This window comes from Amblyomma maculatum, chromosome 1, assembly GCF_055883805.1.
Source record: "Amblyomma maculatum isolate TAMU_Amacu chromosome 1, ASM5588380v1, whole genome shotgun sequence".
Classification (NCBI taxonomy): Eukaryota; Metazoa; Arthropoda; class Arachnida; order Ixodida; family Ixodidae; genus Amblyomma; species Amblyomma maculatum.
In genome coordinates this window covers 412401778-412539737 of record NC_139344.1, presented here as the reverse complement: position 1 = coordinate 412539737, position 137960 = coordinate 412401778, and the positions used below count along the sequence as shown (strand labels likewise).

The window sequence follows — 137960 nt, the reverse complement described above, 5'->3', positions numbered from 1 at the left end:
TCCCCACCAACGTCGCCACTATCATGTGCCCATCTTCTTTTTTACATGCTATAACTACTTTATTCGTAAGGCAATGACATGTATTTATTATTGTTGTATATATTTACCCACCCCTTATGTAATACCCCCGGAAGGGGGCCTTTAAGGTGAATAAAGTGAAGTGAAGTTTGGAATACAGAGGAATTTTGTTCGAACCCGAATAGCGGTAAATTTATTTCATTGGATTGATTCTAATTTCCTAAATACCTCAATTCAAGTACCCTCCTCGTCAATTCACTACATTTGAACCCTCAACGAATACGTTAATATAGGTTTATTTTGAGTTTCATGTGCTGTAAATTCCCGCACGGAATCATGTGGTTTTGATATCATAACACGGTCGGCCAATCAGTATTATTCCGCGTTTACAATTTCGAAAGCTGTTGCTGACTCCGGCAACGCGTTTTAGACTGAAGTAGCTGCATGCGCTTCGTGTAATGCGTTCATAAAATATATCAACAAAATGTACAACAACGCCAGCCTCGACCAACATATATCCGTGACCAATGCGCCTGTGTAAAACAGACTATACATGCGGACGGTTGCTGACGTGTGAAAGTCCGGCGGGAAACATTGTAATGTGACGTTGTCAGTGGAGTTCTCACTGTCACATGGGGCATCAGTACTTTGCCTGCCGCGAGCTCAGTTTTGCAGGCAGAAATTTCTTTTAATCAAGAGAAAAACCTGGCACAACAGCGCAACACAAAAATTTGCCCGCAAGAAACAAATGAACGATGGATCTACAAGACTGGGAAGCATCTTACCAAATAGCAATGGCTAGAACCAAATTGCATAAAAAATGAAAACTTCGCAAACAGCATATTTTTGAGCTCAGCAAGCTAACTTCGTACCAGTCCTTCGAGCACTATCGCAAACGGGGACACGTCAGCGATAATAAATTGCTTGGTTACGTCCTTGGCAAGCACCACAGCAATACCTGCAGTCTCACCAAGGCCAATACTGCTCACAGCCGAAAAGGAGTGGAATAAGAGTGCTGTAAATTAAACGAAATAAAAGCGTTTTACCGAAACAATCTGTTTCTTCGTAGAATAAGATAGAGAAATATTTACTAAGCTTATGCTGGTGAATAGCTTTCTGATTTGCAGTTTTATAAGTTCTTCATTTGAGCAATTCACCCCATTCGTGGCTATGCGAAGGTCGATGCTACAGGCAGCGTTACTGGGAACAAAACGCGTTCATATATCTATTGCTATTGACATCAGCTCGATGATGATGATTAACAATGCAATACTCCCCTGCGGCCATTATGTCACAAATTAAACCACTAACAATAAAAAACAGCAAACAACTATAAACCAAATATACTATTTCAGCGCATAGTTGAAAGTAGTTTATGCTGGTATGTTACGAAAAAAACGTATCATTTATAGAGGCGCCTGCTAAAAAAGCCGCAGAATGCGTTTACACGACGCACGACGGAAGACAAGGCCGACGACGCAGCAATCGCGATGCTATAGGTGGCTAAGGATGCGACATTTCATTCAGTCGGAATTCATGTCGAATAAAGTTGTCTACGAGTTACTGTATCTACTTTGCCGCCTTATCCGAGCATCGTTCGTCTCCGTCGTCGTTGGCCTCGTTTCTGAACAAAATTGAAAAAAGAAAGTCTCGGAAAATATAAGTTACTGTGACGTCAGGTGTTTTTGTAACGTCAGTGATTTCTGGCATCCCATCTCGCAAGGGCGCCACAAACTAAAGTCTCACTCAGTCGTCACGGAGGCGTCTATGGAGCGTTCGCTACCTCCCCTATTGAAAAACCTATTTATGAATTTATTAGGTCCTGTACGAAATAAAATCGGAGTATGAAGTAGCCGAAGTGGGGCATAAAGACCCTATAAAAAAGCATGGGGGATTAGAAGGAGGACGCTCAGGATATGCATATAGGTGCTGTATCTTCTATACAGACTCCTTTAACTCCTGTATATCGCATTCGTTATATATATTGGGAGTTATTGGAGTTCTGAAAGGATGCTATGTGCCATGATATAGGTGCTGGATGTGCTCCTTAATCAGGATTTGTTTATGCAAGGTTCCAGAGGCAAGGTATCATATACGGATGCGGCGTACCAGCTAAATTGAATAAAGATTTAAAAACAACCAAGCCTTTTTCAAATATTAATGAATTGAACATTACTCAAAGTTTATTTTGCATTATTGATATCTGCATGTGTTCTAGCTGTGAGCGCATGCGGTAAATACAATCAACAATCATTGCACATTTTCTGACCTTATGTCGCACGTTCATATCTGCAACTGATGAAGAGTCTGCAATGCGAAATTCGCCTCTCCACATGAACATAGCAAGCTTGTTGAAGCATAACTCAAAACACGTCGCCGCCCTCCGAACTATTCATTTATAGGTGTATATCAACAACAATGCTTATTTAGGAGTTTGCATATGCAAAATGCATAATGAGCAGTGAAATACTGCTGCCGCTGCTTCGCTGGCCCAATGTGAGGCTAAAAAGTGATCTATGACAAGCCGCGATGTTAGAGACACCAGTGTAGTGGGAAAGAAAATGCGCTCTAACACGTTGAAAAACAAGCCAGCACAAACATATTCGCATATTCTGAGGTATACGTGCAAAAAACGGATACCTTTATATGATGAATGATATTGGCTATCCCTGGTGAGAGAAAAAAATGTTCAATGTATTTACAGGGCAGTCGTAGAAGGACGACCCCACTTGAGAAACAAATACTGTTCGAGACAGCGCATTAACGCTAGAAAAGGACTAATATAACCATAATAAGTATCGGATCAATCAGAGACAAATGCATTGAAAGTGACATTTCTCAGAGATGTTCTCCGCAGTCAGCCTGAGCAGCCTCAGTGGATGGTTGTGATTGACGCATTGATCAAAATGAAAATGTTTTAATACATGGCTTAAGTCAATGGTAGGCTAGGGATTTCTATGCTTTTATGTAGTGCTTTGTCGACTGACAATAAAAAAAGAAGTCGCTGTAGTTTATTTGTTAGTATGCTGGGCTTGCGTGCGGAAGAGTACATGATACGGATTCAATTTCTGGCGGGGCTAGTTTTTTTTTTCGTTTTTCTTTTTTATTTTACCTGCTTTATTTTATTAATCTCAACGTGGTTTTTAGCCGCGATCCGCATTTTCCCCTGAACGAGGGCCGCTGAACACATTCTACAGCCCCCATAACATGCCACTACCACTCCCACAACTCTCATGTAGAACAGCCCGGTATGAATAGGTCCCTCATATATAAAGTTTTAAATAGTGTCGGAATGCTTCTCCCATGGCTAAGAGGCCGTTGTGCAAAACTGCTTTTGAACGAGCCTTCGCCACCTGTTATTTATTTGTTTGTTTATTGCAGTAATACTGCCAACTTTCAGGGCAACGCTTAGACATGAGTGGACAGTACAAGTGTAAGAAAAGTAAGAAGCAACGACACAAATAAACTCGTAAATAGGTCGAACTTCCCACTAACGCAAAACAAATAAAGAAATATATTTTTCTTATCATTTGCAAAAAAACAGCCTTAACAAAAACGTGTGTGCACTGAGGTAATGTCAAAGTACTAAGAAGAAACGGGGGGGGGGGGGGTACTATTATATTTGAACCATAATTCGCGAGTGTTAGCCACCGGCCGCAGTCGCTGCCTCAGTAGGACTCCGCAACTGCTAAAATAGATAGCTGAAAACGGCGGAACAGAGAAAACGGTTTTATTTACCAGCAAAGCTTTAAATGCTTTCGCTCATCGTAATTGCACCCCGCTTGCGTATCCGCCAGAATATCTGCTAGGAAACCGATTTGCCACTCTTATCGTTCCCCATCTGAAGAATGTGGGAGTGTGGAAATGTTGGTGAGTCAGTTGAGGACCCTTTACTTTGATATTATTTATCACGGACACAAAATGTGCAAAACAGTTTGAGTTGTGCGGGGGGCGTACTTTTCTACTGCTGGTTGAACCGCTGAGCGCATGTAATTCGTTCGTCAGTCAGCTGGAATGATTTCTGCCAAGTCAGAAAGCTGTTACATTTTATACAAATGAGCACATTGCACAATATTGCCTCAGCTCACTGAATGCCGAATTATACCCCCCCCCCCCCTCCCGGACATCCAACCAACAACCGACGACCTCTCTGAAAGCTGTTGAACGTCTCTCTTGCACACACTGATCCATACACTGATGACTTGTATGGAAACAAAAAAATATTGACGGATTTTAGGATTTTTTAGATATTTGCATACATTTCATTGTAGCCATATTACTGCGGTCGGGTGCTACTAATGCGTAACCATTTTGTTATTACAAATAAACTATATGTTGGGGACTCCCATTAACCTGGATAAAAGCTCTTCGAGCGTAGAGTTGCCTATCAGTTCGCTCTCTTCTCAACATCTGAATTCTCGGCTTCATGGTTTGCTCAGGTACTAGAGCGACAGCTACTTACAGTCGCCGTTGCCGTATTCAAACCCCGGCCCAGGGCGATTTATTGTGTCGGTACCAAATTTCTGAAAGTGCCGTGTAACTTTCCTTTGCAGCAATATTACTGGGTTCGGGTGAATGGTAATGAGTAGACACAGCAGTATCACATATTCGTGTCGATAACTATGTCTTAGTTTAGACCGTGAGATAGGCCTCCCTACTTGAAGAGCATGTATGCCTAGTCATATTTTTGTCACAGTCATATTTTTGTCATATGAAGATCACTGGAAACAAACAGATAAATGCGTTAAGAAACTCTTTGAAGGTACGCTTCAATTAGCTGACGCGAAATTACCTATCTCCAGGGCAGGTACTATGATCATAAATTTTAAAGTGCACACCTCCCGACTGGGTCCATGAAATATGTATGAGGGCGCTATTACACTGGACAGAACAGAAATGCCTTTCTGCTGTTCCTTAAGCATTGCTGGGCCATTAGGAGCTCTTAAAACGTTTTTCACTTTTATATAGTTTACAATCATGCTAATCAAAAACAAGCCCAGGCTGCGCGTAATACAAGGCTGGTCATAAAATGAGCAAAGAGATAATAATAATTGCACTAGTATGACAAAAATTGAGAAGCGAAAACATCCCCATTAGCTCCATTCGACGTAATGAAATAGAACACATGAAGCTAGTAGCACTACATATTTACATCTCCAGTGCGGTAACACTTTGATAAACTGATCTTCGATTTTCAGTTAATCTCAGTTCAGTTCAGGCGTTCAGTCGTGTCCGACTCTTCATGACCCTATGGACCATGTCACGCCACGCTTTCCGGTCTCTCACTATCTTCTTAACATCACATAGCTTCATCTGCAATGCCTCGAGAATGCCATCTAACCATCGCGTTCGCTGCCTACCCCTTCTCCGGCGACCCTCAACCTTTCCCAACATCAAATCTTTCTCCAGCGACTCCTCTCTTCTCATCAGATGACCAAAGTAGCTGAGCTTTAACTTTAGAATTTGACCCTCCAATGAGCAGTCAGGGTTTATGGTTGACAATATCGACTGATTTGATCTTCTGGCAGTCCAAGGAACTCTTAAGAGTCTTCGCCAGCACCACAATTCAAACGCGTCAATTCTTCGGCGGTCAGCCTTTTTCACAGTCCAACTCTCGCATCCATACATCACAACTGGAAAGACCATAGCACGGGTTATACGGATCTTGGTTGGCAGACTAATGTCTCTGCTCTTTACTAGGCGGTCAAGGCTAACCATTGCTCTCTTTCCCAGAAGCAGGCGTCTCCTAATTTCATGGCTGCAGTCTCCTTCCGAGGTAATCTTGGCGCCCAAGAACAGAAAATCTGTCGCAGCTTCCACTTCTTGTCCATTGATGCTCCAGGACTTGATAGGGCAAGACGCCATGATCTTCGTCTTTTTAATGTTCAGTTTAAGCCCAAACTTCTCACTCTCTTCTTGTACACGCATCAGAAGTCTCTTGAGTTCCACTTCACTTTCTGCCATTAAAGTGGTATCATCCGCATATCTAAGGCTGTTGATACGTTTTCCAGCAATCTTCACTCGAGCTGAAGATTCGTCCAGACCGGCCTTCCTCATGATGCACTCTGCATATAGGTTAAATAGGCAGGGCGACAGTATGCAGCCTTGCCTCACCCCTTTCTCAATCGGAAACCAATCAGTAAGACCATGCGCAGTTCTGACTGTGGCCTCTTGCCCTTCATAAAGGTTCCTGAGGAGACAGATGAGGTGAATTGGAACTCCCATCTCTTGGAGAGCTTGCCACAATCTGCTGTGATCTACGCAGTCAAACGCTTTCGCATAATCAATAAAGTAGAAGTAAATGGGTTTCTGGAACTCTCTTGCTTTTTCCATGATCCAGCGAAGGTTGGCAATTTGGTCTCTAGTTCCTCTGCCCTTGCGAAACCCAGCTTGCACGTCCGGAAGCTCCCGATCCACATACTGCTGCAGCCTACCTTGCAGGATTTTTAACATCACCTTGCTAGCATGCGAAATAAGCGCGATCGTGCGGTAGTTTGAACAATCTTTGGCACTGCCTTTCTTTGGAATGGGGATGTAAACTGATCTCCTCCAATCCTGTGGCCACTGCAGGGTTGTCCAAGTCTTTTGACATAATGTATGCAGTGTGTTAACAGCGTCGTGATTGAGGTTTTGAAGCAACTCAGCTGGAATACCATCAATTCCGCTAGCTTTGTTCTTAGCAAGGCTGGCTAAGGCCCATTCAACTTCACTCTTCAGGATGCCCGGCTCGAGATCAGCAATCACAACCATCCTATGTTGGGTTTGCACATCCGGGTCCTTCTTGTACAGTTCTTCTGTGTATTCCTGCCACCTCTTCTTTATCTCTGAGGCTTCAGTGAGGTCCTTGCCTCGTTTGTCCTTAATCACGCCCAGCTTAGCACAGAAGCTTCCTTTGATATCTCTGATTGTCTTATACAGAGCTCTTGTGTTCCTTATTTGGCTGTTGTCCTCAACTGCTTGGCACTGTATGTTCAGGAAGGCATTCTTATCTCTCCTTGCTATTTTCTGAAAATCCGCATTGAGAACCTTGTATCTTTCTCTTTCCCCCATACCTTTTGCCATCCTCCTTTCCTCAGCTATTTGCAAAGCCTCTTCAGATAACCAGTTTGCTTTTTTGCATTTCTTTTGCTTTGGAACTACCTTAGTAGCAACTTCTTGTATTATATCACGAACATCAGTCCACATCTCTTCGGGCTCTTTGTCTTCTAGATCTAATTCTTGAAATCGATTCCTCACTTCCACAGCATATTCTAATGGAATCTGATCCAGATCATACCTGAAAGGCCTTCTAGTTTTCTGCGTTTTCCTCAATCGAAGCTTAATTTTGGCAACAAGAAGCTGATGTTCGGTGCCACAATCGGCCCCAGGCCTTGTTTTTACTGCTTGTATAGCGCTTCTCCATCTCTGCCGGCAAATAATATAATCGATCTGATTCCTGTACAGACCGTCCGGTGAAATCCATGTGTACAGGCGCCTCTTGTGCTGTTGAAAATGAGTATTCGCTATGGTCAGGTTGTTTTCTTGACAGAACTCTACTAGCCTCTGCCCAGCTTCATTTGGCTCACCAAGACCGAACTTGCCTGTAATTCCGGATATTTCTTCACTCCCGACCTTAGCATTCCAGTCTCCTATGAGAAAAACGACGTCTGATGATGGGGTGCGGTCTAAAAGGCATTGTAGGTCCGCAGAAAATCTCTCAACGTCAGCTTCTTCAGCAGCAGTGGTCGGTGCATAGACTTGGATAACTGTTATGTTGAAAGGGTGACCTTGGATCCGAAGTGAAATCATACGGTCGTTTTTGGGGTTGTACCCTAGCACTGCTTTGCCCATTCTTCTGTTTACTATGAGAGCGACCCCATTCCTTCTCTTGGATTCGTGCCCACAATAAAAGACATAATGGTCGCCGGAGTTAAATTCTCCCATTCCGGTCCACTTGAGCTCGCTGATACCCAAGATATCAATGTTCAATCTGTCCATTTCTCGCTTGACGATATCCAGTTTACCTTGCGTCATAGATCTTACATTCCATGTTGCTATGTGATATATCTCCTTGCAACATCGGACTTTCCGGTCGCTTCCCGATACATCCACAACTGAGCGTCCTTTTGGCTTTAGTCCAGCCGCTTCATTCGTCCTGGAGCTACTAGAAATCGCCCTTTGTTCATCCCCAGTAACATGTGGGACGCCTTCCAACCTGGGGGGCTCATCTTCTGGCGCCATATCGATAATGGTATTGTGACTGGCCTTGGATCACTGCCTTGTCGTGTCGGAGGGGCTTGCGAAACTCGATGAAGTCGTGAGCTCTGCTGTGTAGGGCCACCCAAGATAGACAGGTCACGGCAGAGAGTTCTGACAAAATGTGATTCACTGGAGAAGGTAATGGCAACCCACTCCAGTAATTCCTGCCAAGAAAACCCTATGGCCAGTCAGTTAATCTAGATGGTATAAAAATGAGATGACCTGATAATTCATGAAACAGTCTTGCTTTTGTTCACGGTTATAAATTTCACATAGCTGTTACACATTCTGGGCAGTACAAAGAAGAAGGCTCCTCAATTAAATGCAGACGCTGGTCGGTGCGCATCATCGCTCCTAATATGCCAAATGTAGGATAGTGCATGCAGACGACGACGGTAATAACCCGTCCTGCTGAATCTACAGCGCCCTCTCCCTAGGAGTCATCATCATCTAATTAGGCGTCCTCATTGTACAGTTTGCTGATCAAATCCCATTTTTTAGTTTTTACAGTTCCTAAATGCATGAAGCATTGCTTTGAAACAAATTATTACAAAAGTTTCCTTTTGTACTTTTTAGTGTTTGTACCGGCAGGAATCTTCATTAAACTCCCTGTGCTAATAGCATGTCTATATCTGCGAAGGATGCTAAGAGTTTCTGTTACCGCCATGTGAATCAGCCTAGAGCAACGGGAGGCCAAATTGTGTTTTCTGGATTGCTTTGAAGTATGCTGCTTATTTGGGGCCGTACAGGTAAATTAGATTACTCTTCCTGTACCTGCGTTGATCGTGAAAACGCAAGAAATCACGCGCAACAGCAAAGGACACTCAGACAGGTGTGCCTGTCTATTGCTCTTTTCCGTGTTTTGATTTTTTTGCGCTTTCACGTTCCAACATAGGAAACACACTCTCCCTAACGCAGCCATCACTGCCAGCTGCAATGCCAGAGGACATTGCACTTTTTCTTGCGCGAAATCGAACCTACTCGGTAAATTGCGGTAGTAAAAGGAGAATTTTGTTTTCGTAAAAACCATCTGTGGCCTTCATGACCCGCCACACTAAAAGCGGAAATATAGCAAACTTTATTTTCGCAAATCGCTCACATAAGAGATATAAACTTCATCCTCGAAGTTCAGGTCGCTACAGTGAAACGATCACAAAGCTGGTTGAGCAATACCAGATTGAACTAAGCAACGTATTTCTCAATATGTGGCATTTCATTTCTCCATTGAGAAACAAATAGGTTTTAATACTGCAGCTGATTCGAATTTATTTATTTATTCATTCAAAATGCCTGCAGTGACCTTAGGCACTGCTGCAGGCAGAGGACACAAAATAAAAAAAAATCAGTAATCTTAAACAAAAAAAATGAGAAAACAACACACAAACACACATCTAGGGGTCATGACAGGCGAGTACACATCGGTGACCAATGCACTCTGCTACACATACGATAACATAGCCGCACTGGATAAATACTTGAGGCAGCCCATTGTAGTCGCGAATTATTTGTGGAAAAAATGCGCTTGAATAAGTTTTAGTTTTGCGTTTAATTTGTCTCATTTTCCACCCCTGATCAAGTATGGTACTTATACATAATTAACTCAAATACATGATTCCCCAGAAAGGGGAAACAATACAAGGAGTACGGTTCTTATAAAGTACGACAGGCACTTCAAGTCCACTCCCCCGTACAACATAAAAGCGCCTGTGCCGGCGCCGCAGAAACCGCACCTCGCCGTCCGTTTCTAACTGGCCAGACAGATACTTCCAGCTGACAAGGCGTAGTCTCTGCAAGGTTCGGTAAATTGCGCGGGCGGAAGTCAGCGCGCCTCAGCAAGGCACCTGCGACGCCACCAGGAACAATCTACCATATAGTATTTGAATTATTAATGACGCGATTCTTGTGGCACCTCGTTAGACATATGTTTTCTGCACACTAAGGGCCAGGCGTTCGTCGCCCACAGGGAGTGTTTGCACGTATGGTTGTGTGTTGTGCCATGCTTACTTTGTTGCGTCGCCGCTGCCTGGCGGAAGCGCGCAGGCAACTGGCACGCGCAATGTATCCAGCGCTCCGAAATCTACATGACTGCTTTCGTCATTTTATTGCAGTATATTTTATGTAACATTTCTAGTGTGAAGTTTGTTCTTCGTGCAGTAAAAAGTACTCATCCCACTGCTCAGAACAGTACCTTTGTAGTCGTAATTTCGGTCAACAAATCAAGCTGCGCTGTTTTGCGCGCAGTAATATACAATATGCGCCAATATACAATAAAATGTGCCGAGGCCTTGGAACAGACCGGTGTTGAACCCCGCAATTTTCAGTCTGCGATCGGTCAATAACTCCACGTTGATTGCATCCCCTTTGAAAACTGAAGCCAGTAGAGAAGTAAAAATAGATGAGCACGGTGATCCGGGCTGGTTGCAATGCGTTGATTAGGAAAAAGCCAGCGCAAAAACCAGGAACAACAAAGTATAACAGGCAGCGCTGCGCTGTCTGTTCTTGTCCTGTTATTCTGCTGCCTTTTATACTCTGTTCCTGTTTTTAGCGATGGGTTTTTCCTAAATATAAGTTGGAAGGCTAAGCAAGGTCAATTTATATACAGCACGACGCGAGAAACCACATGAAACGCTTTTATGATATCTCGAAAAGAAAATAGTTTTGCACATCAATGTCATGTAATAAAAAATATAATAGCGAAGTTCTAGAAGTTGCCTTTTTCAGGAGCGATCTGATCTAATACCCGTGCTGAGTTTGAGGAAGAATTGATTACCTACAAAATGTTCCATTATTGCGATATAACTTAAGTGCTCAAACGTTTTGCGACTGATTCCTATAATAGAAAACGGTCTGTAATTAGTAAATATGCTTTTGAACCACTCTATGACAGGACGCATTTTCACATTCATGAGATATTATTTACGTGCTAAACAATTTCGAGTTGCGAGTAGTCATTCTAGCACAGACTTTCAATAAATGACAAGAGATGTCATCAAACCAGCTGGCCAAAAACACTTTTATGTTACTGAGCAGGCTTTACAAGCCGCTGTGTGTAATTTTTAACTCTGGGACCGATTCTTGTAAAATAGCACCCATGTCGGGGAATACGCCCTGCACATTTGGCACAAAAACTGACCTTAAATACTGACTGGAACAAAAAGCATTACAATAATGGTACATAATATTCCAGCGCCAATAATCCGTGCCGGATTGTCCAACCATTCACGGCCATTGATTTCAAGGACTTTCTACAGTTCTTCCGGACTCTTCTGATGTTTAAGGCGAAACTCGTTCACTTGTCTCTCTTACGCTGTTTTGCTTTCAATTTTTTTCTTCTCTTCCATGACGTCGCCATTTTTCAAATGCATAAAGTCCCGAGATCTTCTCTAGGTACTCAAGATGCGATACTTAATTAGTTTCGTCTCCCAAGTGACTCCTGCTTTTTCCTGTCCCACTCAGCTGATATGTACATGAAAGGAAGATGCTTATAGATGAGCAGTTGGAGCTTTCCTTAGATCTTTCCTACTACGAATTAGCCTTTTTGGCTCATGAGCTCGAAATTTCGAATAAAGTTAGGAAACTCGGACGACAGTGACGCGCAGTCACCAATATCACGGCAAAACATCCCTGGTGCTCCTGTGTGGGTATAAAAAAGCAATAGGACACAAGCTCTGCAATTAAGGGTGCAACGCGATAGCGTTTCACATACAGTATTGCTCTCTGTTTTTATTCCTAATTTTATACATTTTCTCTTGCGGCCTGCCGAGCTCCAACGTTAGCGGTAAGGTCGAACGCCGCGTCCAAAAACTTGATGCGCCCCAGTGCGCCTAAAGCGGAACGCGCAGTTTGCGTTCGATGCAACTCTAGGGGACTCCACCGTTAATTACTCAATAGCGTTTCACACGCAAGGAGGATGTTTTTTTCACTTTCTGTCTTTCAATCATTGCGCATTTTTGCGTTACAGCGGACAACAACGCCTACACCGGCTTCTCTGTGACATGGGACCCTCGCGCTCTCTCGTAAAACAGGATCATCAGCACGCGTGGAACCCTACAGTCAGGGTCACTGAAACCACGAATAATGTAGCCGTCACCCACAAGTGACTCACGGTTATAAAAGAGCAGGTTTAAGAAATAATAGGAAGCTCGACCTGTACTGGTTCACATGATAACAAAGTGAAACAGGTCATTTGACTTAAAACGGTCTCAGAAGCCATGGTACATTTTTGACAAGGTAAATAAAGATCGCTTTATTGACAATCTATCTATTAAAACCATTTTCAGCAATGAAGTGAAACAGGTCATTTGACTTAAAACGGTCTCGGAAGCCATGATACAATTTTGACAGGTTAATAAAGATCGCTTTATTGACAACCTAACTGTTAAAACCATCTTCAGCAATTTTATTATTGTTTATGACACTTATGGACTCTGAAAGGTACACAAACCTGTCGAAATAGCCGCCGTAGGGGAACGTTAGAAACGGCCAAAAGTCAGCAGCTTCCCGGAGACTCTTTACCGCCGGTAGGCGAAGACAAAGAAAAGAAGACGAATGAACAAGCGGAAACACGCCGCTACCACGTCAGTGTCTGCGGTAAGCATCAAAATGAGGCAGAAATATTTCAGTGTCTTGTATTCATTCATCTAGCGACAATCCAGTACCCATAGCTACGTGATATTCGACTCAGAAACGTGTGGTAAATTTGTCGCTCGTATTTGTTACGCTACGACACTTTACCAGAATAATAATAAGAGTAGATACGCAATGAAAGCTGTGCCGTCTCAAGTCAGTCGGCGCTCGGAATCCTTTGCACAGTTGCCTCGCCCTTTCTCAATGGTTGCTCCATAACGGATCTTGTATTGGGTCATAAACAAAAATATTTGGCCTTGAGCATTTTGCCGTAAGAAAGTTTCAATAAAGCTTAGCACGCGAATCATATAAGAACTTACCCTGAGTGAAAGCTTCAAGTATAGCGAAATCTGCGTGGTTCAAATTCTTTCCAGAAGGCAAATTTTGTTGACTGTATATAAAATTTCAGGATTTACTAATATTTGCACAGACTTGGAAATAATGGTTTCAGCGTGTTCAATATCTTCTTCATGACATATTTCTTCCAACTGCATTTGAAAGAATGCACGAGCCTCCTTTCCAGATTTACTCCATATTTCTGTAGCTGAATCCTCTAAATCCCAATACAAACTAGCAAATTCTTTGCGACCTATTGTTGTCATCCTAAAGCGAAGCCTTGAGCAAGCCAGGTTCTGTGATAAATTATCAAGAGCTTGTGGCGGAGTAGGGACAAAGCGGTTTCATTTTGCCTGACGGAATCCACCTCATCTTTGATACCAGCCACTCTACTGAGGAGACCATTCAGTGATGCGTTCATTGCATTATGCTCATTATAAATAGCTTGTTTGTTACGCAACAAAATTCATTTCGCCCAGGTGCAAGCGCTTAACTATCTCCTAGGTCAGCAACGAAAGTTGCACGTTGTGGCTCCTGCTCGGCAAACTGGTCATGCGGTTAGGATCGGCATTACATTCAACGTCCCCGGGCAGTATTAATAAACGTTGGCAGATCGCACATTCCATGACATACAGAGTGTATCAAAACATAGCACCTATTCATGGGAGGAAACAGGTGTCTCCAGCCTGGTGGCAATACCAAAAGATCGTATCGAATAAACAATGAGGAGATGAAGCTAATCTAGAAACGTGTTAGCGACATGTTCATATATATTTTGCGTATTAAAATTCAATACGTATAATGTAATACATGCGAGGTTCCAAAGGTACAAAATTATCTCGCAGACCACCTCCTAGAAAAAAGAGGTTATGGTCTAATATATGCAGCAAGAAGAACGGCAGTTTATGATGTAAAGCAAAATGCAAATTATTGAAGATCTCGAAGTCCAGATTCGGCACTGTTAATTGGATCAGCGTCAAGAAATATGCCCCTTGCATCAAGCATGTTTTTAGCTCCCCGCTTTTCTTCCATATTGGCTCAACATTAAAGTAAGGACGTTGCAGAGCACGAAATGAAGATCTGAGCCCTGGGTAAACGGCTCATCCAGAAGCTTCTCGCTATGAACTCTTAACGCTTGCCATTTTGTTAATATACCCTTCTTTTTCATGTAAATAATCATGTAAATAAGTTTTCTCAAAGTGCCATTAAACCTGCTTGTATATATTTTACCAACTTCGAAGATTCAATCCTTCATCAACCCCGAGTCTCTGCACGCTACCAAGTGAAGGCCGGGTCAACTTAGTCCCAGCGTCACGACAACTGGTGACCAGCGTTGGGATCTCAATCTACAAGCCACAACATCTGGTGATTGGAGGCGGATCTGAAGCTACAAGCCACAACATCTTGTGATCGGAGGTGGCATCCCAAGCAACAAGCAGGAGCAGCAACCGGCCAACAAGAGAGCAGCTCGGAACATCGATCGCATGTGTGGGTGAGTGCTTGGCTTTTCTTCTGATGTGGACCAGGTTCTAGAACAGGGTTAGATTTTAGAACTGGTAAAAAGTGTTGAAACGCCTTTAGGTTTGGTAGTTTGCACCGTTGTTTTGGAAGTAGCCGACACTCGGAGCGAGCATGGACCTACAAAAGCTGCAGAAACCGGAACTGTTGCAATTGTGTGAGGAATTGGGAATTGATACAAGTGGTTTGGCACGAAAACCCTTGATTATAAAGACAATCATTGATCTGGGAACCGATGATGAGGAGCTCAGTGAAGCATGGAACCTCATCGGTCAAAAAAAGGAACAGCTCAGACTCCAGAAAAAGCGGGAAAAAGAGGAAAAGAGGCGTGAGCGTGAAATTGAAATTGAAAGAGAAGCAAGAAGGCTGGAGCTAGAAATTGAGCTCCGGAAATTAGAACTAGAGTTGAGCAAGAGGACGGGCAATTGTCCCCAGCTAGCGGTACCTCTTCTCCACAAGGAGGCAGATTTCAAGATGTCAAAGTACATGCAGCCATATGTGATATCAGGGGATATCAGTCTGTATCTGGCTAACTTTGAGCGGACCTGCGAAAAACTGTCCTTCCAGCGAGACACTTGGTCTCAGAGATTATTGACGGTTCTGCCCTGCGAGGCAGCGGAGGTTGTCGCGCGGCTAAGCAAGGAGGACGCGGACAACTACGAGAAGGTCAAAGCTTGCCTTCTGAGAAAGTATAGGCTTAGCGCCGAGGTTTTCAGACAACGTTTTCGGAACGCTACTAAGTCCAGGGACGAGAGTTACCCTGAATTCCTGTACAATTTAAGAGTCAATTTGGGCGAGTGGCTAAAGAGCACAGATTCCTACAGTGATAGGGACGCTGTAGTCGAGCGAATTCTTTTGGAGCAGTTTTATAACTGCCTCCCAGAAAAAGAAAGAAATTGGTTACAGGACCGAGGCGACATTAAGTCGGCAACTGAAGCTGCCGAACTCATTGAGGAGTATGCTTCGCGCCGACAATTCAGCAACCCAGCAGTGGATAGGCCCCGCAATCTCAAGTTGAGTGTGAATAACCGTCAGAAAAGGCACTTTGCTAGATTTGCAAACGAAGAAAGGAAGGCTTCTTCAGGCAAACGCCTTAGAAAGGACGGCAGTGAGAAAAGTGGGGAAGAGACCAACGCGCAGAACACAAAGAACAAGTTTGGGGCTAGGAAGCCGCTCACATGCTTTAGGTGGAATGAGGAGGGTCACATTGCCGTCAACTGCCGAAAAGAAAAGATTGCTTTCTCGTATGTCAGTGACTGCGATGAAAATATGCAGCTTTTGGAACCCTACCTGCATGACCTAGTAGTCAATGGGAAGCCTTGCAAGGTACTGCGCGATTCGGCCGCAACGATGGATGTTGTCCATCCGGCGTATGTGTCGCCTTCCAACTATACAGGACAGTGTGCATGGATCCGCCAGGTAGTGGAGGAACAGGGTGTGTGCTTTCCAATCGCGAACGTGGTCATCGAGGGCCCTTTCGGCAAGTTAACAACCGAGGCTGCCGTTTCAGGAAAGCTTCCTAAGTGCTATCCGTATTTGTTCTCCAACAAATCGGACATGCTACTGCGAAAGAGGGGCATCCTTTTCGGAGACAGAGTTGTGCAAGCCTTAACACGTTCAAAGGCGCGAGAACTAGCTACACTGCTCATTCCAGAAAAAGCCACAGCGGAGGAAACGGCAGTTGAAACAGTGGTCGATGCGAAAGATAGCAGGTCAGAAAACTTTGAGAGCGAGGCATCTCAGATAAGTCAACTTGAAAGTGAGCTTGATGAGACGCGGAATGAGGACGTTCTTGAGAGTAACCTCTTGCCGCCAGTGCCTAGTAATCTCACGAGAATTTTAAGTGGAACCCGAGAGGACTTAGCTATGGAGCAAGCCAATGATCCTAAGATACAGGAGCTTCTCAAAAGGACGGAGCAGGTAGGAGAACTAAAGAAATCTCAGCTGTCCGATCTGGGCGAGATAATAACAGAGTTTGAGGCCTGCTTCGTGGACAGGCCAGGCAGGACTGATTTGACTGAGCACGATATTGAGCTGACTTCAGACGTGCCAGTGTGATCAAGGTGCTACCGATTCTCTCCAAGGCAATGAGAAATTCTGGATAGGGAAGTAACTCGCATGCTGGAATTGGGAGTAATAAAACCCTCGGAAAGCGATTACCCTTCGCCTATGATCTTAGTAGAAGCTCCAGGTAAAGACCCTAGGCCTGTGGTAGACTACCGAAAGCTAAATTCTCTCACCAGGGATCAAGTGTATCCTATTCCGAATATTGAGGAGACAGTAGAACAGGTCAGTAGAGCGGCATATGTGACTACGCTGGACCTTACTCGAGGATACTGGCAAGTACCGCTCACTGAACGCGCCAGCAGATACGCGGCTTTCGTCACTCTGACGGGCAGCTACCAGCCAGCAATGATGAGTTTCGAGCTCAACAATGCTCCATTTTGTTTTTCCCGACTCATGGATAGGGTTTTAAAGGGGTGTGAAACATTCGCGCTGCCTTATTTAGATGACATTGCGGTTTTTTCCGACTCATGGGCGGACCATATGGTACATCTAAGAGCTGTACTGAGCCTTTTGCGTCAAGCTGGACTAACCATAAAGGCCGAGAAATGTTGCCTGGCAAGGCCGACCGTGGACTACTTAGGTCACAATGTAGGTCAAGGTTTCAGGAAACCCAGCGAGATTAAGATTTCTGCGGTAGCAGACTACCCGCGGCCGAGCACGAAGACGGAAATTCGGGCATTCCTGGGGCTGACGGGATGCTACAATCATTACATCCCTAACTATTGAGCTTTGACTAGCCCTCTGACCGACGCTCTCCGCAGGACAGAACCGACAAATGTAGTCTGGGACGAACAAAAGGAAGCCTCCTTCGTAAGCCTGAAGGCTGTGCTGATTAGCCGTCCGGTATTGCGAGCTCCAAACTATGACCGATAATTCATGGTCCAGTGTGATGCAAGTGATCGAGGGCTAGGTGCTGTTCTCTGCCAGAGAGATGACGACGGTAATGTGCACCCCGTGCTCTACCTGAGCAGAAAACTGAGTTCTAGAGAGAGAGCTTATTGCGCGTCAGAGAAAGAGTGCGCTTGCATTGTATGGGCCATTCAAAAATTGCAGTGCTATCTTGGAGGAGCCAAATTCGCCGTAGAGACGGACCATTGTCCCCTGGCTTGGCTGCAAACTGCGACATCGAAGAACAGTCGCCTTCTGAGGTGGAGCTTGATTTTACAGCAGTACAATTTTGAAATAAGATACAAAAAGGGGAAGTTAAATGGGAATGCGGACGCGCTTAGCCGCTGTTTCTAAGCGGTCCGAGGTGTTCCTCACCATGTATCCAAATTGATACTCAGGTTCTTTTTTTTTTTGCGTGCGCTTGTATATGTGTGACTATGTAAAGCAGCACGTTTGGTTTTCTAGGCATACGTGGGTCCTGAACGTCTTGAGTGTGGGCTTTTCTCGAACAACGATGGCAGTTTTCTTTTAACCTGGCCTCTTCAGACAGGAGCCGAGTGCTTGCTTGGACATGTGGTTGAGTTTCAGACACCTCAAGCAATTTGGCCTACGACAATCAAGACAACGCGACAAGCAGCATCGAGCTTCAAGCATTCATGTGCAGGCCATTAAGTCGTCTCTTCATGCAGCAGCTGCGACTGCTGCCCTCCGTGACTCTTCTGGCGGGGGAGGAGGCTGTTATGACCGTGCATCATCCGCACTTGCGCGCTCTATTGTTCGCCTGTGGACATGGATAAGTGCTGTGGATATGTGCTGTTGGTACAATGGCGCTAAGTGAGCCTGTTTCCATGAATCCTTTTTTGTAAGCCTGTTTTGCTTTGTTGAGACCCTGCAAATGCCAAATTGGCCCTGTCAAGGGAACGTCTAGAAAAATACTAAGAAATGTCCCCCTGCGGGAAATAGCCGGAAGTGCTTTCATTCAATTGTTCACCCTTCCCGTCGAGAAGCGCTATCGTCCAGTGAGGAATGCCTACTGTACAAAGGAGACGACAGAGTGACACGTCCGCTGACGTACAGGGCAAGAAAGGAGCAAGGTGATTACGGCCATTAGAGGATTTCCCGGGAATGCAGGAAAGATTTGCAATTGTTGGAAAGGGACAATGCTGGGAGCGTTATGCGGCGCGCACGTGCACTTGGGTTTCTGAGAAGGAAATCCACTTACCGGAACCAGCATATCGAATCTTTGCTGAAGAATAGAAATGTACCTCCTCGCCGTTCCCAAGCTCTTCCCGCCAACAAGTGACCACGCCCAACGAAACAATGCCGGACCAGTCAGTGCATCAGACCATCAGTGCAGTGATGTGTTCGATTGGATGCCGATATCTGACGGGCGTGCCCTGAAACTGGTTGGTGAGCATCTTCAGAGAGGGGCTGGACATAGGGGGTTTTAAGGACGTTGCAGAGCACGAAATGAGGCTCTGAGCCCTGGGTAAACGGCTCATCCAGAAGCTTCTCGTTATGAACTCTTAACGCTTGCCATTTTTTTAATATACCCTTCTTTTTCATGTAAATAATCATGTAAATAAGTTTTCTCAAAGTGCCATTAAACCTGCTTGTATATATTTTACCAACTTCGAAGATTCAATCCTTCATCAACCCCGAGTCTCTGCACGCTACCAAGTGAAGGCCAGGTCAACTTAGTCCCAGCGTCACGACAATGCAAATAGCGTTGAACATTCATTTTATGATAACAACAACAAAAAGCTGCAGAGACAATTACAACCTACGTGTATGAAGTTGTAACAGCAGCTCTCATTGGTGATTCCTTTGGCGATTGCTAGCACATGGTCGGTAGAATGATGGCTTTTCATTTTTTCAGATAGCACCTTCACCTCTAACCCTCGTCATCTGACGGCGCCCAGTCCACTCCTCTTGCCTAGCGCCAGCTCGCTACTCTAGTTCAGGTGGTGTGGTGACATTATTCCGTCATACTATTTCAGATAAATGTCCAGTCGATTTCAATCCTCATTCTGAAACTAGTTCACAGCTTGACTTTGGGGGGTACAAGATGCATGGGCGGTGAAATGTGACCCATGGAACGCACCACAATGAATGGATGCTCCATAATGTCGATACGAAAGAGGGGAAGTAACCGAACAAAGAAGCCTTGTATTGATTCATGACCCGTTGTCCGGATCAATCTTTATAGGTCATTCCTTTTGTTAAATGTACCAGCGGCAGCAGTTACATCCATGCCGTAGGGCATTGTCGTTACACACTTATGCGACATATTTTAGCGAACAATTCAAACTTCCTAAAAGTAGTGAGCTCAAATAGCAACGAAATTTTTGCCGAAACTTCTTCAGTGGTTAACTGAACATTCTGAACACACATTATTTAGGTAATAATTTAAGTTTCAATTAATAACTTCGTAATGATGGCAGTTTAGTGGCTAGTCCAACGAAGACACTCGAAGCGTTGACAACGCAACTCAATATCAGGTTTTGTCTCAAAAAAAAGAATTTTCTAAAACTGCATAGAACGCCTAAATTTAAATCTTTTTCCACGTAAGCAAAACTGCACGCAAGAAACACACAGGAACCTCTGTTTCGAAGCGATGTCCGGTGGTAATGTGACGCATTTGAGCCAACTTCGAACCACTTGCTTTAATGTGGAGTTTGATGCACTTCTCAGTTATGCTTAAAAAAAGGGCGACGCAGTTGGCAATTAGTGGCCTTTATTAATACGGCGGGGAAAAGGAATGCCAGTAAAGTGGCGCAGTGCCGTTACAAAATCAGTGCCATCACCACTCCTCATGACTTTAACAGGCGTTATCACTGGAGTCGAGACAGCTCTCTGGTCTGGCAGTCATGATTGAATCTCTAAGTAGCGTAAAAAGATTCTCACACAGCTTTTGCCCTCCCTCTCGATCATGTACCACATAACACTCTCGTGAACATAAGTTCCACGGGCGCCTTCATAGAAAACTATGATGTTGGTGAACACTCTCCCGGTAAGGTTAGAAACAACATAAATACCAAATGAAGGAGTGAAATGCCGAGCCGTTGCTGTAGCTCATTTGGTAGAGCACCGGACACCAAATTCAATGGTCATGGGTGTGAGAGTTAACCAGTGGCCTACTGTTGTACTTTGCATTTTATTGTGTCCGACCTTAAGTGATCATATGTTTAATCAGGCCAATAGCTAAAATTTTTAAAAGTCATCCACGCCTTTTTTGGGCGTGACCTATGGTTGGCTTATTTGTTTCTGTGTCGTAACCAGCCCCGGATTTCATCCCAAAAGGGCTGTTTACACATCGTAGGCAGCACAAGGAAAAACTAAATATTTGTAATGAGGCGCGAAGCAGTGGCAAAATGAGATTCCATAATGGACATGATTTACATCTAGCTCCCCAAGTTCTGTTGTGCAATTCTATGACACTTCCACTGATGGGCCTGTCGGACCTCTGGGTTCTTTATTTTGACATTGTCACTCCATGACACTTCCAATGGTGGCCCTGTATGGCCTGTGTTCCACCCACATTGGAATTGTCACTGCTTAAAATTTCCAACGATGGCCCTGGTTTCCACTACTTTGTCCATACTGACAGTACCACATCATAATAGTTGTCAGAATTGCCCATTCTGTGTGCTGATTATCCAGTTTAGGGTATGAATCCTTAAATGTTGAAGTTTATGACCTTTGTCGGCCGCTTTTGCTCAGATTCTCATCAGCATGTCCTAATATTTGTGTAACAAATCTGCAAATTTATATATATATATATATATATATATAGTTCTCAGTCGTTATGATTGAATGAGTGCGTAATAACAAGAACGAAGATAACTAGCTACACGAAAAACAGCGCCGCGAAATGAATATTCGAACTCCCGCGAATCACTGACGTGAGAAATGCCAGTTGCAGAGTGTCATAGGCAATGGATCGAGTATCACCAAGCCAAGCTAATATTCATTGGGAGAGATGAACGAGGCGCATCATTGATAGAATGGTGCATGACCCGTTTTTTTTTAATAAAAGCCAGCTTACTTCGTAACTGATCGAATGATAATCTCCCCAGCCCGTATTTAACGTTCGTTTCTACGAGCACCTAAAAATCAGCCTAAATGCGCTCCAACCTAAAACATTCATTTCCACAGTTCCGAGCCGGCGTCAGATGAGCTGCACCACAACTGGACTTCAAGTAGTGTGTTGGCTGAAGGGAATTTATGTTCAGCTTTAGGACACACCTAAACGAAATCAATCACTTCTGGTTTTAAAATCAGATGCAGAGCACGCGCTAAATATGCGGCCGGCTCAACGAATCGAGATTCACAAAGAGATTCTAAACTTCCGTGCATCGTGCCATTAAAATAGATCCTGCGTTACTTCATTTGGAGATTAGTTTCCGTTTGGTTCGTAATATGGTCAATTATTTTTATCACAATTTAAGACTTTATTTTTGTATTTCTGTCACTGCTGACGTCTATGTTTGTATTTATTTTGAGTTGTTTCTTTTTTACACGTTGTATTTATTGAACACAAGCATCCGAACTAGTTACCTATTTTAACTAATGATCTCGTAGGCTCTTGCTTTTACCAGCATAAAGGTGCTGCACAAAAGGTCGGAATAAATACCTCGTACAAAGAGTCGCTCCCCTTCAAGCAAGCTTACGCATTCAGGTACGGGTAACACAATCATATCGCTAGGCGAAATAAAAACCCTTTTTATTAAAACAATGTAGGAGATTCTCCGCTCTAATACGAAAAGAATAAATGCCTACTGTTTTTTTTAATGCTTGACATCTTAGCTTGCGTGCCACTTGTATCCTACATAAAAGAGTGAAATAGAACATATTTTGTACAAAGCCTATTTAGTACCTTTTTAAATTATTTCCTTATGTTCATGGTAACAATTTTATTCATGCTTGAAAAAACAAACGACACAGCACGCGATCGCACACATTACACGAGTGTATGGAGTGCGGTGCTACAGTATGTGATGTACGCTTATAACACTGCAAGTCATGAAGTTACCGACAATTCTCCTTTCTATTTACTCTATGCAAGAGCTCCCCACGTTTTTCTAGACACCATCTTCCTATTTTCTCCCAACACCGATGCGTGCGTTTTCCAGATACTATGCCGTGCCGAAGAAGCCCGTCGTATAGCCCGCTTACACACACTGGCTTCTCAAAGCTGCTCGAAAGAACACTACGCTCTGCATCATCGCGCAGTTGTTTACTCCCCTGGAGACTACGTCTGGCTTTGGACGCCTATTCGCAGGTGAGGATTATATGAGAAGTTTCTCTGCAAGTGTGATGGCGCCTTCGTCGTGTTGGACCGACTGAATGACGTGAATTACGTCATCGCCAAAGTCACGACGGATAACTGCCGATCCCGCAAGACACACGTTGTTCACGTGGCTCACCTGAAGGGCTGTCATCTTCGATCTGCCTAATTGTCTCGAGGACAAGAATCGTTTGCCTGGGGGGAATTGTTACGCCGCGTAACGGCTTACATAGAAGCAGCAGAAGCAGGAGAAGAAGCAGAGGAAGCGAGGCGCACGCAGACTAATCCGGGTTTCTGAGCCGTGTGCGTCCGTCCTTCCTACTACGTTCACCTGTATTTAAACCATTTCATCTGTTACAATATGATCGAAATCTTAACTCCCAAACACGTAACTGATTTGTCTTCCCATTTGTGCATTGCTTGTGAGCCCTGCGAAGGGGCGGTTGACCTAATTATTTATGGATTCAGTTCAGTCCCTTACGATCAGGTGTAGTTTAGCCCCTTACGATGAGGTAAACAGAAGAAAGTGCACGCCCGCGGAATAAGCCAAGCACACGTGGTTTGCGCTTCACAATGCTATTCACCGGCTGCAAACGTCTACCGACACTAATAGTACGTACGCTACCTCTCGCAAACTAATTGACTGCAACTTCGGGAGAGCGGTGTTGGATTAGAAGGCTAGCTCCATCAATTGGTAAATATTCGTTACAATCTATGATACATGGCGTCGTCAGCTTAGTGAAATGAGCGCTTCTTTTGTTTCTATTTGTGAACTGGTGAACGTATGTTTTTTTGGCCTGCACAGTGTGCTGCTGTGAAATCTATTTCCTAGACTTCAGTGCATATTAGCTTGTGCAGATGCTATGTGCAAAAAGCCAGAGGTATAACTAGCGATGACACGGGTATTTGCAAAATTGGCTTCCAGGTGCCTGCAATCCAGGCAGCAGCCGCAAAAGACGATACGCTCGTCATTCCAGCCTGCCCGTCACCTCTCTTCTCGGCAACGCCAGCGAATCCCTGGTTAGGACCGCCCCTGCGCAGAGCCTTCATCAGTGGCCCGCACCGCGTGTCCGCAGCGCCTCCGGTCTGCTGTCTGCTATCTATTGGGCCTGCAAAGGCCTCCCACACTCAGCTCCCCTGCCCTGCTCTTACCTAGCTGGGTCTTATCACATGCTCAAGTAACACGTGAAATAAAGTAAAGTTTTTCCTTCAATCGTTTGGTACCGTTTTATACATGTCCACTGTTCTCTCATGCTACAAAGACTACGTACGAAACCTACCGCTGCTGGAAGCAAGTGGTATAAGTTCGAATTGTTGTTGGCAAGTCTGGATTGTGTACTGAACTGCTGCTCACAGTCTTACACGAAGGCTTTAAGGATATGACCGAAAACGAACTGTTCGAATATAGCAGAATTATTTAAGGGACAGTCCTCCTGATAGTACATATGGGACCGATTTTAGGCCGGGGTGGAAAAATTGGTTGGCGATAGTCTAAGTGTCAGCATTGATATGGGCCATTTTTGAAAAACAAACTGGTCATGGGCATAGTTAAGTAAGGCTCGTAAACCGGGCCATTTAAGTAAAATGGTTGGATATAAGCATTGTCTAGGCGCGAACATGGGCATTGGTTAATAGAATGGATATGCGGGCCCAATCAGATGAGATCGATGGGAATTTTTGATGACTAGGCTTGCGTATCATATCCGTAATATTGGTATAATAAATAGGGCGATTGTTGGAAAAAGCTTGGTACTCGCATATGACGCTTTCATGTGTTCCTCGATGCAGAAAAAATTGCCGCGACTAGGTTTTGAGCCGGCGCCACAACGAACAGATCAGCTTGCCTAGCCCGAGGACGAGATCACTCTGCTATGGAATGCTACGAGTCACGCGTCGAGTAGAAGTGCAACGCACTCTCGCACTGAGCCACACTACGTCACCCTTATGAAGTCCATCTGTGCCGCTCCTTCATTTAACATATGTAAATACGCCGTACGCACACGTCATCCGGACGAGTACAATCGAGGTCTGCGAGCTCTGTGTCGGGTGAATCCACTATGCAGCGTCGCATAAAGGAAGCCACTCTCACTACAGACAGACAGCAGCCTATCTCGACAAGCTGCCGAGGCCAAAGTACAGAGAGAAGCCAGACTAGCCCGTCCCCGAGAAGTTTATTAGGAACAGAAGCCAGCCAAAATCGAAATGGTAGCAGCGACTGCGGATGCGGCTGTGGCCGTAGCCTACGCTCGTGAAACGTGGGCTAATCATAGTTCACCTACAACACTGTTTCCTGTATAAAACTCAAATTTACGGTAAATGGAGCCGGCATACGGACGCAGGTGTTTTAAAGCGAAAACTTTACAGGCCTGATACGGCATTTCACTGTGCTTGACAGTTTGACTTTATATATTTAATTTAATTCGAACATGCTGCTAGAACGATTTGAGGCTGTTGCAGGATTGCGGTACAACATGATAGTCAATTTGTAGCACGTCACGAGTTGTATAAGCACTACGTAATAACAACGGAACAGAGTAGTCATCATGCGCGATCTCAGTCTACTGTGTAATATACAATACCACATGAGTACAGATGACTTATATTTCCTAAAAAGTAGTATACAACTGCTAGATTAACTTGTAGAAAATGATTATGGAAGGTAAGAAAAAAGATTCAGATTCAGAGATAACATCCTCGGGAAAAAAGCTTGATTCCTTAACCGCTGTGGAAAAAATAAATAACGAAAGGTGTCAGTACAAACTTTATACTCTAATAAATGCTACGAATCTTTAATTCTAGTATTTCTCTTAGACGAAGAGACTAGGTAAAACTCAGGAACTATTTTTGCACAACACTTATTCGAAGGAAGGGGAACTTAAGGCTTGAAGTTCAGGCGCGGTTACTGATAGTGGCAAGGTTCTACTGATTGTTCTGAATCTGGTTATGAATTCTTAATTCTGAAAAGGTTTGCTCTGTTTTGGAGAGTCGTTACGTCGATATTTGTTGAAAATGAACCTTAATGCTTTGCGCTAGACACATTAAAATTTATTTATGCGTTGTTGCGCGTGCAGACATAAGGAAATAATGCTGTACTCGACACAGGCCGGACAAGGAGATAATGTATGGCAGCAACTTGGTGGGGGGGGGGGGGGGGGGGGGGGTTGTAGACGGGATCGATTGCTCAAGAGCAAAATGCACGGAAAAGGCTTTTAATGTTACATATTGCGGGTATTTTTCCATTTCAGATCTAAAGAGATGACGACTCCGAGATCTTTGTATTCTTGAACTGAGTTTATTGATGTCTTTCCAACTTCTTACGGAAAAACTAGTTTGTTCTTTTTTTCGTTTCGCACTCAAACTCATATCTCTAATTCAAAGTCATCTGCCATGGTCGACAGCATGTTGCTCTTGACCAATTGCCTTGTTTAAATTTATCAGGTCGTCATGTCACCTAAATTCCTTATAAGTAAATTCAATTATCTGCGAAATTTTGGACTGTTTCCTAATATTTTATGTTAGGTCAATAATTTAAAAAATAAAAAGGCTCCAATACAATTTCCTTGGATACTTAAACATGCTGCGTTGCGTGACCGTCATAATGCACATACTGGTAGCGTTCTGAAAAATAATCTTTTCTGCAGTTCGTTACCTCATTACAGGCAAGGAAAGGGTGAAACTAAAACATCAGTGTCGAGTGCGATATGCAATCGAATGCTTTTGTTAAGTCCAGAAATAAGATGTCAACTGAGAGCGGTTGCCAGATCATGGATTGTTTCTAATAGTGAGTTCTAGTTGGTAGCTATTTCCATGAAACTGTGTTGGATCGGACTTAGTAGAATGTTGTTTTGTTCTTGGAATGTTACGTTGCACTTCAGAATAATATTGTAGATTGTTGTAGAATCTTCAAGGCATGTCATGACGAGCCCACCGCGGGTCATCTGTTGTATGCTCGAACTCTGGCTCAAATTAAGAGGAGTTATTACTAGCCAAACCTTGCGGTCGCAGTACGCCATTACGTGTGAACATGCCATGATTGCCAGCGACGGAAAATACCACCCGTGAAACCGGCCGGTTTACTGCATCTTGTTCAGGTGACAAGATACCCATTAGAACAAGTTGGCATAGATTTGCTGGGTGCTTTTCAAAATTTTGATTCGGGAAACAAGTGGATAATTGTCGCTACAGATTACCTAACGCGTTACGCTGAACCAAAGGCCCTCCAGCGCGACACGGCAATCGAGGCAGCGACATTATACATCGAACCCATCGTCCTGAGGCATGGCGCCCCGACAGCCATAACAACGGATCGAGGAACTGCTTTCACTGCTAAACTACTGGAATCTCTTATGCAGCTGAGCGGCACTACCCATGACAGGTCAACCCCCTACCATCCACAAACTAATGGCTTGACAGAACGTCTGAACAAAACCTCTTGCCGACATGATGTCCATGTACGTTGATGTTGAACATCGGTCTTGGGATGACGTCCTGCCGTACTTCACGTTTGCGTACAACACGGCGCAGCAGGAAACAACACAAACGTCGCCATTTTCCCTATTGTATGGCCGCGACGTTTCGTCAATGCTGACAGCCATGTTGCCCGATGACGGTCGCGACCTCGAAGTTTATGCCGAGGAGTTTACTAAACGCACAGCAGAAGCGCGACAGCTGGAGAGGGCACGCCTCCAGAACCATTAAGGCCGAGACGCCCAGCGTTGCGATCCCCGCCACCATGTAGTGACTTTCGAACCGGGCGACAAAGTGTGGCTCTTGACGCCTATTGGACGTCGTGGACTATCTGAGAAACTTCAGAAAGAGTACTTTGTCCCGTACAATGTGCTCCGTTAGCTGAGTGACGTCACGTACGAACTACTTCCGAACGGCTTTTTTACTACTCGTCGCCAGCCGAAAACCCAGGTTGTTCACGTCGTGCACATGATGCCGTACTTTTCGCGAGAAAATTAGTACATCTCCTTACCGCATGTTTCCATCTTTTTTATTTTTCTGCTTTCGAATTCATCAACTCGGTGTGTGCCTTTTTTTATAGAGGGGGGTAATGTAGCGTGTGCAACAGCAGCCGCTAGGCGGCTGTTCATTGCGAGTCTCGTGCGCTGGCTTGAGAAAGAAGAAGTGGGCCCCTGTCGTTCGAATAGAAGATGCTGAAGTTTGGTGCGGACCGTCTCTCGGGGAAAGGGTTTGATCTCGACAACATTCGGCCGATTGCTATAACATCAAATTTAGTTAAACCTATAGAACGGATAGTGTGCTCTCGTCTCACGAATCATGTTCTATCCTTATAAAGCTTTATCGAGGCTCAGATTGGATTCAAACAGGGATTCTCAAATTGGAACGCACACGTAAACTTGGAGAGTCGTATTAAGGTTGCCATGAGGCAAAAAGAGGTTTCAGCTCTAGTTACTTTAGATATTTCCAAGGTGTACGACAGTGTAGAGAACAGCATTTTGCTTCATAGGCTAGCTGGTCTACATCCTCCATTATACATCTTTGTGTGGATTAGGGAATTTGTAAAGGATAGATCATTCTTCTGCGCAAAGAATGCATTAAATTCCAACACACCCAATTAAGAGGTGTACCCCAGGGAGCAGTCCCGTTGCCGTTATTGTTCAAAATACTAATGCGTGACATTCCTATTCACCCGGCAGTCAAAATTTGTGTATGCAGACGATATAGCTTTTTTTTTTCTGCCACAAATATTCACAACCTATATCATTAGTTGCAAGATTGTCTAAATGCCCTGGAGGTCTGGCTGGACAGCCTAAGACTAACTTTAAATGTCGACAAATGCGGAGTCCTAGCATTCCCACAGACAACGCCCGTTATCATTTCTTTGTCTTATCATTCTGTCCTAATTCCCCAGGTTGATTCTATTGGTTCGTTTGTGTATTAGTTTCGCAAATAAAGAGGAACTCATTCACCGATTCATTTATGTCTTCCCGTGGTGCTGTCAACAATGCGTTTCAGTGCAACAGCGGGCAATTAATCTCATTATGTTCGCTTTGTTTATAATCTGGAGCAATTTTTAAAGGTTTTTGCGTCAATATTCTTTTTATCACGAACGAAAAGTTGGGATAACAGCTTTTTTAAATCCGTCCTATCATACCTAATTTATTGCTGGATTTTTTATTTGATGCGTAATGGGCTTGAAACATGGTTCATTGTTTCTAAAGTAGTAGACGGAGCTCTTCATAAGCTGTGATGGAGTACTTTTTTGTCAGCCCCATTTGTATCCCACGTGGACTGCGGTGTTGAAAGAGACGCCCTTTCACTGAAGCGCTGCGGACCATTCGTGCTACAAATGCAAGCAAATCGGTGAAAACAACCCATATAGGGGCCCTCGTCAAATCCCCCTTTGCGAACACATTCGTAGGTGGCTTTTAACCAATGACTGAGCCATCCTGCAGTTTTAGGGCGCCGACTTATATCGACGCAGCTAATGACACCGTTATCAATACCTCAAGGCAAAAATGGGGTTTGTAGGCTACAGTTGTCTTTCTAGTATTGATGAAGCCAAGACAGAAAATGGTCGAGAAAATACTACAAGCATACAGGCTTGTTCCTGCTACATAGTCGCTAAATGTCAAAACTGTATTGCGATCCGCATGAGATTAGACCGACCGCTTCAAACAAAATTTATACCTTTGGCCCTACCAGTATAGCCCATAATTATTTGCATGGCCAGCGGCAATCACCTTGGCTGCTGTGCAGCAACTGTGGAGCCTGACGGACGACAGCTGTGCATCTTGAGCAGTCGATATCAGTATAGCTCCCGACACATGTTGTGCACGTTTCACATAATGCTAAACCAGCCAAAATTAATTCTAATTTGCCAGGTCGACAACCTTGTTGAAAACAGTGCTAAATAATTAGTTGCCATTGTCGTGGTAGTTAGTGCAATCGTAAACAATGTATCTGTTCCCTGAAGACGTTCTTATTATTAAGTACGTAGATACTCACTGTTTAGGTACTCGCGGAGGATAAGAAATCCCTGTATAATAGACTGCACAGAGGTACTTCTGCCGTTTTGGCTGCCTAGTGCAAGAGGCCGGCAACACGCGCGAGCCAGTCTTGTATCGCAACTGCCGCACTCCGGTCTGTATTGCAATCAATGTCGTTCAATACACGCAAGCTTTGCGGTGTGGCTCTGAAAGCAGTAAACAGAAAGAAATAAAGAATGAAACATCTACGCCAAAAAGGTGCCGAGGTTTTCTTCTTTATTGCGGCCTGCATTTTATAGTGAAACATAAACAAACGCTAAAAATACCAATTAAATAATAACATCGTCAATGTAGACATCCGCCACCGTAATTTCCATGTGCACTTTTGGTCCACAGCATTCCGATCCGGGTTACTCGTTTCTTAATTAGACAATTTCAGAAGTGAAAATTATTACTGGTACCTTTTCACCTGAATGCACGTTTTGCGGGCAGACAAGCTTAATGTTGCTTTATGGTATGGGCTAGCCAGGAAACCCAACCTATACCTCGTAAAGAAGACCCAAGGTGGGAGCACTGATGGGTCGCCCTGTCCAGCTCCGGCCTCGTGGACCAAAAGAATTGTTTGCGAGAGCTCGGGTAGCTGCTTCAGCAAAGGGAGCCCAGGACAAAGGACCCGACCTACCCCACCCTTATTCCATAACCCATTTTACAAAATAAGTAGTTTATACTACTATTACTGCCAGAGAACTTTAGATAGTGTTTAAATAACCGAAATAAGAAAGTTACTGCATGGTTGTTCACAGCCCACTCTTTTCTGCAAAGCTCCGACTGAGTTGATCGCAGCTGCAGATGTCACACAGGAACTATGCGCGTTTTCAAACCATGGAATGAAAGAAATGGATGCTTCCGAGCGTCATCCGTTGCCCCAGTACAAAGGACGACTGCCAAAGCAAAGTGCCCAGGTAAATAGCAAACTGAAGACGGTACCTTCGATTTGTAGATTTTTACCCCCAAACGTGAATGAGAAAACCGTTGTTAAGGCATTAGAAATTTTGGCCATATGGGCTTCTTTACCTTGTGTTAACATCGCAAATTAGAAGTGCGCCTAATGTTTTCCCTCTATGGAAATGTAGATACAGTGCCCAGCGTCGACCTTTTGGTCTTTGGGATGAGGTGTACAGCAACATAAAGACTCAGTCGCTGTGCGGGGCGACAAAAGATAGATGACTTGCGTTTCGATGTCGTTGATTTTTATTGTATTAAGAGATATGAATGTTTTATCCTACTTGTTTACAATAGTTTTATTTCTGCTCACTCTAGTTACAAAGCCCTAGTGTGTTTATAACGCAGATAGCTCGCCAAACTGGCAGAGACGCATAGCTTGCAAAAGCGCAGAAACAAGTACAACACGCACACAAAGAAGGAATGAGACATTCTTTAAAGGCTGCTGATATCGGCTAATAGAACGAAGCTTGGACTCGAGCTTTGTTCACTGTGCCCAGAGTGCTGTGTGGCGGACACATGACGGTTGTGTGGACAGGTGAGTTCTCTTTCGTACCCTGTATGCAGGCTTTTGTTTTTTATATTTAGATTTTTTCTCTTATGTTCACTTTTATTTTTGTGGCACTGCTTGTCTTTTAGTTTTATATTTTCAGCATGTTTTCGTTTCCTCCGTACTTTTGTTCCTGTAGTTAAAAAGCAGCTGAAGCTGTTTAGGATTCAAATAAATTAGTAAAGTATGTGAAAACTGATGGGAAAGTACGTAAAATCATTTTGCGCTGGAATGGTCATTTCTGCCGCAATCGAATGAATCTCTTTTGACGTTCAGGCTCCTCCTTAGCACACGGTGCGGGATGGAAAAGCGATTTTGACGTCAACTGCTGAGGTAATTCGTTTCCAACGCCTAAAAGGTTGGACTTAGAAAACTAGATCCAAGTTAAAAGTCGTGAGGCCTTCTTTAGCAGCATTGAGCGACTCTGAAAAGGAACTGGGTGAAATCGCTTGAAGTTGTAAACGTCACCGAAACAGACGTCATCATCAAATTTCTCAGTATTTAGGTAAGAAGTCACTCAAAATGCACTTTCTCATATATTTTTATTGTTTCGAAAAGCGAGCATCCTTTCAATGGTAATGTTATTTTTTGCCATGCTTTCTTCCTATATGCCTTAAGCTCTGTAAGCAGCACTCAGAATGAAATATATTGCTCAGGCACAACAAAGGCCTGGCAGTATAGAAGCGACCGTTATTAGAACTTCACTTCCGCCCACTCCTGCGCAGGCAGTACACATTAAATAAAGAAAATAGTTTCTCAAAATTTTAGCTTTCCTGACATTTGACAGAAACTGTGCCAGGTACGCATTACACTTTGATATCTCGCCATCAGTATGACACCTGCTGTGCCGTGCGTTCATTAGATACATCAGCTCAGACTAGCGTAAATGGAGAAATGCAGTACCTGAATGGTCCGTCTTTCCAGCTTTAAAGTACGGGTCTCCTCACGTGACCCCGATTTTTGCAATTGCCTCTGCACTTAAAATGGCTCAGCAGGCGTCCGGTTTCACGCAGCATTCAGGCCAGACGACACAATGAGGCTCACTGTTGTGGTAGTCGCTATTGCTGCAGCTCAAGTTACGTTGTTCGTGGCACAAACCACTGCAAAGGCAGTGCACCGTCTTCCTCGCAATGTGACAGACACTTTTGAGGTGAGTTGAGTAGTAGTATTAGCAGTAGAAGACGTTATTAAAGTGAAACACATAGGCGCCTAATACATCGGTGACCTTCTGGACGAGCAGGCGCTATTCTTGCACACCCTCAGCACCAAGCCAGTCCGCCGAAGTCCAGACGGTATGGAATGGGGTGGGAAAGAAGCCGGATTTCAATTAAGCCGGGCATGAAAACAGGCAGTGGGAAAGGTCGGCTAAGCAGAAGGCTGTTGGGGCATTCTGGATCACGACGGAATTTGTACCGACATAGCCGTACACTGGTTATGAGCGTATTTAGCTATATCTGTCGAAGGACATGAGCTTCCCGAACGGAGAGATTGGGATGTGGGTCGGGGTATAGTTAGCAGTCTAAGCGAGCAGCAGTGTAATATTCGCTGATGGGGGCGCGTGGAGACAGTCTCAACCCGTCCTCCAAAGACCTTGGCCAAGGGATGAACGGTGTCTGGTTACGAGTGTCACGGGCAAGCTGGTCCGCCAGCTTATTGCCTCCAATCCGCGACTGTCCAGAGAGCCATCGGAGGAAGCCCGAGCAGGGCTGCAGCGCAACACGTGCGACCTGTAGCTCCGAGGACAGATGTGGTTTGAGAGGTTTAGACACTCGTATTACAGAAAAGGTTGCTGCTCTCCGATTGAATTCTCCCTCTGATGCGAACTCGTGGACATAGCCAGGGAACAAGGTTCTACTGAGGTCAGGCTACAGTGCCTACAATATACTGGATAGTCTGTCGACCACTTGCCGACCGAGGGCGCCGAGGTAGCACAGAGAGCGAGCAATGACTGCCAGCAGCTGCCGTCAGGGGTGCTGCTGACAACAGATGTGTGAGGGAATTGGACAGTAACAGATGGGCAGCTAAAGTATTTAAATTCCTATACCTGAAAAGCGTTGACTCACACTGGAGGAAAAGGACTAGGAAACTAACCAGTAAGTATGCTGGTCACAATGACGAAGAAATGAAGAGCGTTAAGCAACAGGTGAAAAACACAGAAGGTAAAAATTGGATAAATTCTATCCAAAAGAAACAGAGTGTGGAATTATACCGAAAGCGGAAAAGGCAGATCAGGAAGGAAGCTCTTTTTGATAACTCAAGAGGCAGTGCCCTACTTTTTGAAGCTAGATCAGGGGACCTTAGAACACGTAGCTACAAAAAAAAAATTTGACAATGAAGATGACGCATGTGCTTTATGTGGTAACTGCAGTGAAACAATCGACCATATTATACTCAAATATAATGGTATCTATCCAGAAGTCGATGCAGGCGCAGTCACTCTTCTTGAAGCTCTGGGGTTTAGAGATACCAGTGGCCGGGTGAATAAACCGGCGGTGGAAGCCAGTAAAAAACGACTGGAAGATTTGTGGCTTAAAACCAGAAACTTAACATAATGTTAAAGGTAGAAACTAAAATTTAATAAATGTAATGATGGTATTGTTAACCAATCTAAAACAATAATTAAGATACAGGGAGAAAAATAAGCATTCTAGCTAGTGCTACCACCCCATTTCAAAGGGGACGCTCCTACATTCCATCCATCCATCGTGTGGAGAAAGGGAGGGGGGGGGGGAGAGGAGAGGTCGTCGCTGCGCATCTGTCAGTCCGGCGCGCGGCCGACCGTCGTCCGCACTGAGGATGCGGGAGCAGTTTTTAGTTTTCGTGTGCGCACGCTGAATGTACTTCCCGCCTCTATGTAAATAGCATTTACACGGGTTTAATTATTTTTATTACTTTTTATGTACAGCAGTATTTACTTAGTTTGATAAACCGTGCAAGATCCTAGCCAAGTTGTAATAAGATGCAGGTTTTTTTTAAGTAATACATATACACCAAATCCCTTTGTTTTCTCCTTCACTGTTATTGAATTGCTTAACTTGAGGAGAATCTTCCGTTTTCTTTTATATAAAGGTAGGGGCTTCAAAAGGTTTCTTTAGCAACCAAAAGTAAAACTAAATTTTTTATGGTGTAGCGAAACATACATACTTGCATAAATACATACATACATACATACATACATACATACATACATACATACATACATACATACATACATACATACATACATACATACATACATACATACATACATACATACATACATACATACATACATACATACATACATACATACATACATACATACATACATACATACATACATACATACATACATACATACATACATACATACATACATACATACATACATACATACATACATACATACGTACGTACGTACGTACGTACGTACGTACGTACATACATACATACATACATACATACATACATACATACATACATACATACATACATACATACATACATACATACATACATACATACATACATACATACATACATACATACATACATACCTGTAAAGCGAAATCGTCTGTTAGCATGTGATTCCGCACACCTACTTTGCGAACGACCCTAAGCAGCTTCTGGTGGCAGTCATTGCAAATGGCGTCACCCCTTCTTATGGGGAACTACCAGCTCACGGCAGCTCACGGCACACTATATAGCATATTCTTGGCGCTGTAGGCAGGCGGCCGACACGCAGACGAAGAGCAAATATTATATTTGTACTAGAAGCCCTTAGCGGCCGAGATAGTTGTTCCGGTCGCAATAATGATAATTCGTTTACAGGAAAGAATGCTGAGTATCTCTCACACATTTTTCTGTGAACACCTGAAGGGAGTTGTAAGGGAAGTGTGAAGGCGGAGGTTAAAGTTGGTAGATAATTCGTAGTAGAGGGCAACGAATTAGTTTCCACTACCTGTAGATTTTAAACTGCAATGTTATCACACTGCACACCTGAATCTCCCGAAAGAACTTTTTTCAGTTTTTTTCTTTCCAGGGACTCTTTAAAATGAAGCTCTACAGCGGAAGTCTGTGGTCGCGAAGCAGACGCAGCATACGTGTTAGTGGCATATACGCTAGCCTTTTAAGGTATTGTAGCGAGTTTCAAGAGCGAATGTTTTTCGCAGAGATGCAAATTGATGGAAACGTGAAAGGGCAGTACAGAGTGCAAGATAGTGTTGCAGTCGGCAGGTGGGCTACGATCTGCACCGATGGGCAATCCGGTTCCCTACCAGATAAAATCAATGGGTTTCTTTCCACGGTTTAATTTTAGTACGAAAACTTAAAAGTGCACTTAAAACCATGAGACAAAATTCATAGGCTCTATGCGTGTGGTCGGACGGAACCGTGTGGAATTATTTACTGCAAACAGCAGATGTAATCGCCACTTCCGTGACTGGTTTAAATGCAATCGCGCAATTATCACGCTCAGATATTTACGCCAAATGTTCTTCCGGAAAGTCGTCATCATCGTCGTTGAGAAAAACGTGTGGGAAAAAACACGCACGTGATTTCGGATCCAAAATAACGACTCAACATTTCGTTGGGCAGCGTTCAGGTTGTTTGCATTCTATTTCATTTCGCACCTAACATCCATCAAAATATAAAGTTTGAGAATAATTTTAGATAGGTTTTTAATCTAAAACATATGTGCAGCCTCTGGCAATAGTTGAGAGCTCAGAGGATTTGCTTTTAAGGCGTATATTATGAATTCTTTAACAATCGTTGAATTCCTAGTCATCGGAGAATGTAGGACGGAAAATCATCTTGTCTTCAGCAACTTCAAAAACCTGGTAATGCATTACGAGCCACTTATTATGGCTCAGATGTAAACCTCCTGGGCTCTAAATTGTTGACAAAGGGTGTTGTACCTCCAACTGTATATGGGTTCTTGTAAGTGCAAGTATTCACAAAGTAGCGAGAAAAACATTTCGCCTTCCTTCCCTCCAGCAGCAAACTATCTAAATACGTTTCTTTAGCAAACTGTGTCAGTCTCTCAATGCTGAAAATTCCCACAATATATAGTCGGTGCTAACGTAAAGTCTGTACTTACCTATGGGGCTGAAACGTTGAAGCTAACCTAGAGGGTTCTACTTAAGTTGAGCACAACGCAAAGAGCTATGGAAAGAAAAACAGTAGGTATAACGTTAAGAGATTGTAAACGAGCAGAGTTGGTCAGAGACATAACTCGAGTCACTGACATTCTGATGATGGAAATTATGAAGAAATGGGCATGGGCAGGACATGTAGCGCGAAGAAAGGATAACCAATGGTCGCTTAGGGCGACAAACTGGTTTCCAGGGGAATGAAAGCGTAGAAGGGGGCGGCAGAAAATTAGGTGGGTGGATGAGATTAAGAAGTTCGCAGGGGTCAAGTGGATGCAGCTCGCTACAGGATCGGGTGAATTTGAGGAATTTGGGAGAGGCCTTCGCCTTGCAGTAGGTATAGTCCAGAACATAAATTCTGTGTTGTTTTAAAAAATGATGCCATGTGGGGACGACGCGCTTTTCTACTGGCGTCTCAAGAGTTAATTCATGGCTGGTGTGCTGATCGGAGTATAGAACTCCACGAAAAAAAAATATTTGTAGTTTAGCTCTGGTTAACCCGAGTTGAATTGCGTGGCGGAAGCTTCTTCTGACTGCTACATTCTTCCCCTGCCATGCACTAGCAGTGTAAAGTGCTACATTATTGGTAACATTTAGGCTCGTTCTTTAAAGGTACGACAAGAGAGCGTAAGCTACCAGCCCACACAGAAAGTCACGCTTTAATCAAGCCGTATGGACGTGCCTGCATGTCGTATGGGGTAACAAGAATGCAAACGGTTCTGGCAGGCGTATTCTAATATCACCCTCCCATATAAAATTAGCGGCTCGATTTGGCAGCTCCAGCCAATGACATGGGGATAACGTGAATTCAAATGTCATGCCAGGCTGGTTTGTTTATGAGAAGACCGTAATTACGGCTCTTAAGGGACATTTACACCTCTTCACGGCGTAGCTGCGGCCATCCGAGGTTTCCCTTTACATCTCAGAGCAGTGCTTTTGCTATAAAAGCTCTTCTACACGTCACAAGAAGGAATTCTCCAAGCCTATCTCTTTACCACCTTAGCAGCAGTGCGATTTGCGAAGATGAGAGGTGCAAATACTTAGGAGCAATCGTACGAATAACATCTCATTGTCTTTGTACAACTCGGAAATCTGGTTTTTGAAAGCAATGATTTCTTTTTAACGATACAGCTTAGAGCTCGCCCTTTAGTATACAATGTATACACATATAATGCATGTGTATGGTTAGTGTTAGAATCTGCCTCAGTACTGTGAGGTCCCTACATCAAGAAAAACGGCAAAAAACTGTAATGCATTCAGAGAAACGCGGTAAGATACATATAGGCAAATACCGAAGTTTAAACTCTCCTTCGCGTTTTATGTAAGTTCATCAGGTCCTAAGGTTCAAAACACGACGAAAATTAAGTGTACATATATTCATAAATTTCTGTCAGGAACGCTTTCGCTCAACATTCTGAATGGCGTTCATAAAGTTACTTATATAGGAACAAGGCAAACTATGCAACACAAGTAAACTTCAATTTAAAAAAAAATACTCATATAATAATTCCCTGACACAATTAAGGACTGGAAAGAGTTACCACCAATTCGTATTGAGTGAAGCGATTCCTGAAAGAAGTGGAGTGTCTTTTTATCCAAAAAGCTCTAAGTTGCATTGGGCTATTGAAAGTTTCTCCTTTTTGTTAAGATGACCAGAGCTGAACTTTTGTAGTTAATATTTCTGCTTTTGTTTAATACTGTTCATTCGTTTTTTGTTTTTTTTTTTGTAATGCCCTTCCAGCTGGGGCTAAAGCGTTTGTCTGTGGCAGTATGGTTAAATAAATAAATGAGCTATAACGTGTAATGCTGACGAGAAGTTTAAGCGTTCTCCTAATTTTTCTGTAGTACTCTTACTAGGTTGGCGTAGACGCCACACAACAGACTCCTTGCAAAATGAAGTTATTGCCAATAACACATTTATCTGTTTCTGTGATTTTAGTGGTACGAAAGGCCTCCTTTTCTCCTCCATAACGCGTTATTTAGGTGAAAACTCCGGACCAAAGATGTACCCAAATAACGTCAAAGCTTCATTTTCATTCTTTCCTTATTTGTTGGAGTTGCTTTCCTTATTTGTTGCTTTGTTGGAGTTTATCCGATCTTAAAACTGCATTTGGGCACAGCTTGAAAAATGATTCGGAAAAACTTCTCATTCATGAAATTTCGTTGTAGGTGTTTTCTCTGTTCCCTTACGTCGTGCTGCAGTACACTACGGGCGATGATCCTGAGTTTCAGTGTTTAACCAACAAGCGTATAGAGTTGGACATGGATGCCAAAACAGCCACATACGTATGGATGTTTAAGGGCCACGGCGGGACGGAGAGGTAATACGAAGCAAAAAGGCGATATCGTGCGTTACTGCTGTCATCAGATCTTTGCTCTTGTATATTTTTCAGAAAGAATGTCTTCATACACTTGACAGCTGGCGAAACACCAGACAAGGTTGTCTTCACGTTGAATGATGGTCAACGCAGCTTCGCTTGCTTCTGCTGTTGGCGCTCACTGTTATAGCGTTACGTACTGTATGAAATTACTTTATTGCGAAAAACATATCATTGCAGAAAGGATGAAATAATCGAGAATGTCAAAGAACAGATTTCAGAGGAACATTCGCTTCATCAGTTCTAAGCGAGGAATTCATTTATTGATTGAAGCTGAATTGTTCGAGATTACTTTTACCCCTGCCGGTTCTCCCCCGAGTTGATTTCGATACGTGTAAAGATCTCAAAGTTTCGTATCGCTGACGTATGTCAATATTAAGTGCAAACATACCTAAACGTATCCTGAAGGTTGCTGGTAAGAGTTCTCAAGAAACCCGAGAGGAGAAACGCAGGCGCTCTGGTGCATTTTCTATAGTATGTAGTGGGGAAAATGTTCCGCTCACGAAACATTATTAGAAAATTACAGACCAATCAGCTTACTGTCTGTTACGTATAAGGTATTTACTAAGGTAATCAATAATAGAATCAGGACAACCTTAGACTGCAATCAAGCAAAGGATCAAGCAGGGTTTCGGAAACGGTACTCAACTATCGATCATATCCATACCATCAATCAGGTGATAGAAAAATGCTCGGAATATAACCAGCCCTTATACATAGCATTCATTGATTACGAAAAAGCATTTGACTCAGTTGAAACCTCGGCGGTGATGCAGGCATTGCGAAATCAGGGGGTAGACGAGCCGTACGTGAAAGTGCTGGAAGATATATATAGTGGCTGCACAGCAACCATAGTTCTACATAAAGAAAGCAACAAAATTCCCATAAAGAAAGGTGTTAGGCAAGGAGACACAATCTCCCCAATACTATTCACAGCTTGTTTAGAGGAAGTATTCAGAGACTTGGAATGGGAGCAGTTAGGGATAAGGGTAGATGGAGAATACCTCAGTAATCTGCGATTTGCTGATGACATTGCCTTGCTAAGCAACTCGGGGGATGAACTGCAAATAATGATTGATGACCTAGACAGAAAAAGTAGAAAGGTAGGCTTGAAAATCAATATGCAGAAGACTAAGGTAATGGTCAACAGTCTCGGGAAGGAACAGCAGTTTACATTAGGTAGCGAAATACTGGAAATAGTAGGCGAATATGTCTACTTAGGACAGATAGTAACCGCCGATCCGGACCATGAAAAGGAAATATCAAGAAGAATAAGATTGGGGTGGAGCGCATTTGGCAAGCACTCGCAGATTATGACTAGCAGCTTACCGGTATCGCTCAAGAGGAAAGTATACAACAGTTGCATCTTGCCTGTACTCACCTATGGGGCTGAAACGTGGAGGCTAACCAAGAGAGTTCTACTTAAGTTGAGGACAACCCAGAGGGCTATGGAACGAAAGATGGTAGGGGTAACATTAAGAGATAGAAAGCGTGCAGAGTGGGTCAGAGAAAGAACTCAAGTTACTGACATTCTAGTGGAAATTAAGAAGAAGAAATGGACATGGGCAGGACATGTAGTGCGAAGAGAGGATAACCGATGGTCGCTTAGGGTAACAAACTTTATTCCAAGGGAAGGAAAGCGTAGCAGGGGGAGGCAGAAAGTTAGGTGGGCAGATGAGATTAAGAAGTTCGCAGGGGTCAAGTGGATGCAGCTAGCACAGAACCGGGTTAAGTGGAGAAATATGGGAGAGGCCTTCGCCCTGCAGTGGGTATAATCAGGCTGATGATGATGATGATGATGATGAATCTGTCTCTAGACATGAGGACCATATTCTCTGCGTTGCATGTCGTTATTGAAAGGTTCAGGCATAGTTTCCATTTTAAGTTATAGCCTGCTATTCGTCTGCAAGCTTACGGCAAAGCAACTGACACTTCTTTCTTACCGTGCACCATGAGCCAAAAACCCTGCAAAAAAAAGCTAAACAGGCGAGGTAGCAGTCTGACAATGAGATACTTCATTGATTTGGGGAGGGTATCTCACAAGTCCTATCGTTTCTTTCCGACGAAGGGAGACCACACTGATAATTGTGCGCTTGCCTCTAAGCACTTCTAGGCTTTTATAAAGGCGAACTAGAAGCGATGTTTGCTTCTGATAGTACAGGTAGGACTTCAATCTGCGCGTAGAATGTATTACACCACATGCGTATCTATGCTAGATATATCACAATGCCAACTGATGTGCTTCTATCGAAGCCTGAGCAGCCCCATTATTAGACCCTTAATATTTATGTGCTACTGCAGCAAGGCAACTAACTTCGACATAAATATCCTGTACTCGTCCATGTGTGTAGCCACATCCCACTCCAGTCAACATATCAACCGTTTCGTCCTTACAAATAGCTTTTAGCATAACCGGCGGCGTTTTTATCGCAATGTACATTCACATTTAAGCCCTGGCATCAACATCGCTAGCTTCCACTTTCATGTATCTCATTTCCTTATATAACGCACCGACTAATTGAGACATTAGGACTATTTCTGCTTTGGGAATGAGAATAAAATATTCTCCTTGCACCTATGGCGAATCCTTGCACAAGTGGTTCTTTAGCCACTTATTTAAGCCTACTTCGAGGATGCCCAATATTCTATGAACGATCGACCTTTTTCGCCACAACCCGATGACTGCCTTTAGAGTATAAGCTGTTGGAACGTGAGCATCTTTTTCCTTCCTGATGAGTTTTTCCTAAAGAAGAGAATCATGTGCGAACATCTGTGGAACTGAATTACCTCACATTTATCTTTGTCTTCCAGACTCCGAACACTCATGGGTGGTTCATTTTATATACTCCGACTACAAGGACTGTACCATTGTAGACATGCCCTACAATGGAAACCGTAAGGCCACAAACGTTTTAATATAAAAGTGAATCTTCACAACATTTAACTTGATAGTGAGTAAGCTCACTCATGGAGGAGATATATGTTGGTATTTCGTACTAGATAAGTGTTCAAAAATGTACCTTTTCTGCAGCTAGCACTATTGCGTTTTATTCTGCTATCATAAAGAGGAAAACACCACCTGGGTATCCAAAGAAAACATTGCTGCCATGCCACGCTAGCTTTTTCTTCTAGTTCCTGCGCCAAGATAATAAAATGCCGATAGAAAAGTCGTTGCGCTGAGATGCAATTGGCATCTTTCTTTTAGCCGAAAACGACGCATCTTCTGGTTGTCTCCTGCCGTCTGATTTACTGCACCCATAGCAGCATTGAAAGCTATGCTGCAGGACACTTAAGAAATCTGAATGTTTCGGAGCTAGAGCTCTAGCATCGCCGTAAAAATACTTTCCAAATTAAAGTATTAAAATCACCAACGGCGCCCTACATCATAGTGCTCTCATGCTAAGAAGTCAAATTTTACGGACATTCTTAATACCTGCAGATCCATAGCATGTGTCAATGAGCAATACTAGTGCCGTTGAAACCCGACTGTCGTAAGTGGGCAAGATCAGGAGTAATTACGTAACTGGAAAGGTTTTGTACTCTTCACTCTGGTAGCGCCCATTTATGCCCCGGTTCATAACATCACCGTGGAAATACTTTCCAAATTAAAGTATTAAAATCTCCAACGGCGCCCTACATCACAGTGCTCTCATACTAAGAAGTCAAACTATACGGACATTCTTAATACCTGCAGATACATAACTTGTGTCAATAAGCAATCCTAGTGCCGTTGAAACCCGACTGTCGTAAGTGGGCAAGATCAGGAGTAATTACGTAACTGGAAAGGTTTTGTACTCTTCATTCTGGTAGTGCCCATTTATGCCCTGCTTCATGTAACAATACGGCAGTATCAAATGCGATGAGAACGCGGCATGAAATCGCTGACGGTAGCAAGCAACATTCAAGCAAGTCAAATTTGTGTGTTTCCCTTCTTTCATGCAGAGTGTCAGCTGTGGGTGTCCGAGCGTGTTAAAGACGATGTGCCTCAGCATTGCTTGGATCAGCTGGATGACATTTGTGACGTCAGCGTGTCAGCGTACTCTAAAGATTCTTGTGAAAATGATACGGATGACCTCTGAAGATAAAGAAGGAAAAGCTGCCTTTATCTGCTTACCGGCCATTTGTTCTTTTACCATCTGACTAGAACGTATGGTTATTAGTTCGCGACAAGCGTTTAATACCTCGCCGTCTATACGTGTTAGATCTCAGTGGTTCCATAATAAAATGAATGCTACACCTGCACGCATTTATATATATGTGTGTGTGTGTGTGTGTGTGTGTGTGTGTGTGTGTGTGTGTGTGTGTGTGTGTGTGTGTGTGTGTGTGTGTGTGTGTGTGTGTGTGTGTGTGTGTGTGTGTGTGTGTGCGTGCGTGTGTGTGTGTGTGTGTGCGTGTGTGTGTGTGTGTGTGTGTGTGTGTGTGTGTGTGTGTGTGTGTGTGTGTGTGTGTGTGTGTGTGTGTGTGTGTGTGTGTGTGTGCGTGCGCGCGCGCGCGTGTGTGTGTGTGTGTGTGTGGGTCTGTGTGTGTGTGTGTGTGTGTGTGCGTGCGTGCGCGCGCGCGTGTGTGTGTGTGTGTGTGTGTGTGGGTGTGTGTGTGGAGAGGAAGGTGTAGGTACGTAAATATATATATATATATATATATATATATATATATATATATATATATATATATATATATATTGTTACGGTGAAATAGAAAAGGGGTGTTTATTTACAATGCTATGGCAGTGGGGTAAACTGAAGCCTACTAGCCCCCAGGCACCAACGCTTTCTGCTCTTCTTCTCCCAGACCAGCACAATTCTTCCTCGTCGTCAGTGGCGTGACATATATATATATATATATATATATATATATATATATATATATATATATATATATATATATATATATATATATATATATATATATATATATATATATATATATATATATATATATATATATATACCATTATAATAGCCTATCTACCGGGGAATGCATGGACGACGACGACCACGGAGGAGCGCGTGAAAGATGAAAGGCTGTTCGAGAAGGCGACGATGCAAACAGTGTGGATGCTCAACGGCTCTTGATGTCAATGTGCCGAGTTCTGCCCCTCGCAGCGCAAGTCCTACTTAATGGATCGCTGTGGCCACCAATTATGCCACGCGGTATGTTATACTTGTGCTATTTTAACCAACTGCGCCACTGATGTTGCGGACTTTATTCTGCATGACGTCATACTTCATCGTGGCGCTCCCCGTCAACTACTTACCGACTGTGGCCGCTGCTTACATTCTCGAGTTGTTGACGAAATACTTTGTTCGTGCTCCGTTCGTCACAAATTCACGACCGCACATCACCCTCAGACTAATTGTGCAGAAGTTGCATATATGACGCATGTGTAATGAACAGAATCCAGGCCACCTGCTTACACATGAGTCGTATGTTTCTGGCGTATATTATACTGAAACGTTCTCTTCTATTGGGCGCGAGCGCCAGTGCTGGAGCGAGTAGCGCTAGTGTAGACCTAAAGGAGAAAGTAGGATCACGTGACTCCTCTTAGTGCTACTGAAGCGGACGCTGGGCTGAATTTGTGTGTTTTAAAAGCTAATAGGCGCGTTTATTTGTGCAGTTTGCGTTAATAGAGAGTGCAAGCCTTGCATTTTTTATCTTCCATCACTACTGAAGCTGCTGAAGTTTATTTAAGCTGTTACTACCGTCCATTACTTCTTTCTACAGGGATGTAAGCGAGGGGAACCGGCGCAGTGTCCCATTGCTGCCGGCAACATAATCTCACGGAATTATCCTTTCTTAATAAAAATATGAATGTGTATATCAGCGAGTGGTCATTCTCATGATGTGCGCTGCAGAAATTTCAGCGAGAGAGATTTTGTTCATAAAATTGGCGCTGTAAGTTCGGCGAGGGGCAGAAGAAACGGCGCGCGTTTTTATTTGCGCTTATTACTTGTAAGAGATAAAGATACTATTGCTGGAAGGATGGAAAAGATTCTGGCTTCCTCATGAAGCAGTACCCGCCCAAACAAAGGAGGAATCTTGCGAAGGCCAGAAGGTCTCAAATTATTCTAAATGAACGCGTTGACACGGAAGTTTCACTGAAGTGAACTAGACGATTTTGCCGCCTCGGGCAGCTGAATGCATGGGTAGCTTCCCCAGTACTGTAGTAAATTCAAAAGACAGAGTCCGTAAATAAACTACAAATAGACCATTACATTAACGTTGTGAAGTGCTGATCAAGATATGCGTAAAAAACACCTACTGTGCGTGAGAAAAACAAATATCCGCTCTAAACAAGAGTGTCAATGACTGTTGTCAGTGCGCGAGAATTCGCTGCGTGGATCCTACGTCTTCCCACTTGCTAAAAAAGTAATTCATGCCATCCCCGCAGTCAAACGTATTTGTTCAACTATGCTCAAAGGAGCAGGCAAACAGTGAGGCTTCATCCGGCGCTAAGCAAAGGCGCTCAACATCTCTCAGGCTCCCGACAGTCATCTGCTCCTGCAAAGGAATCCCATTACCTGAGCATGAACTGCTTACATTTGAATGGTTTTGTGGTAGCTTCAGTTCCTTTTGTTTGTATTTCAGTTGCTTTTGTTTTTATTTCATAACAGCACAAATGCTGTTGCCGGTGCTCGTCGTCGTAGCTGTAAAGCTCGCGAACTTCGATAACTCTGATTCGGTGAAGTGCTTTTTTACCAAATGACTGAGTCTCATATCTCAAAATAAGCTTATACAGGCTCAGATCCAGGTGTATATTAAATAAATAAATGATCGTAATGCTAACATGCAACTGAACTGCTTAGGAAAGCATCCTACAGCAGTCGTTCAACGTGCGTAATCCCACTTACTTCATCATGCGCTCGCTTCCGAGAGGGGGTACCACGGTATGTCCTCGCGCCCAGTACTAGGCAAGCTGTTGTGTTTAACCTACATCAAGGCCTCCACCTTTTTCTTATTTAGCATTCGAGAGCCCAAAAACAATAACCCAGCGCTGCCGAAAGCATCTTACTAATTCGATCGTTGTCATGATAAGATTGTTACGCCGCGTAGCGGCGCACTGAGAAACAGCAGAAGCAGCAGAAGAAGAAGCGGAGGAAGCGAGGCGCGCACAGACTGATCCGGGTTTTTCTGAGCCGTGTGCGTCCGTGCTTCATACGAAGTTCACCTGTATTAAAACCATTTTATCCGCTACATTTGGTGCTAGGTGCTGGGTAAAAACTTTTTGGATCCGCCAGTACCTCATCGCAACCGTCATGTAGCAGGTTTGCCACCTTTATCTCCTCAACAGTACCTTTCAATGGCTACCACCCGCACGACGCAGGCTCATGAATAGCGACCTGAAGAGGCGACGGCCTTTCCCCACCAGCGAGAGCCGCGTACGTTCTACGATGAGCCCGAAATTGACGTTGAGGAATGGCTCCGACATTACGAACGATGCAGCAAGTACAACCAATGGAACTCAATCCCGCGTCTGTACAGTGCTGTTTTCATCCTCGCCGGCACGGCTCTGACTTGGTTTGATAACTACGAAGACATTCTGACGACCTGGGACCGATTTGTTGAAGAAATTACGAAGTCCTTTGGGGATACCCTCGCGAAGAAGGAACGCGCTGAGCATCAGCTTTCCCAGAGAGCCTAGTTGCCCGGTGAGACATGCACACGTTATATCAAAGAAATATTGAAACTTTGTCGCATTGTAAACCGGCAGATGTCTGAAGGACTCAAGGTAGGGCACCTTCTCAAGGGGATTGCTGAGGATGTGTACAACTTTCTTATTTCGTGGGACACCCTTGCCACAGTTGCATATGTCATCAAGCAGTGCCGGGCATTTCAGGCGTTAAAGGCACGTTTGATAGCGCCCAAATTTGGCTGTCTTTCAATTCTGACAACTGTTGCTGGTATCGGCATTCCGGAGGCTGAAGACATCGTTTCTATGGTCAGGAGAATTATACGCGAGGAGCTGGATATTCAACGGCAACGTATAAATTTCGGTGTACCCTACCACCCGACATCGAGGTCCGTATCATCATGAGAACAACGCATGCCATGGGCTGCACAAAATAACGGCAAACCATCTTGCAACAACGGCGTGGAGAGGACCCTGCAACAAACAACCCACACTTATTTCCAGCAGTGTCCAGTCCATCGGGATGAAGTGCCTCGTGGTGCCCCTCGTCGCGCTTCTGTCGCCCCATCTCTGCCTCCAAGAGATCCTGAAGTGAACTACCAGAGCCGCCAGCCACCCGTATGTTACGGGTGGGGGGGGGAGGGGGCAGAGGACATATCTTCCGCCTTTGCCCGCGTCGTCAAATTACCCGACCCCCTGTCCTACGAGCCTCGCGCTTCACGAATGGTGCCCAGTGGGAGCAGCAGCCACCAGCTACCTTCTATCGGCCCTCTTCCCCTCAGCGCCACGCACGGAACAACTCCCGTGTGTCCGATCGCAGCATCACTCCCACACCGCAGCGACAACCCTGTTCGCCACCCCATGTCGCCGCTTTGTTTCTCCACCGGTGGGAAACTAGGTGGTGCGACCGATGGAGGTAAGGTCGCCGGACGGTCAATTTCACGCATACTGCTACCTATCGACATGCTAAAGAACAAAGTGTCAGTGTGTGCAGACACTGTTAAAACAGATGCTTTGGTTGACACTGTTGCCGCTGTGTAAGTTATGAGCCTTTCATGTAAGAATCGCCTTCGGCAGAAAGTTGTTTGTGTGGGACAAATGCACTACGTTTTGTGGAGCGTGGGGTGAAACGTTAATACCAGTTGACGTGTGCTCAGTTTCAGTTGTAGCTGTTGACGAGTGCTGTGTGACAGAATTCGTTGTATTGAGACGGGCCACGCATGACGTTATCTTGGGTCTTGAATTTTTACGCGAGTGTGGTGCGACTTTAGACTTTCATCATCATCATCATTATCAGCCTGACTATACCCACTGCAGGGCGAAGGCCTCTCCCATATTTCTCCACTTAACCCGGTTCTGTGCTAGCTGCATCCACTTGACCCCTGCGAACTTCTTAATCTCATTCGCCCACCTAACTTTCTGCCCCCCCCTGCAACGCTTTCCTTCCCTTGGAATCCAGTTGGTTACCCTAAGCGACCATCGGTTATCCTCTCTTCGCACTACATGTCCTGCCCATGTCCATTTCTTCTTAATGTCCACTAGAATGTTGGTAATTTGAGTTATTTCTCTGACCCACTCTGCACGCTTCCTATCTCTTAATGTTACCCCTACCATTTTTGGTTCCATAGCCCTCTATGGGCTATGGAGGACTTTAGACTTTAGTGGTGGTGAAATTTGTTTGCAGCAGAACATTATCCCCGTATTAGTAGATAACATGTCTAAGAGTCATCAAGGAGTTCTCGCCTTGGAGGAAGATGTGCTGCTGCCTGCGATGACGGCGACGTTTCTAGAACCCCGTGAAGTCATCTGAATCCTTTATGAGTGAACATTCAGTAGTCATCGAGCCAGATGTCTCGAATGGAGCGAAAAAAAAAATATTTTGGTGCCATGCTCCTTCATGGAGGCGGAGGCGGAGGATAGTCGCGCATACCTCTGGACTGTGAACGTGTCAGAACAGCCTGTTCGTCTTCCTTCTGGTTTGACACTTGCGAGATTTGAGAATTCTGTCTCATACCGTCGGAATTATTTTCGATTGCAGAAGAGCCGCGAAATAAAAACCTGAATATTTTGCTGAGATTGAGGGCCATGGTCAATAAATTGCTCCCATCTAGTGAACGTCGTATTCTGCAAGACATATTGACAACTCATGCCCAAGTATTCGACTTTGCCTCAAATGGATCGGGTAGCCATTTCCCAGCTTCTCGGCTACAGCGCAAAATTAACACAGAAAGCGCACCCCTATTCGCCAAAAACCTTGCAGAGTCTCCTTGGCAGAGCGCAATATAATTCAAGAACAGGTGGAAAAAATGCCGCACAAAAGAATTATCTGAGAACCTTGCAGTCCGTGGGCCGCACCTGTGATCCTGGTGCGAAAAAAAGAATTCTTGGTGATTTTGTGTGTACTACCGTGGTTTGACTGCGATAACAAAGGAAGACGTATATCCGTTACCTCTCATTGATGACGATGTCGACTGTCTGCTTTCGCCGTCATATTTCTCCTCTGTTGATTTGCGATCTGGCTGTTGGCAAATTCCCCTACATCCATCCAGCCTTGAGAAGACTGCTTTTGTAACACCAGATGATTTATATGAATTCAATGTTATGCCCTTTGAATTATGTAACGCCCCCGCGACGTTCAAGCGATTTATGGACACTATCCTTCATGGCCTCAAATGGGAAATATGCATGTGTTACCTTGATGATATCATTTTTGGAAAGACCTTCCAAGAGCACAATGAGAGGCTCCATAAAGTTATTGAATGCATTGGCAAAGCGGGCCTCATTTTGAATTAGAAGAAGTGCCTTTTTGGGGAGCGACAAATTTTAGTTCTTGGGTTCCTCGTCAATGAGGATCGTATCAGGCCGGATCCGCAATAGATTGCTGCAGTACGCGACTTCGAAACTCCACGCCCCCTGAAAAGTCTTCGCAGCTTTCTTGGCCTCACTTCTTATTTTCGTCGCTACAGTGCTGGTTTTGCGCAACTTCCCCACCCCCTTACTTCTCTTCTGCACAAGGATTCGCAATTTGTGTGGACCCCAGAGTGCGAATCCTCTTTCAATCTGCTCGCGTGTTCTCTAACTTCAGCACCGCTGCTGCGCCACTTCGAATCTTCTGCTGTGACGGAGGCCCACACAGACGCCAGCGGCGGCGGTCTTTGGGCGGTGCTTGTGCAGCTGCATAGTGGGGCTGGACACGTTGTTGCATATGTCAGCCGCACGTTGACAAAATATGAACGGAACTGCACAGTTACCGAATTGGAGTGCCTGGCTCACAGTTGTGTTCGCTGTGCACAAGTTCCGACCATATCTATATGGATGCTACTTCACCATAGCTACTGACCACCATTTGCTATGCTGGCTCATCGGACTTCGCGATCCATCTGTTTGCCTGGGGCGCGCTGGGCATTACGCCTACAAGAATACAACTTTGATGTCGCGTACAAGAGTGGACAACATCACAGTGATGCAGACTGCTTGTCACGGCACCCACTGCCGACTTCCGTTAACGATTAGGACAGCTTCCACGGGTGTTTAGCCTTAATCGCTTCGACGTTTCCTAGTATGGCGACCTTTAGGCAAGAACAACGCAACGACCGGTCACTACAGCCTCTTATACAAGAAGCAGAAGGAAGAGCAGATTCAACGCAGTTTACTATCGAAGATGGTGTCTTGTTCAAGAACTACACAGTTGACGGTGCTGCCCTCGTTTTGGTCGTCCCAAAAAGTCTCCGTGCACAGAATTTGCGTGCCATGCATGATGATATTACCTCTAGACATCAAGGCGTCTGTCGTACACTGCCCCAAATTCGCCAGCGTTTTTATAAGCCACAAATGTTTAAGACCTCCAAGCAATACGTTGCGACATGTGAAAAATGTCAACGCACCTCCACGCCGGCCGAACATTTATAACCCGTCAAGCTACCTACCTCACCTTCTGCAAAGATTGGAATTGACCTGCTCGGTCCTTTTCCAAAGACTGTAGAGGGCTGCCGCTGGGTTATCGTCTGCGTTGACTGTCTTACCAGATACGCAGACACCGCTGCTCTCGCTACTACAAAGGCTGCTGATGTTTCAAAGTTTCTTTTGCATTCCGTTATTCTTCGCCATGGCGCACTCGGTGTTGTTATAAGTGATCGTGATCGGCAATTCACTGCTGATGTCATGGAAGAAATGCTCCGACTTTGTGGTTCACAATACCGACACTCGGCACCGTATCATCTGCAGACCAACGGTCTCACCGAGCGCACCAACCGCACCTGGACAACCATACTGTCCATACACGTACGTCCGACTATCGCATTTGGGATTCAGTGCTACCGTTTGTGACGTACGCTTATAACACTGCAGATCATGAAGTTACCGACTATTCTCCTTTCTATTTACTCTATGCAAGAACTCCACACGCTTTCTTAGACACCATTTTGCCATTTTCCCCCAACGACGATGCGTCTGTTTCCCAGAGACTATGCCGTGCCGAAGAAGCCCGTCGTGTAGCCCGCTTACGCATACTGGCTTCTCAAAGCCGCTCGAAAGAACACTACGATCTGCATCATCGTGCAGTTGCTTACTCGCCTGGAGACTACGTCTGGCTTTGGACGCCTATTCGCAAGCGAGGATTATATGAGACGTTTCTCTGCAAATACGATGGCCCCTTCGTCGTGTTGGACCAACTCCCTGACGTGAATTACGTTAGCGCCAAAGTCACGACGGATAACCGCCGATCCCGCAAGACACAAGTTGCTCACGTGGCTCGCCTGAAGCGCTGCAATCTTCGATCTACCTCATTTTCTCGAGGACGAGAATCGTTTGCCCGGGAGGAATTGTTACTCTGCGTAGCGGCGCACTGAGAAGCAGCAGAAGCAGCAGAAGAAGAAGCGGAGGAAGCGAGGCGCGCGCAGACTAGTCCAGCTTTTTCTGAGCCGTGTGCGTCCGTCCTTGATACGAAGCTTACCTGTAATAGAACCATTTCATCCGTTACAATATTATTGGGTCTAATTTACCATTCCGAAAAGATGCTCAGTAAGGAGCGAATATAAAATCAAGGACAATGTCTACAACCTTCAGCTCTGTGTCTGGTGTGCGTCTCACGTCCCTATTTTTTTGCGCTTCAGGCTTCGCCATAAATGTTTACGATCAGTGCAATAAAACAATAAACAAAAAGTGTGCTCCTATCGGGATTTGAGGAGTGGTTTTGTCAGAATATGCAAAGGTCTTGCCCTCTAATCGTTCTTCCTGTAGATTTTTGCGATTTGGAGGAGGCCAACCTATTTGCACCCTTTTTAGAGCCAATTAAATCTGTAGACCGAGCTCCAACTTCAAAGCAGAGATAAAAGTTAGAATCAGGGTGGAATTTTAAACAGGAAATCCCAACTGGAAACCTATCGGAACTAGATTTGACAAACTTAACTCGACTGCCTCAGCTGTTGTCGCTTACTTGGTCGATCCGGTTATGATTTTGCTGAAAATCGTGCGCATCACATAAGAAGCAACTCGCGCGACTATATAATATCAAAACGCTTTGCTATAGTGTCGGAAATTCTGGTCTAGCTATTTTGGGAGCGCCGTTGTCTCTTTGAGCGCAGCTTCTGCGAGGAAGCTGCGCACAGTTCTTGGAGGCAAGGTTTACTGCTGTCCAGAGGAGTCTACAAGAGGCACCGATATAAACCATGCATTTAGTCTGTGCATGGAACATTTGGCGGTATATCTAATTCATTTCCTTTTGTATTTACACAATTCCGCCGAACATTCAGGACCCTTCCTGGAGAAGTGCTAAAATGCGATACAATTTAGAAAGCGCTAAAATCAATAGAAACAATAATCAGATAACTTTGAGTTGAGACGCATCTGATTTTGTAAACTAGATGCACTCATAATTGTGATATTGCAGACCTTTGCAGGTAGATTCATCTGCTCTCTCGCTGGCCAGGATGCTGCAGTGAGCCGGAATACATTGCAAAATTATAATGTGACTTTCAGTAACAGCCAAGTGGTGCAGGTATCCAAAGTCATGAGAAATCGGCCGGGGATATTTATTCAATAGGTTTAACATGATTTGAAGTGCACCTTGCGAGTCCGTGAAAATTACTCATCGCCCTTGACTAGGGCGCAAAGTGTAGAAGAGAGCTTCTTTTATTCCATATAGCTCTGCTGTGGTAGAGCATGTTCTACGCTGTAGATACTACGACAGCATTTGGTCTAAGGAGGGCACATAAAGTTCGAATCATGTTTCTCAGATTTATTATTTTTTGTTATTATTATTAGTAATGTAACGAGTTCTACTAACCAAGATTGTAACAAGCTTTATTGCAAGGCGAGCTTGTTTGCTAGGGCTAGGTCGAGGCTTACTGGTAGGCGCTGGCTCGAACGACTAGTGCTCGCGTCTCGTGCCGGCGTGCAGGTGCCAGGTCCTCTTCTTTACATTATAATCATATTAATAAATATTATTGTTTTTTATTTTATGGTTTGGTTTGGTTCATGGGGTTTAACGTCCCAAAGCAACTCTGGCTGAGACGCCGTTGTGGAGGACTCCAGAAATTCCGACCACCTGGGGTTCTTTAACGTGCACTGACATAACACAGCACACGGGCACCTTGCTTTTCCCCTCCATGGAAAAAAGGTCGCCGATGCCGGGATTCGATCCCGCGTTCTAGGGCGCAGGTAGAGCGCCCTAACCACTGCGCCATCTCGGCGGGGTGTTAGTATTATAATATTATCGTTATTAGATTATTATTGTTAGCTTACTCACTCAGACACCGAATTTCTGGTTCAGTACCAAATTCTCACATCGCTCAACCGCTACCATTACCTTTAGGGTCCCGTTCGTAAAGTGTTTGAAATTCCATCGCTCTATCACAAACACAGTTGGAACTATGGGATAATTGTGTTTTGTCAAAATGGTTTTGGCTCATGACGGCTCATTTATTTCTTTGGAGCATTTTATGTGTGCCGGCCGCTTGAACAGACACTATTTTGAACTCCGTCCAAATAGGTCACCAATTGTACAGCCAGCATCATAATGGAAACCAGGCTTTAGTCATTGCATGGTCATCTTGACGGCTATATTTATTTAAACGCGTAATATTCAGCAAGAAAACAACCTTCCCTTCCCTCCGATCCCCCACCGCCCCTTTATTATTAGCAAAATCAAAGGCAAGCCTATCCATGATGTCAAACTGAGCGCCGATCCTTTATTTGTCGTGTAATAATGGTTGTGGTCCGTTCTGAACTTCAATTGTAGCCCTACAGAAGCTAAGTGCAATGTCAGCAAAGTCGCAGCGTAGCCGCATATTTCATATTAGCTAACACTTCAAAAATGTATTACCTTGCGTAGTTCAAAGAAACGCAAAATATAGTAAGGAATCACAGAACAAGTAGCTTTATGTTATTATTTAGAAAGATGCTAATAATTATTCGTAACTTCTACTCATAGTAACTTCTACTGTCGCAGATAGTTTCATTGATCTCAAAGCAATAATCACAGTTCATTCAAGCACTGCTTCATTCGCCTGTCTTGCTACTGCTGGCCGCAAATCAATGACCAATCAGTGGCGCAGCTAAAACAACCGAAGTTAGATTTACGTCCTTCTTCTCTTTGCTGGGGAGCAGTGGAGTTCGACAAGTCTTGTTTTGAACGGGACCGAATTGAGAAAGCGACACGCAGGTCACATTTGCAAGTACGACAACTTATCTAGCTCAGTGGCTCTCTTGTCGCAAACGACAGCCGGTGGCACGCCTTTCCCAACACGCAATTGTCAATTGGCCTTTTATATTCCAGGACTCTTGGATGGCGAGTATGGCAAACTAATCCTATACAAAGCACTTTCATACGACTTCGTTGAAGCAGATGTTTATGTAGATAGCCGTTGGCAAATGCGACAGGGACAAGAGCAGCATGTTAGCTTAGAAATGTATACTAAATAAAACATGGGAGAGATTAGGACAGAACGTTAAGGAGCTGCGGGCTTGGCAAATTGAAACTACATGTAGTACAAGGTGTAAGCTCAAGGCTTGCCGCAGGTGGGAGCCACAAGGGATATCGCATCTCATATTAAAGAATGAGGTTAATGTTCCCATCATTCTAGAGTGGTAACTTTGCCAAAGTGACATTTAGTAGTACCTTTGAGATGGTAAAGCGCCTCGCTAAATTTACCGAGCTACCAGTGTCAAACTATGTCCAATGGCATGTTAAGGCGTGCTATATTTAGTTCAATTCTCTGGCTGATATTTCAAGGGTGCTTATTCTCAATGGCCTGTATCTTCAGTCCTGAAATACTGCCCCGCTGCTGCACGTTCGCCCTTATAAGTGCCCTGATAATTTTTGTTTAAGCTGGGAGCAAACGTTGTTCGAGGAATAGTTGTTCATCATGCGGATGCAATTGTGCTGTGGCACTGGCAGTATTAGGGCTAGAAACTCATGTTGCTCTGTTTTGAACGTCCTTCACAGTTAATTGCGGCCCAAGCGGAGACTGCGAAGTTTGAGGTGTTTTCCCGCAATATAAGCCATATCGTCGGATCAGCTGAACTTTTCCGCTGAAGCTTGGCTTACAATGTGACATAAAAGAGGGTTCTTACATGCTTGAGATATGTTTAGACTCGATCCTCCACGAATGCGGTGAGGGAACTCCGCAACATTCAGGCCAGAGACCACTCCAGAAAACATGGTGGCGTCCCAATTTATCCGTTTGGCAAAGGTAATAAGTGTTTGCGCCAGAAAACAGGAAACGAAAACGGATTTTTATAATCAGCACTTACTTCCACGACTGTAAAAGCAAGACAATAGCTTTTCTGTTGCGTTCTTGCCCTGAGAGACGCAATATTCTTTATCCGGTTGGACGTATTTTATCCTAATGTTAGCAAGGCGCTTTTGGGATGGTTTCTGCATTTTCCCTACACCTTGAGCAGCCTTACAGAGCGCGGCATGCTAAAAGTCCTAGATCATGCATAAAATCATGGGTTCTCTTCACAAAAGGTTGAGTTGTAATAGTTAGTCTTGCTTTTCAGTACCAAGGAGCTATCTTAGTTTCACATCGTTGAGTTCCTAATAATATACTTGGCAAAGCATGACAAAATGTGTATGTGGCTCAAGAGATTGGCAGCTGCATTAAATCAAAAACGAACTTATTCGATTTCTATTTCATTGTACACAATTTAATACAGCTGCTCAGCTAAAGATAATTGCACTTCCAATACTAGACTATATACGTGGATATTCTGACATTTATAATTCTTGATAGTTTTTTTTTTTTAGTTTTGTTATCTTAGTTAAGCACTGGCGCCCTGACAAGCAACATAAAATTTGATTCAGGTTTGTTATGCCACGCTAAAATTGCAGATGTTCCTAGGGTTCATTTGTCCCGGTTCACCTGCACTGTCAGGTGCTGCTTTTCCTGTATTTAACATTGCTCTTTGCTACACGAAGAAAATTCATAGCTTCACAGACGCACACTCATAACAAAATGTGCCATACCTATTTTTCGTATGGCATCTGACATATTGCAATCGGAAGTTGTTTTCAATTTCGCTCTTTCGAATGGCACGCAAAAAAAGAATTTGAAGCTTAGATTCTAAATGGTTGAAAGTGTTCTAGTTCTCGCAGCAGTTTGAAAGGGTTCGAAATATAGGACTGCACTAAGGTTTGCTCTTTTTCTCGAATATTGGACTGGAGCGCTAAACGTTGGGCAACGATTGCCTGTAAAATGTATAAAAAGGAGCACAGGGTTCTGTCTCTGTTCATTTTTGCCATAGAATAGAACTAGAGTGCAGAGCCGCGAAAATGAAAGCCAGCATGTATGTGCTTTTCTACGCCCTTTTTTTCGTGCAATATGTCGAACATTCGTGGGAAATGATGGGGCCGCACCTGCTACAGCGCAACTCTCCGGATGCGTTTCAAGTACGTGGATATGCAAGCGTGAGATTTGTGGCAAACTTGAGATAATATGCGCGTACGTGCAAGCTGTAACGATCGCTACGTGCCTAAGTAAATTTCAAAGGAAATTTTCAGTTCGCAACAGCCTACAGTTTTATTTTTGCATGAATAGTTATGAGCAAGCAGTAATATTACTTCGCCAGCAATGTGGGACATCTGAAGAATGCACGGGCAAGATGAGGTGCTTAAAGAACGAATCGAGACATGTAAACGCTGGCAATTGACCAAGAAGCCTAAAGTGTGTATTCTTATGGCACTTTGATCTCAAGCGTAAATTTGCCATATGAAAGGCGTACAGTTTCTATTTATTCAAATTGCAATGTCAAGTGCCCACGGACACGTTTGCGAATTGATTGTGAAGTAGACGTATTTTGCAGTGTGAATATATTTTTAGCCTCGGATCACTTGGTACAGAAACCTTAGACGCAATAGATTGTCCCGTGTTTTGTAGAAGTAGCGTTCCGGCTTCATTTAGAATTTTGTAGCCGAGTCATGCTGTTGTATACTTGCTAAATGTAAACCTTACGGCCTCACCCTGTATATCTTGTTTTTGTGAGCTGTTTACTATAGGGAAACCAAACAATATTACTATATTGGAGTAATGATCTTATTATGTTATTGAGTGTAGTATTAGCCAGAAGTTTTGTTGTATTGTGTTCGAGTCGCAAGTGCCTCTTAAGAAAAATAGTCATTTAGTCGTTTGAGTCCTTTTGATGTAATGTTCCTAATACGAATTCCAATTCGAAGCTCATGACATATGGGTAGGCCGAGATAGTTATGCTCATTAACGCGTTCGGAGTGTACCAGAACTAATGTGTGCCAAAGCAACTCAGGCTATGAGAGACGCCGTAGTAGAGGACTCCGAAAATTTCGACCACCTGGGGTTCTTTAACGTGCACAGACATCGCACAGCACACGGGCGCCTTGCTCTTCGCCGCCATCAAAAACCTACCGCCGAGGCCGAGATTCGATTCCGCGTCCTTGGGAACAGTAGTCGAGCGTCGTAACCACTGAGCCACCCCGGCAGAGTGTGTGTGTGTGTGTGTGTGTGTGTGTGTGTGTGTGTGTGTGTGTGTGTGTGTGTGTGTGTGTGTGTGTGTGTGTGTGTGTGTGTGTGTGTGTGTGTGTGTGTGTGTGTGTGTGTGTGTGTGTGTGTGTGTGTGTGTGTGTGTGTGTGTGTGTGTGTGTGTGTGTGTGTGTGTGTGTGTGTGTGTGTGTCGGAAAGAATGGTCCAAAATCGGCACGCCAGTAAACCTCGTTATGTTTTGCACTGTGCATCAGCCATGTTTACATTATCAGTAAGGCTTCAACCATGCTCCTTTATTTTACAAGTTTGTGTTTTGATTCACATTGCGCTTATAATCCAAACTGTTATACGGGTGACCAAGGTAATGAAACCAAGGTTTTAAAAATACTGCGGGCCCGAGCCCAGGAAAATCAATTCATAGCTGTTGGGTGTCTTTTATGCTAATCTGCAGTATATTATCCATTGACCAAGGGTAATAAATTAGTAAAGACTAATTGGTTATTTTTTTATTATAGCCTTCAGAGACAGTGCCAGTGAAAACGCTTTAGATGGTCTCAAAAAACAGCTCGCTACGTTGATTTCATTACGCTACGTCTAAGACCAATATATTTATAGGTGTTCAAAAATGCTGTCAAAAGAGCAGCTGTTATTTTAAAACATTACATTCGGCAGGCGTGCCCAACCAGCCTCATCAGAGAGGGCCCAAACAGACAAGTGAATTGTGTTATCTTGAACGCATCTAGGGGCTCTAAAAGGAGCTCCGCAGTCACAAGTAATTCTTTTTGTACTCCGCCAGGCGTTGTTTTTGGCTGGTAAAATTATCACTGCGTAAACACTAGTTCGATGCAAATAACGTAGGAAGCTGTTCGAGAAAATCGACGTATGCTTTAATTCTGTTTCTCTGGGACCAATAGTTGAAAAAAACTGCTGCAGATTACCATTGCATTTGGCTGGACAGCCTATATATATATATATATATATATATATATATGGTAGAATTCACAATTCTACCCTTAAAAAGGACGGGCTACCGTCCGAAACTGTTGTTACAATACGTTAGATAATTGGGAAAGTTGTGTGACATCTTGTTTGGTTTTAACCCTGGCCCATCTCATCGTCGTCATCATCAGCCCGACTATACCCACTGCAGAGCGAAGGTCTCTCCCATTATTCTCCACTTAACCCGGTTCTGTGCTAGCTGCATCCACTTGCCCCTGCTACGCTATCCTTCCATTTGAATCCAGTTTGTTATCCTAAGCGACCATCAGTTATCCTCTCTTCGCACTACACGTCCTGCCCATAAGTCACAAGCACACCACAGATATATATATATTATATGCCAAAGCAATGCCGAAACTCGGCGAGGCCCAAGAAATCTTGAACTGTAGTGGTGCTGTAATCAGTTCGGGGGAAAAATAATTAAATGCAAAGTAGTAGGAAAACACAACGCCGATGGTGTTTTCCCACTACTTCTAAATATCGTGTCCATTGCTGTTACCAGCTAACCTACATCAACCGGCTCAAGGGTGTCAGAAAGCTCACAATCAAAAGTCAAAGATTGGTGCTGCTAAGAATCTTAATTGTGTAGTTAACCAACTGATTTTTTGAAATAACTGAAAACAAACAAAAAATTAAGCACACGCAAAGTGAGGTTGAAATATCATCATCATCATCATCATCATCAGCCTGATTATACCCTCTGCAGGGCGAAGGCTTCTCCCATATTTCTCCACTTAACCCGGTTCTGTGCTAGCTGCATCCACTTGACCCCTGCGAACTTCTTAATCTCATCCACCCACCAAACTTTCTGCCGCCCCCTGCTACGCTTTCCTTCCCTTGGAATCCAGTTTGTTACCCTAAGCGACCATCGGTTATCCTCTCTTCGCACTACATGTCCTGCCCATGTCCATTTCTTCTTAATTTCCACTAGAATGTCGGTAACTTGAGTTATTTCTCTGACCCACTCTGCACGCTTTCTATCTCTTATTGTTACCCCTACCATTTTTTGTTCCATAGTTCTCTGGGTTGTCCTCAACTTAAGTAGAACTCTCTTGGTTAACCTCCACGTTTCAGCCCCATAGGTGAGTACAGGCAAGATGCAACTGTTGTATACATTCCTCTTGAGCGATACCGGTAAATTGCTAGTCACAATCTGCGAGTGCTTGCCAAACGCGCTCAATCCCAATCTTATTCTTCTTGTTATTTCCTTTTCATGGTCAGGATCTGCGGTTACTACCTGTCCTAAGTAGGCATATTCGCCTACTACTTCCAGTATTTCGCGACCTAATCTAAACTGCTGTTCCTTCCCGAGGCTGTTGAACATTATCTTAGTCTTCTGCATATTGATTTTCAAGCCTACCTTTCTACTTTTCCTGTCTAAGTCATCAATCATTATTTGCAGTTCATCCCCCGAGTTGCTTAGCAAGGCAAGGTCACCAGCAAATCCCAGATTACTGAGCTATTCTCCATCTACCCTTACCCCTAACTGCTCCCATTAAAAGCCTCCGAATACTTCCTCTAAACAAGTTGTGAATAGTACTGGGGAGATTGTGTCTCCTTGCCTAATACCCTTCTTTATTAAAATTTTGTTACTTTCTTTATGCAGAACTATGGTTGCTGTACAGCCACTATACATACCTTCCAGCACTTTTACGTACGGCTCGTCTACCCCCTGATTTCGCAATGCCTGAATCACCGCCGAGGTTTCAACTGAGTCAAATGCTTTTTCGTAATCAATGAATGCTATGCATAAGGACTGGTTATATTCCGAGCATTTTTTTATCACCTGATTGATGGTATGGATATGATCGATAGTAGAGTACCGTTTCCGAAACCCTGCCTGAGCCTTTGCTTGATTGGAGTCTAAGGTTGTCCTGATTCTATTAGCGATTACATTAGTAAATACCTTATACATAACAGACAGTAAGCTGATTGGTCTGTAATTGTTAAGGTTCTTAGAGTCCCCTTTCTTGTGAATGAAGATAATGTTTGCATTCTTCCATTTTCCGGTACGATCGATGACACCAGGCACTGCGTATACAGGGTGGCCACTTTTTCTAGCACGATATCCCCCCCCGTCCTTCAGCAAATCTGTACTTATCTGATCTTCTCCAGCTGATTTCCCCCTTTTCATACAGGGTGTTGCACAATTAGACCCGCGCTGTAGAATGCTTCTCCCAGCTAAACCGCGGAATCCTTGCAGTTCAGATTTCGCACAGAAATCACATTTTGTCGCTAGTATTTGTTAATACTAAATTTGTTTGTGGTACTTGCCTGATTCGATCAGAAGAAGTAAAATATTCCCATCGCCTGCGGCGGCGGCGACGCCAGACGAACCGCTGCCCCAGTGATGGGACTGGTGGCGCCATCTCATGCTGCTTACAACAACTCAAACCTTCTGCCAGAAACGCTGGCCCCCTCTTTTCCTGCTACAGAGTTGTTGTTAGCAGCATGAGGTGGCGCCACCAGTCCCATCGCTGGGGCAGCGGTTCGTCTGGCGTCGCCGCCGCCGCAGGCGATGGGAATATTTTACTTCTTCTGATCAAATCAGGCAAGTACCAAAAAACAAATTTAGTATTAAAAAATACTAGCGACGAAATGCGATTTCTGTGCGAAATCTGAACTGCAAGGATTCCGCGGTTTAGCTGGGAGAAGCATTCTACAGCGCGGGTCTAATTGTGCAACACCCTGTAGTTTCTAATTTTTTCTTGACCTCGTCCTTCGTCACTGGTGGAACGTCTGACTGTTTTTCCCTACCGCCAATCTCATTACGGTCCTGACTACTTTGGCTACTGTAGAGATCTGTATAGAACTCCTCGACTACTTTGACTATCTTGTCCATATTAGTGATGACGTTGCCCGCCTTGTCCCTTATCGCATACATCTGGTTTTTGCCTATGCCCAATTTCTCCTTTACCGCTTTAAGGCTTCCCCCGTTCTTTACAGCATGCTCAATTTTATCCATGTTGTGCTTCCTTATATCGGTTGAAATATGTGGAAGGTTGAAAGTAAAAAGCCAATGCTTCACGATGCTTAAGTAAGAGCATTTAGGGTATGTCATTTATCAGTTACGTAATGAAATAATTAAAATCTTAAAATAGGAAACAGGGACGATTAAAGGCGACAAATTCTCATAATAGGAAAGCAATGCTGAATGTTTTAATTAAAGAATTGAGCGCATAACTAGCCATGTATTTGGAATAGCTTAAAAATTTAAGATTTGAAAGCCGGGTAAAAGTTTTGAAATGCTCAGAATTTAATGAAAATGTTTCCTGATGCAAAGTAGCGGCGTATAAGAAATTATGAAGCTTAAGTATAAAATGCGAAAAAAACATTGCGTGTTGCCCTTAACTACGTAAGCCCACACACAAACAGACACACACACACACACACGCAGTTGTTGGGGTTTCTAGCGGGGCTTGTGTTCTGGTATTCGAGCCAGCCCCCCCCCCCCCGTCAGTTCCAGGCATGGCCATTGCCGTGAATAGCGAAACAATGAGGCACAGTCAGCAGGTCAAGCTTTTTATTGGGAACGCCCAATTTTCTTCCTCGAGCCTCTCAGCAGCATCCGCGCTCTCCGGCGTGGCGGCGTCGTCTCCACGAGGATAGAGATTGTGTCTGTCAAAATGAAAGGGGAGAAAAAAGGAGGGGCCGCCCGGCGCGCTACGCCAGTTCTCTCACACCCCACCCTCTCCACAACAGCTCTGGGGTGAAGGAGGCCAGGATGAAAAAGGTGATAGGTCCCCGTGAAAGAGGGAGAGATAGTGTTCGTCGCGTCCTGCCGGTGAGGGCAATGTTGAATCCTCACAATATATATATATATATATATATATATATATATATATATATATATATATATATATATTGAAGGGGTGTTTATTGTGAGTTGTTCGGAGGACTGGAGACAGCGACCGGTGACGCAAGACGATCGTAGAGCGAAACACATCTCGACCGAACAAGACAGCCAGTGCTTGCAGTGCGCGCCAGCTGATCGGCCAGGACCCCAGCCGTCTCCATCGTCATTTGTGTCGGCGCTGTATCATCTTCTTCCTACAATTGTCCCGGCAGAAAGAGGGAGCCATCCTGGCTACTTAAGACGAGAGGACTACAAGGGGATTGCAGTATGGCTTAAGTTGACTGAAGTAAACAACTTCTCGCCCACGGTGACGGTTGTCGGAAGACGTTGCCGGCTCCACGACGTAGTTAACTGGAGATGTACGCTCTAATACATGATAAGGGCCATTATACTTTGCAGATAACTTCGAATCAGGGGGAACACAAAGCCAAACGAGGGTGTTGGTATAAAAGCCAGAAGTGGGCTTACCGTGATCGCTATCATGTCGGCGAAGATCTTGAATGTCCGACATGAATGAGCGAGCCAGCTGACGGCACGAGTTATCATTAAGGGCAACAGCAGAAAGGGAAGTGTACTCTTAACTGTCGGGGTGTTAAAGAAGTATGGTGTCCAGTAGACAGGAAGGCTCACAATCGTACAGGAGAAAGGAATGGGAAAAATCCAGTCATTGCCTGAGACGCTGCTATAGGCATAGGTGACGTACTGAAGCACCTGAGCCCAATTAGACACGTCAGAGAGCATGTCATCAATACTTCGGTTAAATTTTTCTGTGAGGTCTTAGATTTGAGGATGGTAAGCTGCGGTGGTTCGATGTATTGTTTCGCAAGCTTCCAACAACCCGCGGTCCGCTTGTGATAGGAAGACGCGGCCACTGACAACTTCACGAGGAGCCCCGTGACGTAGAATGACGTGACGCAGGATGAAATAGGCGACGTCACGAGCATTAGCCGTAGACAGGGCTACAGTCTCCACGCAGTCTCCACGTATCGAATGAGGTGGTCTACGACGGCTATTATCCAGGGGTTGCCTGATGTCGAAGATGGAAGGGGGCCATAGAGGTCGATGCCGACACGATAGAAGCGTCGCACTGGACAAGGCAATCAATGGATGTAATGGGCCGGCAGAGGGGCGCGGACAAGCAGTACCGGAGCGAATAGATCGGCGGAAAAAGTTACACACCCCCGCCAGTACTACCGCTGGTGGAGACGCTCGTATGTCTTCAACAAGCCAGCATGTGCGCTTTGCGGATTGGCATGGTGATAGGCACAAATGTCGGTGCTAAGATAGCGAGGAATGACCAAGAACCATTCGCGACCATCCGGCTGATAACTTTTGCGATACAGCACACCACCGCGGATCGTAAAATGGGAAGCTTGGCGACAAAGGGCTAGCGGGAATGAAGACGTTGAGGACGCGGGGAGGACGTTAAGGAGCGAAGATATCTAGGGATCCCGGCGTTGCTCAAAAGGCAAATCATCGGAGTTAAGGGCTGCAACGAAGGGTTCGAATATCGAGTCCGAGGATGCAGAAGGCAGCGGCGATCGCGACAAGGCGTCAGCGTCAGAGTGTTTGCGTCCCGGTCGATATATCACGTCAAATTCAGCCTTGAAGGCGAATATCCCAGCAGCCGAGACGTCCAGAAGGACCTTTCAGGACAGCCAACCAGCAGAGGGCATGATGGTCGGTGATGACGCTGAAGTGGTGGATAAGTAGGGGCGCAACTTTGTTAAGGCATACCAGATAACCCGGTTGTCATTCGAGTGCCAAGGATTGTAGGGAAGCGTCGTTGATCGGAACCTTGCAGAGACAGATGGGGGCACCATAGTCGGCACGTACGCGAAGGACTGTGGCGGCGGAGGGCGGGCGGTAACTTCTGCATATGTTGGAGGCATCTTTACTGACACAGGTAGAGGCTGCATGACAACAGGGGGGCTGTAACTTAATGGTGTAGCAAGAGGTGCTGGCTACAGTGGAACAGGGTGTACATTAAGTGTCAGAGGCGATGGCTGACCAAACCTGGGAAGTGGATCAGCAACCTCCTGCGTAATGGTGTATAGCATCGTAGAGGTAAGCAGTTTGGCAGTAGATGACGGGCGTGGGCGAGAAAGTACCCAAGCTCTCGGGAGACCTCATCTAGAACGAAATCTTTGATTTGAGCCAAAAGGTCGCTGCTAACAGCCATGCCAGAGACGGACGCAGCAGGTGCAGGAGGGCGACGATTGCAGAGGCTTTGCATGAGCAACTCGTCAAAACTTTAACAAAAGTTGTATACTGAGGCCACCGAGTTGGGGCTCTTTGCGCACAGCATGTGAAATGCATAGACATCAATGCCCTTCATTATGTTCTTTACCTTAGCAGCCTCATCGATAGAAAGGTCGACACTCTTGCATAAATTCACGGCGTCCTCAATGTAGCTTGTGAAAGTTTCACCTTCATGCAGAACTGGTACGCGCAAGGCTTCTTCTGCGAGTATTTTCCGCACTGTGGACGACTGAAAACGTCAGTGAACTTGCCCTTAACGTTAGCCCACGTTGGTATATCGGCCTCATGATTTCGATACATTTGGTTAGCAATGTCACTCAGGTAGAAGATGACGTTGTTGATCTTCATGCGCTGCTCACAGTTGCTTGACAACTCACCTGCTTGTACGAGGCCAACCAATATTCAATGTCCTGGTCGCCCTGCCCGCTAAAAAAATGCGAGCTCTTGCTGCCGAATGGCACCGGAGCATGAGATGGACTACAAAGGGGCTGCCACTGGCTGTTGGCCTACCTCGTTTGTTGCCTTAAGTATCGTACGGATGCGGAGCTGCATGGTGGTCGCGTAAGATTCATACGGCGGCACGTTCCACCAAAAGAAGAGGGGTTTATTGGGGCTTATTTGGAGGACTGGAGACGGCGATCGGTGACGCAAGACGATCGCAGAGCGAGGCACAATCTCGTCCGAACAAGACAACCCGAGCTTTCATGGCGCGCACCAGCTGCTCGGCCAGGAACCCAGCCTTCTTCAGCGTCTGGGTTCTTAGCCGCTCCACGCGTTCATTAATACCACCATTTGAATCAAACCTTTCCGGCGGTTTAACTTGGCCTGAGGAGGTGCCGCTGAGAAGAATCCGCTTGGGTGCTGCATTACCGCCCGCTGTTAAATATTCCTGGACCACCCAGACTGCTCCCCGGAACTGCCCTTTCTGCCCAGCACCCGCTACGGAGGCCACACTAGACCGTTTCCTAACAACATGTCCTGATCTTTGCGCGGCCCGCAAGGAACACCTCAGAAGCCAAGCTTAGCAACCTACCAGACAGCCTGACAAAAGATAATGGACACATGGGCCCCACCACCGAGATCTGTTGGAATTCATTGGGGCCATAGGCCTGCATCAACATCATCATCATCATCATCATCATCATCATCATCATCATCATCATCATCATCATCATCATCATCATCATCAGCCTGATTATACCCACTGCAGGGCGAAGGCCTCTCCCATATTTCTCCACTTAACCCGGTTCTGTGCTAGCTGCATCCACTTGACCCCTGCGAACTTCTTAATCTCATCCGCCCACCTAACTTTCTGCCGCCCCCTGCTACGCTTTCCTTCCCTTGGAATCCAGTTTGTTACCCTCAGCGACCATCGGTTATCCTCTCTTCGCACTACATGTCCTGCCCATGCCCATTTCTTCTTCTTAATTTGCACTAGAATGTAGGTAACTTGAGTTATTTCTCTGACCCACTCTGCCCGCTTCCTATCTCTTAATGTTACCCCTACCATTTTTCGTTCCATAGCCCTCTGGGTTGTCCTCAATTTAAGTAGAACTCTCTTGGTTACCTCCACGTTTCAGCCCCATAGGTGAGTACAGGCAAGATGCAACTGTTGTATACTTTCCTCTTGAGCGATACCGGTAAGCTGCTAGTCATAATCTGCGAGTGCTTGCCAAATGCGCTCCATCCCAATCTTATTCTTCTTGTTATTTCCTTTTCATGGTCCGGATCTGCGGTTACTACCTGTCCTAAGTAGACATATTCGCCTACTACTTCCAGTATTTCGCTGCCTAATGTAAACTGCTGTTCCTTCCCGAGGCTGTTGAACATTACCTTAGTCTTCTGCATATTGATTTTCAAGACTACCTTTCTACTTTTTCTGTCTAGGTCATCAATCATTATTTGTAGTTCATCTCCCCAGTTGCTCAGCAAGGCAATGTCATCAGCAAATCGCAGATTACTGAGGTATTCTCCATCTACCCTTATCCCTAACTGCTCCCATTCCAAGTCTCTGAATACTTCCTCTAAACAAGTTGTGAATAGTACTGGGGAGATTGTGTCTCCTTGCCTAACACCTTTCTTTATGGGAATTTTGTTACTTTCTTTATGCAGAACTATGGTTGCTGTGCAGCCACTATATATATCTTCCAGCACTTTCACGTACGGCTCGTCTACCCCTGATTTCGCAATGCCTGCATCACCGCCGAGGTTTCAACTGACTCTAATGTTTTTTCGTAATCAATGAATGCTATGTATAAAGGCTGGTTATATTCCGAGCATTTTTCTATCACCTGATTGATGGTATGGATATGATCGATAGTAGAGTACCGTTTCCGAAACCCTGCTTGATCCTTTGCTTGATTGCAGTCTAAGGTTGTCCTGATTCTATTAGTGATTACCATAGTAAATACCTTATACGTCACGGACAGTAAGCTGATTGGTCTGTAATTTTTAAGGTTCTTAGAGTCCCCTTTCTTGTGAATGAGGATAATGTTTGCGTTCTTCCATGGTTCCGGTACCGTCGATGACACCAGGCACTGCGTATACAGGGTGGCCAGTTTTTCTAGCACGATATCCCCCCCGTCCTTCAGCAAATCTGTAGATATCTGATCCTCTCCAGCTGATTTCCCCCTTTTCATAGTTTCTAGTGCTTTCTTGACCTCGTCCTTCGTCACTGGTGGAACGTCTGACTGTTTTTTCCTACCGCCAATCTCATGCATCAATATATTAGACCCTGATGCCAAAAGGCATATTTGCGCAATAAAATAAATGGCTATAAACTTTCAGCAGCGAGACGTCAGTGAGGGGCGGCTCTGTTGACCGAAATACTTTGAATAAGTTGCGTTCTCAGAACTCACTGTTATCTGGGAAACTACATACCACTATTTCAGGCATCTTAGAAAGGCGCAATGCGTTCTGACAACCTGAATACGTAAGGGTTGCGGGCAGCTTTCTGAAGCAAGTCATGCCCTCACTTCCAAATTCACACCAAAGAGTGTGTGCCATTTTAATTTATCGTTTCGGTCTGATTTACCTCATTTTTTTCATTATAAATATTTTGTGACTGGTTTGTATATCTCATATTTTCTTGTTAAAGATTGTCTTGGAACACTAAACAGCCGTTAACTTAAACAATAGGAAAATGCAAGAACAGACTGTGAAGGGTACCGCGCTTACCACGAATGTGACGAATATCGAAATCATGGATTATTTAACAAACAAAAACTGATAAAAGACTTAAGAACTGAAAGAAAGGATCACTGAAGTAGGTGACAGGCGTGCCAATGAGGGGAGAAAAGCATTATTAATTTAATTAGAATAAAAATAAAATACTATCTTCAACAGCGGGACTCTTTCGCAAAATCAGCTTTGGCTGCTGTTTCCGTATCACCGCGGATCGGGAAATTCTGATGGCTTGTCAAAGCCAGGAACACGAATAGTTTACATGTGGCTATTGAGCTGTCGAGGAATGGCAGCTAGGAGGTACTGATACTGATACATTTGATAATAATGTGGAACAATGTCAATTCACCTGTACAAAAATGCATGTTACAGGCTTTTTTTGGTAAGGATATGTTGGCTTTCGTGAGAAGGGAAGGGGGCTGTATATGTTACCGGCTGGTATATGACAAATTCGTATCTCGAAACAGCGGTGCAGCGTGGGAACATGGGGCAGCCGTCGCGCAGCATTTTTATTTTGCGTATGAGAAGTTTCCACATAAATCATGTCTCATCGTCTTGCCTAACTACTAAGTATTCCTGGAGAACTGCTTCTATTTTAGTAGTCGAGACGTGAGGGCGTGCGTTCCCGATGTACTGGTACCCAGATGATGCGGTAGCAGGAAGATGATGTGGCATGAGTACAAAGCATGAGTTGTGCTCTGTTATCGATCAATGTACTTTTTGCGAACGTGTAAAAGCTTTCTGTCAGTCGATTAGAGTCATCGGGCTCGGCTATCGTAGTTGTTCCCGCTGCGTATATTGGCTATGGGGTGTATCTGTGCGAAGCACATCCTCTTGTCCGGTTATTCAATCCCATTGATATTAACTCCAGTGCGGAAGGAATTATCTTCTGGCTCTATGTCTTTCTAGATTAGTATAGCGCATATAGGGCCAAGTGAATCAGAGCGCATTCGTCAGGGGTGGATTGGTAGTCCTGAAAATTGGGGAGGAGTTGAGGTAACTGTGGCTTGCACACAAGCTTGGCTTGTGATTGTCTTAAACCTTATCTGATTACCATTCAGTGGTGTTTAGACCTCGGTCGACCATACTCATTTGGCCTCCCGACGTTACGACCTGTATAAGTTGCTTACGCTAGGCTGCCAAAAGGAGTCGCGCGACTTCAAAGGACACGCAAGACTGAGCATTTGAAGGCGGCTTCGGTAAATGTAGCCTGCAGGGTAGCTCGGATTTCAAGATTCTCAAAGGTTGCATTCCTTTCCTGGATGACTGCCGTTCAGAAGCGGACTACTTCAAAGAGATACGGTTTGTTCACGCAACTTTTACGCATTGTATAAGGCTCAACAATAGCAGTCAATACATCTCTAGTTTGTCCCTACGAACGCCTGTTGCCGTTTGCTATTTACTGTCCGAAAGGTATCCAAATAATGTTATTAAGCTTTAGTTTGAACCCAGACTAGATTTTAACTCACACCAGGTTGAACCCAGTTTTTGCGTCGTGTCGGAAGTTTCGGCCGTTCCTATCAGTATCCTCATAACATCATCTCACAGTTTCTCTTGCAGATTCCTCAAAAACCCAGTCAAATGCGCGTCAGACTCATTATGTGTGGTAGTCATAAGTGCTCGGCGAGAGAACAAGACAGACTTGCCTCAGAGTTAAAGGTGATGACTCAAAAAGTGGGACTTGCCAGACACGAGCATGCGGTGTATTTGTAAGGTGCCACTCAGTTAAGAAACATGCTTTGGAAGTAAATTTGCGTTAATGCTAAAATATTGGGACAAAAAGTGAAACAGGGCAGAAGCTCATCAATTTTGTTATCAAATCTTGGTGTAAATAAACGCCGTATTGACTCAAGCTAGTCTATGATGTAAACTCAAAATATTTGTGAAAGCATTGTGTGTTCATGTATAGCGCATTGGACTCCCAACAGAGCATAACACTGACAAGGCACATACGCCATATGCCTATTTTTAAAGGCGGCAAGGAACGAAAGTGGGGGCCTGATGTTGAAGCAAAGCATTCTGCTGCTTGCAGTAAGCTCACTTGAATGCGTGATAAAGAACTTCATGTAGGTTATTTAGAGTCACACTAAGCCGCAATGCGCTTCATGAAATGAGTGGCATACCTCACGAATGGAAACAACTAATAGGCAACGTCATTTCTTCTTCGTTTCCAGGCCCAAGCAACATTTAAAGAAGGGGACATAGCTTTTCTCATTTATGATATATTTAATTTTATCCAGTAAAGGAACACTCACTACTATATTCCTGCCGTTCTTTGCTTTATGTTGAGGCGTGTTAAAATTGAAGCAGCCGGCCATGGCATCTCTCGTAACCTGTGAAGTCTTCGGTCAATAATGGCGTTAACAGTGCTCAAGAAACGCTCTCCTATGCTTAGTATTTCAGCAGAAAATGGTCGCATCAAAACCGAAACATTTGGATGACCAGTGAAACACAAATGTTCTTGTTTAAAAAGAAATTTTCGGTTTGTGCTTCCTTTTTGGTGTACTTCGACAGCTTTTACGGGTGGCAGAATCTATAAAGTGGAAATTTTTAATTGGTTTTGATGCCAACCATGCACTTTGTGGCAAAATAATAATATAAGCATTTCTTCATACATTTCCTCGATTGACTTTCTGCATGGAATCTCTTCCTCTAATAAATATATGCAATTTTTGCAGTCAAAGTTTGTGTAGGCTAATGAAATTTTCATTCTGTAACAAGAAAATATGATTCAGAGGAGAGCAAAATTTCGTATTTTCTATGCAGGCTCAGTTCATAGTGTTAATATATATATAGGGAGGGGGTTGAAGCTCGAATGGGTTCAGTAGGGCATAAACGTAAAGGAGGTGACACACGGTGGAAAAAAAACTTTAATCCGACGTTTCGGCCGGGGTCCGGCCTTTGTCAAGGAAACATATATATATATATATATATATATATATATATATATATATATATATATATATATATATATATATGCTTGTATTAAATTTTGAAAGAGTTCCATACTGGCTTTGCCCCTCAATCTGCATTATTGGAAACGTATATTTAGAAATATTTTTTACCGCTGCACTTGTTTTAATGCCTATTTTCTTCTATTTATGGGTACATTTCAGGCATTTTTGCAACTTCCTCATCTAGTGGCGATTTCTGACTCCAACAATGACACTATTATGGAATGCTTGACACTGGAGCGCACGGAATTGAACATACAGAATAAAACATCCGCCTATATGTTCCTGTTCAGAGGCCACCATGGAACAGCAAAGTAAGCACCTATTTTGTGGTATATAGAGTCACACGTACCACCTTTATTCGAATAAAAAACGGTTTCAGCTGGTACTCTGCTCAGGAAATGCACTTCTTCGACGAAGTTGGCACCAAAAGCGGATTAAAGGTTCACCGAGCTTTGTGCGATCTTTGCATTATATAGTATAATTAAGTTTTAGGATTGCAAAATTGACTGTAAGAGAATTAACAGTTCAAGGCTGCCCATTTTGGGAGGATTAGAATGTTGGTTCAGAACAAGAGGTAATTTTTGAACGACACTCCGTCCCATGTTATTCGATACAAAAACAAGTATGAAACATTAGTTTTACACGCATTGAGCAATCCACTTGTGAACAAAACAGCGTAATATGTTTTTTATTCGAAACTTCATACGGGAGAGATCCAGTTGAGACGTGGTTTATCAACAGAACTAAATTTGTGCTTTGGCGTGTTTCACTATTATTATTATTCAGTCATTCTATGAGCTTGTCTTGGGAGTATTGAACGTCGAAGAATATTGATGTTGGGGTTATGTGTAGGATTGTTTTCACATGTACATTGTCCGGGCGACATGATTTCTAGAACCGCAGTCGTGTATGCCTTTTACAGCGTTTGATGAATGTTCTAATGGCACAGCGCATAGAATTTAGTGCAAGATGCCTGCAGTGAGTCTTTCTTTGGCTCAAGAAAGTAAATCAATAGAGCAGTTCAGTGCCTTGCTTTCTCCCTAGATGGAAGCACCTGATGTGTAACTTATATTCATTGAGTTGTGTCATATATGTAAAGAGTTCTAATGAGTTTAGGGGCCCAAGTAGCGCAGAAAAACACTTAAAAGATTGCGATATCATTCCATAAATCACAGCCTGAGTTAAAACTTTTTGTCTGCATTAACCGGGCAGTACAACCTGGAATAAAATCTTGCGATACCGAATAAAAGCTCTTTCAACCTAATATATATGTGTTATCCTGCACAGGCTTATCAAGCGCGGGGAATAGGTGATGTTGCACACATTCTGGATAGTGTAAAGTTAAACAAAAAGATATTATACATTTATGAATCTTTCCCTCTTCCTACGGCATAGTGATATTTAGAAGGCACTAAATTCTGATATATATGTTCCTCGGTTTCTAGGAGAAATCTTACGTTCTTCGCGAGTCAAATCTCCGCACCGGATACTTTCGAATTCTATACTGAAGAAGGTAAGAGGCGAATTTTTAGTAGTTAGTCATTGGCTATAATAGGTACTGCTACATTGATGCCTTACTTTCTTTAAATATGAATTCTTGTGCTGGCTTAAGACACATTCTCGCTCGCATACCACATTGGTGAATTCAATATAGTCCTCCCAAAGGATACTGCCATTTCTTTCGTTGGCTTACTGTTGCAACAGTCCCAGAATCTTCTGAGAATGCTGAAATTAGAACCGAGTTAGATTTCAATGCTGCAAAACAAGATAAGGAAAGGTTGGTTGAAAACGAGCTGCAAGGTCTCTATGTTAGGCTTTATCTTCGTAACTTTGTCTCCAACAGGCGCCTAAGCAAAAATAGGGAATACATATTTTGATATGTAACATCAATTTCGATCTTCTCAGAACGTCCAAGTTCTGTAATCTCCTTGAAGCAATACCACAGAGGTGTATAGAAAAATACATCGCAATTTTTTAAGCCTCATAACTGTGCATTTGGCAATTGGTTCTAGATTTTAAAAGCTCGGGTAAGCAGAAAACGTGTTGTATAGGATGGGCTTCAAAAAATCGCAGTATTGCTTAGTTAGATTGTCTTCAGATAATCGATATATATATTGTTGTTGTTGCTTTTGAAAAGCCGCCGGCATGCTGCCTTGTCATTGTAATTGTGCCACATAGACCCTTTTTGCCCTTTTTGTTTTTTTCATGCACGGTGTCATGAAACGCCCCTTTATCGTTTTCTTTGCTGCGCAGATGCGTCGAGATTAAGCTGGAATGATCGCAATCAAGCACAAGTGTTTCTCTAATGTTCCGGTGCTTTCTGCTATCTCTTGGCTAGTTTACCTAGAGTCGCTGCGGTGACAATAAATTCATCCTGCCTATTGCAATTAGCATTCTTAGGTGAACGACCGTCGCACGTACTTAACGGTATCACCGCTGCCGATTCGTTTCGTTCTTTTGCCAGTACAAGTCAGCACAATAAAGAGGTCATTTCATTGCCTCGCTAGTCCTTTCGTTTCTCCCCTAAGGCATTTTGCTGACAGATAACCCTTGGTGAAGATGATAAGTCGCCATGTTTCGGACTCATCCTACAGTGCGAGACAACAGCCCTGTTTTTGTCGAACCGGAAGACCTGCCAGCAGTCTATCGAGTCAGCCATGAACTCCAGGACCTCTAACCTTATCACTGGCTACTACCGGAACTCACGCGCACCCTGAAGGGGGATCCTGCCGTTATGACGGCTTAGTCAGAATGCCAATTCCAGTTTGGATTCAGCCACCCCGACAGCGCCCTCATCTTCGACAGCACCCCGGGCAAGATTAAAGAGGACAGGCTCGATCAGTACGATGAGTTGCTACATTTAATCATTAAGACGATGTACTGAAGACCCATAACGTCTTCTTTGGATTGGATGGGGAAGCTCGTACTTGGTATGTGAATTATGAGTTTTGTTTCGCGACGTCAGGTGACTTAAGAAGGAGCAGGTTGAGCGTGTACACAAGCCTCTGAGAAAATAGAGAGCAAAAATGCTTTTCCAGACCACCATCCACCTTCAAAGCGCCCCTTTCTCAGCGCTGAACCCAACATTTAGAAGATAGGAAAGTTAATTTGTGAGGCGACAAATAGGGTTTTTCCTTGGCTCCTGAGAAACTTACTCAGAACCGTGGTCGAATTCGATAGAGAAGCGTCCTTTTATTGAACGGACCCTCGACTCCCAGACTCGGCAGTACAACCGCCCGTCGCAACTCAGCGTAGGTCAACTAAAAGCGCCGCCCAATGGAACTTATATGCCATGTTGTCCGCGAAGATCTTCGCCTGTTGCTTCCAACAGCATCAGGTTGCGACGCTTACTAAAATAGTTCGCGACCTTCCTCCCTTCCCTTACGCTGCGGTTCAGGTGTCCACAGACTCAAGTGTGACAGATACTGCGCCTTTCCCTTCCTGTGAACTAATTATTATTATTAACAGATACAGCAGGCCCTTGGTAGAACTGCAACCCAAACAGCCGGTCCTGAGCAACCATCTGCCGTGAGCTATGCCGGCACTCTGTGTAGCTCTCCTTCATGGCGTGAGACGCCCAAGCCCTCATCGGTACCGCCTTATTCCCGAAAAACGCCCTTTGGGCTCCGCCAAACAGGCCTACGAACCACCCTCAAAGCGCCAGGAAATGCGATGCCTGGAGGACATAGAACAACAGCCAGTTGAGCTGCCACAGCGGCAAAGTCGGTATCTAAGCCAACATTCTAATGTCTTAACAACCAGAAAAGTTTACTCAGACACTATCATCGAGCACACCGCATCAACAGGCACAATATCAACCGGGGCCAGGTGCACTTGATGACCACCAAAACAAAACTGCTTCCTCGCCTGCATCTGCAGTCGTTATTCGTTCAGACTAGCCACGCCCTCAACCATGGCGCTAGAGATCTCAGCTCAATCTATGCACACTATCTTCGCCCACTTCTTAAGCATACATTTAATCTCATCACTTTTTTTCATAAATCTTGTTGTCGTTTCTGTTTTTTGGTAAGTGTTGAATTTTAGCATCTCAGTAGCGCTACCCGCGCTGTTGAGATGTTAAAATGAAAAAAAAAAAAACAATACTATCTTAAATTAAGTCAAATTAAATTGGTTCACAGGAAGGGAAAGGCGCAGTAACTGTCACACTTGCTCTGTGGACACCCGAACCGCGCCGTAAGGGAAGGGAGGAAGGTGGGAATGAAAGTTTAAAGAGAGAAAGAGGAGCCGTAGTGGACGGGCTACGGAGTAATTTCGACCACCTGGGGATCTTTAACGTGCGCTGACATCGCACAGCACACGGGCGCCACTTCGTTCCGCCTCCATCGAAACGCAGCCACCGCGGTCGGGTTCGAACCTGGGAACTCCGGCACAGTTGTCGGGCGTCTTACCACTGCACCACCCCGGCGGGGCATACTATCTTCGCCTTTTTATACTTTCTCAACTCAAATATATCCATGTGAATGGAATTCGAACATACTATCTTCGCCCTTTTATACTTTCTCAAATATATCCATGTGAATGGAATTCGCACTGATCCGCCGCGGTGGCGCGGTGGTTGGGGCGCTAGAATGCTGAGCCCAAATTTGTGGGATCGAATCCCAGCCGCGGCGGGCGCTTTTCTATAGAGGCGAAAAGCAAAGGCGCACGTGTGCTGTGTGATATTGGTGCACGTAAAGAACCCCAGTTGGTCGAAATTTCCAGAGCCCTCCACTTCACTGTCTCTCACAGCCGGAAATTCGGAACGCTACATCCCCGTAAACGAAATGAATTTGCACAGAAAGCAAATAAGAAAAAAGTCTTTAATTTCTATATCAGTTATTGGAATAACCTTCTTTAGTTTCGTTTCAGACCCTACAACGAAAAGTATTGTAACTATTCCATACTGGAACGGAATTAACTGTTTCGTCGCTGATGGCCCCTACCACAACGGGGAGCGTAAGTAGCATTCTTAGGGTCTTTTATTTATACAGCTGTTTGCTGGTCTGTGACATTGCTTACTGAAGCCAAGAGTGCTGTGTAACCGTAGAGAGAGGCTAGGAAAGCTGATAAGAAACAAAAAATCTCCATTCACATGGCAGTATAAACCCCGCTTCAAAATCAAACAACGTTGAGGAGGTTCCAGTTACAAGTGATTTGTTTCTACATGTAGGGGCGCAAGACTGCTCGCATGAAAGAAACAAAAAGAAAAAAAAAACGAGAAGGAATGTTGACAGGAGAGTTGCACACTTGCCGCTCAACTTTGTATTGGTTTTTGAGTAAAAGATGTTTTCGCGCAATTTAGTAACTTTCTTGATTCATACAGGCAGCGAAAAAATCGCGAACACGAAGTGAAGGAACATGCAAAAACCCGGACGAACGCTGCACTCACAAATTTTTATTGGAAAACATTCGGCCATAAAATTTACGCATCTGCGAACTACAGAGAAGACATTGAACACACAACGGCGTGCCAAGGTAGCAAAACATTTTTTTCATATTAGCGTGACAAAGTCAAACTCCGCCGTGTACATAAAAACCATTGCATCACTAATACAGCAATTGGCTTTTTCCTTTATATTATAGGCCTCTAGACGTTCACGTGCAGTTGGATTCTTGCTTCTTCCTAGAATTCTAACGCTGTCAAAACGTGTGAACATCTCGTGCATGGATGACAATGTTTAACCAAGGGCACATTTTCTTTTTTCTTTAATTTTTTTCTTGCTCCCCTAGGGTCGTTGTGCATTTTCCCGCATGTAAATGGCAGCTTGTATACCAGCCCTGAAGCGCATAGCACATAGAGCGTGATGTGCATTTTGCCACACGCGCTTCTTCTTCTTTCACGTCAGTAAAGGCGAGGGCCCAGCTTTGAAAGCCTCGCATTAGCAGAAGAAATGAGCGGCATCCCAAAACAGTGCGCAAACTTCATGTTATGCCGCAGTTTGTGTAGGTATGGGGCAATTACCGGTCGCAAGCTTCCGTCTCTTTCCTTTGTCTTAGGTTTGACTGGCCGTGCTTTCATTTTTAAAAGTCTTTTTTCTGCAGCAGGAGCCACGGCTGACAAGAGATAGTTCATGGACAATATTCTAGCCAATTGGTTCTCAAACTAGTCTGCATTTCATGGACGCACGATTTCTCAAGTAGGGAATCCAGGCACAAGCTAACTATGCCTCTTTTTGTCCCCTTTGATTGAGTAGAATCAAAAGGCAAGACTTAATTGCTTCTAAACACTAGGGGCGTACATCCTACAAACATAATCTCCGCCAAACTTCACTCGAATACCCAAAAAACCAGAAGTTCGTTGTTATCCGGTGTCTCAAAGGCGAATGTTAGTCCCTTTTCATGCTTACTAAAAGAATAAAATATCCTGTAAATACTAGCGCAGTAGTGTAAAAGACCATGCTTCTCTAAAATATCGAAACATCAACATATTTGTACACCTTGATGACCTTGTAAAATATAAAAACAATACTTAAGACCTGGTCAGCGCTCGACTGTGTTTTTGCAAGCACCTTCTCTTTGTGTTTGTTTTCTTCACTGTCGACATGAATCCAAACTCGTTTGGTTCGCAATTCAACAATGAAATTCGGAAGGTCTACCTAAGCATTGAAAAAAATTGTAAAGCCTGTAGTAGTAGTTCTTCAACATTCCAGCTAGATTACAGCCCTAGCTAGTACCTCGCTGTACTGAAAGAATAAAAGGCTTACTTTCACAAAAGTCGAATATCTTGGTCCCAGGTGTTACTTTAAAAAGTGTTTACATTAACTCACCTTGTGGTTGTTTTTCTGTTTTTGTGCTATTAGAGCCATCTTTCTGGGTTCCTAGCAAATTTCAACACCTAGACAAGTGACATCATTTTCAAGTAATACGATGGCTCAAGAAGCGTATACCTATGGTTGGTCTAAGCAATATTTAAATTGCCTAAGTTATACAACAACGTGCTTATTTGACTGCTACAGAAGCATGCTTTGTCCAGAATTATCTTTATTATTCAGCGATAGAAATGAGTAAGCGAGCGTAAAGGGATATCTTCTTGTCTGCGGTGCAGCCGTAACAAGAAGCCTTAAAAAATGGACAGAAGTTAATTATTTATTCATCTCCTGTACACGCCGGTACTGCTCTCATGCGACCACTTGGACGAGCGGCACACAAAATAAGCTAATATCTTCATGGCATTTTTATGTCTGGAATTGGCAGTGATGAGGGAAAGGAGATAGTTCAGTTATTTGCAGCACGATTATAATACCTTATAACGAAGAGTATTATTGTAGTGCGGGATCCCTATTTTCAAGCTTTTATCAGCGCACGATGATATAAGGCCGAGAAAGCAGTGATTGTTAGTGTACCTATAATAAAACCTGGTGCAAAAGAGATAGTCGAACATATTTATGAGGCAGAGAAAGAACTGGAACACTGAGGGATGATGTTTTTGCTGATGAGCTTTTGTAGGGCCGTCGCATTCTCTGTATGCATAACAGTGCCGTTCGCGTGTTCGCTATGTAGCCGGAGCCACAATCCTTCCATTTCTCACGGGCTGCCATCGTCGAACCTGCCTCACAAGGAGATTGATATTACGGGCGGCCATACGCGTACTCGCGGTCCGCCGCAATTGATGTCGAGGATGCGTGCCTCTACCGAGGCTGTTATACCAAGAAACGTACTTCGTATTACATGCTCATGGAGGGAAATAAACAGATTGTGTTTGGATAATCACAAATCAACATTGAAAAACATTTGATAAGAACGACTGAGGCTTTGAAGCGCATGTCTTCTACTTCAAGGCTTCTTGAAGGGCGGGCTTCTGATTGAAGCCTGCCCTAAGCTGTAACTAACCTCAGTACAACATTATGATTTCAATGGAGAAGGTTTTTAGCAGAGCGACCTTAGCGGTGTTATTTTTATTCCTTAGCATATCTTTCCTCTCTTTACAGAATGCATGCTTTTTGTCTCCAAGGGCATAGAGGATGAAGTGCCAGGCGAATGCGTCGAGCAGTTCGAAGACATCTGTGGGGTTGCAGTACCCAATTACAGCCGAGAGCTTTGCGCCGACTAATAAAAGACAACGCCAACTTTAACAACAACTTTTAAATCGCATAATATCAGGACCATCTTTACATACATCGTCGTAAAGGGCGGCTTTTTCTTAAAGAAGCCCGGGGATTTTAGAGGCATCAGCGAATAGCGATAAAAGGTGGAATGATAATGATGGGAGATGTGTTCGTCCTCCATTTCAAAATGTGTCCTTAACCTCGGCAAACAACTGGCAATGGCAGAAATATTGCCGGCTAAATATTCGCATGTTCAACTGCTAGTGAAAAATAGCAGAATGTCAATAGAATAATGGAACACAAACAAGATAAACAAAGTGTGGCCAAGCAGAATAACCTTAAAAGATGATGTAAAGCGTATTGTTGGCGTCTGCGCTGACGTTTACACATGTCAAGTAAATATAAAACAAGATAACATTGTTTAGGTTACTGCAAAAAAAAAAACGAAACCAACGAGAAATACCACTGAACACTAAAACTTAGCCTTGCATAAAGAATGGAAACTCTCAATAAACACAAAGCGATAGCGTAAAACAAATACAGAATAGTGTTTTGCAACAGTACTCATTTTGTCTCTCAGGAGCGACTATGCGGGTCCCTGCACAAACTGTTCGATGAACCAGACTGCAGCAACTAATTTTTACGTAACCACGCTCTCTGTGGCACTCTATGAGCTTTCAATGAAAACTATATCTGTTAGAGATCGAGGTTTTGATGGCTATTGCTGGTAGCCTTGTCATATAAGCATTTGACATAGCGGGAATTCGAATTGTTGGCACGGAATTACTATATTTTTAGCTAACCGACATTAGTGCTGAACACGTTTATAGATCGTTTCGATGTATTGTTTTGACTTCACGGGAAAGAGCGACAGTTAATTTTGAGGGTCAAACATGACAAGAACACAGTAGAGGCGTTCTCACCGGTTCAGTACCTTTTGAATGTAAAAGGAAGATCGGCGCGTGTTTAAAAAAGTCCTGTCTTTACAAAGGTATACATCCTAGACATGTATACATTTGTATATGTAATGGCTAGCCTAAAAATAAAAAATATTCTTGCAACTTGCTGAAGGTGGTAAAATAGTGTTCTGCTGCATTTCCATTTAAATAGTAGAAAAATTGGCCAAACAAGAGAATGTTTTAGAAATGAGAGAAACGACAAACATCGGTATGATAGCCAAATTGTTCACTGCCTCCAACATCTTCAAGACCAGAGGAGATACAGAAGAGCAAAACTTCCAAAATATTTTCTACAATAAAGAAACCTTAAGGAATGTATCAGACGCAGATACGTTCAAGGGACCGTTTTTGCAGTTTTTATGCAAAAAATATATAAAACAAAATGGGCATGCAAGACACTTTGAAATATGGACCCATACAATACAATAGTATTACTGTTCGCACGCTAAACAGAACTACGTTCACCAAGCAACTCAATAAATCAAGCAGCTCAGATGATGTCCCGCTTCGATAAGTACTTGTCTACAGCATATCGCTGTACTGCAATGAAAATATGTATAGGCACTGTAATTGTAGTTTGAAAACGAAGAAAATAAAAGCCTTATTATAGAAGACCAAGTGCTAAGTCATCTTGTCATTGTCTGAGGGAAACAGGAAACATAAAAGACAACTAGTAAACATATCAGAGAAGGCAATATTGTGATCCCATACTTTATCACACTTCATAAAGAGAGATTAAAATGACTACAATAAGAAATCAAGAATTTTGCTTCGGGCAGTACAGATCACAAGTGCCTTTAAAACTTGCTGCCACATAGAAACCTACACACAAATCAATCAATTTAAACATCTTATCTAAACCGCACATAGAGATACATGTAGCTGAGAGCTTTCAGAGCTGCGTACCATCAGCTAATTCAGCACCACATTGTGACTCCTTAAGTTACTTTAATAACAAAGATGACATGAACAATAATTTTTAACAGTAAAGGTGCTATAAACTTGACAACAGTCACGTGAGTTCATCAACTTATGCCCTGCAGTTTAAAAAAAAAAGCTCGCTGAATTTAACTGCAGAAATATACTTCAAAGTATTATCAATCAATCAGCCTTTTATTTTCTCTATATTAGAGGAGGAGACAGTACTAAAACTCGGAAGCTTGACACAGGTCTTGCCCCCTTAAGTAGTGAACAATTGAAAAACAATTCTGCCCAAAAATGTACAACAAATTATTCTTTCTGAAGAGCAAGAACAAGCTGTTAAGGGGTTTCTCAGTAATCCAAGTGGAAATACAGTGTCTGCAGCAGGGTAAATAGGGAGAAAATGTCCGGCGGATGGTCAACGTTTTTTATGAAAATGTCCCCAGACACAATAAGATGGCAGACTCTAGGTTGCCATTGCTGATTTAGATCACTTCTTTACTACTTCCAGCATAAACGTGTGTTCAGTACAGGTTTGTATATGAGGTGCTGTCACTTGCAACTCTTCAGGCAGTGAGATCTGTGGCGTGTTAAATTAAAGCCAGTGAGCAACCATTCATACTTAAAGCAAGGCTGATATTCGCACCAGAGTGCACATGGTACATAGAGAACGAGATTTTTCAAGAGGATTTGATCATATTTAATAATTTGTATTTATCATGAAAAGACAGGATGCGAAGCAGTTTATCTTTAGCTGCCGGCGTGTGCTCGCTGATAACTGAAACAACTTGTTTCGGCGCAAGCTTGCCACAGTGTGTACGCGACTCTGTTATAGACTGGCGAGCACTCTCAGAGGCTTAAGCCTTGGTTTGTTTTCATCCTAACTTGAAAACTACCAAGAATGTAACAGTTAAGCAAGCAAAGGTGGATACCAGCTAGTCGCACAACTTGAGGAAGCACACCGAGATTGTGTATAAGGCTAATCGGTCAACTGAGGCATCAAATGTGAATTGAGAACCGGGTACAAACAGTCTGACTCGAAGCGATCAAATGTTAGCCACATCTCCCTAGGTTTTTGTTGTGTACTCGTCTACAACAATTAGTAGCGTCCTTCCCTCCACGGGGCCAGTGAAGTCGGCGTGGATTGTGTGCCATGAAGCAGTCGCGCCCTTCTAATCAGGAGGTGGTGCCTTAGGTGGCGTTCTTTGATGCTGGCAGCAAGTCGCACAATTTTTCACTAGCCGCTCTTCGTCGTTGTCGACTTCGGGCCACCAAAAGTATCCTGAAGCGCCCACTTTCATAGCTACTACGCCTCTGTGCCCTGCATGTGCCAAGTCCAGTACGCCTTTTCTCCCTTTAGCCGAAACAACCAATCTGGTACCGCAAATAAGACCACCTTGCTGTAGCGAGAACTCAGGTCCCAACCTCGCGAAAGTAGAAAATTCCTGCCCGAGTAATCTGTGCAGATTTCCGCTTTACACAGCTCTCATTACGCAGGACATCAATAAATTTTGTCGGCTCAGTTTGAAGAGTTGATGTGGAGACAGTTTGATGCTCGACGTGGAAGACAGCATGAGCACAACTGCAGGGGGGTGTGGCTCATTATACTTGGGCAGGCAGCGGCAGCGTGCTAAGTGCTGTAGCATTTTGGTGCAGGCGTATAGACCTGTACATCAATTCATAATCGTACGTGGCCAACTTCAAACACCATCTGGTCATCCTAGGCGACGCCTAAAACCACTGCCAGACCTACCTTGTCTAGTTTGGAGTAGTTTTTTTCTGCAGCTCCCAAAGTTCGTGACGCGAACAAAATTGGGGCCTCTCTGCCGAACGCGTCTTTATGGGCTAGAATCGCGCCAACACCATATGGTGACGCATCCAAAGACAAAAGTACAGGCTTTGTCTCGTCGTAATGCGCAAGCACTGTGGAAGAGCGAATCAAACGGTCGAGCTTCTCAAAAGCAGTCTGGTGCCTTTTCTTCCCGGTCCAGGGTGTCTTTTTCTCCAGAAGCTTGTACAGCTCTGCGGCAACCGTGGCTCTGTTTTCTAGAAACCATTCATAAAATGCCAAACCCCTAGGAAAGCCTGCAAAGAAGTCTTGTCAGTCGGCTTAGGAGCCTGAAGGATAGAATGGACCTTTTCCTCAGTTGTATGAACGCCTTGCGCGTCAATCTCATGTCCGAGAAATTCGATGCACTTGATGCTGAAGCGGCATTTTTCTTGCTTGAGGCATACGCCTTTCTCGCTTAACCTCAACAGCACTTTGTCTAGACGTTGCGCATGCTCTGTAGCGTCCTTCCCACTGACAATGATCTCGTCAAGGTAAACACTCACTCCAGGAATTCCTGCCAGTGTTGTCTACATCATACGCTGAAAGATGGCTGGCATAGCGAATATTCCGAAAGGAAGCCGTTTCACTCGGAACAGTCCCTTGGTAGTGTTGACAGTGAGCACTGTAGCCGTCTCGTTGTCGATCTTGAGACGCTGATAAGCCTGGTAGAGATCCAGCGTTGAGAAGTTGGTTCCACCACGCAGCTTTGCAAATACCTCCGCGATTGTCGGTAGTGGGTACGCTGTCATCTTCACCACTGCGTCAACTGCACTCCTGTAGTCGCAGCAAACACGAAATGTTCTGTCTCTTTTACGCACCCACACTAAAGGTGTAGCCATATCGGCATGTTGCGTTGGTTCCGGATGCCTTGTTGTTGAAGACGGTCGAGCACTTCCTCCATTGGCTCTTGATAAGCAAGGGGCACTCGACGCGCCTTACAGAACTTGGGCGTTGCGCCTTACTCTGAACCAAGGGTCCCGTGTAACCGTCGATATCTTGCTTGAACACATCAGACACCTCTTGCAGCTCCGGGTTTGGCTCAGCGACCTGATTTATTCCGTGCAATCTCATGTGGAGCGTGGAAAACCAGTCACGTCCAACCAAATTGCAGCCAGTTCCTTTCATTATGAGCAGCGGTAGCACGTAGTCTTTTAATTTAAATCGCACAGGGACTTGTGCCGATCCAAGAGTGCGAAGTTCCTCTCGCGACCAAGTGCGCTAGTCAAGGTGTTCTGTTGTTTGCTTCGGGGCGTTCGTTGGCCATGTTTGGCGGTCTGATTAATCAACATGCGGCGCCCTTATCTACTTCTAATTTTAGCGGCCTTCCCTCGACTTTCGCATCAACTAGGAATTTGGGGCAGGGTTTTCGCTCACTCACGGCATGAAGTTTGCAGCACGGATCACCATGCGGAGTGTTGATGCTCGTGGACTGAGCGTTCACATTGTGCGTTCCTGGCCTTGTGTTAGGCTTGCCTACCATAGCTCCCTTCTTGCTTGAGATGCAAACTTTCTCGATGTGGCTTTCGTGGAGCAAAAACGGCATGGTGCAGTCTTGAACTTGCAGGTATAAACCTCGTGCCAGCCGTCACATCGATAACAGCGTCGTTGCTGCGGTGAACTCTTGTGCTCCTTTTTAGATTGCGGTTTTGTTTACTTCTGCTGAGATCGTCGCTCCCTTGAGTCCTCGCGGCTGCCTCGACGCACTTTCTGCTGACATGGCCAGGTCAAAAACACGCTGAAACGTCAAGTCTTTCTCCGCGAACAGTCTCTGTTGGAGGTTCTCGTAGCGGATACCGCAGACGAATCTGTCGCGAAGCATGAAGTTTCTCCTTCTGCCGCTGAAGTCGATATTTCAGACGTTGTTGTCAGAATTCCGAAGCTGCAGACGGCTGTCAAACCTCTGAGCGCTGCGACATAGTTGTTGATCGTTTTTGCAGGCAGTTGATCGCGTCGCTGGAAGACGTACCGGCTGTACAGCTCAGGTGGCCTAGGGTCGAAGTGTTTCTGGAGAAATGTGTCTAAGTCTTGATAGCTGACTTCTCCAGGAGTCTTCGTTGCAACCAACGCGCAGGCAGTCTCGAAAGTCTCTGTTCCACAAAGCATCAGGAGGAGCGCGCGCTTCTTCACTACGTTGGAGACGTCGTTTTCAACGTATTAGAAATTGAGGCACTGCATTCATGAAGAATCAATTTTTGCCGTTAAACGGCTCGATGGTGCCGTGCATCGCTGCAGTAGCCAGGGCCTGACCTGCGCCTGCGTCTGCTCTAAATCCAACTTCTCGTCGCCAGTGTTATGTTTGGGGCCTGAGAGCTCAGTGAGCGAGGAACCTCACACCTCGGTTGTGGATAAAGACTGCGTTTATTGTGGTTTGGGAGAGAGGAAAACAGAAGAAAAGAAAGAAACGCGAGCGCTTGTAAAGAAGGCATCGCTACTCGTTGCTTGGTCGTGAACATGATACCAGGACGGTCCGGTTCCAAGGCAACGCACTGCTCGGGTTTCGTTGGCCCGCGCGTCGTCATGGGAAGGGGGGACCCTAGCTGGTGTTTCCGAAGCGGCCGGATCGCACGTGAAAAGTGGCATTTGCAACTGGAGCGGCCGTGCGCCTGCTTGCTAGGACGAGGTGTCGCTGTGCGTCGGTTCGCGTACATAACATCATACGGTGACCCAATCTAAGAAGCAAGGGATGTTGTGTACGCTAACCGACGCACAGCCACACCGCCTCCTAGCAAACGGACGCACGGCCGCTACAGTTGCAATGCCACCTTGCACCCACGACGACGCGCGGGCCAACGAAACCCGAGCTGTGCGTTGCCTTGGAACTGGACCGTCCTCGGAACTTGTGCGCGACCAAGGCACGAGAAGCTATGACTTCTTTACAAGCGGTCGCGTTTCTCTCTTTCCTTCTCTTCTCCTCTCTCCCAAAACAAAATAAACGCAGTCTCTATCCAGCAACCGAATTGAGAGGTTCCTCGTTCATGGGGCTCTCACACGCCGAACATAACAGTTTTCACGAGGCTACAAATTTCAAGCGGATGCCAAGTTGAATTTCCCCTGATAGGTGGGGAGAACCCCCAATAAGGCAATTAGGTCACACTTCCCACCAATCCATGGTTAAGAGAAGGGGAATAAAGTTTCCCTCGGCCAACCAAATATTGGGGAAAGGATATCGGCTTATCAGATACTTGGGAAAGGAGAGGTCCCAGGGAAACACAAACCGCACTGCAGCGAGTGCATTCGAAACGTCTGACTTCCCCTACGTTTCCTCTCTACACACGTGCATACTAGACAAATGCTATGTGAATAATCGCAACATTCTTCACAAAAAAAAGTAGAAATCTGTCGCTGAGGGGTCAAACGCTCAGTGACAACTTCAGCATACCCCAGCGCTTCTTCTGAGCACCTGCAGCTCAAACGACCCATTGACGCCTCATCCCGCACTGGTGAACCACCGTACACCTTCTTCCCGACAATAGGCTATGTGCAGATGAGCAGAGGGAATAACGCGCACGTACCGATACGAGAATGCATAAAAAAACGTCCACTGACACCATAAATACCACTCTACACTGTTAACGCAGCGCAAAGGGAACGAGCGCTCTGCGGTGGCGGGTGCCGTCGGCAACAATAGAGCTGCCACCGCGCCTCCGTCATGCGTCCGCGGTTCAACCGAATTGGTAGTCGTCGTGGCCGAGGTAAGGGGCACGTTGAGCAGCAACAACCTGTCAGACACTCAGGTCTGGAGACCGTATGGAGTATTAGAAAGTTCAGCGATCTTCACAGGCCGGTTACACGAATCCGAACTCCCGCGCATCAACAGGGTCCCTGCAAAACGTGCTTGCTGATATTTTATGCCAGGGGATACGGCCCAATCTTCCGACCACGTATACGCATATGCCTCAGCCAAACAAGACGACGACATGCAATGATGGTTAATTCTGTCTTGCTTTTAGTTTTTCTGTAATTGAACGGCTGCTTTAGAAATACAACTAATCAGGGTTAAATTATATAAGTGCATCTCCAGGGGCCTCAAAGAGGCTTCAAATGATAGGGGACGGCTGATAACGAGAAACCGAACTGCAAAGTAACTTTGATAGAAATGAAAAAAAAAAAATCAATAATAACATCTGGGCATAAATGGCAGTGTGCGCTCAGTGGTAACTGATATCGCTTGGCTCTGCCATGCTAATTGCCACTGGGTATACGGGCGCCTGGTTGCGTTAAACTTATAGCTTTTCTGTACATAAAGTTTCGTATTAAGCACTCAAGAAGAGCTATAAAGATTTTATTTAAACAATATTGTGCTCGCTGAAACCATTTTCTGTGCCTTCAAATGCTTGTTCGCGTTTTATTTTTGGCATTTGTGTATTCAGCCCACTTAACCATTCGTGCAACTATGCTGTTAACTATGCTGTTGCACTTCATAAATTGTACTCCCTTACTTTAAACCACCTAGGCAGAATACTGAGTAAAACGCACGAACGAATCAATTTTCAAGAAGGAAGGAATTTTGTCATGCTATATAGTTTCGTTGCATACCGTCCGTACTACACTGAAACATGAGCAGGCTGTGTGACATCGCGTAATGCACGGACTATGGTTTGGTACAGCCACATATTAAATAGCTTTTTCCACTTGTCTGGCTGTAGCGCGGTATGCTTACGGCGAAAAAGTCAATCAAAAAGGCGTGAACAGCCACACGTTTCAAACGTGCTCATCATAAAATACACGAAAACGCACATGTCACCAACGCGGCCACACGCATGCAAACGGAAAAAACTAGCGGTGGACTTCCAATCCGTACTGTTTATAGATTGTACCTAACTAGCCAAGCGACCGACCCGAACCAGTGTCACAGCTAGACTTATCAACATAAATTTTCGCTTGATAAGTTACTCATGTACTGGTAGAACGCTTTTGATCCCGATTCAGGTTCGAAGTGCAGCTATAGAACGAACTTTATAAATGAGCAGGGAATACACGCAATTTAATAAGCAACGAATAAATGAAGACTACTTCAGCCGTTACGGTGCTTTCGATGAAATAAGAGCTAATAAAACAAATCCATCATTCTGCCGTGAACGATTGAGCAGTTGCCGCAGCAATTAAAAACTAATCGTGTTAGCTGCAAAACCATCGGATGAGCAATGACGTTTTGCCGACAGCCACATGAAGTTTCTTTGCTGCTATTGCGATGCACACCTCACAAGTCTCTTCCTACTAGCGGCATTGGCGAATGTGCAGTAAGTACACAGGCTCAAAGACTTCTGTCGCTCCAAACAATGCACACAAGAAACACCACCAGCAAATGGCGTGGTTCGCGAGAACTTTCAGTCAGTCGAACTGCGCTAACGGCGGAGTCGCCGCAGCATTGTAACGTTGGGGCTTTCCCTCCATCCAGACCCCCGTGTGGAACGCAGCCAACCGTTCGGAAAATGCGCCGCTGTTCAAAAAAGTCATTCGCCTCGTGTGCACGCATGCGCGTCTCTAAGGGCACATGTCCCGTCTTGTCGGCACATAGGTTACCATACTGCTCATAGGTTACTGTGCAAAGGTTACTAGGCAATAATTTGGTGGTAACCTTTGAAAAGCCTAAATATTGGTCGTTGTTGCATTTAGTCCGTGCAAAAATAATAAAACAGGAGCAAAGCATATTAACTGGTGACTTGTAACCTCTGCTACATAGGTTGCTGACGTCTAAACCTTACACTATAGGTTACTGTGTTTAGAGTGAATAAATGGGATTTTTTTCTGGGTACTTCCAGCAGTGGGCATGGTTTGCTTTCATTAGTGTCAATTTCCTGTATTTCTTATAAATAAACCTAACAGCTTTCGCTTGCGCCATCTCTATATGGCATATATCTTTCTTTGCAAATGGATCCCATAATGCCGAAGCGAACTCTAATTTAGACTCCATAATGTATTAGTGTACAAAAACGTTTGGCCTTCTTGGCGCACATTTAAGCTTCTGCCGAAAGTAGCACAGCTTTATATAGTTTATTTATATTTCAGTATTTCCATTTATATAGTCAAACCATGTTAAATCATGTGTTAATGTAAATCATATGTATTTATGAATATAACTTCCTGATTACAGTAATTTAGCAGGCAGTAAGAGAAAGAAGTATAATGTTTCTTTTTTTCTTTTTTTTTACGCGCGATGCGCTAAATGAGTGTTTTCTAGGTTAAATTGCACATCTCATTTATCGCACCACTCATAAACTGCTAAGAATGAATTTTGCAAAATGTAGTAATCATTTTGTTCATTTATGCTCTGGAAAAGCATGCAGCCATCCGCAATAAGCATTATGGAGACATCGTCAGAAGTGGAACCCGAGAGGTCATTGATATAGATAAGGAAAACCCGTGGGCTATGACGATCACTTGGGGTACAGCTCAAGCTTGTTTGATTTGCAGCCATTAACATTTACGTATTTTTTCCTATGCTTAAGGTAAGCAGCAATCCAATTAACAAGGCAAGAAGGGACGCCGGTACTTTCTAATTTATAAATCGGTTTATTATTGGGAACTGTGCCATTACCCTGCGAAAGTCTAAATCAAAAACATCGACCTGCCCTGATTTATCAAAAACAAGTTGGAAGTAATTAACTGTCGCAACTAACTGGGTCATGCCCTTTCTGAAGCCATGTTGCATGAGGATAAAATGTACGTCAGTAGAGTTAGTTGTAGGGCTAGTTGGTATTCTAGATCTAATAGGACAGCCATTCTTCCGTTTTCTTCTTTTCTTTGGCCGCGTGCCTTTGCGCTGAGAATTATGTCCTTACACCGAGGATAAAAGGGTTAATTTCATTGAGAAACGAGCTAAGATAGCCAGAATTATGTTATTTTTAATTAAAACAGGAAGTGATTGAAATTTATTGTTGATTCAAAATATCTTATCTCCGTTTTTATGGATCGGTACAAGGTGGGCTATTTTCTATCTTCAGGTACATCGCTAGAAATTAGAGAAGCTTTAAAAATATTTGTTAAGTACACAGATAACTGTGCTCAAAAGGTTTTAGTAAGGAATTGGAAAGGCCTTCAGGACCGGCGTATCTTTTCTCGATGAGCTTTCGCAGCATGGAGAGGACACCATTTACAGATAAAGTTGATACATAACCACTATCTTCACATCGGATTCTAGCGGCGGCTGGCCCCTCCACGGAAACACACTTTGAAGAACATAAACCTTTGTTCTATTTTCGTGCAGTCAGTGACAACTTCATTATTAATTTCAGCTTTATTTTAGCTGATCAGCCTTACAAGATAGCAAATTCCAAAATTTTGGGGATCACTTTTGAAGTTTTCAAGGAGCTTCGTGTCAAAATAATAGGACTTCGCTAACTTTAACTTTGAGGCAAGTTTCTGTTTCAGTAATTGAAACTGTTGTAAGGAAGACACGCTTTTCTTCCTACATTGTTTAAATTTACGGGTGAGGTGCACAATTTTTCGATTTATCCAAGAACATCGAGGGTTGGTGTGAACCTTTCTAAGTGGATAAAATGTTCAATAAAGCATTAAACTGCTATTTAAAGTGATGCCTTAAACTATGAATAACCTTGCTAGATGTGCTGTCTAATTGGGATTGTAAAACATTGATAATTGCATTATCATCAGAACGAGCATAGTTCCTTATCACTCTAAGTGGACGCAGCCCGGAAGAAACAGGCAAAGCTCAACAGAAGTTCAAAAGACGATGGTCCGAGATTACAGGTTCTACCTCAAGCAATCCATCAAAAAAAGTTTGGCAACAAAGAATAGCACTAAAACTGATAACTGCCTGGTTTATTCACGAACAATTTGCTTAAGGTTTAGATAAAACATCAATTCTAAAAGCAACAGAGTAAAATCGCCGGTAGGAATTAAATGCCGGTTTTGGAAATGTAGGAGACGATCGAAGAGACTAGACTTAAAAGATTCCGCTGCATCTAGTATTCAATGCAGTGCACAAAGATAAAAAGTGAAACCACGCTTTGCTAGACGCAAAAGTGAATTTTCATGTTGATCAATTTGATCACTGAGTCCCGCTTTCACTGCCAGCCTGGAAATCACGGCGGCGCCAACATCACTTGAGCTGCGATCACTTCGATATTGGGCGTAGCCCCGTGGTACAATTTTATCATCGAAAATACCGCTGTGAAACTATGTATGGGTTATCACCAGTAGATGGGGGTTGTAAGAGAAAAGCACTAGCTCAAGGCTATGTGTTTTGTTTACAGTGCTTTTAACAATCAAATATATGACACCCAGTTGGCTCGTTTCTGGTGGTGGTTTCGTCTTATTGCCCCGAGAATTCCCACTGACAATTTCTGCAGACAGTGGTAACTGTGTAATTCGATGCTCAGCATTAAGTGCGTTGGAAAATGACCGCTATAAGTCGGAAGTAGTGGCTTGTCAAGTAAAGCAGCGTAGGTGCATTTACCTCACAGACGACCAGCTATTTTCTGGTTTAGTGGCTGTTGCTACGTTGTTTAGAACGTTTTCACCAATATTACGTGAAACGGCATGGCATACTTTGTATCTTTGGCTCTTCTTTTCGTCATATGCATACACCAATTTGTAGACACCTACTTTGTCCTACTGAAGACACAATTTATGCTCAGTCGTCTTAACATATTGAAGCGGGGCGGAGTGCTCGGCCCGCTGGCCATTAAAGCATATTTCATCGTCATGTCAGCACGTCGTTCTGTTCCTGTTGTCCCGCCGTGTTTCATCGCTTGTCACGCCACCACGTAACATTTGCTTGGAGGTGCGGTTCATCCCTATCTTCGCCTTGCACCGTCAAAGCCAACCGTACGCCAGGTCCACCAGCCGAGAGCCCGTGGAGATCGCCGCCCAGCTTTGCCTCAGCCCTTTGTGTTCAGACCCGACTAGCCGCTCTCCCCAGCCCCGTCCCCAGCCCTGACCACAACAGAAGAAGACCAGGAAGAGCCCAAAGCCGACCCGACCGGCCCCAAGACGAAGCGACCTCACGACCACTAGAGCGACGACAGCACCCCCGCCCAAGCCGTTCGGAGAGTCCATGAGCCTTGGTCTTCGGCAAACGGTGACGATTTAACCTGATGCTCTGGGCCAAGCATTCATCCCATCTTTGCATTCATTGGGGTCTTCAGCGTTTCATGTCCTAATCCTGTGTCTGTGTTCATCGTCACTTCATGCAATGGATTTCTAGCAATCGATCGGGACGATCGCTCGGTGGTCCCGAGTAGTGCTACGAAGATAACGAAGCGGGCAGTGGAGCGGGGCGGAGTGCTCGCTCTAGGCCCGCTGGCCATTAAAGCATATTTCATCGTCATGTCAGCACGCCGTTCTGTTCCTGTTGTGTCGCCGTGTTTCATCGCTTGTCACGCCACCACGTAACAATATTTACTGTAGCTCAGCGCAGCTCTTATTTCATGTAGCCGAGGCGAATTGTCCTTTGAAATAGATTCTTGAGTACCTTTCAGTGCTGTAGCCTTTCTGAGAGCCTTCATCCTTTCCGTGAAATCAGAAAACCTGATAATCACTCGAAACTTTTGTTTCAGCTTTGTTCTCCAAGCAGTGAGCCTCTTCAAACTCTCTACTTTGAATAATATTTTTCATTCAAAGACCTTCGTTAGGACATGTTGCTTAAGGTCCTCTACCGTTTCTATTTCTGTCTCTGCAATGCCATAAATTAGCGCGTGTTTTTAGCCGGAGTAGTTGTCGGATAGTGCACCTTATTCTTAACAAAACTACTACTGTATTCAGTTTGCACGGCTTCTTCACAGGCTTCCACTCTTTCAATTGTTTTCAATAGTATTTCCAGTTGGCTTACAATCTCAGGGGCCCTCTGCCGTTGCACATTCCTGTGTTGGCATGGAAACGCAGAGAAACTGGCAGATGCTGATGTCGATCGTTCCTGCAAGCCACACATTCAACGTTTACGAGTTCGACGGAAAAAGGGCCGATTCACGAAGCAAGAACCTGCATCCCAAGAGGGTCACGAAATCATCTCAAATGAATGCCAGGCCATTATGAAATTTTCGACAAAGTCTAATCTAGTTGCTTCCAGTTCTAAGTTGTGTCGCTCATTTCTTGAAAGAAAAATGGAGTCAGGTATTTAACTCAGCTTTCTGGGAGGAGCGGTATACTTTTCGTAAAAATTAGGCCTACACTTTCTTTCCCAACCGCCATTAAATAAGTGCTAGAGGCCTTGGTCTCTATGACCTATTTGACGGATATGTCTCTTCACTTCTATGCCCTGCACAGATTACTGTACTAGACATGAACACACAATACTTCCACTAATCCACTAGCTTGAGTCAATATGGCGATTAATAGAAGCAATATGTGATACAGGAAGTTCTCCACTTCCTGTCCCATTACAGGTTTTGGCCCCATATTTTAGCATTATTGCAAATTTACTCAGGAATGATGTTTCTTAACTAAGTGACATCTTGTAAATCTACACTGAGGCCTTATCGGGCAACTCCCGTTTTCTAAGCCCTCACCTTTAATTCCAGCCGAGAATCTATGACTATCACACAAAATGAATATGATGCGTTTCTGACTGCGATTTCGCTGCAGGTGTAAAAAGCTGTGAGGCGATGGTATGAAGATACTGAAGGGATTGGCCGAACCTTGCGAAACGTCATAAAGCTTACGTTTCCAGCTCTTGTGTGCTCACAACAAGGAAATAAGTCTTAACAAATTACTGACGTGTTCTTCGGACACTAAATAGCAATTATCGACAAACGTCCGAAGGAACAAAAAAAAAAGGCGCGTTGACGGTTATGGTTCAACCATAGACAATGTGTAAAATGTGCTGAAACGAACCATATTCAGTTGAAACACTCGGCTTCTGCAGCATTCATCAATGTAGCGTATCGATGAACGGTAGTGAAGCAGGGAAGGGATGAAATCTGTGAGACGGTGAAATGCGAGCTACACGTCAAGCTTATTTTGGCGCAGGCGCCGTCAGACGTTCAGTCTTGAGTGTCCTTAGAAGTCACACTTCTCCTTTTGACAGCCAGGCGGACCCAAATTTATAGATTTTAACTTTGAAAGGGGGAATAATTGAGGAGAATCGAAGAGCTATTACTGAATCGTGATCGAGAGGTGTAAGACAATCACATGCAAAGCTTGTGGGCAGACCGTAGTTAAGACTACCAATTGATCCCTGAAGAACGAACCCTGATTCACCAGTTACTGTACATTGGTAAGCGTTGCTATGGGAGTGCAGAAGACATCGAGAAGAAGACAACTTTGTGTACTCTGGAGTCAATAGCCACGGGAGTGAACAAACTGGCAAGACAACGTGTTTTACACAGACACGCACCGGTACGAATATACGGAACCAGGAAAACTACGGTAGCCGAGCTCGATGGACCTAACCGACTAACAGAAGCGTGTAGATGCCTCAAAAAAGCACATTCATTGACAACGGAGCATAACTCACGCGCCTTGCTCTTGCAAATTTATCGTTTTCGTCGCCACCACATCGTCTAGGCGCCATGACACTGGACTGAATATCCATTGAAATGAGCGCCCTGAAGGGCTCACCTACTAAAACAGAAGCAGGCTCAAAAGGGTACTTAAGGGTTAGGCAGGACGGTGATACCTTTTCCATTTTCTTGTCTGTCATCTGCTTGCATGCTCCTTTCATTCGGGTAATAAGCCTTCTTTCAATAAATTTGCTAATAAATGCATGATTTTGATATTCATCACACTTGTGGCCGGCACGTATATTTCAAGGTCAAATGGAGAATTTTCTCGTCGGTTCGAGTCAATGCATGTTTTGTGTTTCGAAGACACCATTTATCGCTCAAAATATGAGATTTACAAAATCAATCACGAAATATTTATAACTTTAAAAATACACTAATGCGAACCCAAAAGCTAAACACGTATACATTCAAAATTTACCTTACACTAAGCTTCCGACCTGACAAAAAGTAAGCGAGCATGTCAATGTCAAAAGGATTGCCCCCACTCCCTGGCCTTTTCTGAAGATATATGATCCACTGTTGTCTTAAATCTAATACATATCGGTATTAACTTGCTACGAGTCGACAAACTATATGTTCCATAATTTTGGGCAGCGTACAGCCTGGAAGCCTGCTCGTCGTCTATTTTTGTATTAAAAATACTCGATCACAATCTCTCCGCACTTGAGGATTGAGGTTGAACTGGAGTTTACATTCCCAAAATTAATTTTGTGTAACGTGACACTTTAATCAAAGGCGGCACTTCTACACATTCAGGTGACTTCAAACACTGGCACTGTAATAGTCTTGCCACAAGTTCATACTAAAAAGACATCTCAACATGCAAACGTCTGCGCTTTTTAGGAAATAGGGGCTTACAGATGATAACACAACCGCAAGAAAAAAAAGAACCATAGCTTACAGCTACTGCCGCCTAAGCCTTCTGGTCACGCGCACAATCCTTTTATTTTTCGGGCACCGTTCCTCACACGCAGGGATTTTAGAAAACGGTTAGCTCAACCTAAAATTAAAAAAAAAATAAAACTGCGGCTCAGCTCATCGTGGCACTGAGAACCGATGTCCTCGTGGTAGACGATGACCATCCTCTTACGTTGAGCAACGATGCAAAATATAACTCCAGACGCGGTCTAAGCTCTAGCGCCTACGCTCCCTATAAGCCAGGGAAAGCATCCTACGCGTTGCGAATTGGGCGCTGCAATCAGTGCGACATATGCCACCAGAGGACGTTGCACTTACACCATATTTCCTGCGTTCTTCGTGCGATGAGGTTCGGCTGCGCACGATCTAGCCGCACGGCTATAAAAAATGAGTTTGTCATCGTTTCAAAACCGCTTATCGCATTGTTACCGGCGTCAAACTTCCCATTGAAGACAACAACTGCAGGGCTATAAAAAATGAATTTTTCTTTGTTTCAAAACAGTACATCGCATCGCATCGTTCACGGCGTCAAACTGCCCATCGATGTCAACAACTACAGGGTGATCGAAAATGAGTTGTCTTCGTTTCAAAACATTTTATCGCGTAGCATCGTTCACGGCGTTATACTGCCCATTGAAGACAACAGCTGCAGGGCTATATAAAATAAGTAATTCTTCGTTTCAAAACATATTATTGCATCTCATCCTTCACGGCGTCAAACTGCTCAATAAAGACAACAGCTTCAGGTCTGCAGAAAATGAGTTTTTCTTCGTTTTAAAACATTTTATCGCATCGCATGGTTCACGGCGTCCTACTGCCCGTTGAATACATCCACCCAAATGCAATACCTAAAAATATATAAATGTTGAATGTTTAAATTACACTCATGATCTGAGGCCTTTTGCCGCAAGCTATGTTCGTTGGGTAGAGTGCATGTGCTCCTGCAATTATTGTTTTTCTGTTTTAAAAATACAATGTTTTAATATTACGTAAAGTTACGTAAATGTGGCGCTCATCAGACTATTTTGCAAAATCCTTACCATTCATTTTTGGGGCGAGTGTACTTAAATAAGTTGTAGAGGAGTCAAAATAAAACCGACCCAGTTCCGTGATGGAAATAGTAACCGGTACCTAAACTCCCATAGAAGCCTGCGTGTAGACTCTGAGCGAGGCTTTAGTTTCTTCGCGCCCTCTCCGAACTCTGCCACAAGCACACACGGGACTTTGTAGCGTAACAACAGCTCCTGACGTCATCGTTACGTACCATTGGCGGGGAATTTGATTTTGTTTTTTACTTTTGGGGGGTCGGAAAGCCAGCGCAATGACGACGGAGTCATAACGATGCTCGGGTAAGGCGGAAAAAATGGACACCGTAGCTACTGTTTAGTCAGCTTTACTTTACATGCGTTTTTACCCGAGCTGGGCAAGATACTTCAGAAAAGTATCTTCGATACCAATTCTCGATACCTTGAACAATTGTATTTCCGATACCGATACAAGATACCGAACTGAAATCAATTTTCGATGCAGATACTCGATACTGTATCTTCGATACTTCGATACATTTCGGAAATCTGGATATGATAAAGGCAGCAGTTAGCGAAGGTAGAAAATTTTACCATGCTTTCTAGAACTTTTAGCTGTACCAATATCGCAGTTTTTGTTTTTTTTGGAAGGGCTTAATGAATCTAACAACACAGATTTATTGAAGCTTCGCCATCTATAGGCAGCTGGACTTGTCAGAACTTCACATTGAATTGAACCCATGGTTACAAAGCGTCCAAAAGCAGCCCAGCGAACAATTTCTTCAAGCTAGTGTTCTTAATACGAACCACCCTGTGAGCACTTGGCCACATACAAATAATTCTGAAACTTCGTTTGCCGCTTTCCATTTCATATACTACACGTTACTTACCCGATGGCCCTCTCCGTTTCCTTTGGTATAAGGCTGAGTGCTGCGTGCGCTTCGGGAACTGAACAGGTATTTTGATTGTAGTGCGACAGCAGACTTTTGAAGCTCGCATTCTGTGTTAAAACTAGATAGATAGTAAAAATAAAATGGCGGAACATTTTTATTAGTTCCGAAATAGCCCCGCAATGTGGGCGTTCTGTAAGCCAGGCAAATAAAAAAGCCTCTACGTATAAATCGACGAGCACGCTGCACTGTTACATTTGATAAAGGGGCCCTTTACAAGAAGATAACAGGGAAGCATAGCAAGGTAGTTAACAAAGCCAAGACTCACTGGCGTGGCCAACGCCAGAAAAAGTAAAGCAGATGTAGCGATTGTCAAGGGTACGCTATTTCGGAATTCGGTACCGATATTGCGGTGAGAAAATGGTGTTGGAGGAGGCAGCAGCAATCACTGGAGGGCCAGGTCCGTAATCCACCATGTCGGTGACGAAGTCGGAAGGTATGCCCATATTAGCAGTCTTCTGGCGAACGGCATGAATGAGTAATATAGTAACCATGATGTTGCACGGCATGTGCTATAGCGAAGCTGCGGGAGTCATTGCCTCAAGTTCTAGGTGTATGATTCGGGTCAAAGTACTGTAGTTGGTAGGTTATCGAGGATTTGGAAGATCCACACATGAAGCGCTAGTAGCCGTGTTCGGCAGCCGGTGAAAACGGTGTAAACTGCTTCTCTATTTCGCTTGGTCAATACGTCGGCACACCGGCAGCACAGAGTCCACTGTGGAACAATCCTTGCCCAACAAAAGTATAAGACATCGTTGCCAATGCCTTTTAGTATGGGGCCGACTTTATCCGCCTCAGTATGGTTTGTTCGAATCCGCGGTACAGATGCAGGACGTCCTGGATGTAAGTCAGATACGACTCTGTGGACGCCTGGGCGCCAGAAGCGAGCTCTTTCTTGCCGGCGAGCAAGCGGCCAATAGGCTTTCCGAACAGATCATGGCGCTTCTGGTTACAAAAAATGTCATGATGTCAGGTCATCTCCATTGGTTTCAAACCACACCCGCGCGCTCTTAGTTAGGAAGAAGATGATATTGGCGAGCATAAGTGCGAGATCCCACCTCTTGTGCTCGCTGACGGGTTCGTATAAGTCCAGCCAGTCGTCTACATCAACATCGTCGGTCCCACTGAAGGTTCCGGGGTCACGTGGGTTTCCCATTACGAAAACAGGTGCAGCGGACGTTCAAGAAGCGGCCATGTAGATATTGTGTGGTACTGACATGCTGTCCGCTGCGCAGATCCAGCTTGTCACAGGGGATTGAATAAATTTACTTCCACCAAGAGATGTTACGGGGAAGAACCACGTGCGACAGCAGTCCGTACCAATAGCATTGATGGCATCTCAAATTTGTCTTAACCATCTGCGTTGGTTTATTTTGGAAGTCTGTCGTATTTCATCGTCCTCTGCACCACGAGCAGCGAACACCACTGATAATATTTTTATAGGCTATTTTTCAGTTTCCATATCAAGCCGTTTAGAGCTATAAACAGCGCTATAAGCTATAAACAAAAAACTTGTTACAGTGCAGGATGTAGGTTGAGCTTCCAACCGTCGCAGGAGTATTGATAAGTTGCTATGTCATCGCATTCAAGGCGTACTTGACTGCTTAAACAAGCAAAACTGTACAAAGCGGTGTGCACTCTTCAAATTAGGAAACATCTCATTTGACTGTACATTCCAACCGGCAGGCCGATCTTTTTCAAGCAATTACAAAAAGTGACCGGTCCTCAGACCGAAGCGTCTAGTAAAATAAAGTGTTCTCGTTAATGAAGCATACAACGCGCTTTGCAGTGATCTGTAATATATACTGGACGTTGCACGCAACTTGAACCAAGGATTTAAAAAAAAAAACGAAACTTGTAGCTGTCTGTGACCAACGACATACTGTTGGTCGTCATCTGGTGCTCCTGAGATTTTTTATAGTCTGCTCATTTATTTAATTATTAATGCATTGCGCAAAATCTATATTATTCAATTTTAGGTCATGTCGACATCAGTAAGCTGTAGAGGTGGTTAAGATGCATGAGATCCAGATTTTATAAACCGACATCACACGAGACCACTTTTTTAACAATTTATAGTAAGCCTGCGATGAAAAAAAAAGGTGACTTGATTGCGGTCTTGCACTACCACGCTGCAGCGCTGAGATACGTGCTCTGAATTTACGAAGTGTGTGCGCTCCCCTATGGAATTGAGCTACCGACGGATGCCACTATCAACATAGTCTTAAAATTGCGTCATTAAATTCCGCCGGAACACAGAAAGCCAGAGCCACGGTAACCAATGTGCTATGGGCAGGCCGCCGTCAGCAGTCCTACACGGCGATTTTATTGGGCTATTATGCTGAAGAAAAAAAAGAAAGAGTTCCATGTTGCCTATTTCAAGGCAGGCTTTGTTTTTATTCGTGTCATGATGCAGACCGTAAATGAGCTGCGGCCACTCACTTCGGCATGATTATCCCTTACGTTTCGTCCGTCCAAGCATTGTTGGAAGATTTACAATATTATAACGCAAGGGTGCAGCCACGTGTCAGCGTTTTTGAATTTCGCTGGCTTACCTAAACTTCTGAAAAAAAAACAACAGCCATCTCATAGCTACGCTGGTAAAAAATCAGGATATGTTGTTTCGAACCCTCCCAGAGCTTGATGACACCAACTAGGCCCTAAAGTGAATAATATTTTTATTCAGATTAGGTAGAACACTCTGAATATATACATGCATATATGCATAACCAGTCGGAAAAGAAAACTACACAACCATGTCAGAAGTACGACTAATTATTCCGCAGGACTGTCGTAAACACCAGATTTTTCTTAAGTTCTCTAGTATTTTCTGTAGTTCTGCAGCACTTCTGATGAAACTACAGACGTCTGATTTTACTACCAAACTTTCTGTTGTCGCAACAGCTTTCCTGTCAAACACCGCGCAGAAATTCTGTTTTAACAACAGAAAATGATCTGCAGTTTTTTTTTTCGACTGGGTACATACATACATACATACATACATACATACATACATACATACATACATACATACATACATACATACATACATACATACATACATACATACATACATACATACATACATACATACATACATACATACATACATACATACATACATACATACATACATACATACTATTCAGATATGTGGCGCAATAAACACAAACACAAGAGAAGATACACAACACACGCGCACACTACCAACTGTAATAAGAATCTGAAAACACTTCCTCTTCACCACTCCTCCTCTTCTACACTCAGGCACGTCTCACCTTCCTCTTCTTTGCCAAGGGGATAATAGCACTCTCTTCCTCGCAGACCATAACATCGTCCAAACATGGCGGTGACCAATCTCATCTTCCTCTTCTTCTCTTCTTCCTCTTCTTTACCAAGGGGATAGTGGCACTTTCTTCCTCTCAGACCATAAACATCGTCCAAACATGACAGTCACAAATTTTATACTGCCTTGTTACTCCACACCTCTGCTTTGCCCAGTAACTCATACCACGCTGGACAAGCAAATATCACCACATAGTCACATAGTCATACACTAAAAACCACCTCCACATATATACAGTAGAACATGTCCACCCACACCACATAACTTGTGTAGTCCCTATGTATTGAAAAACTTTAACCTGCCAACGTCTACGAAGCCACGACCCATGTACTTGAGGGAAAAAAATTCTGTAAACTACCATGGCCCCAAAACGCAAGATGAGTCCAAGAAAAACAACTTTAGGCCAAGAATAACAGCTTGAGGCCCGATAATAACCTCGTTCTTTGCATAACTCAGGAGGATTGCTCTATAAAATCAAATTCTTTTCTACGTAAACTCAACTAAGCTTCACTAATGCATCTCTCTTCTTTCTTCTGTATCCAATACGCCTCTAAAATTTCACGTGCCATCTTATCCCGACTCTTGCCTAATATGTTTACCCTGCTAAACAACGGCTCACACTTGCACTTTTGGCAGTGCAAGGCTAAATTTGACCCTTTGCCATTTTCTATGGACTTCTCGTGTTCCCTCATTCTATCATTAATACATCTTCCTGTTTGCCCAATATATACTTTACCACACGTCAGAGGAACCTCATAAATCACTCCCACCCGACATCCAATAAAACTCTTAACATGCTTCTTGTCGCATTGGCCTTTCTGTTTCCTCCCTATTAATGCACATAACCCACCCAGTTTTTTGGGGGCAGAAAACACAACCGGCACCTCAAACCTACCAGCCACCTTTTTCAGGCAGTGTGCAACTCTATGTATATAGGGGATCACTTGTAGTCGTTTATTTCTCAACATATCTGGCAATCTTTTTTTTCCATTTCCTTTTTTGAAGCAAAGACTGCCACCCCACATATAATCATAACCGGGAAACCAGCCACCTCAAGCCTTTGTAATTGATTATTGAAGCTTTCCTCTGCCATACGTACACATGATTTTAACAAGGCTGACTCCAAACAAAGGGAAGCTATCCCTCTTTTTATAGTCTTTGAATGGGCTGATCCATATGGAAGTAGCTCTTTTTTAGCCCTGGGAAAATATTTCCAACCCACTTCCCCATTACAAATTTTCATATTTAAATCAAGAAACTGCAATTTGTTTCCCACCGGTAGCTCATGAGTAAACGTAAGCCCCTTTCCTTGTAGCTTAAAAATAGAAAGCACACTTTCCACACTTTACTCACTGCAGAGCCCTTATCCACAATGACTAAGAAATCGTCAACATATCTAAATATTTTAAAACCTGATCCATTAAGGGATGCATAAATTGCTCTGTCAACACAGGATAAAAAGATGTTACATAGAATTTCCTAATATGTTTAGCAGGCTAAACATATTAGGCAAGAGTCGGGATAAGATGGCACGTGAAATTTTAGAGGCGTATTGGATACAGAAGAAAGAAGAGAGATGCATTAGTGAAGCTTCGTTGAGTTTACGTAGAAAAGAACTTAATTTTATTGAGCAATCCTCCTGAGTTATGCAAAAAACGAGATTATTATCGGGCCTCAAGCTGTTATTCTTGGCCTAAAGTTGTTATTCTGGGACTCATCTTACGTTTTGGGGCCATGGTAGTTTACAGAATTTTTTTCCCTCAAGTACATGGGTCGTGGCTTCGTAGCCGTTGGCAGGTTAAAGTTTTTCAATACATAGGGACTACACAAGTTATGTGGTGAGGATGGACATGTCCTACTGTATATGTGTGGCGGTGGTTTTTAGTGTATGACTATGTGACTATGTGGTGATATTTGCTTGTCCAGCGTGGTATGAGTTACTGGGCAAAGCAGAGGTGTGGAGTAACAAGACAGTATAGAATTTGTGACTGTCATGTTTGGACGATGTTTATGGTCTGAGAGGAAGAAAGTGCCACTATCCCCTTGGTAAAGAAGAGGAAGAAGAGAAGAAGAGGAAGATGAGATTGGTCACCGCCATGTTTGGATGATGTTATGGTCTGCGAGGAAGAGTGTGCTATTATCCCCTTGGCAAAGAAGAGGAAGATGAGAAGAAGAGGAAGATGAGACGTGCCTGAGTGTAGAAGAGGAGTGGTGAAGAGGAAGTGTTTTCAGATTCTTATTACAATTGGTAGTGTGCGCGTGTGTTGTGTATCTTCTCTTGTGTTTGTGTTTATTGCGCCACAGATCTGAATACGATGCAGCACCAACTAGCCCCTCAAGCCGTTATTTTGAGATACATACATACATACATACATACATACATACATACATACATACATACATACATACATACATACATACATACATACATACATACATACATACATACATACATACATACATACATACATACATACATACATACATACATACATACATACATACATACATACATACATACATACATACATACATACATATGTTAATATTAGGGACAGCGTACGACATATGGCCTGTGCCCACGAAGAGGCGCGAAGAAGCTCCGGGAGCGAGCGCGCGACAGATCGCGAAAGACAGACCGCTGACAGTCGTGCTTCCCCGGGACTCTTGCATCCTTGTCTAAACTTGTCTGGGCGGGCCTGCCGTCCCGCACCTATACATCTTGGTGGCAGTGGTGGGATGCCGCTCATCCCCACCGAGCGCGGTATGTCAAACGAAACCGAAAGGCTCAAATATCAGCGCCTTTGTGGTCACCGACAAAGGCGTGGGGAAAGCTTTCAGAACCTCGCCGCAGAAGCCCAGCTGGTGCTGTCGTAGTAGCTGCCGGGTGCGCCACAAACGCTGACCCCAGTAGGCCTGGTCAGCACTGAAGCCTTTGTGGACGTGATCCTGGACCTCGAGATCCAGCATCAGGCGCGTCTCGGGCACCTTGATTAGATACCCATCGCTTTAAGCCTCGCCGTAGAGGCTGCTGGCAAGTGGCGCAAGTGTGGCCTCGGCCAAGAAGCCCACTTACGGAGGCAGCCGGTCGAGCGGGAGCGCGACAAGGAGGATTAGCGCCAGCGCCCCCTCACACGCCGCTAAGCTGATGGAATTGCGGATGGAGCTGGACCAGCAACTTTGCAAGGTGCAGTAACAAGAGAGGAGCTTCGTGGCCCAGAAGAAGCTTAATGAGGAGCTGTCGGTGCAGCTGCAGCGGCGAGCGCTTCAGTTGGACATCTGGAGGTGAAGCTACAGCGGCTATGGGCCTCTGTGCGTGAACAGATGCGTTCGTGAGAGGAGCTGGAGCACTACTATGAGGAGAGCCTGAAGCGCCAGCGGCAGGAATTGGTGGCCCACCTACTCCGACCCAGGGGCAGGCCGACACCTTGGAGGCTCTATGCATGCAACGGCGGCATATCAGCTCGACCTTTGATAAAGTTGCCCATTGCCGCCTAATAGAAAAACGAGCCGTTCTAAGACTAGATGGCCATATGCTATCTTGGCTCCACATGTTTTTAGCGCTGTGTCCCGCTGTGTTCCGGTGTCCCGCAAGGCAGCATACTCGGTCCTTTTCTTTTTTTTAATATATTAATGATTTGCATAGTAATATTCTTATCGATTTAGGCTCCTTGATGATGATTGTATTATCTGCTATAAATTAACAACGTCGACGATCATCCAGCTCTTCAGGCAGATCTTGACACAATTTCTAACTGGTGTTAAGCCTGGCAAATGACTCAACGTTAACAAGTACGAGGTTATGACGTTCACCCACAAGAAGACCGTATCAAAATTTAATTATTTATTAAATGACTCTATTGTATCCCGAGCCTCATCTTACAAATAACTGGTATTCATTTCACGCTTAACCTATCGTGATCCTTGCACATTTCCACTATTCGTTGCGAATTATCAAAGACGCTAGGTTATTTGCACCGTAATTTGCACAGGTCTCCGCCCACTGTACGTTGCCTCGCTTATCCAACTTTCGTCTCTCCGCAGCTAGAATATGCTTCAGCAGTATGATCACCCTATCAAACGTGTTTAACTTGGCAACTAGAATCTGTATAGAATAGAGCCGCTCGCTTCATTTCAGGCAATTAGCGTTAGAGTACTTAAACAGGATATTTCACTTCAGCCATTAGAACTGCGTCGACAACTCGCTCATAGCCCGAGGCCGTGCCCCTTTACCCTTGAAGCACCATTTCTGGCAAAACGCTGGCATTCAATTCATCTGTCCTCCCACGAGCCTTTTCACTTCCCGACACAATCGCATCTAAAGTTGTCCGAGGATCGTTTCGAAACGCGCTGGAAAATTAGCTCACAAACCTTTTTTCACAAAATAAATAGTCTGTCATTGAGCGTTATTCTTTTACATGTTGTTGTTGCATTTTGTCTGTATAATCTTGTATCTTGCCGTAGCCTGTAATCATTTTTGTGTTTCACTGTTTATGCGCCCCCCTTACTCACTGATCCGCCTTAGGATCCTGTTATGTATATTGAATAAATAAATATGGGAGCCCAGAAACTGACTCCTAGACTGGCTGCCCCCGAATACAAAGTAAAAGAACTGAGCACAGTACACCAGATGGAGCCGGAAGTGGAGCAGGAGGAGCACCGGCGTAGTCTGGACGGTGTGGAGCAGCGCCATGGGGAGACGACCCATCTGGCCGAGGAGTTGCTTGCCCGCCTATCCAAGGTCGTCGAGACCCACAGCCGTGAGGTGAGGGAGCTTTCACGCCAGAAGGCAGAGGGGGCAATGCAGCGGCTTACCCAGGAAAATGGAGCTGCTGTCGAGAATCTACGCAGTGATTTGCGCGACCAACTGGCCAAGAATGACGGCCCGCGCACCAAGACCAGGAAGGTAAAGAGGCCATGCGGACATTCCAATGAAAAACCGAAGCCCAAATTAAGTAGCAGAGCATGGAGCCGAAAAAATTCAAAGCCATTCACGCAGAAAATTCAAAGCCTGAAAGTGTGATTGCTGGCTGACCATGAGCTGAAGGAGCAGGAGCTGCTAGAGCATTTGTTAACTGCAGAGGAAGCTACCAGAGAGGGTCCAGAGGCAAGTGCTGCAGGATGTTACGGGCGACCACCTTGTACATGACGGTTCTTTCGCTGCAGATGTGAAGGGCATGCAGCAGCTGACGGTGGCAAACACCCGGCTCAACAAAGAGGTGTCTACTGGGCGGAGCTGATTTTCAAATTAAAGACTAAGAGTGCTGTTTTGGTTTCCGCCCGCGTGGTCGCAGGGAACGTATAATACGGAGACACAGAAAAGGAGGTCATCTTAGATGGTCGACATTTAGAACAAACTCAAGACGCACATGAAGACAATGTTGCGCCTGAGATACAGGAGCCCATTAAAAGGAAGCTTGACTGAAAAACGAAGAACGACTCCAAGGCGGCAGAGAGCAACAGCGATGAGGGTGAGCAGGATCTTGTCTGTGAATTAAGAGGTCAAGGTTGATGATTTTTCGTCGAGCAAGGGAAGTAGACAGCAGGATAAAAACAAGTTCACGGAGACACAGTTAGAGCCAAACACGGCATCTGCGCTGACCGAAACAGAAAGCGAGGACATTGGTACGGTTGTCCAACCGAACATCTTCAAGCCCAACACATCGAACTTTGACCAGGTGGTCAGCAACGCATACTACCTGCTCATCACCCTCTGAGCGCCATGCGGTGAGCACTTCGCGAAGCTAGCATCTGAGTACGCCCGCGCGGCTACCGTGTTCTAGATCCAGGACCTGCAGGGGCCGCTGGGTGAGCTGGACGCAAGTGAGGACAAATGGCGTCTTGCGCGCAATGGCTACGCGCCGCTGCACTTCAGTGAGTGGCCATCGGTCTGCGACGGCATTATGGGACACTGTTGTATCCATCGGCCAGATTCCACGGCCTTGAACTGAGATTTGGTTCGGTCGTTCCGGAGTAATGTGGCTTGTGTGTGGGCGGACACTTTAGCGCGTTCTCTACCCCCTTACCATACCTTGGCCGTACCCCCATAGGTGGAGATATGTTGCAGGATGTTGCAGGACTAGTGCTCAGCACTTCTGGAGCGGATGGAGCGCGGGGAACATGTGCACAGCAGATCACACAAAGAATTGCCGCTGCCGGCTGTGCTTCCCCGGGTATCTAGCGCCCACTATTGTCTGGATTTGTCTGGGCAGGCCCGTTGACCAGGTACAATACACACACACACCTGGTGTTTCGATCAGCAAACACTTCACAATAATTCTGAGGCTATTGGGTTCTAGATATTGATACAAAGCATAGTCGACGACGAAGCAGAGGCATTCAGTAGCTAGTTGGGGCAGAAACCGAAGTGGTTGCTGGTTTCTGGACTGAAGTGGAGCTTCAGCTTTCACGCGGCGATCGCCGTTGGGGAATGTGGTCAGAAGATTACGGCAAAACGCTTTCCAGGTGGCAAGGGCGTCCTTGTGGTTTTCAAACCACGTACGGGCCGACTCTTCCAGGACAAAGTAAACAATGTTGGCTTTACGCTCATCACTCCAGCCGTTGTACCGAGCCACTTGCTCAAAGGTCGCCAGCCAATCACCAGCGTCTTCGAAGACGTCGCCGTGAAAATATGGGGGTGCTTGCAGCGGGTCGCAGAGGATTGGAGCTGAGAGCCTGGGACCATTGGCGATGTCGTAGCGGTTCGAGAGTTACGGCTGCGTCATCCGTGTGGGGTGGGATGGGGCCCAATCTCAGGCGACTGTCCGCAGAGTTGGCGACGGAGTCGCTGGTGGACCGGAGTCAGATCCATCGTGAAGCGTGTAAACGTGGGAATGCGTACCCAGCATACTCCACCACACTTTAACAGGTATTGCGCCGAAGGTGCAGGGAACACTGTGAGCCTAAAAGGCTGCCGAAGTCCGAAAGCGGTCCGAGGAGCGGTCCGAGCGCGGTTCCAGGCAAGTAACTTCGTCGTCCACGCCAACCAGTAACCACTTCGGCGTCTATGCCATCTAGCAAAATCTCGGCCCCGGCAAACATATTGCTCCCAAAACTCATCTAGGTATTGATGTATTTACAATGCTCACCAATTAACATTCTAGTTATCGTAGTTTAGTGGTTATTCAAAATGGACAGTTTGATACGGTGAACGCGACTATGCCATCAGATTTTGCAAGGAAGAAACATTTGTTTTCAAGAGGCCGACAGCGCAATAATGTCGGACTCTTGCACATGCAACCTAACCTGAGCGCACATGGAGAGACAGAAGTATGATGCGAGGCAAGCGCAACATCCGCTCGGGATATGCAGCAATAAATACAGTGCCCGATTTGAAAGCTTGTAATAATGTCTCTGAACAGGGGAACTCGCCGTTTAGCTTAAACCGCGGCCGGCGTTATCGCCTCCTTCGTTGCTCGGCAAAAGGATTGTCGTTTTCATCTACGCGATCATCCCTTTTTCGAATACTGATAAGTGCTGGCCTGGTACTCCGCCAGCTCGGTCCCTTCGGTTGAAGATTTTTTGTGTTTTTACTTTGGTTCATAGCTCTGTAAAAGTAATAACGTCCGCTTCTGTAATAGCGTGAAGATTGTTGTTTGACAATAAACTGTACTGCTATAATGACATGCATTGCATTCTTCCTCTCAAGCGTCTATTCCTTTCATACAGTGTCGCCTTGACAGCTATTGTAGACGAGTAGTTGAAAAGATAGTAACGGAAAATGTTGGATATCCGTACGGGCTGGCTCGGCACAGTTGGCCTGTGTTGGAGCACACATTTTGTGCTTCACGTTCTGTTATTCCTTGATCCTTGACAGCAGATCTTTAGCACTTTCTGGTCGTATAACAATTAAAAATAAACCAAATTTGTCTACTTTAAAGACTCGCTTGGTTGCAGCATCACTCGGACAATCTATGAAAGAACTGCTACTTGGCCCGACAAGGAGTAATTTCACATTGAGTATTCAAACTGCCTGCTGTTCATTGCTATGTACAGAACTATGAGGTATTCAATAGAGTTCAAAGTAGAAATGAATATCTCTACAGGAATCGTTTCAAATGAGATCTTGAAACACTTAGGCTTTCGCAATTCACTGGCTCCGCCTTGAAATCTTAGTATTCCCAAAGGCATTGTATTCCCGCATATGTATTCAAAAAGGTATTAAATCCAGTAGTGACAAATCGAGGAATATAGGGAGGCAAGCTGTTGTTCCTGCACAATTTATTGGTTGAGAAGGTGCTGTCCAGGAATATGAGACCCTTAGGAAAAATGCGGCAGGCCTCCGTAATGCTCAACAACTATTTTTTACCATGACCAATGGCGCAACTATGATGAACATTCATGGGCGGTGACCATTATAACGTTTTCTGTGTAATTTTAGCCGGAAAGCTTCCATCCAGGAAGTAAGGACCGACAATATATCTGTCATAAACGCAATGTAAAATATTTTATGAATTTGTTGTGTCTTGACGTAACCAATGTCGGTTATTGTCGCACCAATAATGCACATTGCGCAAATTGACATTTTGCTCAATGTTCGTCGCAAAATTAAACCTGGGATGTCCCAAGCACTCGGTAAAAAATTCTAGATATTTACAGCAAATAATTAGACAAGATTTGCAAAAATCTTGCGTTTTGAATGTCATTTGATGCCAGTTCGTGATGAAGACACATATAAGTTGATTTTGTTGTGGCACCACAGGGACGAGGACAGATACGGAGAAAGACAGACCAAATGCTCCGTATCTGTCCTCGTCCCTGTGGTGCCACAACAAGATGAATCCATACCAACTTGCCCAGTTTTCTACTCTTGTTGAACACATAAGAATGCTAGCAGTGTGTTGAAAGTGACCTCCAAACCGTAGCCGGGCTGGCTTGGTACCCGTTGGCAATTTTGGAATCCTGGCACTTTTTTCCAGCTTGATGAGGACGTCTGTGTCAAAATCATCGATTGCAGTCGCTAGCCTTTCTATTCCTGAACATACTCGGATTGAGTACATCAAAATGGATGGAATAACGATATGGACGTGGGAAACGTTGGCTCGCTGTGATCAGGATGTCGGGCAGCATATGCAGTCTGGACGCCAGCTCCGCGTTCATCTGCGGGCTAGCACAAGCGACCACAATGTCCACCTTCTTGGCAGTGCATTATTAGAGTTGGGCTGGCGCGGCCATTCCAAAAATTCACACGATGCGGATATGACTTTTAAATTTTAAGTGGTACTCTCCCACATTGAAAGGATATAAAACACTAGCACTGCGATGGTCTTGTCCGCTGTGCACTTCAAATGCAAGCCCCCATGCTTTCTGAGAAACTGGGGCTAAGACGTGTTATCACGTCCACATGAAATCCTTGGCAGCTTACATCCTCTGCTGCGCAATTAAGCCTTTCTGACACGCAGACAAAAGCTCTTTTTTTTTCTGAACGCGGTTCCTGACAAGCAGAGATTATAAAAAAAAATGGAAATGGAATAATATAGCTATGCCAAAATTGATCTCATTCCACCAGCTAAGATCTCAAATTTGCGTATGAGGTGACGACAACGTGAGTGTCGCCATTAAACCAAGGCGCGGCGTTTTACGAAAAGAGCCAATGACAATGCTAAAATGCTTTGCAATATGTTTTATTCACAAAGCCTCGTTCTACCATGAAGCGTGCTTTTTTGCCCTAGGCCCCTGGAATAATCGTTAGCTTAGCTCGCATTCTGCACCCCTTTAACTACATTTATGTCTCCCACGTCTAAGCAAAGATGTGCGGCATGTGATTGTACATAATAAAGCCTTCCATCCAGAAGCAAACTACCCTGGCGTTGTAAATAGACTCTTTCGCTCTGACTTTACTGCATAACACTGGCGAAACCAGTAACTTCTAGAGACACATAAAATGGACATTCTAATAAATTAAGAACAAGAATAGGGTATTCGAACGCAATCATCTATCACACCGTATGCGAGCAAGATACCAACATTGACTGGGGCCAGGTGCGCGTACTCCCAACCAAAAAGAAACTGCTTCCTTGCCAGCATCTGAAATCATCATGTTACTCATGCCCTCGACCGCGACACACTGTAGAGCCCAACCCAGTCTACGCACGCTCCCTGCATCCATTTGTGAAACATATTTAATCTCCTTCCATATTGTTTCAATCATATACGAAAATTTGCTTTTACTGTTCCTTATTTGGTCGGCGTTCTATTTTATATCCGAAAAGCGCTAACTGCGCTATTGAGATGTCGAAGTGGAAAATTAACCTAGCTGCGCCTTATTATGTTCCGTCAAATATTTCATGTCAATGTATATCGCACTAACCGACGCGGTGGTGCAGGGGTTGAAGCGCTCGAATGTTCTGCCCATGGACTGGTATCGAATCCCGGCCGCGGCGGTCACTTTTCCATAGAGCGAAAGCAATGCGCCCGTTTACTTTGCGATATAGGTGCACGTTAAAGGACCGCCGTTGGTCAAAATTTCTAGAGTGTTTCAGTGCGATGTCTCTCCCAGCCAGTTCGAAAGTATAAGCAGAGAACGAAACGAATTTGCACCTAATAAAGTGAAAAAAAAAAAAACTCTATACCTAATATGTTGGTTCTTAGAGTACAATAACATTCTTTACTTTCGTTCCAGACCCTTCAATGAAAGATATTGTAACTGTTCCATACTGGAATGGAATTCACTGTTTTGTCGCTGCTGGTCCCTACAATAGGGAGCGTAAGTAGCATTCTTAGGGGCTTTTATTCATACTGCTGTTTGCTCGTTTGTGACATTGCAGACTCAATCTAAGAGTGCTATGAATCAGTATATAGACGTTCGTAAAGTTGATGAGGAGCTAAAAAAATGTCTAATCACATGTCAATATCAGCCGTGCTTCAAAATTAAAAAAAAAATTCTGAGAAACATTTTGTTACAAGCGACTTGTTTCTACACGTAGAAGTGCAAGAGTCTAAAGAAACAAGCAGAAAAAATGAGAGAATTATGCGTACAGAGAGAAAAGTCGGGCAGCATTTCACCGATCAAATATTAACGGTATACCTCAACATTACAATAACTTCTAAAGCCATTGATCGTGCCGCTATTATGAGATCCGAGACAGATTACAACACTAGCTAATACCTCGCAGCATGAAAAGCATAATTTGGCAAACGCCGAATATCTTGGCCTCGAGTGCGCTTTAATTTGAAGCTTGTTTATATTCAACTACCGTGCTTTTATTGAATATTTTTCGCACAATTATGACCTGTTTTTTCGTTACTAAAAAATTTCAGCACTTAGCGAGGTGGCATCGTTTTCAAGTAAAATGGCGGCTTAATAAGCGTATACCTATGGTCGGTCTAAGCAAAACTGAATCTGCCTAAATTATACAGCTACATGCTTCTCTGACTTACACTAGCATCCTTCGTCCTAAAGGTTTCCTTTTCTGCAACGATGGAAACGTGTATGCGAGCTAAGAGGGATATTTTCTTGTCTGCTGTTGAAGCATATATTATTACAACAAGCAGCCGTATATCCATGGTCAACTGCACATTTGGACAGCATTTATTTATTTATTCATCTTCGCTACGCTCAAGTAATACTCTCACACAATCACAGAGACCAGCGGCAAGCAAAATCGGCTGATATGTTCAAGACACATTTCATGTCGGGACAGCAGTCAGGGCAGGGGGATGCTCAGGTATTTGCAGGTATTTGCAACTGGAAGCAAAAAATATTATTGTAGGGCGGGATCTCTATCTTCAAGCTTTGATCAGGGCACAATAATATGAAGTGCGGAAACAGTGATGGTTATTGGGATTATAATAATTAGGATTATAATAAAGTCTGGTATGAATAAGATATGCGAAAATATTTATGACTCAGAAAAAAAACGGGAACACTGCGGGTTGATATTTTTTTTGCAAATACGCTTTATGTAGGGCCTCCGAAATATTAATAAATATGACAGCGCTGAACGCTTGGTCGCTGTGTAGCCGTTATTGCCATCCACCCCAGTCCCACGGGACTGCCATCATGGAACCTGCCTCACATGCAGATTGATATTACGGACGGACCCACGCGCTCCGCCCCATTCGATGCCGAGGAGACATGACTCCACTGCCGCTATTATAAGAAGAAAAGTTCCTCGTGGTACACGCTCAAAGACAAGATGGCAACCAGATCATGTTTGCGCAATCAGGAATCAATAGTCTCAAAGCTGTTGATAAAAACGAGTAAGACTTGAAACGCATGCCTGAGATAGCTTCTACTTGAAGTCTGTCCCGAGATGTTACAAACCAGAGCCGAAACCTTATGATTTTCATGAAGACGGTTGTTAAGCAGAGCGACCTCATCGCTGTTTTTTTTTACTAATGAACATTTCCTTTCACTCTTTGCAGAATCCATGCTTTTTGTCTCCAGGGGCGTAGAGGATGACGTTTCAGGCGAATGCGTCGAGCAGTTCGAAGATATCTGTAGGATTACAGTACCCAATTACAGCCGGGATCTTTGCTCTGACTAATAGAAGAGAAAGCCAATTTCAAAAGCAACGCATGCATTGCTGAATAAAACGACCTTATTTGTCGAACCTTTCATAAAGCACGGGTTTTTCTTAAACAAGTTCAGCGGCTCTTATACGTGCAAGTGAATAGCAATAAACGGTGAAAGTATAAGTGGCATTATGGGACAAGTCTTCGTTCTCCTTTGCCATATGTGTTTCAACCTAAGTAAACAGCTCGCAATTGGACAAAAAGTTCTTGAAAAATAGCCGGATGCCCAACTGCTAGAAAAACTATCCAAGCTTCAAAAGCATATTGGAACCCCAAAAATTTAACAATGCGTGGCCGCACAAAAAAGTTTGAAAAAAATAAAATATTATCGAGAGCATTATTAGTTTTGGTGCTACAGGCAGTAAAAAACCCTAAATATAAACACAAGGTAAGAGTGCTTAGATTACTAAAAAAAAGAAAGGAGTCACGAAAACAGAGGACTGAAAACTAGGACGTTCGCTTGCATAATGAATTGAATCACTCTTTAAACACAAAGCAACTGCGTGAAATAAATAACAGAACAATGCTTGGCATTGCTACCCCTTTTTCCTTTCAGGACCAATGTTGCGAGCCCCTGTACAGAATTTTGACCTAATTCTGGTTGATAATGGAGGAACTTTTACAGAGGAATGATGTCTGTGAAAATCTGTTAACTTTCGATGAAAACTGTACATGTACCTTTTTTATCGAAAGTTTAGCAGCCATCATAGCAGACTGCATTTCAGCTGAAATTCGTTTGTCGTTGATGTTGCCATGCAGTCGCTACATATGTCTCTAAAATATAGTATTGTAAAACTTTTAGAGGTATTTCGCTAGCAGAAGCCTGGTAATTAGAGTCCTGGCACCCGTAGTTTAGTGTTACGTAGGCGCGGACTGTCGCGGAAGTTGAAGCTGCAACGGCAAGGAGCTGAAATCACGCAAATACCAGGAGGACACCGTGCACTTTTCTGCAGCCTTTAGAAAGATTTCTTGGTTTATGCTGCACTGGCTGAGACAGTCAAATCAGCTAGGGTTTCTGGTGCTGCGGTGTACTGCAGCTGTCTGCAAGCGCAGCTGGTACGTACACCGCGTTTTAATTGCTTAGCTAAAATTGTAATATGTGATTCTAACCGTGTGTTGTGCTGTTCCTCAGAAGACCTAGATTTGCTTGCCATGGCTTCCAAACCATAAAAGTGTGCACAATCTTCGCACTATTTTAAGCTATTAGCTATTTGTTTTTTCTAAAAACTGTAGGAGGTGCAATGCCAAAGAACTGTATCATGGTTAATATCATTCTGTCAAAGAAAAGGTTAGGAGGATCATGAACCAAATTTTTCTTCACAATAAATTTTTACTTCAGTTGTATTACGGAAATAAAACTGCATCTTGCATTTTCAGCCTCCTGTGTTCAGTTTGTATGCATCGTGCCCAAACATTTGTGCAGCCATGAATATAAAGCCAAACATTTCTACTAATGCATATTGGTGGCCTGGATCGACTAGGGATATAGCTATTTTGGCAGTCAGGTAGACATATCCACTTTCCGAGGCTGAAGTGCGTGCGATTTAATCACACTGAAAATAAAATAACCTAGCGTGTGGGACATTTTTATGGCGAAAGCAATAGCACTCTAGGTTTCGAGCCTCCTGCGTAGGGCGGCCGGTCATCATCACCATCAGCTTGACTATACTCACTGCAGGGCGAAGGCCTCTCCCGTATTTCTCCAATTAAGCCGGTTCTGTGCTAGCTGCATCCCCCTGACCCCTGCGAACTTCTTAACCTCATCCGTCCACCTAACATTCTGCTGCCCCCTGCTTCGCTTTCCTCCCATGGAATCTAGATAGTTACCCCAAGCGACCATCGGTTACCCTCTCTTCGTACTACATGTCCTGCCCATGCCCATTTCTTCTTGTCGATTTCCACTAGAATGTCAGTAACGAGTTATTTCTCTGACCCACTCTGCACGCTCCCCATCTCTTAATGTTACCCCTACAAATTTTCCTTCCATAGCCCTCTGGGTTGTCCTCAACTTTAGTAGAACCCTCTTGGTTAGCCTCCACGTTTCAGCCCTATATTTGAAATCTCGTATGGCGAAATATGATGTGTGTTGTTTACAGAACAATCACTAACACTTTCGAACAACAATCCCTTCAAAATAACTTAACTCGTGTGAAAGACTGGTGTAATGAATGGCTAATGACACCTAACACAAGTAAATGTAAATATATGTCGTTTCATCGTCGCCATTACCCCCTCCTGCTCAGCTACAGCATATCTAACGTTCCTCTCGACATTGTCCAATCATACAAATACCTTGGTGTTCACCTTTGTCAGGATCTTACGTGGAATACGCATATCTCAAACATCATATCATCCGCGAACGGAACACTAGGATTTTTAAAGCGTCACCTACGCTCTGCACCTCAGCATGTCAAGATCCTCGCATAGAAATCACTAGTTAGATCAAAATTAGAATATGCATCTCCCATCTGGTCTCCGAAATAAGCATATCTGCGTAATTCAATTGAAGCAGTTCAAAACCGAGCAACTAGATTCATTCATTCATCGTATTCTTTTGATATCAGCATATCATCCTTAAAATCACAGTCCAACCTGCATGCCCTTGCTCATCGTCGCTACATTGCTAGTTTATGTTTGTTTCGCAAGTTTTTTTACTCCGAGCTACGACAGGAACCTTACATCTGCGCACCCCCACCACGCATCTCCCTCCGCACCGGTCATCAGCAGCAAGTGTCCCGACCTCGCGCCCGCACCACTACATTTTCTTCATCATTCTTCCCCCGCACTGCCAACGACTGGAACGGCCCTCCCCGAGAACTTGCTGCTATCACATGTCTATCTTGAACGAATCACACGTGTACTTGCGCAGTGAAAATCTTTTATTTGTAGAACTTACTTACACATATATGTTACCTATTCTGTTTTTCATTTCTGTGCGCTCCACCCCTTATGTAATACCCTCTAATGAGGGTCTTTAAGGTATTAAAGTGAAGTGAAGTGAAGCCTGCAATTCATTTCGATAAATAATACAACAAAGTATTTTGTCATTGCTGGAACACAACGTTGTACAAAAGATAAGGTAGAAACACCTAAAATAAAACTCAATAGTCTGTATATTGTGAGCGCTGTGCGCCAACTTCCACCTCTTTCTTCTGGACAGATCTTTAAGATAGTATGACCCAGTGTCGCCAACTTGTCCATTTGAACACTGAAGCTGCCCAACAAGAATGTAAAGCGCTGTATTATCAATGCCATCGAACTCCCTCCTTTTACCCCGATGATAAAGCTCTCATGTGACACCAGTTCGCATTCCTGGCCAGTGTGAGAAGTTTCTCCATCGTTACATTGGCCCTTATACAGTACTCCAACAAACCTCTCCGGTGAACTATCGCGCTATTCCCTCGCACACCGTCGCAGATCGACGTCGTCGCTCCGAAGAGAGCGTCCACGTCTCGCGCATGAAGCCTTATGCCCGTCGTCCCTCATCCCTGTAATCAGCGACCAGGGTGGCCGCTCTTTTGTCGGGGGGATTTTGTGAGAGCAGTGCGCTCACACCAATGTTCACCTCTTTCATCTGTATAGATCAACATCATCATCGCTGACGACTGCTGCTCGGAGCGTCGCGCGCTGTGTGCCAGCAGGTTCTAGAAAAGAACAGACATTCGTGAAAGTGCTACCTTACAATATAATCTGTAGTAATATGATCCCTACACACGCTGTGGTAAAGATTTACAGACGATAGCTGGGATATTGCTCAACGATGTGAGCGTGCCTTGGCGCGTTAACCATTCATTAGATGTTTCTCCAATAGCCAGCTCGCTCATGAAGCCTACGGTCTCTTGAAAGCCTTTAGCGATTGTAGGCCATGCTGCAATTGCTACCCATTGTTGCATGTGAGCTTATGTGTAACACATCAGGCATTCTGGCGCTAGTTACGGAAAAATATGAATCAATTAGCCAAACAAAAAGTTTTTTTGAGTCATTTTTCAAGCTTTGGGAATTTTATATGGGGTAAAATATGCATCAGTCATCGTCCCCTGTATTTGATGGCATCCTGCCACGCTAAACACGGCGTTTTTGCATCAAGAGATGGTATCTGATTAGGTCCACTTTTTTCTCCATGTGCTATTTTAATGAGCCACAAGTGGTGTTAATAGGCTCTAGATCAACTCATAATAGCGCTGCATAATCTTTACCGTCTGATTAACTCTACATGTATCTTACGGTACTGTTGCTTAGAGGTGGTGTAAGGCGTGGTGTGTATGCACTAAGCGTGTCCTTCAATTAAAGGGCAAGTTCTCAATAGCGCCTCGGTCTCTCTCTCTTGTATTCGTCAAGTTTTTTGCTAAAATTATCGAGGAATATGCCCAAATTACTCACGCAAAATGTGTAACCTGAATATTCAGGAAGAAAGGGATTTAATGCCTATATAAAATGCGTACACTGCATAAAAAAAGCCGTTTGAAGCTAACGTTACAATAATATATTCACAGTCCTCACACTGTGGCTCTTATACTGCCATTTTACAGAAACACAGACAACATTCGCATTTTGCCTCGTACTCTGAGTAATATATCAGTGTGATCCGAAAATAGACACCTGCTAATGCTACTTTATCACTAAGATAATTTTTGGATCAGAAAATGGTTCCATAATATGCCAGTGTACACTGAAATTTTTTTCGAAGAGAACATGGCGAATCAAGAGCTTAGTTTTCGGTGCCCTTAACATTGCAACCCGGTGCCCTTGACTTTGCAACCGCAACACACTTTCGCGCTGTGGGTTGCATGTAACCGTCTCCGAAAAACTCCATGGTGCGCAAATGCGTTCACACGCTCTACTAGGTTAGGTTATATTAATACTATGTCATTTTTCAGTATCATTGTCTTTTTTACGCTTGGCCTCCCTACTATCCTAAAGAGATATTTCCTTTCCTGAAGAGATATTTACACATATTTAAGACCTTACATTTAGGCGTATGCATCCAACTCTACCCAGTGTGGTTTAGCTAACATTATACTAAATTCTTCTGATCTGTCTGAAAATAATATTGCATGGTCAATTGGTTTTGTTCTTATTGTTTGCGTTCATTCTTACTGCAGTGTCTATTTTATATCGTACTCTTTACGTACACTTTCATATTGAACTACGTCTAAACTTCTCAATCTGGCCAGCTGCTTAAACAGTGCGATAAAACAATTTTCCCATTCCCAATTTTATATACAGTCTGCTTGTTTATTCTAGACTAATAAAAACTGTAACCATTCTGCGCGCAACAAAGTGGACTGTTGTATAGCTGGTGGCCATTAGCATGCATAGGAGCGCCAGCAGCATGCATAGAATTATCTTATTTATACATTTCGTTTTGCCAATGCGTTGTATTAGAGACAGGCAGAAAACTTGCTACAAAAGAACTCTCGAATTGGGAGCCACTCTCACGGCTTGATACACCTGTTTTTTTCTTTTCCTAATCACCTCCGGAAACCAAAACGTGCTACGAAAAGCAACGCTAGGAAATATTCTACTAAAATAGGCGCGAGCCGATAGATTGCTAGCTGCGAAAAGGGCATTTCGCTGACGCTTATATACTTCCTCCACTCTCAGTCATATGTAGCCTACATAGAATGATCTTCTTATATACTCCCTGCACTCTCATTCATACGTAGCCTACATAGAACGATCTTCAACGCGGACAGCAGGTTCCGAAATTTGATGTTCAGCTGTCTCGTCGCCCGCCGCACAGTGCTCTTGCTGCTTCAGCAATCGGTTTTTCCGGTGGCAGTGAAATAAACATTGAACTTGTCGATGCCGATGTCGGGCCTACAGAACGCTGTGCCCCGATGTCGGCCAGAACGCCATGGGCTTTGTGTTAATATGGACCAAAACAAATTTTTTATTTTAAGGAAACACCTTTTTCTTTTTTTGCAACTTGACAGGCTTTGCCTACGAACGGCCTTCCCAGACAAGAGTTTTGTGCAAAATGCAGCTGTCCATCCACGGGAGCATAGGCCACAGATGCCAATGGCTCAGTTAGAATTATGGCCTTCCTGCGGGAAACAAGCCTGAGCGCGACAGCTGAGGAGATTGCAATAGCGGCAGTGCTCGTTTTTGCAAGCAATTTTGACGAGCATGACAAAAAGCAACACCACTTTGACAGACACAATAATTAGTTTCACAAGCTGCGTGCAGCGCCTTCGCGAAGTGCGTATTATCTTGACTAGCTGCGCGCGTGCTGTCGGCAATATGACCCGACACATTCTCTGAAGTCCGCATCGCACCGACCCTTCGTCACGCCTCCCTTCCTGGCAACGAGACCATGCACGTGATTGCCCGAGCAGCAAGTTTCCAAGTTTCCGGGCGCTGTCTCAGGAAACGGAGGAAGGAGAAACAGATGCGTGCGGGCCCTGTACCCTTACACCCACACAACGCAATCTTACCGCAAGCAAATAACTATACCAACACCTTCTCGAACACTCGCCAAGACCTAAACTGAGACAGCGGGTCAGCGACAAACTCAAACGTATCCTAACTTCTCTCTCCTAAGGGCTACACAAATGTAGCAATACGGACTGAACAAGAGAATATGCACGCAAACACGGGTGATAACAACATGATTTTTATTGCCATCAACTGGCTTTAATAGACAGAATTTGTATGACGACATAAGCGGAAAGAAGAAAAGGAAACGAACTAATAAAAGCGTGGCATTACCTCCAAGCATTATTGTTCTTTAAGCAGCTCAGAAACACCAGCTCTCAAATAATTAGGTTTATGGACGGCACACTTACACTTTTATCTGAAAACATTGATATGGCTTAAGCATCTGCTATCATACTTGTGATGATTCCCCCACACTTTCACAGTACAGCTGTTTTTTTTTTAAATTCAGGTATACAGTCTTTACATTGGCTGCAGTGTTTATTTACCCCTCCTGAGATTACATTTTGCAAGCTTCTTTTGCGTCCCTGCAGCCTTGTGTTCAAAACACCTGCTTTTTTTCTGTACACCTAATCAACAAAGAGCTGCTGTTACTGAGGTCCCTGGAGCACGATGAATATTTAGGTATAGGTAGGAGCGAGGACATATTCATGTCATGGTTTTAGTATGTTTATTTTTCTTCTTTCCCTTTCTGTTGTCATACAATTTTTGTCTATATAGGCCAGTTGAAGACAATGAAAAATGTTAGTCAACGCTCTTATTTGCGTCGGTCTTTGTTATTCTGTCCGAGTTGCTACTGCGCTGTAGACCTCAAAATGATGAACCAAAAAGTCAGCCACTACGTATTAATTATCCTCACCTATACCAGAAAAACTTGTTCCCACTCCTATACCCAGAAGATTATCCAGCTGCCAAAATTGCAGATCTATACTATATCCCTTTGAGTGTCTTTGTCGTGCTACAAGCATTTGGACTACACTATACCATTCGGTTTGGGTCGGTACAACACCATCCGGCAACGATCCATCTATAAATATCCCCTGTCGGTCCTCTTAGGGACAATCATTGGCTAACACCGAGGCAATAAATCAGAGCCGAATCATTGAGCGGGCAGACAAAATAGTTGTGGTGAGCAGACTATTGATTGAGGACCCTTTCCTTAGACCGCTCTCACCAGTACCAATCCACAAGACCAGCGACAGGTGCATTAACGGGTCTGGGAGATAGCAGCGGCATATATGGGCATGGATAGTGAGCTTCACTCACAAAGCAAGGAATAAAAGCAAAATAATTATGCTTTTCTTCTCCTTGAACTCCTTACTCGCGTTCTAGGGGAAGAGAGGAAGGTGCTAGTAAGAGTGGACAGATAGAAAGAACAGATCTTTAGCGTGTACACCCATTACCAAGTTGTATAAATACTGCAGGCAGGCTGCCGCAACTAAATGAATGAGTACGGGCTTTACGGTTCACTGTGGTGTTCTGCCCGATGTGGAAATAGAGCGCATAACGGCCACCTTTATCGACAATCTCCAAGAACACCTCCCCCGCAACAAGAACGCCGACGTAAGCTCCCTGTCCACTGATGTGTGGATGAAAACGCAAGTCCTCGAAGACGCCTTTGGCGCCCTTTTTTGGCTACACTTTGCGGCCCATTGCAGAGAACACCGGCATGGTGGCGCAGTGGTTAAGACGCTCCCGTATTGTGTTCGTGTGCTGTGCGACGTCAGTATAGGGGAAATACGCAGCTGCACGAAATTACACCGCAGCCGTCGACTACGGCACCTCTTTCCGTTTTATGTCCTATCGTCTTCCTTTCCCTAATGGTACGGTTCACGTGTCAAAAGAAAAGTTCTAACAAATGCTGAGGCATTCTTTTCCTTCGAATTAATGTACAATTTACATTTACATTGCTATATATAAGAGGTGTTTAATTTCCCTTCTGCGGGAGACGCAGGTTCGTCGAAATAAGTCTAGTGGAATGGAGAAATTTTGCTTTCATCGTCGTTCGAAATTGGCGTTGATACATTACCTTCTCGAGAACACTATCGGCAGGAGCTACCTCTAAACGTAACGCGTGCAATGAACGTGATAACAGAACTGCCTCTCTTGCAGCTTCGAATTTAGATGTAAAGGAGAATTAGAAATTATTAGTACCGCTCCGGCGTTTTTCTAATATAAATTTTTAATGTCTTATTTTATTTTTTTCCTTAAGTTAATATTTTTCTCTTTGCTTATATATATTTATCATCGGTAATATTTACTAATATTTTATTACGAATAAAAGCGTCATTGCCACTAATTATCATTATATTTTAGATAGCCTACTAAGGCATTCGCATTATAATTTCGTTTACAGGTAACGAAAGGCACACTTTCTGTCGAACTTTTCTGTGGACAACTGAATCGTCGCCGCTCCTCAACCATATGCACCTCTTTCCAAATCATTTCATTGTAAATAAATGTTTCCTCCTCCTCCTAGTGGCTTCACTTTTTGGGCTCCTTTTGGTCTCACCAACATAGGCTAATCAGTTCAGTTCAGGCGTTTAGTCGTGTCCGACTCTTCGTGACCCTATGGACCATGTCACGCCACGCTTTCCGGTCTCTCACTATCTTATTAACATCACATAGCTTCATCTGCAATGCCTCGAGAATGCCATCTAACCATCGCGTTCGCTGCCTACCCCTTCTCCGGCGACCCTCAACCTTTCCCAACATCAAATCTTTCTCCAGCGACTCCTCTCTTCTCATCAGATGACCAAAGTAGCTGAGCTTTAACTTTAGAATTTGACCCTCCAATGAGCAGTCAGGGTTTATGGTCGACAATATCGACTGATTTGATCTTCTGGCAGTCCAAGGAACTCTTAAGATTCTTCGCCAGCACCACAATTCAAACGCGTCAATTCTTCGGCGGTCAGCCTTTTTCACAGTCCAACTCTCGCATCCATACATCACAACTGGAAAGACCATAGCACGGGTTATACGGATCTTGGTTGGCAGACTAATATCTCTGCTCTTTACTAGGCGGTCAAGGCTAACCATTGCTCTCTTTCCCAGAAGCAGGCGTCTCTTAATTTCATGGCTGCAGTCTCCTTCCGAGGTAATCTTGGCGCCCAAGAAAAGAAAATCTGTCACAGCTTCCACTTCTTGTCCATTGATGCTCCAGGACTTGATAGGGCAAGACGCCATGATCTTCGTTTTTTTTAATGTTCAGTTTAAGCCAAAACTTCTCACTCTCTTCTTGTACGCGCATCAGAAGTCTCTTGAGTTCCACTTCACTTTCTGCCATTAAAGTAGTATCATCCGCATATCTAAGGTTGTTGATACGTTTTCCAGCAATCTTCACTCCAGCTGAAGACTCGTCCAGACCGGCCTTCCTCATGATGCACTCTGCATATAGGTTAAATAGGCAGGGCGACAGTATGCAGCCTTGTCTCACCCCTTTCTCAATCGGAAATCAATCAGTAAGACCATGCCCAGTTCTGACTGTGGCCTCTTGCCCTTCATAAAGGTTCCTGAGGAGACAGATGAGGTGAATTGGAACTCCCATCTCTTGGAGAGCTTGCCACAATCTGCTGTGATCTACGCAGTCAAACGCTTTCGCATAATCAATAAAGCAGAAGTAAATGGGTTTCTGGAACTCTCTTGCTTTTTCCATGATCCAGCGAAGGTTGGCTATTTGGTCTCTAGTTCCTCTGCCCTTGCGAAACCCAGCTTGCACGTCCGGAAGCTCCCGATGCACATACTGCTGCAGCCTACCTTGCAGGATTTTTAACATCACCTTGCTAGCATGCGAAATAAGCGCGATCGTGCGGTAGTTGGAACAATCTTTGGCACTGCCTTTCTTTGGAATGGGGATGTAAACTGACCTCCTCCAATCCTGTGGCCACTGCAGGGTTGTCCAAATCTTTTGACATAATGTATGCAGTGTGTTAACAGCGTCGTGGTTGAGGTTTTGAAGCAACTCAGCTGGAATACCATCAATTCCGCTAGCTTTGTTCTTAGCAAGGCTGGCTAAGGCCCATTCAACTTCACTCTTCAGGATGCCCGGCTCGAGATCAGTAATCACAACCGTCCTATGTTGGGTTTGCACATCCGGGTCCTTCTTGTACAGTTCTTCTGTGTATTCCTGCCACCTCTTCTTTATCTCTGAGGCTTCAGTGAGGTCCTTGCCTCGCTTGTCCTTTATCACGCCCAGCTTAGCACAGAAGCTTCCTTTGATATCTTTGATTGTCTTATACAGAGCTCTTGTGTTCCTTAATTGGCTGTTGTCCTCAACTGCTTGACACTGTATGTTCAGGAAGGCATTCTTATCTCTCCTTGCTATTTTCTGAAAATCCGCATTGAGAACCTTGTATCTTTCTCTTTTCCCCATACCTTTTGCCATCCTCCTTTCCTCAGCTATTTGCAAAGCCTCTTCAGATAACCAGTTTGCTTTTTTTGCATTTCTTTTGCTTTGGAACTACCTTAGTAGCATCTTCTTGTATTATATCACGAACATCAGTCCACATCTCTTCGGGCTCTTTGTCTTCTAGATCTAATTCTTGAAATCGATTCCTCACTTCCACAGCATATTCTAATGGAATCTGATCGAGATCATACCTGAAAGGCCTTCTAGTTTTCTGCATTTCCTCAATCGAAGCTTAATTTTGGCAACAAGAAGCTGATGATCGGTGCCACAATCGGCCCCAGGCCTTGTTTTTACTGCTTGTATAGCGCTTCTCCATCTCTGCCGGCAAATAATATAATCGATCTGATTCCTGTACAGACCGTCCGGTGAAATCCATGTGTACAGGCGCCTCTTGTGCTGTTGAAAATGAGTATTCGCTATGGTCAGGTTGTTTTCTTGACAGAACTCTACTATCCTCTGCCCAGCTTCATTTGGCTCACCAAGACCGAACTTGCCTGTAAAGCCGGATATTTCTTCACTCCCGACCTTAGCATTCCTCTCTCCTATGAGAAAAACGACGTCTGATGATGGGGTGCGGTCTAAAAGGCATTGTAGGTCCGCATAAAATGTCTCAACGTCAGCTTCTTCAGCAGCAGTGGTCGGTGCATAGACTTGGATAACTGTTATGTTGAAAGGGTGACCTTGGATCCGAAGTGAAATCATTCGGTCGTTTTTGGGGTTGTACCCAAGCACTGCTTTGCCCATTCTTCTGTTTACTATGAGAGCGACCCCATTCCTTCTCTTGGATTCGTGCCCACAATAAAAGACATAATGGTCGCCGGAGTTAAATTCTCCCATTCCGGTCCACTTGAGCTCGCTGATACCCAAGATATCAATGTTCAATCTGTCCATTTCTCGCTTGACGATATCCAGTTTACCTTGCGTCATAGATCTTACATTCCATGTTGCTATGTGATATATCTCCTTGCAACATCGGACTTTCCGGTCGCTTCCCGACACATCCACAACTGAGCGTCCTTTTGGCTTTAGCCCAGCCGCTTCATTCGTCCTGGAGCTACTAGGAATCGCCCTTTGTTCATCCCCAGTAACATGTGGGACGCCTTCCAATCTGGGGGGCTCATCTTCCGGCGCCATATCGATAATGGTATTGTGACTGGCCATAGGGTTTTCTTGGCAGGAAATACTGGAGTGGGTTGCCATTACCTTCTCCAGTGAATCACATTTTGTCAGAACTCTCTGCCGTGACCTGTCTATCTTGGGTGGCCATACACAGCAGAGCTCACGACTTCATCGAGTTTCGCAAGCCCCTCCGCCACGACAAGGCAGTGATCCATGAAGGGGAAGAAGAGTTTTAGCTCGCCAACAAGTTTCCCCCGGGCTTACATGGGTTCGCCCAGGCCGAGCCCCTTCCCAAGAGCTAAGTCCCACAAAATGGCGACACCCACGCCGGGGACCGCTCTTGTCCCAGTCTACGTCTGGTCATCGTCGAGCTGAAAACGAATCCTGCAGCTCTCCCAGCGCGCGTGGCGGACTTGTCAACTACTGCCACCGCGTTGGTCGTGTTGTGGGTCGCACCCACAACACGACCAACCCCCTAATGGCCTTCGGACCCTTGCCTGTTCGCATAATGTCACCAACAAACCCCATCAAACGTGCTTATAACTTTCCCGTGAATGGGGTTTTTTGACCCATTTGAAGATTGTTACAAAATTTTTGGGCTACAAAATAGGAAATTATTTGAGATTCCTATAGATGCCAATAATTGTAGTATGATGCTTTATTGATGCAACACAATATTTTCTATATTGCTTTCACACATATATAGAAAGCAGCATTTAAACTACGCCTCTGTGTACTCTACAATAAGGTATTTTTGCATGACGTTTTTCGGTTAGCGGTATCTTCATTTTCAGCATAACTTGAATATATAGCTATGCACTGTTCAGAAAGGTACACATAGATCAGGACTGAGTTGTACCAGTTTACTTTAATGCGGAATAGCATGAAGCGCGATAAGGGGTCGGACCCCTCGTTCACATCATTGCAACATACAATTCCATGACACGAGTATGTGGCTGTTTCTCCAGTGTGACAGCGACCCGTTTCAGTCAGAACAAAGCAAACTTCAAAAAGTTCTCATTTCTTTTATTTTCAATTATAAACGCTTATTCACTAAAAATAATTGAAATTTTAATTAGACGACACGTATATATTCCGCAGACAATTATAATATAATACGATTTTTTTGCTTATGCACATCCCGCTCCGACCAACGATGTCCCATATTGTGTTAGGTGTTGCTTTTTCGCTTTTGCACTGATAGAGTAGCTATTTCCTGTGTCCTTTGTGACTCTGATGCCCTGCAACAACCTAGATTGTTGTGCGTGCTTTCGATATTTCTAAGTTCATAGCGAAAACAAAAATGTCATTGCTTGACAGACGGACAACCAGAACAACACGTATCACAAATACTCTCGCGCGTGGCAGGTGATACACCGCAAGCGGCTGTTCTTTATTAGTTTCAGCCCTTGTAATGATCTACGAGAGCGGAATTTCATGTTTCAGCGTCAAATGAGAGCTCTAAAATAACGCAAATGATTGCGGTTCCAACTGCAGTTTTAATCTCTGTCAAACAAGCTGACACATTGTCCTACCTTACTCAAATACTCAACTGTGGAGCTAAAGTTTGGGGCAATGAGAACGTGGAAAATGTATAAAACGTGTGCCTGGCTTTGAATCCCCTCATTGCTCCTATCCAGAACTCGTTAACAGAGTTTCACAAAAATGAAATCATGCATTTCTGTGCTTTTCACTGCCTTTTGTCTGCTGCGATTTGTCGAATATTCTTTCGAAATGATGGGACCTCACCTACTGCAACGCAACTCCCCGGGTGCCTTTCAGGTACATGGATATGCATGCCTCAAGCTTGGGGCAACGTTTTGAGATTAGGCGCTTAAGCAGCTTGAACCTTTTCTTAAAATGTTCTCTTTGCAAACATTTGCTGGTGATGCCTGCAAGGCTAATTGAAATGCTGTTATTTTACTGACGTGGTCATTTTGGCATGAATTATTAACTTGATCACCACACCAATTACTCACTGACGAGCTTGAAATGCTGTCAAAAGATGGTAGGATACAAATTCGCGTACATTCATACTAAAAAAGTTTTTGAAATCTGCATTGTGCATTGCTTAGTTTATTAAACAGCCTTTTTTCATGGCCTTATAAAATTTTGTTATATTTTACGATAATATATTCATTCTGGACATAAATCTAATTTTTATTATCACTGTACCCTAACCTTGCCTCAGTGCATATTATTCAGATATTGGCTTCATTTCTACAGATATTTGTGCAACTTCCTCACCTTGCGGCAATTTCTGACTCCAACAATGATACTATTATGGAATGTTTGACTATCGAACGAACGGAACTAAATCTAAAGGATCAAACAGCCTCTTATGTGTTCCTGTTTAGAGGCCATCACGGAACAGAAAAGTAAGCATCTCTTTTTTTCTTACCATCGTATATATCAATTTATTATGAATAAAACGTGGCTTGAGTCTCTATGCGGCACAGAGAGCACTCCTATGACGACTAGCATGCAATGTCCTGCGGGCTAAAACATTAACGATATTTATCACCTTTTACACGATATTTTAGGGTGAGTTGATAACGTTTCAAAAGAAAACTAAGAAAAACCGACATTCTCTGTTTCTAATTTTGGCGACATTAAACTTATATTTCAGAAATATATAAAATTTATTGAACGCGCCTTGCGCAGGAAAGAACATAGCAAAACAGGCGGAAATATGTTTTCCGCAGCGGTGAACAATTTGCGGAAACAACTCCGGGATAAGTTTTTATAGCCGTGCTCAATTCTTCGGACTGCAACACCCAAGGTCATTCACTTGCGCATTGGCCTTAAGCCGTTGTAGCGGGCCTAATATGCACGCTCCTGCCTACGGCACTGCTGTTACAGTCGGGTTTCTAGTCGCGGTTCCCAAGGCTCCTGCAGGGGTTGACGACTTGCGCCGAGCGGGTTCCGCAGAGCGCCTGTCGCCCCTCTCTAAGCCTCTGTGCTGCTCCGCATGGCTTTGGCGCACTGAAGAGAAACCTCAGATCCGGACAAGTCTGGGCATGAGGGCCAAACTCCTCAACACCTCAACACCTTCGCCAACGCCGTAGCAGCGAGCTCTCTCTGCCCCTCGCAACGCGAATGATACGCGGCGGGAAGCGAGCGCGTCCCCTGTTGGGCCTTTTGAGCCGCCGCAGACTCCTGCCTCCAGATTGGGCAGTTCAAATTCCAAGGGCTTCCGGTCCTATCAAAGAAGGCGCCGCTTGCCCGGAGAGACATTTGTCAGCGTCGTCGAGTGCAGTGCTCCTCACCTGGAAAGGATGTTTGAGATTATCCCTGGCCGTCGACGTGCGAAACAGCCGCGAGTTGTCGGAACTTCCGGCACCGGGTCGATATTGTTGTGTCATGTACCATGACTGTAAATAGTGCATAATTCGCCATTCGTTCACCTTACCTTATGTACTCGGAGCTTTGATACCCTGACGTGGACCAGTGTTGTGACACTGCCGGCTTCTTCTTCCTCGTCCTATGCACTTCCTGAGGCCACCTAGCGATCGCCCCGATCGTGAACACGGACACAGCCTGCTCTGATACCATCTGACTGGACGGAGAGTTCAACTGATTTGCTGGTGCTTTGTTGATCACTCATAGAATGAAAGAGCTGCCTACCGGTCCGACTTTGTCAACATTCCGGCTTAAGCATCAGGCTGAGTATGATCTTCTAACCCATATTGCTCGCCTAAAAGCAGCCGCGAAGAAAAAGAGGAATCGGCTTGAAGCGAAGATCGATGAACCGTGAGAAGATCGCATAGAAAAGAAATGCCACTATGACCGTATGGCTTTGCTAAAAAAAAAAAAAAAAAGCTTACGCTCGGATAAACATGTTTATTCAGTGTAAAGATACAATTTTTTTTTCAAAACTTCACATTTGAACTATATAATTGAAACGTAGAGAAGAGTACAGTTTTCCTGGAGCGTGCACAACCGCTTGTAAACCGCAGCTCGAACGCGGTGATATATCTTTCTCTTCAAGTAGCTGTGTGCATACTATTTATTCTTCTTTATTGTGAACATCAAAGACTGATGTTCCGCTTTTATATGTCATAATAATAATAGGTGATTGTACAACTGCGCCGTGTATGCCTTTTAGAGTACAAGGTGAAGCTTCATAGCTAACATCACGCCGGAATTTCTGTGAACGCAATTTTACTTCAATTTTTTTGTCCTTCACGAAAGTAAGGCACCAGAGCTATTCAGTAGCTAAATATTACTCAAGATTGTGCCCTTCGCGTACTAACTCTATTTAAGTCGTTTGTCTGCAGACACATAACGTGTTTGGTTTGGTTGCTTGCTTTGATTTACGGGGTTTAACGTCAAAAGGCGACGGAGGTTATGCGAAGCGCTCTAGTGGAGGGCTCCAGAAATTTGGACCTCGTGGGTTGTTTAACGTGCACTGATATCACACGGCATGCGGGCGCCTTGGATTTCGCCTGCTTCGAGAGGTGGCCGCCGTCACCAGAATTCGCTCCCGCTTTCATGGGCACAGCAGGAGAGCGCCGTTCTCGCTGCACCACCAAGCAGGGAGACGCATAACATGTACTAATGGTATATAGATCCTGGCAACCCTAGAAAAGCAGCTTGACCTCTGTCAACGTTGAACTGCACCTAAGAGCACGAAATTTTGTCTGAGAGGTTTTAGAGAGGATTGTAAAATCACTTCCACTAAGCTGACAATAAAGTATCTCCGGTTTTCAGACGGGTAAACTTGATTTGTCAGAGTGACGAACAGTAACTCTCAAGAACCTACACATATAGCTCTGTGTAAGCATTCGTAGTGCGAGGCCAAAGGCAGGCCGCGCAAAAAACATCTCGGAGCGATTTACAGTAAAACAAATTTATATTTTGCTCCTCGCTGCCCTCCCCTACTCCTTCACTCTTCAACGCAAATGTGCCTGAAAGGCTTTCCATTCTAATGTTTGTGTTTTGAATTCTAGGAAAAACGTCACTTTCTTTATTACGCCAGGACCCACGCCAGAGACGTTCGAATTTCATACAGATGAAGGTGAGTGGACGGATATTGAGTAGTGAGCCATTGACAAGATGCGGTACTTTCGCTGCTGTACATTGCTGCCGGTAAGTAAGAGTACTTGTGCTGCCTGAAAACACAGTCCTTCCAGCATATCACAATCGATGGACTGTGCTGCATTCATCTGAATGATGCTACAGTTTTCTTCGACTTACTGCGGCAGCACTTACAGACAGGAGCATCTCCAGATGAAACAAATTAGAACTGAAATATATTTGGAGATTTCCTTCAACGCTGCCAAAATAAACGGACTTAAATATGGAATGTATTCATGCCAAAATTCGTCTTAATAACTTAATCTGCAAGACGCATGATTGAGTTGAAATACTTGTTAAAGAGGTCTTAATTTTAAGGGTGTTTTGAAACTTTATTGAAATTATTAATTTGCGTTTTGTTCGAGGCAATACGCTTATAAGGTTTAAACCAATGAATTGTATGCAGACAGCTGTTTTTTCATTTATGAGCCGAATAAGTTTCATTTGAGACTTCCGCTTAGAATAAAGATCCGGATTCAACAGAAAACGTGTCGTAGTGCCACTGCTTGGACTCCGCATAATAGCAGTCGCTTGGCTAGGACGGTTGGGCTTCTATAAGTTTAATGACGTAGCAGTATTACTTGCAATTGGCGCTATGTTCAAGGTATGTGTGACGCCGCCCTACTGAAAAATCCTGTATAAAATTCGTACAGGAAATCGTATACAGGTTTACTGTACAGGATCTGGGATACAGGATTGGGGGCTATTTCAGCAAATTCCTGTACTGCCCTGGAAAGTCCGGAATGAAACCGCGCGGAGCTCTGATACGGGAATGGCCTATATGGTTGATGGCCCTCGTTTCCGGAAAGAAACGCGTCGCCAGGGTGGAAAAAGCATGCAACAATATAAAATAAAACGACTACATTTAAAATAATATATAAAAATAAGAAATTTTCTTAAAAAACGAATATAGTACCGAATGTGGAATCGAACCTCGGGCCTTACGGTCTTCACACCGGCACCTTAACCACTACTCTACGGCGGCTTATGGTTATAGTGGTTATTATTCAGTATATGTAGCCACTTTTGCTCTTTCGTACTTGTATATTTTCCTTGGCAGTAGAATTTGTGGCCGTAATTCACCGATTGCCCTTTAAACACGCTGAATATCTTTGCAGGCTATCACGAGGGTTCACAAATGTGGCGTATCTTTATAATGCGTCGCTTTATTGAAGGCAAACCTCGAGATATCATAATTTACTAGTGCTGATGTGTTTTTCATCGTCTATGAACGCTTGTAAGTTTTCCTACATAGAGACATCCGCTGCACTAATACTTGTAATACTGGGCGTTTTAGCTTCACGTGCTACCAGCGGAGCATCGATGCCAATGAATACACTTCCGACTGAGCGGTTTCAATATGTAAACATTCGAGAACGCGTCGCGCGGTGTGCGGCTATCTGCGCATCTTCCGATGGTCAGCGATGTCTGTTTATTTTTTCTCGAACAGTATTTTGTCATCGCTAGCGAAACGATACGTTCGTGCTTCTACTTTCGTGTTGTATGCGGCAGATCTTCAGTCGCAGATATGAAGACGCACCGCAAGATCGTACGAGCTGCAGCGACTGTTGTACGCGCAAAAGCGACGCGACACGCGTATATGCTTGTTAGCGCACACTTCGACGGCTTCGCATTTTCGAGGTATTTGGGAAACGAAGCGCGCCCTTTATATACAGAACAGTTGTATAACATGCTTGGTATCATGCTTATTTAGTGCGCTGGCGTGTCCGGTTGGTCACTCTGGTTGAGCTTCGTCGATCGGCCCGGCTTCTGTTCAGAAGCGGAATACTCTGCCCGGTATCAGTTCCAGAAATGACGCGTTCGTCCGGTTTCTGGTTAATTGATACAGGCTGAATAATACATAACACTACTACATTTGAAAAAGAAAAAAAAAGAAACAAAAAGAAAATAGAAAAAGAAAAATAATTACATGTGATTCGAACTTCGGTCTTTTAGGCCTGCAAGCACGCACTCTAACCACTACACCACGGCAGCTTTTTTTTTTTTTTATTGCATGGAAAAACTTCCGTAAAAAGGAACAACTCCACTTAAACATGTCCGTATCTAAAGTTACCGGGCTGCTTAATGCGAGCCCGTCATATCCTCAGCCCGACAATGCACAATCATCAGAACATCAAAAGTCTGGGAGACATACACATGCGTCTAGATACGGCATCCAGTTTGGAGGTTCTTCACGTGCAGCATATACACTTCTCACCAAAGCACACTGCTCCCGAAACACGGATTTCGACGATCTTGGTTGCTCTGCATGCCTGTCGATCATGCGGCATTTCCAAAGGCTGAACAGTCCCATCAACACAAATAGATCGTAAGGCACGACAGAGTTTTTGTCAGGAGGCAAAAATCTGATTGTATAAGGCGTAATTTCAATGTCCTTTTTAAGAGTTCTTTGTAGTATGTCCCAAAAGAACATAGCATCACGGCACAGAATAAAGCAATGATCAATTGTCTCAGGCACGTTACAGAGACGACAATTTACCGACCAGGGCACAAACATCTCCTTATTGTGAAGAAATGTCTTGACAGGCAACGTCGCTGTATGTAATTTGAAAAAAAACGTTTTTGCAGCTGCCTGAATGTACATTTGCCTAACACGCTTTAGAGCAGTGGTGTCCAAAAACCCCAGATAAGGCTGCCGATACAACGGTGTAGGGAACAAAGACTCAGTGAGAGCCTGTGTCATCTGCTTTCTCGAGAGGCTATACAGGTAATCTACAGAGAAGCGCACAGTGAGAAAATTGAAAGTGTCAGCAACCTCCTTAAGGAATCCCCATAAACGCCCCTCACGAGCCTGCCTAGTTGGTGCAAATAAGTAAGGCAAATGTGGACTAAGGCGCCTAATGAGCAGAGTTACAAGAAACGGATGGTTTGCCGATTTGAAAAAGAAAAAACGGGAGACAAGTTGATGCACAAACAAGTGAACAAGGCCCACTCCACCAGACTCTAAGGGAAGAAACAATTTGTCACGCCGCATGGGCTCCCATTGAGAGAGCCACACAAATGTTGCAAATATTCTGTGTATAACTTGTACTTTGCTCCTCGCACAATGCAGGACCTGAAGGATATACGCAAGCTTTGCAAACAAAAATATGTTACAGACCTGTGCCCTAGCAAACACTGAGAGTTCTCTACCCATCCAAGCCTGCGTTTGTCGCCGCATAGGTACGATTTGTGAATCCCAGTAGGCTGCGCTGTTACGAACTTGGTGCAGCGGAACCCCTAGGTACTGAAGAGGACTACAGTCCCAGCATATGCCTCCAAACTGGCTTGGTCTAGTGCCCCAGTGTCCCAACCAAAAACCTTTGGATTTATCTAAATTAAGGGCCGCGCCTGATACATCGCAGAACCGTTCAGTCAAGTGTAAAGCCTCAAGTACACTCTTTTTGTCAGAACAAAAGAGGGCGATATCGTCCGCGTAAGATAAAATCTTAACTTCACATTGAGCCAGAGAGAAACCACGGATGGCTGCACTGTTAATTACACTGAGACAGAGGGGTTCCAGATATAAGCCAAACAACAGTGGAGGCAGTGGACATCCTTGACGAACAGATGATTTCAGTGGTATTGGTTTCGTTAGCTCCTGATTAACAATTAGTCGTGTATACGAGTTCATATAGCACAGCCTTATGCCTTTGAGCAAAACGTCACCAATGTTTGCATTCTCCAAGACCGCGAACAAGAAATTGTGCCGAACTTTATCAAACGCCTTCGCCAGGTCAATTTGAATCAGAGCTACTTGGCCTGTCTCATCTGATACTGTCTCTATTACTGAACGTGCAATATGAATGTGTGTTTGAATACTGCGCCCTCTGATACCACATACCTGATGCGAACCTATCAAGTCCATGATAACCAGCTGCAAACGAGAACAAAGGACCTTGGCAAAAATTTTGTAATCAACATTACAGAGGGAAATTGGACGATATCCTTCAACAGTTTTCAACCGATTAGTATCTTTGCTTTTGGGTATTAATATTGTGTTGCCTGAATAGAAAGTGGGGGGCAGGAAACCCACATCATAAGATGCTTGGAATACTTCCATCAAAACAGGCGTTAGGCAAGGCGAAAATGTTTTATAAAATTCGCTAGTAATACCATCTGGGCCAGGAGATTTCTGGTTCTGAAGGTCTGAAATGACTGATTTTATTTCTTCCAAAGTGATGGGTCCCTCTACTACAGCACATTTCTCATCGTCTAGTCGAGGAAAGTTCTCAAGTAAAGAATTATAATCGAAACCCTGATTTGGATCTTTACAACTGCCGAAAAGCTTTCGATAATAATCATAGAAAGCAGCAAGAATACTAGGAGCATCACTATATGTGCAACCACCATACTGAATTTCCAATATTTCCTTCGTAAGAGCATTCTCTCTTTCATCACTGAGGGCCCGACGTGAAGGTTGCTCGTCAAGAAACCTTCGAGTCCTAGATCTTATTAGGGCCCCCTTGTATCTTTCCGTCGCAATTTGTTGAAGCTCTGCCTTTACGTTATCAATTTCTTCAACATAGGCACCCGGGCTAACCCTCTCTAGCTCATGTAGCTCAGTTAGAGTGCGCCCAAGCTCACGAAGGTGGTGTCTCTTTAGGAACGCGATTCTTGCAGAGGCTTAAATTGCTAAGTTTTTGGTTTCCTGTTTGAACAAGTCCCATTTTTGAAAAACTGACAGATCATGGCGTGACCATATGTCTTTCAAACAAGTAGGTTCAGCACGCTTAAAGATTTCATCTGAGAGCAGACAGTTATTCATTTTCCACATTTCCCACCGAGGGTGAAGTATCTGCCGACTGTACCTCCCTACCTGAAGAGACACCATACAATGGTCACTGAAGAAGATGGGCCGCACCCAGTAACCAAACAAATTTGCTAACATGTCTGCAGAAACATAAATTCTGTCAAGGCGGGCATTAGAGGAGAACTGAAAATGAGTGAAATGAATACTGTCGCCTTTTTCCTGCCCCACATCCACAAGGTTATATTCACAAGCCAAATCGTTAAGTAATGCAGCACTAGGGTCATATCTCTTACATAATGCTGATCGGTCCTCATCCCTACAAACACAATTAAAATCTCCCAACATAATTTTGTGATCTGTGCACAAATGATTAACTAATGAAAGAAAAAAATGCCTTCTGTCTCGTTGTTTTACAGGGGCGTAAACACAAATAATTCGCCACTGCACACCTGAGATTGTGAGGTCACAGCATATAAGTCGTCCCTCGCCATCTATGCAATAAGACATGGCTGTCATCTCTATTGTTTTGGCCAGGAATAGCATACACCCTCCGGACAAGCCTCTAGCGTGGCTAACAATAATGTTATATTCCGGCAAAAACGGCTCAAGAGTAGATTCCGTCTCTTCATCGGAGGTCAACTTTGTTTCCTGAATTGCTGCTACAGACACACTCCATTTCTTTAACAGATGTCTTAACTGCTGCTGTCTCCGACGATTACGCATACCCCTGACGTTAAGGGTAGCGACTTGATATGCTTCGACTGTAGCCATTTTTGGTACTAGTCCTTTTAAACATCATCCCCTGGAATGGGGTGGCCCGCCTGCAAATTGGCGGCCTTTCGGGCAGACATCGCCCTCCTCTTTAAAGTCACCCTTCCTGTGGCCTCTACACAGTGTGCCTTCTGGCCAGCACCATCGATACACACCTCATCATCTGCGGGACGCTTCAAAGGCACTGTGTTGTCCATGTCCTCCTCTGAGACACTCAAGGCTTCGGCCCACGAACCTGATTGGAGCACATCGCTCGCTGCCACACTGACAGCCGACAGAGAACCGGACGCACCAGAGATCGGCGCCACAGACGGCTCACTGTTACCCTCCAACGGCGAAGGAGAATCAATGACGAAGGAGGATAGGCGAGCATCCACTGGCAGTATCTTCCCCATTGATTCCACAGGAGACATATCCAGACGTCCTTCAATGACAGGTGGTTCTTGGGCAGCAAGGGCAGCACTCTGAGTGGCACTCACAGGTGGGCCCGGGTCCGGCGGTTTTGGCTCTGGAGACGCTGGTTCTTGATGGCCAGTCACTGCAGATTCTTCTGAGTTGGTGTGAAGTGCAGAAGGCTTCTGGTCCCCATCAATTTGAGGTTCACGACCTAACTCACCAGTCACATCAACAACCTCTGACACATCCATGATATGTTCGGACGCCACGTCATCTTCTCGTGACCACTGGCCTTGACGCAGTCTATCGGCATAACTTAATACACAGTTCTCCACAGTATGGCCAAAGCGCCGGCACTGGGTGCATCGAGGCGTTCGGCACTGACGCCGTACATGGCCTACCCGGCTGCATCGAAGGCACAGTGGAGGTCTCCCTGAGATAAGCACTAATGCCTGCACCCCATAAACATTAAGAGTGTGGGGAATTGTACTTGCTGACACTCCGTCCTTGAGCGTGAGGGAGATTTCACGGTTCGCCGTTTCCATGTGCTCCATCACTGGGCACCGCCACTTTTCACGTTCCACAGATTGAATCGTTCCATAAAGCTCGAAAGCTTCCACAATCATCCGGTGCTCCATATAGCGGGGAAGCCAAAGGAGCTTAACCTTGACATTCTTTGTATCCGGGTCGAACACCATGCACCGAAGTCCGTTCACAGGGAACTCTGCTTTGTTAATTAGCTTCTGCTTTGAAGAACTACTCTCGCAGGTAACCATCCACACGTGGCTCATTTGGTATTGACCAATGCACAAAATTTCCCGGAGGTCCAAAATCTGTGCAAGTGCGTCTCGAAAGTCAGGTGCTCGGTACGGGCGACCCTTAAGGTCGGCATGCAGGAAAACGGTATTAAGGACAACATTACCGGTGGGCAGGCGTGGAAGGACAACTTTGTACGTTTCGGTAGTGTCCTGAGGAGTCGAAAGACCTCGGCCAACGGCCGATGCGCTGTTTCCAGCAAGCAACATTTTCAGGCTTTCAACGCCCTTCTTCTTCCTCTCCACCACCTGCACCACCCCGGCGGGGCGGCAGCACACGGTGATGGTGGTTATATATCTACTTATGTAGTCGAGATTGCTCTTTTGTAGTTTGTGTATTTTTGTAGGCTGTAGAATTTGTGGTCGTAATTGAACGATCGCCCTTTAAACACGCTGCATCTTTTTCCTGGCTATCACGAAGGGTTATCTGTGTCCCGCATCTCTACAATGTATCGCTTTCTTGCAGACAAACCTCCGAATGTCACAATTTACTAGTGCTTATGTGTTTTGTCATCGTCTTCGAACGCATGCAATTTTTGCTACATATAGATATATGCGGTGCACAAACACTTGTAATATTGCTTGTTTTAGCTTCACCTGCTGCCAGCGGAGCCGCGACGTCAATGAATTTACTTCTGACCAAGTGTTTTGCATGCGTAAACACTCGAGCAAGCGACTCCCGATGTCCGGCTGACCTGCGCATATTTCGATGGTCAGCGATGTTTCCTTTATTCTCGAGCGTATTTTATCCGAGCTAACGAAACGCTATGTTCTTGCTTGCACTTTCGCGTTGAAGGTGGCAGATCTTCAGTCGCAGATTATGAAGGTGCACCGCAAGATCGTACAAGCTGCAGCGACTGTTGCACACGCAAAAACAAAACGCGATGCATGTATGTACTTGCTAGCGCACACATCCACGGCTTCATATCTTATAGGTATGTACGAAACAACACGTACTCCGCATATACAGAAAAGTTTTAACGTATATTATGTATGGTTTCATGCTTATTTAGCGTGAAGGCATATTCCGACGTGGTCATCCTGGCTGAGCTTCACGATCCGCCCGAGTTGTACTGAGAAGCGGAAATACTCTGTCCCGTATCAGTTTCATTCATATCGGATTTGTCCGGTTTCTGTTAAACCGGACATGACCTGTCCTGTATATGAGCTCAATACAGGACTGGTCCGCCCTGTTTCATATCCATACCGGACTGGGATGTCGTGTATAAGATGCATACGAGAAATGGTCTGCCCTGTATTAACTCGATACCGGACTGGACCGTCCGGATTGAGATTCATATCGGACATGACCTGTCCGATATAAACCCGTTTAAGCTTCACACAGGACTGGTCACACCGGTATCAAATTTATA

General features: G+C 44.3%; 3 protein-coding genes across 3 annotated transcripts in view; all 3 read left to right on the top strand.

Annotated features, from left to right (window-relative positions):
• The first annotated feature begins 31458 nt into the window (after window positions 1–31458).
• Window positions 31459–43199, top strand: LOC146208952 (uncharacterized). Its single transcript, XM_084579582.1, has 6 exons — window positions 31459–31477; window positions 32503–32639; window positions 38788–38939; window positions 39012–39079; window positions 41808–41891; window positions 42939–43199. Exons 1-6 carry the CDS (start codon window positions 31459–31461, stop codon window positions 43073–43075), a joined length of 597 nt encoding a protein of 198 aa, XP_084435708.1. The 3' UTR covers window positions 43076–43199.
• Window positions 43200–56375: 13176 nt separating this feature from the next.
• LOC146208951 (uncharacterized) lies at window positions 56376–80442 on the top strand. Its single transcript, XM_084587340.1, has 5 exons — window positions 56376–56512; window positions 70992–71143; window positions 72278–72345; window positions 75702–75788; window positions 78761–80442. Exons 1-5 carry the CDS (start codon window positions 56396–56398, stop codon window positions 78880–78882), a joined length of 546 nt encoding a protein of 181 aa, XP_084443466.1. The 5' UTR covers window positions 56376–56395; the 3' UTR covers window positions 78883–80442.
• Window positions 80443–126415: 45973 nt separating this feature from the next.
• Window positions 126416–137960, top strand: part of LOC146208950 (uncharacterized) — a 26440-nt gene continuing 14895 nt past the window's right edge. Inside the window, exons 1-3 of the mRNA XM_084596681.1 lie at window positions 126416–126555; window positions 127000–127151; window positions 129726–129793. Coding sequence (XP_084452807.1) covers window positions 126439–126555; window positions 127000–127151; window positions 129726–129793 — 337 coding nt within the window. The 5' untranslated portion in view covers window positions 126416–126438. The remainder of the gene's footprint in view (window positions 126556–126999; window positions 127152–129725; window positions 129794–137960) is intronic.

What these genes read in the sequence shown, in the direction of transcription:
- LOC146208952 (XM_084579582.1), top strand. An exon ending in GGCCACGGCGGGACGGAGAG is followed by an intron (nt 38,940 to 39,011) that starts GTAATACGAAGC and finishes TATATTTTTCAG; the next exon opens with AAAGAATGTCTTCATACACT. An exon ending in CATGCCCTACAATGGAAACC is followed by an intron (nt 41,892 to 42,938) that starts GTAAGGCCACAA and finishes TCTTTCATGCAG; the next exon opens with AGTGTCAGCTGTGGGTGTCC.
- LOC146208951 (XM_084587340.1), top strand. Translation starts at nt 56,396, where the DNA reads ATGAAAGCCAGCATGTATGTGCTTTTCTACGCCCTTTTTTTCGTGCAA. An exon ending in ACTCTCCGGATGCGTTTCAA is followed by an intron (nt 56,513 to 70,991) that starts GTACGTGGATAT and finishes GGTACATTTCAG; the next exon opens with GCATTTTTGCAACTTCCTCA. An exon ending in CGAATTCTATACTGAAGAAG is followed by an intron (nt 72,346 to 75,701) that starts GTAAGAGGCGAA and finishes GTTTCGTTTCAG; the next exon opens with ACCCTACAACGAAAAGTATT.